Raw genomic sequence first — 144,179 nt, 5'->3', positions numbered from 1 at the left:
CAAATCATCCTCAAAACAATTACATATAAAATGGTTACATTACTATGATCACCTATAAAATAAACTAGAAGATCCTTGTTATAACAATTATTACCATTAGTAAAACAGAAATCAGTATCAAATATCCTAGCTTATACAGCATATAAATCTTTCGGGACACTGTATTATTGCATATTTTTCATTAAAAACAAATGAAAATAAAATATTTTTAGTATCAAATTATAAAACTACAGGTAGAAGGAAGTGAGAAAAATTGACTCTCCAGGAATACTCCTGTCATTTACTTTTCAGGCTGCTTATCAGCTCTGCCCTAGTTGTTCTGCTTAACTTGACCTACTTTCAGTTCTTAGAAGGCACCTGCTGAGTCCTACCCACATGCATTTTATCCATGATTCTCACACTGCATGGGATATCCTTTACAAATCACCACTAGCCCTAACACCAAATACTCAGCTCTTCATCTTAGAAACTGATACCCATTTAGCACACCTGGCCTGATGCTGTTCTTGCTCTACAGAAAACTGCAAGATGCCTTCATTGTGTCTTACACATTTCGTGAAAGAGTCCGTCAGACCACCTATAACAAATTGTCCCACGTCTTTATAACTATGAATCTCTCCAATAATGTAAGATTCTTAAAGATAAAAACTTTAAGAATACATTAGATTCCATTAGATTGTCCATTAGATTGTGTGCCCATTAGAATGGTGAATTGATTATTCATAGCAAGTCCTATATTTATTTAGTCCATGAATTAGTCAATGTGTGAAAAAATAGCTGAATGTATAAAATTATCACAATCCCCAATCTTGAATCCAGATATCACAGGGGTATGTCAGTAAATTTCTTGTATAGATAAATACAAGTATTCATTCCAGTGTTGTGATAGGGAGATCACTTTTCATTTCATTATAAATGCAATATCAAGCTTTGATCCTCCACCACCTAAAATTTGTTTTCTCTTGGGTTCAAAATTACTTATGGGTATGAGACTTTGTCTATATATAATCATGCATATTTTCTTATTTTTCATAAAGACAATGAATAAAATATTTCAACCTTTGAAATAGTCCTAATGTTTCACATGCCTTTTAATTAGACTTATATGCCATCGTTTACAGTTAAATCAACAGTCACCCCCATACCTCCAACTTTCCCTAATAGGTGATGCCAAAATCAGGAGAATATAAGCAAAAGTAGAATTGAGGATTTCAGAAAAGAAAATGCTTCTGGTACTGATTTCTTATCTTTTGCAGAATGCATCCTTAAATATTAGGTTTTGGAAAAAGGAATGATTGCAAAGGAAATTTTTCATTCATTCCTCTTGTTGCTTTTCTGTTATTTTTATCTTTAATATTTCCCCAGTAAAACTCATGAGACGTACCTGGCCACTGACTATTGAACTTTTTTGTATTCTTTGTGTGTGCGGTTTCAGCCATTATTTTTGATTACCTGTTCTGGCATGATCACAATTTCCTGTAATATTTCTTTTTTCTCCCAAGGGAAATTAATGTCTATTCCTCACATTTGTCCCTTATTTTCTTTGTGAAAAGTGAGACAAGTAAGCAAGAAATTAATTTAATATTTTAGCAATATCTATTTCATTGGTCGATAATTTATTCTCATAATTTTTGCTTTGCAGCCTCCTTCTGGGTGACCTCTGGTCCTTTATATGCCCAAAACACATTTTGTATAATCTTTTGACTGCCTGTAATATTTTTCATTCATTCCTCACTTTGACTTTCCTTTGATTCTGCACTCATGAATGTGCCCTTTATCCCTTTCCTGCAATTCCACATAACCGACATTTTATTCTTCATCTCTGAGCTGCTTATATACTTGATTACTTTTTACAAATCATTTTTCATCTATATTGGATTTTTTTAAAAAAATTGAGATATTTACTTTTAGGTTACACATAAACACAATCCTATGGGAACACTGAACCTTGGAATGTACCACAGTTTTTCTTCTCTTTTTTTGTTTTATTCACTACAATAAAGAAACACTCATTAATTTTTCATTGAACATGCAATACAACAGAATACCAGTTACTTATTTTCTCATTTGTGGAATAATTTACTGATTCATTAGTCTCAGATGTCTCTTAGCATTGCTTTATTTCTTATTATTTTATCCTTCTGTGGAGGCATCTTAGGGCATGACTATGTTATGCCATGCAAATGATAATGAAAGTTAACACAGTAAATGTGTGCTTATATTGGTACAAAGCTTTAGCTATGACTACTTTTTCGTGTTCACATCATAAGCAGAATATGTGTGTGTATGAATTGTGGGGTCCTAATTATTATCCATGTATTTGATATTTTATATTTCATTGCCATCTACATTGTTCCAGAAATGAATTTCTTAGGCCAGTTACTTTGAGCCTCTTTATACAAATACACCCTGCCCTTTTCACCCTTTATTCTCTATGCTCTCTCTCTTTCCTTTCCTCAATTTTTAGTTTCAGAGAATTGTAAATTCACATGTAGATTCACAACCAGCTCTAAGAGACAGTCAATGTATCCTGTTTCTCTCCACAACGGTAACATCCTTAAAAACACTATGTGACATTGATGCCAATATTTTTATTTTGACATTGACACAGTAAAGACCAAGAACATTGGCCTTGGATGGTGTTGTGGCCACATGGATGTCTCAAGTTGTCATTTTATAACTGCATCCAGGGCCGGCGCCGCGGCTCACTAGGCTAATCCTCCGCCTAGCGGCGCCGGCACACCGGGTTCTAGTCCCGGTCGGGGCGCCGGATTCTGTCCCGGTTGCCCCTCTTCCAGACCAGCCCTCTGCTGTGGCCAGGGAGTGCAGTGGAGGATGGCCCAGGTGCTTGGGCCCTGCACCCCATGGGAGACCAGGAAAAGCACCTGGCTCCTGGCTCCTGCCATAGGATCAGCGTGGTGCGCCGGCCGCAGCGCGCCGGCCGTGGCGGCCATTGGAGGGTGAACCAATGGCAAAAGGAAGACCTTTCTGTCTCTCTCTCTCACTGTCCACTCTGCCTGTCAAAAAATAAAAAAAAATAAAATAAAATAAAAAAATAAAAAAAAAAATAACTGCATCCAATTGCCATTTCAAGAATTGTATATAAATGAGATTATAGAGTATATGTACTTTTTTGATTGACTTTATTTTACTAGCATAGTGATCTTGAAATTCATCCAAATAGTTATAGGCCTTCATAGTTTTATTGTCCTTTTTTATTTACTGAATAATATCACATGGTATCAAATACCATGCATTTAAACATTCACAAATTGTAGGTCATCTAGGTTGTTTTCAATTTGGAGTCTTGTGGATAAAGCTGCTGTAAGTATTTATGTGTAGGTTTTTAAATGAACTTAATTTTTCATGTTTCTAGGATAAATGTTAAAATTAAATTTAAGTCCATTTGGTAGTTGCTTGCATATTTAGTTTTTGAAAAATATTGGTGATGTTTTTTCTAGAGGGATTGTTGCATTTGCATAAATGCCAGCAATGTTTGATGGTACAGTATCTCTTCATCACTGCCAGCACGTAGTATAGCAACTTTTAATTTAGTCATTGTTATAGGTGCTACACTGGTAGCTCATTTTGATTTAATCTGCCTTTTCCTAATTGCTAATAATGTTGATTTTTTTAATGTGGCAATTTTACATCTGTATGATAACTTCAATATGTGTCTTAATTATTATCTGATTGAATTCTTTTGTACTATTTAATATGAGAATTCTCTATGCATTTGAGATAATACTCTGCTGTCGCTTATGTAGTTTCCAATTTATTCACTCCTGTCTATAGCTTGTCTTTTTAAATTCTTAAAAGGATCCTCCACAGGGCAAAAAAACTTAGACCTCTACTAGCAAATTTTGAGTGACATTTGTGACTGACTTGGCCAATGAAATGTGGTGAAAATGAAATTTTAGGACTTAAATTCGATCATAAAATCCTTAAATCTTTATGTTTTTCTTGTAGATGGTAATTACTCAGATTTGTCTTTGTTTTGCTAACTTCATCCTTTCTTGGAATACTGGTCAGATAAATTTGTAGAATATCTCTTAGTTGGGATTCATCTCAATTTTTCTCATAATTATGTCATTATTATGGTGTTGTGAGGAAATATCACTGAGGTGAAGTGCCATTTTTTTATCACATCCTATCAAGTATACATTATTGGCTTATGTTTGATAATATTTTGTGGAGAATTTTTTAAGCCCATGTTCACAAGTACCAATAGATTATAGATTTTATTTATTTAAATATTTTTATCTGGTTTTGCTATTAGGTTAATGCTGGCCTTATAGAATGACAGTGTTTCCCACTCTTAAATTTTCTTGAAAGGTTAGGTATTAATTATTCAGTATTTTAAGACATTTAAGCAAATTCAATTATCTATTTCTGGTTTTGGTAGATTTTGTCTTCCTAGAAGTTGATTCATTTTATTTAAGTTATCCAGTTTATGGTTTTGGAGCTTTCTGGAGCTGAGCTGAGCTCAAGAGACCTGAGCTGTTAGGAGTCAGAGTAGCCAGTTCAGATAATAAGTAAGAAGCAAAGTAAAAGTAGAGTCTTTACATGATACTGTAAGCAAAAGGCTAAACCCGAAAAAGCACTCACATTCTGTCCATTTTTCTTGATGGAATGGTGCTGATTGAAAATTAGATGGATCAGCACATATGTGAGAATTGTCCTCATGCTAAGGGAATTCTAAATAAAAGACTTCTGTAATTTTATGGAGCTCAGGGACTGAGAGAAAGCAGGGAGAGACTTAGGAGTGGAAAAACACTCAGTACTAACTCAGAGTATGGAGACTACTTCAAATTGGGCTTCCCAATGGGAAGTTCAATAATGGTGCTTGAGGTGGGGTTAACTGAAGGCGCATAAGACTGCTATCTGATTTAAGGTGTTAGGAAGTAGCTATGGCTAAGAGCTCTCTTGATCAAGACAACCCAGGTCCTTGACTGAGACCTCCATTGAGTCACAGTGCATTGGCCCAAGATTGATTCTGTGTATAGGACAACTTTTCCAATAGGGTACTGCCAGGCAAAGCCTTTGTCATTGCCTTTGCTTAGGTCTGAAAGACCCTTCATAAATTTTTGGCCCAAACCAGACTCTTCAATGACCCTCTCTCCTGATTCTAATATTTACAATTTTCTTTTTAAAAATTACGTATTTATTATTTATTTGAAAGTCATAGTTACAGAGAAAGAGGGAGTCCATTCACTGCTTCACCCCTTAAATGGCCTCAACAGCCAGGGCTGGACTAGGCCAAAAGCAGGAGTCTGGAACCGGTTCCAGGTCTACCATCTGGGTAGCAGTGTCCCAATCACTTGGGTCATCTTTCACTGCTTTCCTAATCCTCAAATTTTTCATATATTTCTTCCTTCTTGATTATCCTGTTTAGAGGTTTATCAATTTATTAATGTTGTCAAAGACCCAGCTTTTAATGTGATTGATTTTGTTAATTGCTTTCCTGTTTTCTATTCTATTGGTTTCTGTTCTAATAAACATACTTCATTTCATTTGGCTTAATTTGGGATTAATTGCTCTTCTGCATAAAGATTTATTTATTTATTTATTTGAAAGGCAGAGCAACAGAGAGAGACAGGAAGGAACACAGAAATGTTCCATCCACTAGTTCATTCCCCAAAGCCAGGTCTGGACCAGGCTGAACACATACTAGTTTCTCACTTGTAAGTTAGGATCCCAAGTACTTGGCTATCTTCTGTCACCATTCTAGGTGAATTAGCACAGAAGCATAGCAGCTGAGACATGAAGAGTTCTTCATTATGGGATGCAGGCATCACAAGTGGCTGGTTAACCCATGGCATCACAATGCTGGCCCCTGATTTGTTCATTTTATTAGAAACTAGCTTTACTGATTTTAGATTTTTTTCTATTACATATTTTGAATGATAATTTCCTTCTAAGCACAACTTTCACTAAGTCTAACATTTTATTAAGTGATATATTTATTTTCATCTAGTGCAAATCAATAATTTGCATTTTTCTTAAAAGTTCCATGCTAACCAATGTGATACATAGAAGTCTATTTTTTAAATTTCTACCTATTTTTTAATTTCCAGCTGTTTCTGTTATTGATTTCTTTTTAAATTATGTTGTAGCCACATCATATACCTATTTTATATATTTTAAAGAAAGTGAGACAATTGAAGAGAGACAGGAACAGGGAGAGGACACGGAGAGGGGAAGATTTCCCATCTACTGGATCATTTCCCAAATGCCTACAGGAGCTGGGGGTTGGGCCAAGTCAGAGTTAGATACTCAGTCCAGATCTTCCCCATAGGAGGCAGGGATCCAACTACTTGAGCCATCACCTGAATTAGCAGGAAATGAATTGAGAGTGTAGGCAAGACTTTAACCCAGAAACTCCATGAAGGCACTCAGGTGATCCAAGCAGCACATTAACAGCTACACCTATATCACCCACCCCTGAAACGTGATCCTGAAAAGCAATTATATCCGTTGGTATATTCTGCTGCCATTGGATGTGTATTCTGTGTCAATCAGATCAGGCTGACTGATACTATCATTCAGGAAAACTACAATTTTACTGATTTTCTACCTGTCTGATCTATCAATTATTGAATTGATAAAATCTATTTCTTTAGATTAAAGCTTTACATTTAAAGCGGTTTGTTGTAGACAACACATACTCAAGCTTTTTTTTGTTTCTACTTCACAAAATATCTGTTTTATATGGTATATTCAGACCTTTGAGATTGCATGATTATTCATCTCTCTGAATTAATATCTATAATGCTTGCAAATGTCTCCCATTTGTCACATTTTTCACTTATTCCACCACTATTCTGCCTTCTCTACTTTTGCTGGAGCATTGTAGATGATTCTATTATATCTCCTTTCTTAGCATATCAGTTATTCTTTTATTAAAAATGTGAGAGGTTTTCAGAGACTTTTGAAACATATAGTTTTTTTTTTTTTTTTGACAGGTAGAGTTATAGACAGTGAGAGAGAGAGACAGAGAGAAAGGTCTTCCTTCCATTGGTTCACACCCCAATGGCTGCTATGGTCAGCACTGCGCTGATCCAAAGCCAGGAGCCAGGTGCTTCTTCCTGGTCTCCCATGCGGGTGCACGGGCCCAATCACTTGGGTCATCCTCCACTGCCCTCCTTGGCCACAGCAGAGAGCTGGACTGGAAGAGGAGCAAGCGGGTCTAGAACCCAGCACCCATATGGGATGTCGGCGCCGCAGGCAGAGGATTAACCAAGTGAGCCATGGCGCCGGCCCCGCAACATATAGTTTAAACTAATCTGAGCCGGCGCCGTGGCTCAATAGGCTAATCCTCCACCTTGCGGCGCCGGCACACCGGGTTCTAGTCCCGGTTGGGGCGCCGGATTCTGTCCCGGTTGCCCCTCTTCCAGGCCAGCTCTCTGCTATGGCCAGGGAGTGCAGTGGAGGATGGCCCAGGTGCTTGGGCCCTGCACCCCATGGGAGACCAGGAAAAGCACCTGGCTCCTGGCTCCTGCCAGGATCAGCGCGGTGCGCCGGCTGCAGCGGCGGCCATTGGAGGGTGAACCAGCGGCAAAGGAAGACCTTTCTCTCTCTGTCTCTCTCTCTCACTGTCCACTCTGCCTGTCAAAAAAAAAAAAAAAAAAAAAAACTAATCTAAGTGCATATTCAAATATTGCTTCAGTTACAAGGCAGTTATTTATGACAGAGTATTCCCAATTCTTTCCTTCCATTCCTTATGGCATCCATGACATTCATTTCACTTACATTTATGCTGTGAACACTCACCATGATGTTACAATTCTCACTTTTACATTTTACTTTTATATTTTAAGTCCATTAAATTTTAAAAATAATTTTTTTTACCTATACATATTTTTCTCTAACGACTTTTCTGTCTTTGTATAGATTCAAGTTTCTGAACTATATCATCTTTCTTCTAACTCACTAAAACCTTCAGTATTTTTCACAGGTCTAATCTGCCATTGATTCATTTCCTCAGTTTTTCTTCTTCATTCTAAAGGATAATATCCTTTAATATAGATGTGTCTGAACCAGAAAACTTCTATGAAGCTCTCTCCTTGCTTTCATAGTATCTAACAAGAATGCTTCAATAATCCTCATGCATGTTTTTCTATAAGTATGGTTATCTCCCCACTCCCATTTGGATTGTTTTAATATTTTCATTTATTTAATTTTGTTGTGTATTTATTTATATTTATTATTAATTTTAAATTTACAAAACAAAAATGAGTGATTGTATTTCCTATTTGTTCTCATAGCAACTAAAAGCAACTAAAAGACTACTTTTCTTGGTTTTGATTTTGATAATTTCTAAATTTACAGTTTACAACTTTGTATTCTATTGACTGCACTTTTAAAAACTACTATTAGCCAATACCTCTCTCCTTTAAATCAGTATATACATATGTGTTCACAGATATCACCAACAAAATGAAAAAAGGAAAGGAAATAATTCTTTTAGAAAGTTTTTATAGGCTGGCCTACTTTAACTTTTATATTTACACTTATTGGTATATTTAATTCTCAAGACAATATAAAAGATATTCATTATTACCGTACTGCAGATGAGAAATTAAAAATTAAGAAAGAAAAATCACTTTCCCAAATGCAGGTATCAAAATGTTCTTAGATTGAAAGTTTATACCCAGTTTAGGTATCCCAAGCCTAGCAAGATTATGAAACAAATCATCTACCATTTTTGCTTTATAATGATATCAAGCAATTGACAATTAGAGCAGACAGCTAGAGAGTAATTTGTTCCGCCTTTCTTTCCTCTTTTGTACCATATTTGGTTTGCCATATTGCAGAATCTATGCATGCAATATTCTAATCATCTCATACAATGATTCCTACCCCAGTATTAATGTATTAATTTATTTTCATCTTTAAAGTGCATTAAGACAGAGTATCAGAACTCGAGCTAAAACTATAAATCCAGCTTTCTAGGAGCTCAACAAGTCAGCAGCAAATATTCATGCAGTTCTCCACAGGTATACTCATCCACAAAAATACTGCGGTTTGCACTTTGTGTAGTCAGATGCATTATATTTCTTCTTGTGTTAGTTGCTAATCTCGTAGACTAGCAAACCATAATCCTACGCTCTTTTAATACTATTTTAAAAAGAAACTTTGTCAAGAAATAAAAGGATAAAAATTAGTATAGTTTAAGGTGAACCAGTAAGCCTAAATTATGTCTACTCAAAATCAGTGCCAGATGTAGCATGAGATCAGACCTTTAATGCAAAACATTTGTACATTTTACCATGACAAATTCAATATCCTGAGAAAAATATATCGTTCTTTTTTTCTTTAAATGGTGATTCTTCTTAAAATTATAGTACAGAATTAACATAGCTGAATACCAATTAAACTGAGATTAACAAAATGATATCTGTAGTAAAATTTTACAAAAATGCTATAGAATTGGTTACCTTATTTTTCTATGGATTTCGCTAAGAAACAACCTTATCATTTCAGTTGGAAGTAAACTCTTCTTAGCTCAAAATGAGAAATGTTACCTTTAAGACTAGGGAGTGTTTATGCTTTCTCTTTTCTTATGTATTTTTTGTGTTAATGTTTATTTATTCTTTGTTTTGCATTACTTGAAAGGCAGAGCTAGAAAATGGGGGTGAAATATGAAAACAGGGAGCAGTTTCCAGGAGGCCCCATCCAAGGGGCCAAAGGATTGGGTCCCCCTGCCCACTGGCTTTTACCCAGGGTTGAAGCCTTGGCTTAAATATGAAGCTCAAGTGACTCTTCATGGACTACCCTTAGCTGGTGATGAGAAAGGACGCCCTCTAACAGACTCTAGTTTCTGCCATGTTTGAAGTTTATTTAGTCAGTCATCAACAAATGTGAATTGTCCTTGAAAAACAAAATCATTTAAAATGCAGTCAAACTAAATTTTATTCACACATGAATATTTCTCTGGGAAGTTAATTTATTGAGATGCCATGTTACTGATCAGTGGGGAAAAATTCCACGTAGCTATCTATTTTTAGTATTTGAGACATAAAACAAATCAAGTAATATGGTTAAATATTTGTTTATTTGGTTATTTGTATGCTTTAGTTTCTACTTGTCTAGAAATTATAATAAAATTTTGAATGTATATTCGTTTTACTAATTTGTTCCTTTCAATGCATTTGTTTTTTAATAAATAGCAAAGTGTTTTTGTATATTTGTGAATGAATTTGGTCAAGGTAAAGGGACTAAAAGTATGAAGAGTCTTTCTACTTTTTATTAATCCAGAATCTAAATAATGTGTTTAATAGTAAAAAATACTATTTCAGGGTCGGCACTGTGGTGTAGTGGGTTAAATCGATGCCTGCAGTACCAGCATCCCATATGAGCGGTGGTTCAAGTCCTGGCTGCTCCACTTCCCATCCAGCTCTCTGCTGTGGCCTGAGAAAGCAGTAGAAGATGGCCCAAGTCATAGAGCCCCTGAACCTGCGTGGGAGACCCGGAAGAAGCTCCTGGATTCAGATCAGCTCAGCTCTGGCGTTGCGGTCATTTGGGGGAATGAACCAGCTGAATGGAAAACTCTCTCTCTTTCTTTCTCTCTCTCTCTGGCTCTACCTCTCTCTGTAACTCCATCTTTCAAATAAATAAAATAAATCTTTAAAAAAAATTATTGCTTAATAGGAAAAGTTTTTCATGAGAGTGTATTTTATTATATTACAGAAGAAGGAATGTATCTTTCTGTTAACTACTATATGCATATACTTTAGAGCTCCATATAAGTACATATTAATGGTGAACAGCATGATACCAAAGAATATAATTATTAAAACAATTAATGTTTCAGAGTATATTTAATGATACAAGTTAGCCATATGTGGTAAATACAAAATAATTAAAACTTTAATTTGTAAATTATAATATATTACTTGGCTGTAGTAATGTTTTAGAACACTGGGGAATCCAGAAAAATAGCACATAATGTCTGACTTCTTGAGGAATAATTATTCTTCTGGGAATATTTATATATATACACACACATATAACTAGTTAACTATATATAATTAGTTATATATGTATGCATATGGGGTTAGGAATTACTGTATGATCAGATTACTAAAATGACACCATATAATCATCACAATAATCATAAATACAGGAAGCAATCATTATCCCATTTTATGTTCATTATTCAGGAGTATATTCTGTTATTAATCAATTCCCATGCTTGCAATATAAATTATCTTACAGTTGAGTTGATACAGAATTTAACTGAAAATTTGGTGGAGAGAACTGTTGCTGTGACTTTGAGGCAAAATAACAATAATTAGATATATTGTTATTCATATGTATCATTTTTTGAAGAAATGAAGATGAAAAGAAGCAAATAAATTAGAGGTTTATTTTGAACCACATCTGTATTCTACCAACAGCAGCAGCACTATCCATAACTTATGTCTAAATAGCCAAACATATACAGATAATTAGACTGCAATATGATCTTCAAGTAAATGTTTCATTTTAAATTGAATACTAGATCCATTGATCTTTTGGTATATATGTTTGATTCAATGTTTTTCATAAAATAGTACTCATGAAAATTATGGAATCCCTAATCCTTATAACTTTAGAAATGTTTTTAAAAATGATTTTAAACTATTTCCATTAAGAAACAATATACCTATCAGTAGCATTATCACACCTAAGAAAGAACATTAAAATTCCAAAGTGGATTTCTGATTTATAAGTATTCAAGTAAAATGTCGCCAGCGCCACGGCTCACTAGGCCAATCCTCTGCCTTGTGGCGCGGGCACACCGGGTTCTAGTCCCGGTCGGGGTGCCGGATTCTGTCCCGGTTGCCCCTCTTCCAGGCCAGCTCTCTGCTGTGGCCCGGGAGTGCAGTGGAGGGTGGCCCAAGTGCTTGGGCCCTGCACCCACATGGGAGACCAGGATAAGCACCTGGCTCCTGCCATCGGATCAGTGTGGTGCACCGGCCGCAGTGCGCCGGCCGCGGCGGCCATTGGAGGGTGAATCAACGGCAAAAGGAAGACCTTTCTCTCTGTCTCTCTCTGTCCACTCTGTCAAAAAATAAATAAATAAAATAAAAAAATAAAAAAAATGTTCATATGTTAATATATACTTTCTGTAAAAAGGTATGACAGAGTCTCTACCTATACTTCTTAAGTCAAATCAAGGATTTTGTGCCGGAGACCAGCTCCAGGCAGTTCAGGGGCCCCAAAGGTGTGAGAGGTGCCGGTGCTTGAAGAAATGAGAGACACTCACAGCAAGGCTGATGGCATGGCTCTGGCTTTTGAGCACCAGACTTTATTTTTATATTATAAGCCACATAATGATTTTTTCTTCTTACAATGAAAAGCCTGTTGTCCATTTTTTTCTAATTATAATTTTTTTGATTTTCAAGGGTATACTCAGAGCATGGGTTACAATCACAGACAGGTGTAAGATAACAGGCTACCCACACAAGCCAAGGCCTCCAGTGCTGCTGAACTATGCAGAAATTGGCTACATAGGCTAGAACAGTAACTTCCTAATCTAATCTTTACTAGAAGCCCCAAGTTCAAAGCAGACCCTTTTTAAAATGTATCCCTTCTTTGCATTTTTTTCTATAATTCTTTAATTTCTTTATTGCACTTATTTAAAGGTTTACTTAGCTCTATTCTACAGTTTTGACATCCTAACCATTGTAGTATTTGTAGCATATAGTGAATTAAAGCTCTTTTAACATCTATCTTTATTCTAGTGGGAAGTATATACCAGAGAGCCTGTTGCCTTTTAATTCTTTTCTACAAACAGCTCAACCTTGCATAAGACATTAACCCTTTCTTCTACACAAACACTCTGCTTGATTAAAATTCTACAAGACAATGGACATTTTGGAGGTTAGGAGACTAAGTGCTCTTCCGTAAAATTAGGAATACAGCAATCATTAGCAGGACCACCAGGAAGCTCCAGCTTGTAGTTCCCATCAAACCTAAAACCACCAAGAGGACCACAGCTGTCCTTCTCATGCCTTGCTGAGACAGACCTTCTGCTGTGACCTTGTCAGCCAGCTGAAGTTGCCTTGGCCTCGTCAATTTTGATTTCAGCGGGAGGAAGATTTTGGTGTTGTTTTGAAATTGAGAGAGAATTCTCATGCACTAGAAATATAATCATATCAAAATTCAAGAGAATCTTAGACTCCAGGTCAATAAATGGCCTATTTTTCCTTTTCTTCTTCCTTACATCCCTCTGTTCTTCCTCATGGTTCTCCATAAACTGTTTTTTACCATGAAAAATGAAGATGACTTTCACAACCATTATTTAAGGATGGTTTTATCAGGTGATCCAAGACACCGTTACCATGTGACTTAACTATAGACAGACAAATGTTCTGAATTAGATAGAACATTAGTTTTTTCAGTCCAGTTGAAATGAGCCAAGGTTGTAAAATCAATCACATATGTTTCAAATCCTGGCCATCATAACTCTTTAGCACTTTTTGTTTTTATCACTCATTTGGAACTAAACATCTGCTACCTTCTATTTTAAATGGTTTCCTAATTCTTTTTCTCTGCATGCCATTATAAACTTCAATACCAACATAACTCTTGCTCCGCTACAGACCTTGTATGTTCCTTGCATATTTGTTGATTCACCATCAGTCCAACTCCTCTGTAGATATGGAGTGACTTACTCTGGGTGACTCAAATAAACACAAATCATGCGTTTTATATCAGAAAATCACAGGACTGGGGCTGGTGCTGTGGCATTGTAGGTTAGGTCTCCTCCTGATGCGCAGGCATCCCATATGGATGCCGGTTCAAGACCAGGTTGCTCCACTTCTGATCCAGCCTCCTGGCTGTGTCCTATGAAAGTAGTGGAAGAGGACCCAAGTACTTTTACCCCTACACCCATGTGGGAGACCTGGAAGAAACCCCTGGCTCTGGCTTCAGGTCTTCACAACTCCAGCATTGCAGCTATTTTGGAAGTGAACCAGTAATTGGAAGACCTCTCTGTGTGCCTCTATCTATCTCTGCCTCTGCCTCTCTGTAACTCTGCTTTTCAAATAAATAAATCTTAAGAAAAAAAAAAAGAAAATTATAGGACCAGCGTGCAAGGAATGTATAGATTTATTGGAAGGAAAATTTGTACTAATAACTGCAGTGCAAAGTTAGCTACAGGAAGTACTTAATCTATTTTGGTTAAAGTATTGCACATTGTGACTTTTCTCAGAGGAAATACTTCCCAGCTGATGGACATTGAAAGTAGCACAGAGTAGAAAGATCTATATATATTGAGCAGTGGGATGTTTGTGACAGATGGGTAAATAAGGTTCAAGGGAGGACCAATGCAAAGTATCTAGATCAATCAGAATACAATGAACATGAAGGTGAAAAGTAAGTAACTTGCCTAAAATTTTAGCTAGTATGTGAGCAAGAACTGTGTGTTAGGTGGTAAAATGGCTCCCAGAGACGCTCATAATTTCTCAGTTTGCAAGCCTGGAAGGAAAGATTTTGACGATTTAGATGAAAGTATGAACCCTAAGCTGTGCGATTAACATGAATTTTCTGTATGAGCACAATCAAATGCCATGAGATTTTAATAGCAGAAAATTTTGTGTTTGATGAAAGATTTGAATATGGAAGAAGGGTCAGAGCAAGGTAGTATTCCTGACTTTGAATCTGAAAGAGAAGACCCATGAGGTCAGGAATACAGGCTGCCAATAGAAGTTGAAAAATGCAAGGAAAGAGATCCCCCTTTGCTCCCAAAAAGGTACATAGAGCTTTGTTGGCCCCCTGAATTTAGTATAGTATGATCCCTATGGGACTTCCAACACAAAAAACAGTTTTACACATTTAAATGTTTTAAAGGCGTTAATTATATGCTAATTTGTTAAACCAGCAACAGAAACTAGTAATCTTTGGTGTCATTCTATATGGATAAAATTAATTGATTAGAATATAGAAAGATAATACATGTTTTAGAACAGTGCTGTGAATTTGAAAAATCTGTACACATTAGTAAGATGACATCATTTTGATTTTTAATACTATAACAGAGAAAATTAGGTGCAGAAAAATCAAGCCTCCAGAAAAAATGGAACATAATTATTAGATACAGAAAATGGTGTTGTTGACTTAAAATAGAAATTGGAAAATCCAGTATAATCATTGTAAGACAAGACAACAAGACAACATATGTAATAGAATCTGTAGCTGCTTAAAACAAAATTTTAAACAAAGCAGCTGCATCATTTTTCTTCTAATATTTCATCATATTTTCAAGCATATTGTGGAGTTGACAAAAGTTGAATAAACAAGTGATTACAAACTAGATGCTTTATTGGTGCCATTATATATTTTTATTATAAATCTGTTCATCCATATATCTTTCTATTTATCCATAGATTTATTTTTATTTAATACATTTTTTAAAGATGTATTTATTTGAAAGACAGATATACAGCCGGCGCCGTGGCTCAATAGGCTAATCCTCCACCTTGCGGCGCCGGCACACCGGGTTCTAGTCCCGGTTGGGGCGCCGGATTCTGTCCCGGTTGCCCCTCTTCCAGGCCAGCTCTCTGCTATGGCCAGGGAGTGCAGTGGAGGATGGCCCAGGTGCTTGGGCCCTGCACCCCATGGGAGACCAGGAAAAGCACCTGGATCCTGGCTCCTGCCATCGGATCAGCGCGGTGCGCCGGCTGCAGCGGCGGCCATTGGAGGGTGAACCAACGGCAAAGGAAGACCTTTCTCTCTCTGTCTCTCTCTCTCACTGTCCACTCTGCCTGTCAAAAATTAAAAAAAAAAAAATTAAAAAAAAAAAAAGAAAGACAGATATACATAGAGAGAAGGAAAGAGAGAGAGAGAGAAACTTCCATCCACTGGTTCATTCCCCAAATGGCCACAATGATCAGAGCTGTACCATCCAAAGCCAGGATCCAGGAGCTACTTCTGGGTCTCCCATGTGGATTTAGAGGCCCAAATACTTGGATCATCTCCCTCTGCTTTCCCAGGCACCTTATTAGAGAGCTGGATCTGAAGTGGAACAGTTGAAACTCACACCAGCACCCATATGGATGCCAGCACTCTCTGTATGTTAAATAGTTCCCCTTTCCTTACCAGCTATTTTTATAGTTTTGGCAAATTTATTGGCATAAAAGTTTTCACAGCATTATTGTATCTTCCTCTTAATGTTTGTGAGATCTATGATCATAACTCTTTCTCATCCCTAACTTTTCACATTCTCTTTAGTTAAATAAAATATGACTATATTAAATATGCATTAATCTCACAAATACATACCTCCATCTATCATTATCACTCTTTTAAGATAGATTTCTATTTTACGTACAATCTATAAGTAAGTAAAAATTATATTATTCTTTCTGCTTTAAGCAAAATTATCTGCTTTAAAGAAACAAAGGGAAAAACACATTTACACACATTGTTGCTTTTCCTTTCCAGTTTGAAGAATTTCTGTCAGAATTTCTGATATTCTGATCTAATGGAAATTAACTCTGTCATTTACTTTCCTGTTTTTTTAAGTTTTTTTTTAATTTATTTGAAAGTCAGAGTTATACAGAGAGAGAAGGAGAGGCAGAGAGAGACAGGTCTTCCATCCGTTAGTTAACTCCTCAATTGGCCACAACAGCTGGAGCTGCCTAGATCCGAAGACAGGAACAAGGAGTTTTCTCCAGGTCTCCCATATGGCTGCAGAGTGCTAAAGACTTGGTCCATTTTCTGTTGCTTTCCCAGGCAATAGCAGAGAGCTGGATAGGAAGTGGAGCAGCCAGGACTTGAACCATTGCCCATATGGGATGTTGGCACTGCAAGTGGCAGTTTTACCCGCTTCACCACAGCACCAGTCCCCAGTCATTTGCTTTCTATGTGGAAGTTAATTTCACTTTCAGTTTCACTGGCTATTTTTGATTAATATGAAACTCTGGTTTGAGTTTAACCTCCCATTACTTTAATGATGTATCCCCCATGTTTTTTGGACTTTATATTTTCTGTTGAAGTCAGAATCCATTCACAGATTATACCACTAAATGAACTACCTTCATTTTATTTTATTTATTTAAAATATTTTTCATTTATTTAAAATATTTAAAATTATTTTTCATTCTATTTGAAAGTCAGAGAGACAGATACAGATAGAAAAAGAAAAAGATCTTCCATCCACTTGTTTACTCCCCAAATGCTTACAATAGTCTGGCTAAACCAGGAGCCTGGAACTAAATTGGAGTCTCCCCCTTGGCAGGCAGGGTCTCAAGTACTTGAGTTATCATCCACTACATTCTCAAGTACAATAAGAAGAAGCTGGGGGACCAGCACTGTGGTGCAGTTGGTTAAAGCCCAGGCCTGAAGCACGAACATCCCATATGGATGCTGATTTGAGTCCTGGCTACTCCACTTCAAATTCAGCTCCCTGTTAATGTGCCTGGGAAATCTTCAGAGGACGACTCAAGTCCTTGGACCCCTGTGCCCACATGGGAAATCTGGAAGAAGCTCCTGGCTTCAGATCAGCTCAGTTCCAGGTGTTGTGGCCATTTGGGGAGTGAACCAGTGGATGGAAGACATTCTCTCTCTCTCTCTCTTTCTCTCTCTCTCTCTCTCTCATTTTCTCTTTCTCTTCTCTCCATCTCTCCCTCCTTCCCTCTCTGTAATTCTGCCTTTCAAAGAAATTAATTAATTTTTTTTTATATTTTTTTTAACTTTTATTTAATGAATATACGTTTCCAAAGTACGAATAATGGATTACTATGGCTTCCCCCCCATACCGTCCCTCCCACCCACAACCCTCCCCTTTCCCACTCCCTCTCCCCTTCCATTCACATCAAGATTCATTTTCGATTATCTTAATATACAGAAGATCAGCTTAGTATACATTAAGTAAGGATTTCAACAGTTTGCTCCCACACAGAAACATAAAGTGAAAAATAATAGATGATTTTTTTTTAATGATGATGAAATCAGATCAGACCTATTGTCATGTTTAATCCCAGTGAGAGTCAAGTTGGGAGTTGATAGTTTCTTTTCTTTTTTCTTTTCTTTTTTTTTTTTTTTTTTTTTTTTTTTTTTTTTTTTTTTTACAGAGGATCAGTTTAGTATGCATTAAGTAAAGATTTCAACAGTTTGCACCCCCATAGAAACACAAAGTGAAATATATTATTTGAGTACTCGTTATAGCATTAAATCTCAATGCACAGCACATTAAGGACAGAGATCCTACATGAGGAGTAAGTGCACAGTGACTCCTGTTGTTGACTTTACCAATTGACACTCCTGTCTATGGCATCAGTAATCTCCCTATGCTCCAGTCATGAGTTTCCAAGGCTATGGAAGCCCTCTGAGTTCTCCGACTCTTATCTTGTTTAGACAAGGTCATAGTCAAAGTGGAGGTTCTCTCCTCCCTTCAGAGAAAGGTACCTCCTTCTTTGAAGACCTGTTCTTTCCACTGAGATCTCACTCACAGAGATCTTTTGCCAGAGTGTCTTGGCTTTCCATGCCTGAAATACTCTCATGGGCTTTTCAGCCAGATCTGAATGCTTTTAGGGCTGATTCTGAGGCCAGAGTGCTATTTAGGGCATCTGCCATTCTATGAGTCTGCTGAGTATCTCACTTCCCATGTTGGATCACTCTCCCCTTTATTTATTCTATCGGTTAGTGTTAGCAGGTACTAGACTTGCTTATGTGCTCCCTTTGACTCTTAGTCCTTTCATTATGATCAATTGCGAACTGAAATTGATCACTTGGACTAGTGAGATGGCATTGGTACATGCCACCTTGATGGGATTAAATTGGAGTCAGTCTGGAGATTCCTCAGAAACCTGAAGATAACCCTACCGTTCGACCCAGCCATCCCACTCCTTGGAATTTACCCAAAGGAATTTAAATTGGCAAACAAAAAAGCGGTCTGCAGCCTAATGTTTATTGCAGCTCAATTCACAATAGCTAAGACCTGGAACCAACCTAAATGCCCATCAACGGTAGACTGGATAAAGAAATTATGGGATATGTACTCTTTAGAATACTATACCGCAGTAAGAAACAACGAAATCCAGTCATCTGCAACAAAATGGAGGAATCTGGAACACATCATGCTGAGTGAAATAAGCCAGTCCCAAAGGGACAAATACCATATGTTCTCCCTGATCGGTGACAACTGACTGAACACCAAAAAGGAAACCTGTTGAAGTGGAATGGACACTATGGGAAACGGTGACTTGATCAGCATAGCCCTGACTGTTAATGAACAACTTAATACATTATCCCTCTTAGTAGTTTTTTTGTCTGTTCTACTTAATATGACTGGTTTAATTCTGTAATTAATACACAGTTATTCTTAAGTGTTGAAATTTAACTGAAATGTGATCCCTGTTAAACATAAGAGTAGGAATAAGAGAGGGAAGAGATATATAATTTGGGACATGCTCAAGCTGACTTGCCCCAAATGGTAGAGTTAGAAATTAATTAATTTTTTTAAAAAATATCAGGAAGCTAGATCAGAAGCAGTAGCCAACATTCTAATATGGGATGCTAGTGTCACAAATGGCTTCCTAACCCGGTGTACACAGCACAGGCCCCTCTATCCTTTTAATCACCATTTTACCCTAATCTTCTCCTGGCGTTTCATCGACAAGGAATAACATATCACAGGTTGCTTTCAGGCTAAAAGACATAGGAATTGATAGCTATCTACCTGTCCTTTTTTTTTTTTTTTTCTTATTGTCAGTTCCTGGATATATCTACTCCACCCCTTCCCCCTCTTTTTTTGTTATTTTTATACTTGTAAATGTTTAGGACAAGGTTCCTAGACCCTGAACCCCCAAATAAAATTGTATGGCAGGGGGCCGGGTCTAGGATGAACCACTCAGCCATACTGGAAACAGGGTTCCAGTCGTAGGAATTTTTAATAAATAGATAAAGCATCAAAATCTGTAACTTTGGTAGTGAATAAAATTCAAACTAACAATAACTCATTTTTTACTACTGCTGGGCTCACTGATCTGGAAATACAACCAATTTCATACTCGATATAAAAGAAATGATGATATGAAGAAACTACCTAGTGATTTCCTCTGAGAGATTTTGCTTTTTGTAAAGGCTGTTTGGGGACCATCCTAGATAATGGTATCATTTTATTTTAATAGAAGAATTTTACTACTCTTTTTCCTGTAAACTTACTTGAGGCTCACTGATTCTCTCATTTTGCGAAGAAAAACCTGAGGCCGAAAGAAGGATTAGACTGCCGCAAAACATCCCTGGCCAACTAGGTCAAGTCTATTCAACAAACATTTACTGAGTGCTTTTATTAAGATCAGTTAACAGAAGGTAAAAATTTTATGATCCTTTCTTTGAGAGTCCTGCATTTTGGTAGATAAAGGGTAGATAGAAGTATTTTTTTGGTAGATAGAAGTATTTTTCATTTACCCAGTGAAAGCTTTGAAAATGATAATCTCACATCACTATGGAAACACATAGATAGGACACCTAACCCAAACTGTTGGGAGAGAAACAGAGACGTTACTCATTAATGTCTTACACTAGCAGATGAAAAAAGAATTGAGTCTGAAAGGATTACTTTAAGATGATCAGCTGAAAAATTGAAGTTCTCTCACTTCAGCCAGGTCATTGCTTCCACATGTCAAACTGGCCTTTTCTGACCACCTTGCACCTCCTTTCCTGATACTTGTTATCTCTCTTGTTTTATATTTTGTCAAAGTGAACAATATCTTCTAATATATCATGTATTTCTACCTTTTACCCCATATTCCTCCAACTGAAAGGTACGTTGTATGATCATAAAACTTTTCTGTTTTATTCATTACACTGGAACACAGCAGGTGCTCAACAAATATTTGACAAGTGAATGCACTTGATAAATAACATAAGTGATAAATAAAAGGTAATAAGAGTTGATTGTTTTGCAGGAACTACATAACAGAGTATCTGCATGTGTACTGAGATGTTTGGAATTTGTTCCGTGTGTGATGTGAAATTATCAGAAAGAAGAAAGCAAGTTACTTGCATGAATCACGATGACAAATGTGAAAAAAATAGATATAACGGGGGCAAAAAGGGAGATATTTCTATTGGTTGACTGAAAAATCATTCAAATCAATAACATAGATAATTATGAAATCTGCCTTCAACAGAGTCCAGAATTTTCTTAAACAGTTAGAAAAATATAGGATTTAATGCTCAAAGATTCACTTTTATGAAGGATGACAGTTCAGAATTGATTAAATTCTGCCATATTAGTCCAAAACTTAATAGTATTCTGAAAATCTAAATTACGTGAGAGGGGCAAGAATTGTGGCTTAGCAGTTAAGATGCTGGTTAAGATGTCGGCGTGCCTAATCAGAATGCCTGGATTTGATTCCTACCTGTGGTTCACCATTCCAGCTTTCTATTAAAGAACACCTATGAAAGCAACAGACATGACTCAAGTAATGGGATTCTTATCCCCATGGTAGATCTAGATTAAGTTCACAAGTCCCGGCTGTAGCCTTGGCTACTGCAGAAATTGGGGAGTGAATCAAAAGATGACAGGTCACTCTGCATGCCTGCCTATCCCTCTGTATCTTCAAAAAAGTTATATAAGTAAATAAATAGCAAATAAATTATGAGAATCTGCTAGAATCTGAGACAGCAAAAATAAAGTCATTGAGAGGCATGTAGGGTTGACAGGCCAGAGGCCATTATACTACAAAAGTCAAAATGTGTAGAAGTACAGAGGTGTGGAAATACAAAAATCAAATATAATTTGTAAAAATGTGGAAAATTGTAAATCATATTAGGTAATTAATCAAATCACACATCTATCTCTTTGTTTACTCAAATAAATATTTACAAAAAATCAATTGGCAAGATGCTCCATTCCAGGAGAATTAATAATGAATAAACAGAATTAATAATGAATAAACAGATGGACATAGACTCTGACTTCAGGAGGCTTATATCCTGGACATTACTCATGTAAATATATATTTTCAAGCCATGTGGTACAGGGACATGAAACCTAACATAAATATTCAGAAAATAGGTCCCTGGGAAAGTGGAATTCCAACTTACATTACAAAGAGAATGCAGATAAAGACCTTAAGTTCAGAATACAAACTTTCTGTGTTTGGAACTGTAGTGAAATATTTAAGTAACTAGCAGGTGGTAAGCAGCCAATGCCTACAAGATGGGAGGAAAGCAGACAGATGCACATGAAGAGGTATGCATAGACCCAACTATGTAAAGGCCTGAATCGATTTAATGATTTAGACTTTATCTTAAACAGAACTGGAATTAACACTTTAGATGTTAAACTAAGGAGTTGAACACCATCTGCAGCATAATGATGATTCACTGAAATATTGCAAGTGGAGGATTACCTAATTTTCAAAGCAAAATACTGATCTCACTTTATTTGATTTATGTATTTACGTTATAATTCATTAAACATTTTTTATTAAGAACCTATTATATGAGACACAATGTCCAAAACAATGGATTAAGCAAGTGGGTTCTTGCCTTCTTGAAATCCACACTTTTTGGATATATGGATTGTAAGGGAAAAATCTCAATGCTGTTTCTTCTTATCCTAAAACCTATAGTAACTTTGTAATGGATTCCATAGGAATACTCAGAAAAGAAATACAGTAGACACAGGATACCCTCAATATAAGTAAAACACAATATAGATTAATTAAATTATTATTGTTCTGGATGTTACAATTTCATGGAGACAGGGTGAGCAGAGAAAATAATATCATATATGACAAAAGTTGCTCAGAAATCATCTTTAGAAGAATTCTGGGCCTAATATATATTTTCAACCTTTAAAAATTTAAATGCAGATGCAAATATTATAGAAATAAATGAAATATTTTGTGGAATAGAGTAAAATTTTAAAAATTAATGAATAGTTTAAATGAAATATTTGTACCACATAACAAGAATACATCAAAGGAAACATACAATAAATTAAAAGAGAAATATACAATACCACAATAATTGTAAGAGACTAGCAAACAACAAAAGATATTAGACTAATACACACAAATATATATACACACACACATTTTTTAGTAGAGTGTTATTTGTACTGGTTCTTTGTGTACCTGTATATATGTGTGTGTTTGTATATATCATTTAGCTAGCTTTCCAAATCAGTATAAACATTTATTTCTATAGGCTTATGAATATAACATAAATATTTAAATTTACTAAATGTATAAGCTAGAATGTTTTCTTTGGTGTATGTTTGAAGTTCATGATTGTGACTAGAACTACAAATTAGGTTACAAGTGAGAATAGCAATCTGCTGATGAGTTTATAAATTCCTCATGAAACTTTTATAAAATTTAATAATTATTACAAAAGAACATATTAATATCCAAAAGTATAAATGTATAGACAAGTGATATTATAAAATATACATTCATAATTAGATAGAAGTTGAGATGAATAAATAACAAGTAAAGAAACAAAAACTTAAAATACAAATAGGTTAATTAATTGTTCATAGAAGAAATCAAATATAAATCTACATAACACCTGGGAAATATTGATAATGTCAATCTAGTTACTTTATGTGATGCAGTATAACCATAACTGACTGTAAAAGTCAAAGATCCACAGCGCGGTGCGCTGGACACAGCGTGCCAGCCACAGCGGCCATTGGAGGGTGAACCAATGGCAAATGGAAGACCTTTCTCTCTGTCTTTCTCTCTCACTGTCCACTCTGCCTGTCAAAAATAAATAAATTAATTAATTAAAAAGTAAAAGATCCAAATATATATCTCTAAAATTAAATAGATAAAGCAAATATACAGAAGTTTCAACTGAATAGAGCTTACATACACCACAACAAATATACAATAAACAAATTTGATAAAATGTGATTATAATTACTGATTTAAAACAAAATCTCGCTAAAAATGAATGAATGAATAATTTCTTAAAATAAAGCACATGTCCTATCATAAAACCCAGCATCATGTCAAATGTGAAAAAATAATAGTCAGGAACTATTGAGATGATTATCCTTAGGCATTATTCAGCATAGTTTGATACAGAAAATAAGTATATATAAATGAAATCATCAGTACAGGTGGATGTAATGAATTCTCTTAACATTTTTGAGCATGCCTCTTTTCCATTTCCTGCCTATACCCTAAGTAAAATTGAAATTGATACCTGGCTTTGTCTCAGGAGATAAATCCTCAAAATATCATTGACTGATTTTGTCACATTTTGAGACATACATGATGTCTTTTTGACAGGGAAAATTGATTCATGGACTATGCTAGGCTTGTAATAACATCACCAATACACAATTATTGACTGTTGGCTTGGATGTATGATAGTTAAAGGCAAGGCCATGGGAAATTAAGTGGCTTTGACTCTAAATCATTCTGATGACAAACATAACCAACCTGACAATGGAGTGTACTAGTTTGTATGCTTGCACCAAACAGCTTATAACACATTCTTTTTTTTTTTTTTTTTTTTTTTTTTTTTTTTGACAGGCAGAGTGGACAGTGAGAGAGAGAGACAGGAAGAAAGGTCTTCCTTTGCCATTGGTTCACCCTCCAATGGCCACCGCGGCCGGCGCACTGCGGCCGGCGCACCGCGCCGATCCGATGGCAGGAGCCAGGATCCAGGTGCTTTTCCTGGTCTTCCATGGGGTGCAGGGCCCAAGCACCTGGGCCATCCTCCACTGCACTCCCTGGCCACAGCAGAGAGCTTGCCTGGAAGAGGGGCAACCGGGACAGAATCCGGCACCCCGACCGGGACTAGAACCTGGTGTGCCGGCGCCGCTAGGCGGAGGATTAGCCTAGGGAGCCTCGGTGCCGGCCTATAACACATTCTTAAAATTATACTGCCTTGGTTCTGGCGCTTGTGGCACAGTGGGTTAATGCCCTGGCCTGAAGCGCTGGCATCCCATATGGGCGCCAGTTCAAGACCCGGCTGCTCCACTTCTGATCCAGCTCTCTGCTTTGGCCTGGGAAAGCAGTAGAAGATGGCCCAAGTCCTTGGTCCTTGCACTGGTGTGTGAGACCTGGAAGAAGCTCTTGGCTCCTGGCTTCGATCAGTACAGCTCTGGCTATTGAGGTCAACTGGGGAGTGAACCATTGGATGGAAGACCTCTGTCTCTCTCTCTGCCTTGCCTCTCTCTGTGTAACTCTGACTTTCAAATAAAAAATCTTTTTTTTAAAATTTTTTAGTTAGTAAATATAAATTTTCAAAGTACAGTTAATGGATTACAATGGCTTCTGCCCCCCATAATTTCCCTCCCACTAACATCCCTCCCATCTCCCGCTCCCTCTCAAATTCCATTCACATCAAGATTCATTTTAAATTCTCTTTATATACAGAAGATCAATTCAGTATATATTAAATAAAGATTTCATCAGTTTGCACCCACACAGAAACACAAAGTGTAAAAAACTGTTTCAATACTAGTTATAGCATTACTTCACATTGGACCACGCACTAAGGACAGATCCCACATGAGAAGTAAGCACACAGTGCCTCCTGTTGTTGACTTAACAATTTAACACTCTTGTTTATGGAGTCAGTAATCTCCCTAGGCTCTAGTCATGAGTTGCCAAGGCTATGGAAGCCTTTTGAGTTCGCTGACTTCGATCTTATTCCGACAGGGTCATAGTCAAAGTGGAAGTTCTCTTCTCTCTTCAGAGAAAGGTACCTCCTTCTTTGATGGCCCCATTCTTTCCACTGGGATCTCACTCGCAGAGATCTTCCATTTAGGTCTTCCTTTTTTTTTTTTTTTCCCCCCCAGGGTGTCTTGGCTTTCCATGCCTAAAATATCTCATGGGCTCTTCAGCCATATCTGAATGCCTTAAGGGCTGACTCTGAGGCCAGAGTGCTATTTAGGACATCTGCCATTCTATGAGTCTGCTGTGTATCCCACTTCCAATGATGGATTGTTCTCTCCCTTTTTGATTCTATCAGCTAGTATTAGCAGACACTAGACTTGTTTGTGTGATCCCTTTGACTCTTGGACCTATCAGTGTGATCAATTGTGAACTGAAATTGATCTTTAAAAAAGAAATTATACTGCTTTGAATTCACAATTCAAGCCACAGGTAGATAATTAAAACATATCTGGGTAAGTATCAAAGGCAATTTTTATAACATGTTTCTAAAAGCAGACCTGACTGAAAGTCAGTCCATGCCATGATTGTAGACTGTCAGGTAAGTAAATATATTTTAATGTAAGCATGTAATAAATGTGTGCCTCTCTGGTCCATTCATCAGATGGCCTATATGACTTTTAGAATAAAATACAATTCTGTATTCAGTCCATGTTCTAATGCAAGGTCACTTGTCACTTAGAGCTTGTTATCTGTCAATTCAAGTTTGCTTTAAGTGTCTAATAAGGGAATTCAATCAGTTATTAAAATGTCCCAAAAATAAGTCCCAGGACCTGATGGCTTCACCAAGTATTTAGAGTAGAACTAATACCAGTCCATCTCCATCTCTTCCAAATACATTTATGAGATCAACATTGTTCTGATAACAAAACTACACAAAAATACTACAATAAAAGAATAGCCAAGATGATCCAAATCATGAAAAAATATATGAAATTATTTTAATATACTTCATTAACATAATAAAAGATAAAATCAGGATCATCTCAATAGATGCAAAAAAAGCATATAACACAATTTAACAATTGTCAAGACAAAACTCATAATCACTAAGAGTAAAAGAAAATTACCTCAAAATGACAAAGGCCGTATATAGAAAGCCCATAACATCTCTACAGATGTACTATATATTACTATGCATATAGTTAATAGTACTGCATTGCACACTTAATAATTTGTTAAGAAGTTTGATCTCATATTAATTAATTCTTCTACAGTAAAATAAATTAATTTGGCAACAACAGTTTGATTGCAATGTTGACTAGAAAAGAATTTTGGGGCACTTTACATCTGCCGAAGACTCTAATGGGACTAACAATGTTACTGAAATTCTCCAACTCTCCTTTTTTTTTTTTTTTTTGGACAGGCAGAGTGGACAGTGAGAGAGAGAGACAGAGAGAAAGGTCTTCCTTTTGCCGTTGGTTCACCCTCCAATGGCCTCCGCGGCCAGCGCGCTGCAGCCGGGGCATCGCGCCGATCCGAAGCCAGGAGCCAGGTGCTTCTCCTAGTCTCCTATGCGGGTGCAGGGCCCAAGGACTTGGGCCATCCTCCACTGCACTCCCAGACCATAGCAGAGAGCTGGCCTGGAAGAGGGGCAACCGGGACAGAATCCAGCGCCCCGACTGGGACTAGAACCCGGTGTGCCAGCGCCACAAGGCGGAGGATTAGCCTATTGAGCCACGGCACCAGCCCAACTCTCCTTTCTTGATTTTTGGGAAATGTTTTTAAATCTCAGTCTCCCAAGAGCAGGAATTTATTTCCTCTTCTCTTCAATCTTGGCTAGACCAATAGACTGCAGAAGAAGTGATACTGTGACAGTGAGAGCCTAGACTTCAATAGATTTTGCACTTATTTTGAAATCTGACTAAACAGAAAAATTCTGTGCCAGCCTTCAGGAGATTGATCGATAACATGGACTAGCACCAAGTGAGGAGGTTATTTATCCCAGTTGAGCTTCAGAAAATATGAGAGAAATCAAACAAGATAAAAGTTTCATTTTCCTGCCCATTTTGCACCACAAAAAAATCTAGCTGATAGCAAAAGATACCAGCAGGTGCTCAGAGCCTACAGCTCATATGAACAGTATTAAAGCTACTAATTGTGTTTGTAGCTTGTTACACATGATATTAATTACTGCAGACATACACACATAGAAAATGGAGCAAAGCTCTTCTCTCACAAGCTACCATCAACTTTGGGAAAAATTACACAAAATCTTTTCAGGCAACAACATCTAGATTGTTAGCAACTTTTAGTTTGATGTTAATGTTTGTACTTATTTTCCATTTTGGCATAATGTTAGACTTTCCCCTTTTAAAAAAGAAAATTGAGGGATGGCACCATGGCATAGCAGGTAAAGTCACCACCTGCATCCCATATGGGTACCAGTTCAAGTCCTGGCTGTTTCACTTCTATCCAGCTCTCTGCTATGGACTGAGAAAGCAGTGGAGGATAGGCCAAGTCCTTGGGCCCCTGCGCCCACGTGGGAAAACTGTAGGAAGCTCCTAGGTCCTGGCTTCCGATCTGTGAAGTTCTGGCTGTTGCAGTCATCTCGGGAGTAAACCAGAGGATGGAAGACCTCTCTCTGTCTCTGCCTCTGCCTCTCTGTAACTCTGTCTTTCAAATAAATGAATAAATAAATATTTAAAAAAAAAGAAAATTGAAGTTTTGGTGGGCACTTGTATTTAAATTTATCAGTATTCCAAGTTAATTTTAATTTTTATCATATATTCATATAATGGGTGAATGAAACTTATCCAGAAGGAATGGAGAATCAAAGATAAAAATTATTTAACTACAGGGACTATTTAAAGGAGAAATAAGAGATATGTATTACTATTCAGAGCGAGATTTTCATGCTCAGTCTGAACTTGAACAATGAATACGAGAAGACATGTTTCAAGAAGGCATTCTATGAAGAGAAAATCTCTTATACAGAGGTTTGCTTTATGATTTGAAAAACCCTGCAGCATCTCTCCAATGTAAAGAAAAAATTTACAAAGTTAAAGCTAAACAAGAAACAGCAGCTAATCATGCCAAACATCTTAAATACAAATGCATTTAGATTTTTGTTCAAGGATATGGAACATTTTTACAGTAGAAGAGTAGCATAATCTGGTTTGAATGCTAATTCTCAATTTATATTTGAATTTGATTTATTTCGTCGCTCAACTGGGAACTTCAGAAGGTATTCAAAAGACAACAAATAAGTAGAGAGAATTAATTAAGCTTTATTTAGAGTTAAGAAGTTGAACAGCGATTAACAGTGAATGCAGAGTTGGGAATTGGGAGAGCATATGGGTACAATGCTACAATTAAAAAGGAGTAATAAGGCCAGCATTGTGGTACAGCTGATTTTGCTGCTGCTTGTGATGCTGGCATCCCATATTGGAGTACCAATTCGAGTCCTGGCTGCTCCAATTCCAAATATAACTTTATGCTAATACCCCAGAAAGGGAGCTGAGGATGGTTCAACTATTAGATTCCTTGCCACCAATGTGGGAGACAAGGCTAGAGTTCCTGGCTCCTGACCCAGTCCTGGCTGTCAGGGCCATCTGAGGAGTGAACCAGGAAAAAGAAAAATCTCTCTCTCCCTCTCTTTCTCTGTGTGTGTGTGTGTATGTGTGTTTGTCCCTCTCACTGTTGCTCTGCCTTTCCAACAAACACATAAAAGGAACTTTAAATTATATTAAAGAAGTAATAAACTCTGGTGTTCTAAGACCAAGTGGTGTAATGAGTTTAATTAACAATAATGGAGTGTATATCTCATAATAGAGAAATTTCAATAACTTCATCATAAATACATGATAAAAGTTTAAGGTGATGGAAATGTTAATTACCCTGAGTTGATCATTATCTAATGTACACAAGAATCAAAATATAATATTATACCATATATAATGCATATATAAAATACATCAATAAAAATTTCACTTAAACAAGAAGTATGTAGAAATCAGCATTATGGTACAACAGGTTAAGCCACTGTCTGTTAGCTGGCATCACATGTTAGAATCCTTGTTCTAATCCTGACTTCTCCACTTCCAACCCAGCTCCCCGATAATGCACCTGGTAAAACAGCACATGATGATGCAAGTACTTGACCCTATCATGTATGTGGGAGACCTATATAGAGTTCCTGGCTCCTGGCTTCAAGCTGGTCCAGCTCTTACTATTTTCATCTATTTGGACACTGAACCAGTGGGTGGAAGATCTCTCTCTCTCTCTCTCTCTCTCTCTCACTCTCCTCTCTCTGGTCTGCCTTTCTTCCTACCCTTCTCTATCACTTTGCCTTTCAAATAAATAAGTCTTTAAAATAAGAAATGTGCAGATTATATCAATAAACCTTTAAACTTTGAATAATAGTTACATGGCTTTTGTAAAGTTTAGTTTCTTACTTATAAAAATGGGAATGCTAAAGAAGTAAATAAAAAATGTCTATAAAGAGATTTTAGTGAAGAGCCCAGTATAGTCCAGATTCTTAAATGTGCTGCCAGTCAGAAAAGTTTAAATTTATCAAAAGAAAAACTGAAATTGCTTGATTTTTCTTGCTGTGTTTTCTAAAGATAACTCCCAGCTTTCCCATGCAGCCAGTTCTTTTATAAATTCCTTTATTTTTATCCTCAAGATATATTTGTATTTTCTATTCTAAACCCTTTTATAAGAATTCCTAGTGACTCATGTTCCAAGTTTTACATAGGAGCACCTGGTCTCTGAGTGCCTGAGTGCGCCAGAGCAAAGTAGATTTTGGAGCCAATTGTCAAACATAAATGGACAGATAAAATCTAAGAGTGAAAGCATTTACACAGTCTTTTAAATGAAAAAAAAAAAAGAAATCATTTTGTTAGAAGTACCTGAAGCAGAGCAAAACAATGGCACAGTTGTATATATTTTTTCTTCATCCTTTTTCAATGGCTTTATATTTCATTTCATTGATGGTTTCTCCAGTTTCTGGGATAGCCTTTCCCTAACTGAAATTCTTTGGTAATTCTTCTATAATTGGCATGCATTATCTCTTCCCTTTTCTTCATGTCTTCTCAACTTTCACTTATCCTTCCTTCCTCTTTCAAACGATGTTTCTTAAAATTTACCTCTAGGTTAACCATTGACCTAGGTACTATAAGAAAATATGTAAGTAAATTTTGGTTTTTCTATATATAATAATCTAATGGATTTTTTTAACTTTCATTTAATGAATATAGATTTCAAAGTACAGCTTATGGATTACAATGGCTCCCCCCCATAATTTCCCTCCCACCCGCAACCCTCCATTCTCCCGCCCCCTCTCCCCTTCCATTCACATCAAGATTCATTTTCAATTCTCTTTATATACAGAAGATCAATTTAGTATATATTAAGTGAAGATTTCAGCTGTTCGCACCCACACGGAAACACAAAGTGAAAAATACTGTTTGAGTACTAGTTATAGCATTAAATCACAATGTACAGCACATTAAGGACAGAGATCCTACATGAGCAAAAGAAACAGTCAGGAAAGTGAAGAGGCAACCGACAGAATGGGAAAATATATTTGCAAACTATGCAACAGATAAAGGGTTAATAACCAGAATCTACAAAGAGATCAAGAAATTCTACAATAACAAAACGAAAAACCCACTTAAGAGATGGGCCAAGGACCTCAATAGACATTTTTCAAAAGAGGAAATCCATATGGCCAACAGACACATGAAAAAATGTTCAAGATCACTAGCAATCAGGGAAATGCAAATCAAAACCACAATGAGGTTTCACCTCACCCCAGTGAGAATGGCTCACATACAGAAATCTACCAACAACAGATGCTGGAGAGGATGTGGGGAAAAAGGGACACTAACCCACTGTTGGTGGGAATGCAAATTGGTTAAGCCACTATGGAAGTCAGTCTGGAGATTCCTCAGAAACCTGATGATAATCCTACCATTCAACCCAGCCATCCCACTCCTTGGAATTTACTCAAAGGAAATTAAATTGGCAAACAAAAAAGCGGTCTGCACCTTAATGTTTATTGCTGCTCAATTCACAATAGCTAAGACCTGGAATCAATTTAATGGATTATTTTCATCCAAATAATCATCCAAAACAACACGGAAATAAATAAGTTCTTTGTATATAGGCATAACAGAATGTCTCAAGGCTGATAGTAAAGGAAAATGATGCTTCCAATAAAGATTCCAGGAAATATTTATTGAGTTCCTTCTATAGGCTAAGCTAAGTGCCACTTATAGTAATTCACTTAATACTTATAGTAAATTTATGGGATAATATCTTTCATACATGCAATTGAGGAAAATAATGTTCCAGAAAAGCAATAACATCAAAAAGTGTAGAGGAAATACAACGTGCTGCTCTAGGACAGATATCTATAGCATTACCATCTTTGGAATTTCCTTTGAATAATGAAATGTATGGGGCATGGTAGCCATCACACAAAATGTATGTTTTTCTGAATGAAAACAGCATCTTTGGGATTTTGGCACTTTGTATTTAATTTATCTTGAAAAAAATAATGCTTTTTTCTGTTTTCCTTTTGGTAACAAAGTATAGTTCCTATATATATCCTATGTGAAATCATAGTTTGTTAAGACTTTTCAAGTGATTAATCATGTTTATATTATGTGCTTTCTCTCTTTTTTCTTGTTAGACTTTATAGCATAATTCTTATAAAAATGTTTATAATGAATGCTGATGAACATAAACAGACTCACATTTAACAGCTTAATTTACTTTGTAAAATACCTTTATCCTATTCTTTGTTCTGTTGTTTTTATTTAAATGTTCTCTTAAAATTCAAGACTTGAAACATTTTTAAAGCAAAAACATAACGATATCAGGGAAAGCTGAGTTCTTGAGTTCTGGAACCTGTCATAAAACCAATTTCTTTCTTCATCTTGAGATTGGAGCACTACTTCACTGACTCTTAAAATGGCTCTGTAAAAATATATTACTCTATCACCCTTATCGTCTCAATCAAGTGATCATAAACTGCCCATTTTCGACACTTTGAACTCAACCAAGGAAAGAAACTTGCTAAAAAGTCCTTCATCTCCATTGTCACTTTCTCTTACATTTCTTGTCATATTGATCCTGCCAATTTTGTCATCTCACATTTGCTCCTTGGTTTTTAGTATTTCTTCTAATATATCATCAATATCTACAGAATATCTTCTAATTACTTATTGAAAACTTCTGGCTTTTATTTCATTATTCAAGAATGTTGTATTATAACCACCCTCATCTGTACATCTCTTTTGTACAGATAATATTTTTGTTTTTATGAATTCCTTCATTCTGTAAATGCTTCTCATTCTATTAAGAATATATTATATTTATCATTTATTGGCTGTACAGCTTTCCAAATATCAACAGTAGCTATTCTCAATGCATAAACAAAAAATGATTTACACATCATATTCCATACTTTTTTGCACTTAATGCATTGTACCCTATTCTCATATTTGTGCAGTTCAGATTTGCAATATGAAATATATTCTGCCCATCCAATTTATATATCTCTTGCTTAATTGACATATTAATTCTTTTGAATTTCTAGAAGCATAGATAGTAATCTCTAATAACTGATCTCATTCTTTATAAATGTTTCTGTCTCTCTCTCTCACTGTCTACTTTACCTGTCAAAAAACAAATAAATGAAATAAATGTTTTTGAAGTAACACTTGCTCTTTAGAACAGCATTTTTAAGGAATATTCCATGGGACAATGGTTTTTTAAATGCTGGGTAGGGGATACACAAAAGAGTTCTGTAGTCAAATGAAAACAGTAACTGCTACAATACATGACCTTTTGTTGGATGTACATTAGCCAGCTTAATCATTATTCTGTGTTAATCTAGAGTAAATAATCATCTTTATTATACTCAGCTCTTCTCAATCTTATTTCATCAGGTGCTTCAGCAGAGAGCTGGACAGGAAGTGGAGCAGCCATATCTCGAACTGGTGCCCATATGGCATGCCGGTGCATCAGGCCAGGGCATTAACCTGCTGCGCCACAGCACCAGTCCCGGAGCTTCATTTTTGATTTAACTACTCTGAACTCTCCTTGAAAAATCCTTTTGGAAATATGAGGTATTGTGCTCCTTTTTATGTTTTTATCACTTAACCTATTTCCCATGATTTGTCAATTTTATTATTAGCTTTAATATGTCAATATTCTCATATTTTGAAGATTTACATTATAAATTGTACACAGCATTGTAGTGTCACATAACTATGGGCCAGCGCCACAGATCACTAGGCTAATCCTCCACCTGCAATGCCGGCACCCCGGGTTCTAGTCCTGGTTGGGGTGCCAGATTCTGTTCTGGTTGCTCCTCTTTCAGTCCAGCTCTCTGCTGTGGCCTGGGAAGGCAGTGGAGGATGGCCCAAGTGCTTGGGCCCTGCACCCTCATGGGAGACCAGGAGGAAGCACCTGGCTCCTAGATTCGGATCGGTGCAGTGTGCCAGCCGCAGCGCACTGGCCGTAGCGGCCATTTTGGGGGTGAACCAATGGAAAAGGTAGACCTTTCTCTCTGTCTCGTCTCTGTCTAACTCTGTCTGTCAAAAAAAAAACAAAAACAAAAACAAAAACAAAAACAAAAACAAAAACAAAAAAAAAAAAACAGATAACTATGAAAAGAATAGAAAAAATAATACTCCAGTACTCTTAAGCATTGTAGAGCATTCTAATGTCATGTACACATCTCCTTTGGTTCCAAAGAAGCCCACCATCACATGGATACATGGATGCCAAAATCAAATGGAAATCTGCATTTACCAGCAAGTTCTCATTCTTGTTTTTTTTTTTTTTTTTTTTCTAGCCATCTTGTCGGTAGTAATTCATTTCCTTCTTTAAAAAATCTCATGGTCTTACATAATGGGAAAATGGCATTAATTCACAAACATTAGAATTTTCCTCGCTAGCACACTTTTTTCTCAGAGGGTGAATAGTCCTTTCTGGTTGTAGAGGTCAGTACTTCTGCTCTTATTTTTAATTAAGAGAGGAAGATAAATACTTAAGTTGGTTGGGCCAAAGCAGTTCTTTGAATCACTGAGATATCAGCTGGAGCTTAAAACAGTGAATTGTGCCACCTTCCAGCACGCAACTGGCCATTATTTCAATGTAGATCAGGAATGAGAAATGTAAATCAAAAAGAATAATGTATCAGTGAAACATTTCACAGTTTCATCTGACCTATAATCTAATGAGTGCAAAATGTTGATAAAGATCATAGAAAAACAGTTGCTGGCTTTATTTTGATATTTTTTCTTCCCACAAGAATGAAAATAGATATTTGAAATAAAATAAAACATACATTAAAAAAGAAATGTATCAATGGGATGAAAACTGTACCATTTGCCACCTGAATTTTCCATTTACTTAGGAAGCAAAAGAACTGTTTTATACCACTAAGTAGCTAAGATTAAAAAAAAAAAAAAAAACATGGCTTGAGGGCTTCTAAGATCTTGATGGTACTTCCTATATTTTTGCCTTAAAATTACATATTTTGATTAAATTTTGTGTCTGTATGAGTTATAGCTTTGGTTTGGGTCTTTAATGTTAGAATACACTAATAGTTCCCTAATACAGGGAGCTGGATGGGAAGTGAAACAGCTAGAACCTCCACACGGGATGCTGGTGCTGCAGACTAAAATGCTATGCCACAGTGCCAGCCCCATTTAGGAAAATCTTAGCTAAAAATTAGAAATAGCTTATGTAGGAAATCACATAAGTAGCAATACTGACATATCTATATATGAGCTTTTATTCTATTCTTCTATAGTTCACCTCTGAACTAATAATTTTAGTTTCTCACCTCTCTTGACTAAAAATTGAAAGGAAAAATATAACCTTTTCAGACATTATTTGGGGTTTAAATGCAAAATGATAGAAATTGAATGACTAAATAAACACAAGAGATGCACAAAATATGTGATAAAATACAGGGTTGAATATTTAAAAATTTGAACAATATATATTGAAATATAATACTATATGCTCATTTTTCAGCTTTAGTTTTAACTGTAGCAAAAATTATACATATTTAACTACTATCACGATTTTCATGCCCAATCAAGATAACCATATTTATCTAATGAAACATTCAATTTTTTTTCAGGAAACATTCAGAATCCCTACTTCTACTTTTATATAAAAGCATTAATTACACTATATATAGATATAGATAAGGAGTGAGAGACTGTAAGTAGTAACTACAGTATCAAGTGAATATCAGAGCTTGTTACATACACACACACACACACACACACACGGCTTCAGTATGTATTCAACATTTCCTTACCCTTCCCTCACCCCACCAACCCCAGAGTCTGTTACCACCCTTATATTCTTAGCTTCCACGAGATCATCTTTTTCAAACTTTACATGTGAGTGTGATTATGCAGTGTTTGCTTTTCTGTGGTTGGCTTATTATACTTAATAAATTATTTCCAATTCAATAAACGGTGCTGCAAATAGCAAAGTTTCATTCCTTTCACGATTGAATAGTACTCCATTGTGTCTAGATACCACATTTTCTTTTTTAGATGGAGACTTATGTTGTTTCTATTTATTGGCTGTGGTTTATAGTGATGCAAAAAACAAAGTAGTTCAGATGTCTTATCATAGACTGCTTCCATTTCACTTCTATATATACTCAGTAGTGGAATAGTTGAATCATGTGGAGGTTCTGCTTGGAGATTTTCAAGGAACCTTCATACTGTTTTCCACAGTGACTATATTAATTAATATTCCCACTGGCTTAGTGAAAGTATTGTTTTTTCTCCACAACCCACCAGAATTTGTTTTTTGATCACTGTAACCACAACATACTTATTTTCCAATTCATGTTCTTAGCACTTTTGTTGAAGGGAGGTTGCATTTCCTCAAATGCATTTTCTGCATCTACTGAGATGATAATATAATTTTATCCTTCAATGGTTTCTGTTATCTCTATTCATCAAGGATATTGGCACAGAGCTTTATAATTTTGTGTCCATTTCTGATTTGTATATGAAGATAATAATTCTGGTTTCCTAAAATTAGCAAGGAAGAATTTATTTTTCTTCTATTTCTTGAAATAATTTAGGAAGAATTGGTGTTAATTCTTCTTTAAAATTTTGGTAGAATTCACCAGTGAAGCCATTTTAGGATTTTCTTTAATGGAAGACTGAATGATTCAAACTTGCTATTTATTTTTTTCTGTTAAGGTATTTTACTGCTTCATGCTTTTATCTTGGTAAAGAGGCTGCATGCAGGACTTTTTCCATTTCTACTACGTTGCCAAATTTGTTGCTGTAGTTCAATTTCTTTCCTTGGTCTAGCCAACTTTGTTCATCTTTTAAAAAAAAAAAAAAAAAAAAAACTTCATTTCATTGTGAGGTGTGTGTGTGTGTGTGTATGTGGGTATCTGTATGTATTTAGTCTCCATGTCATTTGTTTCTGCTCAAGTTTCATTATTTCTTGCTATCTACTAGTTTGGGGCTACATATGTTCCTGTTTTTCTAATTTGATGTACAATGATAAGTTGTTTATTTGAGATACTTCTGGTTTTTGATGTAATAATGGTTGCTATGAACTTCTCTCTTAGTATTCTATTTGCTGTATCCTATGGGTTTGGTATGCTATGCTTCCATTTCATTCATTATAAGAAATTTTAACATTTCATTCTGAATTTATTCTTTGATTAATTAGTTATTCAAAAGGAAGATTTTAAAATGTTCTTTTATGTAATTTTCCAATTTTTATTGCTTTTTCATTTTTTAATTGTGATAGGAAATACACTTAATATGATTTTAATTTCTTCAAATTTTTGGAGGCTAACTTTATGACTCACCATGTGATCCAGCTCAGAAAATGTAGATGTGCTGTTAACAGAAATGTATGTTCTTCAACTTTTGGATTGAATCTTCTGTAGATGTTCATTAGGTCCAACTGATGTAGCTGAAACTTAAGTCCCCTGTATTTTTGTCATTTTTCCTGTGTGGATGATTGTCCATTTGTGAAAATGGGTTTTATTGTTCGTCAGTATTACTGTATTGAAATCTGTCTCTCCTTTTACATATGTTATACTTGCATTATGTATTTGCTCTGACATTGGAGATTTTATATATATGATATTGTATATGGAGAATATGTATTTATGATCATTTCTTATTGCTATAGTGAAACTTTTATAATTATATACTAATCATCCTTACCCAGTTATCAACTTTGTTTCAAATATATTTTCTTTGATAGAAGTATGAGTACTACGACTTTATTTTTGGCTCTCTTTGCAGGGAATATCTTATTTCATACCTTTACTTTTGTTCTGTGCATTTTCTTCAAGGTGAAGTGTGTTTCTTGTAACCAGCATAGAACTGGGACTTTTTTGTTTTTTTAATTAATTCAGTCACTCCATGACTTTCAGTTGGAGAATTTAATCCATTTATGTTTAAGATAATTATTGGTAGGCAAGGTCTTACAACTGCCATTTTGCTACATGTTTCTCATCTTATTATGGTCTCTTCTCTCTTCTACAACTTTTATTTGTAGTGAGGTTATTTTCTTTTAGTGTGCTTTGGTTCCGTTCTTATAATCTTTTCGTAAGTCTATTGCACATTTTTGCTTTATGGTTAGTTAGCTTTAGGTAAAAAATATTACAAGTTATTTTAAAATAATTGCAAATTTTAATCATGAAGATACGAAAAGATATGAAATAGTTTTAAGAAATACAAATAAAGAGTTCCTCACTTATACCTCTCTACATTTTTAATTATTCACATTTATATATTTTTATTTCATCTGCCTCCTAATATATTTATGTAGTTATTCACTATTTAGAATTGCTTTGACTTTAGATTTCATATTACATAAGTGAATGGTTTACATGCCATATTCTCTTTTTGTCACCATTTTGATTTTGTCTATATAGCTACTCTTATCAATGTATTTTCTATGTTAAGATATATTTTCTTCTTATCTGTCAGTTTCTCTTTCTAATTTAAGCTTGACGAATTACCCTTAGCATTTCTTGTAGTATTTTCTACTGGTAATATATTCTAGCAGCTTTTGTATGTCTGAAGATGTCTTTATTTCTCTTTCACGTTTTCCTTGATTTGTGGTAATGAATTGTGGAAGCTAATGTGCAAAAAAGTCAATGTATATGAGCAAAATTGACATTTTGAGATTTGATTGTTGTTTATTTTTTTTGTTTGTTTTTTTTTTTTTTTTTTTTTTTTTTTTTTTTTTTTTTTTTTTTTTGACAGGCAGAGTGGACAGTGAGAGAGAGAGACAGAGAGAAAGGTCTTCCTTTGCCGTTGGTTCACCCTCCAATGCCCGCCGCGGCCGGCGCGCTGCGGCCGGCGCACCGCGCTGATCCGATGGCAGGAGCCAGGAGCCAGGTGCTTTTCCTGGTCTCCCATGGGGTGCAGGGCCCAAGCACCTGGGCCATCCTCCACTGCACTCCCTGGCCACAGCAGAGAGCTGGCCTGGAAGAGGGGCAACCAGGACAGAATCCGGCGCCCCGACCGGGACTAGAACCCGGTGTGCCGGCGCCGCTAGGCGGAGGATTAGCCTAGTGAGCCGCGGCACCGGCTGATTGTTGTTTATAGCTCTTTCTATACTCTTGAGAACCAGTGGCTTTTCTGTTTACTACTTATTGAATTCTTTATTTAGTGGAGGGTTACGCTTGTGATTGTTAAAATAAACTGAACGTGTGTCATCATAAAAATTAAAACAAAAAATAAGAAAGGAAGGAGGGAGGATGGGAGGATGGAAGCCCAGAAGGGGGTGAGGGTAAAGTGGGAAGCATCATTATTTTCTTAAATCTGTGTATATGGAATACATGAAATTTGTTCACTTAATTTAAATAAAAAATTAAAAACATACAAAAATAAAAGTTAGCTTTGCAGGATACAGCATTTCTGGAAGGGAGGTATTTTTTTTTATTTTTATTTTTTGCTTTCAGCACAATAAAATTACTTGTTTTTTTTTTTCTCTTAACTTTAAGAAACCATTGACAAAAATATTACAAAACAAACTCAACAGTACATTGGAACGATTGTTCATCCTGATTCACTGGACTCATGCCAGAAGGCAAGGGTGGATCAGTATACACCAATCAGTATTGTAAGCTTTGGGTTACACTAGGTTGTGTTATATCTCACAGGGGGCATTTGTATTTTTTCTCTATATTTGAACAATTTTCTGTTACTACTTTGAATTACTTCTTTGAAAATGCTTTCTAAACTTTTGACAGCCTCAAGTCTCTCTTAAAACCCAAATAACTCAAATGCTTTCTCTGTACATGTTGGGTCAAAATACCTGTATGATGTGTTCATTACTCTCCATGTTTTTTTTCTTTATTACCCTTCAAATATGTATTTTCGTATATCTTATCTTTAAGATCCCTGATTATTTGTTCTCCTTAATCTGGTCTATTATTGACACCTTTGATCATGTTTTCAATTTTGCTTGGTGTATTTTTCAGTTCAAAGATGTGTTTTGTTTTTTAAAATTATTGTAGACTCTTGTCAAGTCTTGCTGTTGGAATATTAAATAATTTCTTTATTTCCTTTTGAGGTTCATTAAGTTTTCTTTAAAAACTATTTCAAATTCTTCATCCAAGCATTTGAAAATGTTAGACTCTAGGTGGCTGGTTTCTGTTACTTTATTTTATTTTTGCTGCCATGCTTCACAAGAGTTCTTGATGCTTGTTGGCACGTATAATCATCTGCACATGGAAAGATTTCATATTGCTTTCATCTTTGTAATCTGGCCTAATTTTTGCCTGCTTTTCCAGAAAATCTAACCTATTTTATGCTTTAACCCAGTGGATACTTCCACTATGTCAGCACTAGATGGCACCCTAAGTCGAAGCTTGCTTCAAATCTGCTGTCATCGTATCATCACTGCCTCAGTTTCAGAGAACGCCCAAAATTCAGATTTGTCCCCAATCTGCAGTTGTTGTGGCAGTCAGAATTCACTGGGGAAACATTCAAAATAGAGTAGATCATCCTTATAAACTTCTCCCAGGGTAGGATAGGCAAACATACCCAATTCTGTGATCACTAAAATCACAATGTTAGTCACATCCAGAGCCCACAGTCCATTTACACTAGTGCAACAGGAGAGAAAACGAGCCCACACTATTATAGTCCATCAGCTACAAAGACAGACTCAGGGACAGAATTAAGGTGGGGGAAGTTGCAGCCTGCAACATCAGTTTCCCATTTGGGCACTGGTTAGAGTCCAAAGGGCTCCACTTCCTATCCAGCTTCCTGCTAACAGTCTGGGAAAAGCTGTGGAAGATGGCCCAAGTGTTTGGGCCCCTCACCCCATGGGAAATCTAGATGAAGCTCCTGGCTCCTGGTTTTGAGTTGGCCCAGTTCTGGCCATTGCGGAATGACCAGTGTATGGAAGATCTCTTTGTTTCTCCCTCTTTCTATAATCCTGACTTTCAAAATTAACAAAGCCTAACCCATCCCCAGCTGTTGTAGGCGTTTGGCTACGAACAAGCAAGTGAGACATTTGTGTCTGACTTTTTCAGTCTGGTTGTCTATCTCTCTGTATGTCAAATAAATATATACATAAATAAATACATAAATATTTTTAAAACAGGCTTAGATTATTGGTATTCAATAAGAATTCCCTGCATTGCCGTAAATACTTGGCAAATATTGATTGATTGATTGATATTGATTTGGTAGACAAGGTCACTGATAGACTAAATTCTAGTTGCACTAGATTAAAATAAGAAATGTGACAATTTAATGATTTCCAATAAATGACATGCATAAATTCTATGTGCTGAGAAATATTGTTACCTTAAGCTATTTGGAAAACATGTTTAATTAATAAAACATTACTTCTAGTGTGTGGAGTGAGGGTTTTTTTTTTCTTTTTCTAAAATGCCAAGTCACATTTAGAAATTCTTCTTCTAACTATTTCTTCAGACATTATTTTAAGATGCAAGAAAGTTTTGCTCTTTCTTCAATATTTCCATGACACCTATGAATTTTTAAAAATCTATTCATGCATTTTTTATTTGCAAGTAAGAGCATTAGAGAGACAATGAAATCTTCCACCCACTGGTATTTCCCAAATGCCTGCAACACCTGGGGCTCGGTTGCATTACAGGTGCTCAATACTTAAGCCATCACCTGCTGCCTCCCAGACACACTAGCAGGGAGCTGGACCAGATCCCTGACACCCTGAAGTGGGATGTGGTGGCCTAACCCACTGCAACACAATGTCTGCTCTGGATACCTATTAATTTAGTTAGGTGCTTTACTTTTGCATTAATGCAATTGGATATTTTAATATGTTCATAATTAAATTATGATCCTTTACATTGTTGTCATAGTTATTTTGATGCTTTTAACAGCTCATTATTTTTCATTATTTATTCAAAAAGAAACGTTTTTAAATAAAAATTTACACAGAATTGCCTTTTAGATTCATAGAAAATATGCGGTATGTATGTGGTTTCTTCCAGTAGTTTTGACCAGTAATATCTCCAACTCTAGCTGCCTAGTCTTCAACCTCAAGCTTGTCCTCTCAGATATTTTTTGAAGATTTGTATTTATATATTTGAAAGACAAAGCTACAGAAATGCAGAGGCAGAGAGAGAGGGAGATAGAGAGAGTCTTCTATCTGCTGGTTCACTCCCCAAAGGCCTCAACGGCAAGGGCTGGGCCAATCCAAAGCCAGGGGCCAGGGGTCTCCCCCAGAACTTCAACATTTGTATAGAGGCCCAAAGACCTGGGTTATCCCCTACTGCCCTCCAGGGCCATTGCAGAGAGCTGGACCAGAAATGGAGCAGCTGGGACTTGAACCAGCATCATCCATAGCCAGTGACCTCGCCAGCCATGCCAGAATGTGGCCTCCTCTCAGATATTTTTAAGTCTTTGCTAAAAATCCACCAATTCAGAGTGTATTCAGCCATTATCTGCTTAACACTAAAACATATTATTACATGCTGAATCAGTGTTTTTATCAGTAGACCTCTTTCCCACTTTCTAATGTTGTAGATTTCTGACAAAAGTAGATAAATAAAATGTAAACAGAGTGTTACTTGAAATAGCAAATATGTACAATTAAATAGAATTTTATGAAGTCAAAATTGATTGTGGTACTATTATTGAACTTCTACAATTTTTAGATCAACAAATTAATACCTGAGAAAATAGAAAACTTAAAAAAAAAAACCTAGTAAATAGACTCTTAAAGGGAAAAAAAAAAAAAAAAAAAAAAAACCTGCACTGATTTTAAGCTAAGCTAACAGCTCCTGAATTTTAAACTCCAGCTTCAAACCCTTCCCAAATTTTACTTACTTGGGTGGGGCTCGGAGCTCCCTGAAAGAGTCAGGCTTGCCAACACCTTGATTTAATCCAAATGAAACTGATATAGGATTCTGATCTCTAAAACAATACTGTAGTAAGTTTTGCTGTGTAAACCCCTTATTTGTATCAAAAGCAGTAGGTAACTAATATATCACCCTCTGACACTGCAAACTAGATGATGCACATGAGAAGAAGCCCTACAATTCTGTTTTATTTTGAACTACACTATCATCAATGTCACATTTGTACCTGCTAATTTCAAGCATTCTGTGTAGCTCACGTGCTATTATGACACAATTTGTCATGACAGGAACTTGTAGTTCCTTCAATTGTTGTTGCCTAACTACTAGATGTATTTGTGGGACACACAGGTTGTCATGTTCATTATTCTTTTCTCAGTTGCTGCAAGAAGTTTCAAGTAGCTATTTGGCAGGAACATGAACTTCACAAAATTATGAAAATTCAGTTTCTTCAGAAGAAATAATAATCCTGGATATTAGTGTAGTTACCTATTTACTAATATCCAAGGGGAAAGATCTCAAGATGGAAGCTGGCAAAATGCCTGAATACTTTCGCATAATCCTTAGAAATGGCTGGTCAGATGTGCAGCCATATATAAGGCCAAGAGCCATCCATTCTGAGGAAATCGTGAAGTTGGCCAAGTTTGTTCCAAAGGGATCTCTTCACAAACTTTTGAGGACTATTCTTACCTGCACCACCATATATCCATTTAATTTATGGAATCTATAGCCAACCAGGCCTTCAAATGCAGAACACATAGAACCAGGACTATATTTTCAGCAAGGTTTCTCTATTATTACCAACATTTCTTTGGTGCTATGTGGGTAATAAAAAATATTCTTCACCAGAAGCCCCATAAAATTAGTTAAATTCTACCTTAAATAAAAGTAACTCTTTAATATTAGAAATACTATTGTGTCAGGATGTTATAATCACTATCCTGTAAAGTCCATACACAAAAGTTAGTTCCTTTGAAAGTTCCATTTCATGATTTTTAAAAATATAATTTGGATTTGTGCACTTCTTATTTTTCATGGAAAATGTATATTGTTAAATGAAGACAAACCCAAATTGTGTTTTAATACAATATAAATGTAAGAAATAATGAAGAAATACTCAATCCAGTAGCTGAAATAAGATTTCCACCAAGATAACTGTTATGTCAGGTAAAAGCCAAGGCAGAAATATTAGAAGGGCCATTATATTATAACAGAAGGAGAAAATATAGGAATTACCTTGTTTTGGAGAGGCATTCTGAGATCCCCAAGATACCATTAGTTTATGATCAGAAAATTGGGTTTCAGCACAGATATTTTGGCACATAATGGCTAGACGACTCTGAGTGCATAAATACAATTCTCTGAAGCTCAGTATACTCATTGATCAAAAGAAACCAATAATCGCTGTTTCATCTGGTAGCTTTCAAGGAACTGGAAGGGATGAAGTTCAGGGGAAAGTATAAGAAACATACAAAAGATATGAAAAATACAAGTTGGATGAGAAGATGCTGCTAAAGTGCATTATTATTATGGCTATTATCTTTATTATTATTGAAAGAGCTCTTCCCTGAAGATTAGGTGAGTCCATTAACTTGGCTATTTAGGAACGAATGGTGAACATTTTGAATTATTTTTTCTTTCTTATTTTTTTTGCCAGTCAAAGTTAGACAGTGAGAGAGAGAGACCGAGAGAGAGTTATAGAGAGTGAGAGACAGAGAGAAAGGTCTTCATTCCGTTGGTTCATTCCCCTAATGGCTACCATGGCCGGCGCTGTGCTGATCCAAAGCCAGGAGCTGTGTACTTCCTCCCGGTCTCCCATGTGGGTGCAGGGACCCAAGCACCTGGGCCATCCTCCGCTGCCCTCCTGGGCCACAGCAGAGAGCTGGACTGGAAGAGGAGCAACTGGGACTAGTACCCGGCACCCCAGTCGCGGCTAGAAACCAGGGTGCTGGCACCACAGGCAGAGGATTAGCCTGGTGAGCCATGGCGCCAGCCTAAATTATTTTTTCTTAAGGTATGTTTAGTAACTGAATTTTAAAACAAAGATCTTACATGATTTACTTAATAAAATCGATATGTGATCATTGAAATAATATTCTTTATTATTCAATATCGATTATGTACCAGCAACAAACAGTGCTGGGTGCTTCCTCAAGATTACTACCTTTTCCACTAGATATGGTTTATCTCTTGTGGAGATGAGAAAATATAATATCAGACAAGGGAGCAATGAAGTGAAGATTGTGGAGCTCCTTAGAAGCAACCACAAAATAATTCTAATTCAGGGACTAGCACTGTGGCATAGCTCGTTAAGCTGCTGCTAGAGATGCCGGCATCTCATATGGATGCTGCCCTATGTCCACACTGCTGCACCTTCAATCTAGTTCTCTGGTAAAACGCCTGGGAAAGCAGTGGAAAATGGCTCAAGTGCATGGGCCCCTGCACCCATGTTGGAAACCAGGATGACGCTCCTGGATGCTGGCTCCCAGTAAACTGGACGTCTCATTTTATGTCTCTCCTTCTCTCTGTGTACCTTTATCTTTCAAATAAATAAATAAATCTTAAAATGAAGAATTCAGATCCAGATGTGCCTAATTCTCCAATTTCTACCCTAATTATCAGAATTTCAGAAAATTCAGGAAAAAATCATGAACATTGATAAGGCCAGTCATTCAGAAATTATTTTGGTTAACACTTGTTAGGATAAACACACCCCACACTCAAGAACATACGCATACATTGTTAAAAGGGAAAAATTCAAATAGCTATGAAATTATATAAAAGAAAAAGTAAAAGCTTCTATTATGAATATACCTTTTTTAAAATATTTATTTATTTGAAAGTCAGAGTTACACAGTGAGGAGAGGCAGAGAGAGAGAGAGAGAGAGAGAGAGAGAGAGAGAGATAGGTGTCTTCCATCCAATGGTTCACTCCCTAGTTGGCCACAACGGCTGAAGCTGAGCCAGTCTGAAGCCAGGAGCCAGGAGCTTCTTCCAGGTCTCTCAGGCAGGTGCAGGGGCCCAAGTACTTGGGCCATCTTCTACTGCTTTCCCAGGCCATAGGAGAGAACAGGATTGGAAGTGGAGTAGTGGATACTTGAACTGGTGCCCATATGGGAACCCGGCACCAGAGGCAGTGGCTTTACCCACTGCACCACAATGCCAGCCCCATGAATATGCCTTTTTAATTTTCTCTCATGTAATAACCACTATGATCGGATTCTTAAGTAGATATTCAAAAATTTGAGTATATGTATGTTTGAAATACATGGTTACAATTGACTTCTAATGATTTATTTACTAAATTTTCTTTATCTTACAATTCATTAGATAAAATATTCTATGGGAACTAAAAACATTAAGCAACATATTAACATCAGTATTTTCAATTAAGATTTTACATAATTAGCAAAAATTCCACATAGGGATAACTACTGTTATAATAGCATAATAATGTATAACAATATTGTAAAATCTTAACTGAATTATTTTAGGCATGGAATTTTTAATATTCTTGATATCTATATGTTTTAATTAGTTTTATTTGCCTTATACATATGAGAATACTGATTTTTCAAAGTTGGTTAATGCCACTCTATTTTATGTACACAACAGTGAGAATGGATTTGATCTGCAGCCCACATGATTAAAAATTTAGTTTTCTATCTGCTGTCATGACTTTACCCTGCTGATTTCAGAGATTTGGAGGCTGTCCATCACAACAGATTTTATAAACATATCCACTTGGGTCAATTGTCAATTTTGCTAAGTAATTGTTAAATTTTACTTTTATTTGAATCATGTGACTAGGTTAAAGTGGTTGCCAAAATTCAGTCAATGGAAGAGTCTAACAATAATATAGGTCTTTTTTTAAAAAAAAATATAAACAGAGCAAGGCAAAACTATCATTTATAAAGGAATGCAGAAATTTTGGTTTTATTCTACATTATTCCAATCCATTGATTAAGGAATGAGTATCAGCTCAATATATCTTTGTAATCTCTTTGTTATTTCAATCATATCCTTGAAGTAGAACATTTATTTATTTAGATATTTTCTTTAAAATGATATAAGTAAGTCAAAGGAGAGAAGCAAATACTTGCATTTTCTTCTTTTCCTTTTGGAATGTAGGGATAGTTAGAAGGAATATTTGTATTAGTATTGATACTTCTCTGGCTTAAATGCAGCAGTGAAAATGAATCATAAATGTGTAATAAATAATGCAATATTCATACGAATTGTCTCAAAACCATAATCCTGATATTTGTCATGATATGCATCTAATTAGAACATCTTTTCCCTGTTTTCTTCTTTCTTCCTTTCTTATTCCCTCCTTCCCTCTCTCCTTTCCTCTTCCCCCTCCCTCCCTCATTCCTTCCTTCCTCCCTCCCTCCCCGTCCTATCTCCCTCCCTTCCCCCTCCCTCCTTCCTTCCTTCCTTCCTCCTTCCTTCCTCCCTCCCTTCCTTCCTTCCTTCCTCCTTCCTTCCTCCCTCCCTTCCTTCCTTCCTTCCTCCTTACCTTCCTCCCTTCCCCCTCCCTCCTTCCTTCCTTCCTTCCTCCTTCCTTCCTCCCTCCCTTCCTTCCTTCCTTCCTCCTTACCTTCCTCCCTTCCTCCCTCTCTCCTTCCTTCCTCTTTCCTCCCTCCCTCCTTTCCGTCTTTCTCCCTCCCTTCCTTCCTCCCTCCCTCCCTTCTTCACTTCCTCCTTCCCTTCCTTCCTCCCTCCCTTCCTTCCTCCCTCCCTCCTTCGTTCCTTCCTTCCTCCCTACCTTCCTCCCTTCCTCCCTCCCTACTTCCTTCCTTCCTTCCTCCCTCCCTTCCTTCCTTCCTTCCTTCCTCCCTCCCCATTACTATCTCCCTCCCTTCCCCCTCCCTCCTTCCTACCTTCCTTCCTCCTCCCTCCCTCCCTCCCTTCCTTCCATCCTCCCTCCCTCCCTTTCTCCCTCCCCATTACTATCTCCCTCCCTTCCCCCTCCCTCCTTCCTACCTTCCTTCCTCCTCCCTCCCTCCCTCCTTCCTTCCATCCTCCCTCCATTCCTTCCTCCTCCCTCCCTCCCTTCCTTCCTTCCTTCCTCCCTCCCTCCCTCCCTCCTTCCTCCCTCCCTTCCTCCTCCCTCCCTCCCTCCCTTCCTTCCTTCCTCCCTCCTTCCTTCCTTCCTCCCTCCCTTCCTCTCTCCCTCCTTCCTTCCTTCCACCTCCCTCCCTCCCTCCTTCCTTCCTCAATCCCTCCTTCCTTCCTTCCTCCCTCCCTTCCTTCCTTCCTCTTTCCTTCCTCCCTCCCTCCCTTCATTCCTCCTTGCTCCCTCCCTTCCTTCCTCCTTCCTTCCTCCCTCCCTCCCTTCCTTCCTTCCTCCTTCCTTCCTCCATTCCTTCCTTCCTCCTTCCTTCTTCCTTCCTTCCTTCCTCCCTCCCTCCCCCTTCCTTTCTCCCTCCCTTACCCCTCCCTCCTTCCTTCCTTCCTCCTTCCTTCCTCCCTGCCTTCCTTCCTTCCTCTCTCCCTCCCTCCCTCCCTACTCCTTCCTTCCTCCCTCCCTCCTTCCTTCCTTCCTTCCTTCTTCCTTCCTCCCTCCCTTCCTTCCTTCCTCCCTCCCTCCCCCATCCTATCTCCCTCCCTTCCCCCTCCCTCCTTCCTTCCGTCCTCCCTCTATTCCTTCCTCTTTCCTCCCTCCATTCCTTCCTCTTTCCTCCCTCCCTTCCTTCCTTCCTCCCTCCCTTCTTCAATTCCTCCCTCCCTTCCTTCCTTCCTTCCTCCCTCCCTCCCTCCCCCCTTCCTTTCTTCCTTCCTCCCTCCCTCCCTCCTTCCTTCCTTCCTCCCTCCCTCTCTTCCTTCCTCCTTCCTCCCTTCTCCCTCCCTCCTTTCCTTCCTTCCTCCGTTCCTCCCTCCCTTCCTCCCTCCCTCCCTCCCTCCCTCCCTCCTTCCTTCCTTCCTTCCTTCCTTCCTTCCTTCCTTCCTTCCTTCCTTCCCTTTCCTCTTTCCATTCTTTTCTGTAATTGCAAAATACCAGGAAGGTATGAAACAATGATAGGATGAAACTCAATCTTTCTTTTAGTGTACAGAGTCTAATTGCTACTATTACTTAAAGGATACATCTGAATTATTTCAGTTATCCATCTGAGTGAGGCACAAACCTGCACACATATGAACATTAAGCAGCTCCAATGGCAAACACAAAGGAGTATCACTAAGTGATAGCTGACGATCACAGCTATCTGTTTTTTCTTTCTGTTAAGAAAAAACATGAGGCTGAAAATCAGTTGCAGATCAATGGAAGATCAGGAACTGGGGATACAGAGTAGTGGCCTAAAAAGTCAGATGTTAGGAACAGGAAAGAAATTTCAGCGTTTTGGTAGTGACAAGGTTGAGGTCTGGGGATATTCTTCCTGGATATGCCAGATCCATGGTATATTGGTAGGTTTATTTATATTTTATAATTTATATTGCAAAATTGAGTAAGAATGCAGGCACTGACCACAAGTTTTTCCCTGTTTTAAAGTCACTTACTTTCTCTTCTCCTCTGACCAGCTTTTTAGCATCATCCTAATGATGTAAGCTCATGTGTGTCTCACCTCCTCTTCCAGAGGGTGATCTGCTTCCAAATGTTCAGGTAGATACTGTTTGTTCAAGGGTCTATGGATTCTACTATAGTTATTTATAATAAAACTTTCTCTCACTAGAAACATAAATTCTAGAGAAGTTTGATTTTTTTCAAGGTACATTACCACTTATATTTTTTTCAAGGTACATTATAACTATGTATATGTATGGGTTCCAATAGTTTCTAATTGCCTATGGGGGGTAGACTGTATAAATAGTCCAAATATCAAAAACATTTATAGAACAGGAAAAGAAATGATCATTTTCATTTCTTTTATTTGTAGGAAATACCTGTGGGGTATGAGACAGCAAAATCTCTAAACTAAAGTATTGAGTGGTGACGTTCCTGGGTCATCAGTTCTCAACAAAAATTAAATGAGTGATCTTGATTATGGTTTTAAAGTTTTACACTGTGTTCCTATGGAGGATTGATTAATATGATTTTCAGAGGAAATATGTTTTCAGAGGAGACATATTTAGCTTCTCCTGTATTCAAAGAAGCCTCTGTTATTTTATCTTATTATAATCCCAAACTTATTTGAAGAATGAAAGAAGTGTGAAAACCAGAAAACAGAATTATTAATAGCTCTCTCATATTTTCATTGGCTGCATATCTCAAGTCCTATTCTATCAGAGTATTAATAATTGAAAATAACTCCTCTTAATATAAAAAGGTGGAAAATTGGATGGATTTCAAGTACTGAAATGTACCCTAAAATGTCCATATGCTGAATGGCACTGAGTAAATTGCAACTGTGATTTTGTTTCAATAGATATAAAGTGTTGAATGACAGTAATGTCCCTCCAAAGGATTGCCATGAAGATTAAATGACATAATTCATATGAAAATACTTTGTAAACTATGAAATCCCTTTCAAGTACAAAATGTCATAATTTTCTACTTCCAAAATGACACCCAAACTTTTGAAACTAAATTTAAATGAAATGAATAAGCTATAATTATCTGTTTAGATATTACTCAGTGTATTGAAAATGATATAAAAACCAGTTTTACACCTTTTGAGGACAATTTCTAAATACAATCTCTATGTTCTAACAGAACCTTTGCTCTTAGATTATTAGCTCATAGTATGAATTTCTTGTGATTTTTGCCATATTTTAGAACCTCTAAGTACCAGATCTTGAAAAGGTTAAATTAGCATGCAAATTAAGCACTAGAACTCAATTGGATCTCAAAAATCATGGTGACCTGAAAAACAATCAGTATTTTTAAAGATTTAATTATTTATTTGAAAGGCAGACTGATAGACATAGAGGGAAATACAGAGAGACAGATCTTCAGTTTGCTGGTTCAATCCCCAGATGGCTGCAACAGCAGGTCTGGGCCAAGTCAAAGCCACATGGGTGCCAGTGCTCTAAACACTTTAGCCACCCTCCTCTGTCTTCCCAGGTGGAGTAAAGCTGGATTGGGAAGTGGAGCAGAGAGGGCAGAAAACAGCATTGTAAGCAGTGGCTTTACTTGCTGCACCACAACATAGGCCCCATAATGCTTTTTTTTCTTTTTTTAAGATGTATTTATTTACTTGAAAGGCAGAGTTGAGAAAGAGAGAGAGAGAGAGCGCTTCCATCTGCTTGGTTCACTCCTAAAGGCCACAATGGCTGGAGCTGAGCTGATCTGAAGCCAGGAACCAGAAGCTTCTTCAAGGTCTACCATATGGTTGCAGGGGCCCAAGCGCTTGGGCTTTTTGCTGCTTTCCCAGGTGCATTAGCAGGGAGCCAAATCAGAAGTCGAGCAATCTGAATTCAAATCAGCAGCTATATGGGATGTTGACACTACAGGCAGGGGCTTTACCCACTATTCCACAGCACAGATACCTCCTCCCCTCCACAAAGAGTGCTTTTAAGTGTGCAGAAAACTGAAGCTATAAGTGCGGAACCTTTTCAGAAGTTAGAGCTCTAGTTCCTCAGTTAGTGAACCTGATAAATTTTTAGAGCAGAATTATATGACTGAGTATTTTACTCATTTATATTTAAAAATTAGAAGAAAACGCCGCAGCTCAATAGGCCAATCCTCTGCCTGTGGTGCCGGCACCCAGGGTTCTAGTCCTGGTCGGGGCACCGGATTCTGTCCCAGTTGCTCCTCTTCCAGTCCAGCTCTCTGCTGTGGCCCGGGAAGTCAGTGGAGGATGGCCCAAGTCCTTGGGCCCTGCACCTGCATGGGAGACCAAGAGAAGCACCTGGCTCCTGGCTTTGGATCAGCGCGGTGCACCAACTGCAGTGGCCATTGGCGGGTGAACCTACGGCAAAAGGAAGACCTTTCTCTCTGTCTCTCTCTCTCACTGTCCACTGTGCCTGTAAAAAAAATTAGAAGAAAAAACATTTGATAGAGTGAAAAGAAGAATGGGCTTCTGCAGAGAACTTGAATTTGAGTTCTAGAACAACCACACTTTTGTAAGGAAGCCACATCTAAGCATATTACTTTAACTGTGTGAGTTTCCATCTATTTATAGTATTAGATTGTTTCTATAAATCAAATGAAATATTTGTTCAATGATTCTTGTATGCATATTCATGGACAATTTAGCTTCTATGGATAGAGATAGGATAATATATTCTTATCAACAAAGAAGAGAGCACAGAGAAGCTATGAAATATAGGTGTATATAAATAAGCATATTGTATCCAAAGAATTACAAGCAAATCCATATTTGTAGAATGTTAGAGGATAGGCAACAAATGGTTGGAGAAGAAACAAAATTGGAAGACAAAAACCTGATGATGGAGGGTTTTTCACAGCGCAAAGGGGATTACACTTTGTTCTTCACCTAATTAGAAGGATTTGAAAGATTTTACATAGAAAATTGCAATGCCAATATTTGCATTTTAGTTAGATCTGATCTCTTCCATAATTTTTGAGTAAAACACACTAATGTTACTTCTTTACTTTAAAACACAACCCTAACATACAATGAAAGACTAATCAAAGGGACCCATAGGTAACTTGATTGCCAAGAAAGCTATCTACCACCATTTAAAGACAGACAACAACATCCATCACTCAATAACGTAAATTTATAATGTACAATATCCAATAAAAATCACTAGCATATGAAAAAAAATGGCAGCCAGAGATTAATTGAATTAACAGAAAACAGACTCAAGAACTAATATAATAAAAGTCTTAAAGACCGAAGCTACTATTTTAGGATTCACAGAAAAACAAACAAGAAATGAATGTTAACACAAATTGTGGTTTACCTATACTGCAATATCACTCAGTAAAATAAATCAGTGAATGGTGGTACATTTAATAGCCTAGATTAATCTCAAAAACATTATGGTGTGAGAAAGAAATAGGTACAAAGAAATATTATTCCATTTGTATTAACTACTAGTACAAGAAAACTGATTTGTAGCAATGGGTTTCAATAGAATGCAGTGAGAAATCAAGCTTTCATCCTCAAGCACTTTTTATGATCTGATTATCTACTCATGATGTTAGAAACCTCATGACATAAATTACCTATCATTAGGTATTTTCCCAACACTGTGGTATTGGGGATCAAGTTTCAAAAGCATGCTTTTCAGGTGACATTGAAACTATAATAGATGGTGTTAGCCAATTTGCCATTTTCCATGTACAATGATTTCATGTTTTAAGTGAGATTTGCCTTTGTCTCCTGCACTTCGATGGTTCAAGCTTAATTTATTGATGTGCTGTCCTGTTAATATTGTTTCTTTTAGTTTTTTTTATTTTCAACTTTTCTAAATTACTTTTCAATGTTCTTGTGTTTTATTGATTGATCTATTTGAAAGGCAGAGTTACAAAGAGAGAGGGGGAGAGAAAGAAAGTGAGAATGAGAGAGGGAGAGAGAAAGAGAGAGAGAGAATCTTCTATCAGCTGATTTAATCCCAAAATGGACACAAGGGCTGCGGAAAGGCCAAGCTGGACCCAGGAACCTGAAAGTTCTAGGTCTCCCACATGCGTGCAAGGGCCCAGGCACTTGGACAATCTTCAGTTGCTTTTCTACGTGCATTAGAACGAGCTGCATCAGAAGTGGAACAGGCAGAACTCAAGCTGGTGTTCATATGGGATGCCCAAATGGCAGGCAGCATCTGCTTAAACCACTGTACCACAATGCTGGCACTTTCAAATATAGTTGTAACATTCAGGAGTACTATAAATTTTGCTACCATATTAGGAATTCTTTCTGTTGGTGTGATTATTCTTTAAATATTACTCACCTACAATACTTAATAAATAAAATTCCAAGTGATATATTTTCTGCCACAGGAGACTGTACATTGAATACAGATGTATCATGTTCTGTGTCAATTCTCAAAGGGGAATATGTCATGACTCTCTACTGTTTCCAGTTTAGTAAATTATCCCCATTGTGTTGGAATGATTATTCCTGCTGAAAATATCTTTATAGTAAATAAATTACAATTGCATTATAAAGCAGTTCTATTTCCATTAAGAAATACTGAAGCTATTAACAGTAATCTTAATCCTCAAAAACATATGATGAGATATACAATGTATGTGGATGAATGCCCTGGAGTACAATTATTTGCAAGTAAATGATAAAAGTTGCCCCAACAGCAGATTGAATACAGCCATTTTCTCTAAACTTGATTTCATGCTCCTGCTTTTAGGTCATTGTAAACTGCAGCTAGGTAGAAATATTGTAAGGACTTTTAATGACTTTCTAGACATTCAGAAGAAAAATAAGGAAGTTGAACCAAATTTCCTGATGAAAATATAGTTGGAAATTGTGTAAGTTGTTATTGTTTAGTGTGAAAGAAAATAAGAGTGGCTTTTTTGTCTTCAAGAATGGTAGAGGAAATTACTAGAAAAATTTCTACCAGCTGATCTCTATTTCAAAATTAAATATGAGCTAAGCATTAAATGGAATTCAAATTCACCTTTTGGAAGTCAGGGAGGCAAATAAAAAGACCTGTTGATATGAATTCTAGCTCTAAGATGATAAAAGGGAGCATCTTGCTTAAGAATTTCAGAAAGAGCCATGCATAGAACAATTTCAACTTATTTTCAATGATTTCCTTCATACATATAAATGAAGTTATTAACCTTCTGTCAAGAAAACACCTACATTGGGCAGTTTGTCCACTAACGTTGCTTTATTTATATTCTTATTCAATATAGGCTGTTTGCAACCACAGAGGCAAGAAACTTAACTGCATTATAAGGGTTTCATCTCATAACCCTTGACTCATTAGCACTAAGTGAAATGAACTAGCCAACTGAACCAAGATACATAACGATATTTTAAACGTGGGAATTAACAAGATAGGTTTCAATGCATATTTGGATTGGGGGCACAAAATATACATAGTAAATTAGTGAGCCTTCTTTTTTTCTTGGGATTCTGTGAGTAGGTTTTTTTATTTTATTTTATTTTTTTTTGAAAAAGGCATGGATGTATCCTTCTAGTCTTTATAATTGATGACTATTTTAGCAAAAAGCACAGGTTTTTGTCAAGACCCAAACTAAAATTGCCAAAGCTTACATAAAGGAAATGTTATTTTCTTTCTGACCCAATTTTCTGGTCTCACATACGACCTACTGATTCCTTTTCATTAAGCCACTAGCCACCACAGTAACCATTTTATATAATTGCTCAGTATGGTCAGCAGTTGAACTTGTCTTCAAGAGATGAAAGTTTTAGAATAGTATTAATAAAAAGAATTTTCCAATAAAAGAGAAGCAATTTATAGAATAAAAGACTTGCCTTTAAGCTTTCCTGCTTAGTGTAAAAAGCATAAAGATAAATCAGATACATTTCCAATGTATAGCAAGTAGAATATGGTAGTGTATTTTCTTAGGCATACAAATGAGAACTAAATAACTCATATATCATCTGTCCACAAAGTATGGAAAACAGATATATTTACTTTTTGCAGGGCTAAATTAAAAAAATCAGAGAAGAAAATCCAGAGAAAAGAATACTTTGGATCATAATAATAAGGAGCAATATCAGGACCCCATTCTTGGCCAAATGATGTGAATACTATAGTACAGAGAGTTGAGATAGAAAACTGAAACTGACAATGGTACTCAATAATTGAATGAGTAGATAATATGATAATTTATTTCTAGCTGCATTTGCTAGCACTCTCTTAAACACGATGGGGGGAAGGCATCCTTGTAATTTTATAAATGCTTCCCAGAAGAAAGGGCATGATACAGCATAGTTGTCTTTTATAAATGTCAAGTAGATACATTACTGGATCATAGAATATATAGGAGTTGGGCAAGATTGTTAATGGAATATGAATATTGAATGTCCTTTTGAGAATAACTATTTTCTTTTTAAGTGGAAGATTTTTCCTCCTCTTCAGAGCTCTAACAAAGTTCACTCAGGCCCCAAGAACCCTGATTATGAGTTCAGATGAATCATATGAAGGGCAGGAGGAGTGGGAAGAGACAGAGAAGAAAGGCTGGCCAACTTGCTCACTGCCTTTGATCTCAATAGGGGCCAGTAAACCTGTTAGAATATCTCTCTTTTTCTCTGAGCCCTGGTGAGTATAACCTGAATGGCAGGCTGTGAAACTCTCACCTGTGAAAGGCTCCTGACTTGATACTTCTCAGTTCCTTAATATTGAGGACCGTCAATCAACTTTCTTAAGCTGGAAGAGAGACAAAAAATTCTGGATATTAGTTTTTTAACACAAAAGAAAATTTCAAAATTACTTTATTGTTTTAAACGTTTCTGCAATGTGCAAGCACAATCATGTTACTTCATTTAATTCATTCTGGGTATTTCTCAATTTCAGTGCTATAGGACAATGTCTTTTCCAGGTAGATAGGTGCCACAGGAAAAAGAAAAACACTTTCACACACCCAGTTTTTTGAGGCCAGTTTCTGCTAATGACTTGCACAGGCCTGGTAATAATACATAATAATAAATGTAATAAACATACATTTATGAGTAAGAGCCTGTTGTGTATTCCCAGGATTGCACAAGGGCTGCTGACTGGAAGATTCAGTGGTGTCCTACACAGGTCCTTTATGAGTAACTGAGAAGCTGCCTCTTTCTCCTCACCTGCAACCTTGGACAGACAGCAATGAATGGCAGGAATATTTTGAAGCTCAGTTCCAAGCTGGCAAAATTCAGTACTGAGTCAATCCTAATGGTCATTGTCTCTAAGACCTGTGGACAGAATCTCTAGACTTGCTTCAGAGCACTGAGGTCATGGTTCACTAATATTATACCTCTAGCAGCATCACCACTGGCTTATACATGCAGCATTGTGCAGTGAACACACCTTCACAGGAAATAGACCATAGGCCTTCACAACAGAAGAACAGATGCTTCGACTTTCTAGGGCTGCTAAAAATGAAGCCATAATACTGAAACTAATTCTTCAATGCACAGATAATTTTGTACTCCAGCAAGCATGAGCAACTTGCAGGGAACAATCATCTCACTTAAAGAGTAAAATAAGGTGCCAGAAACCAAGCATCTAGGAATTCAGCAAAGTTGCAGGATACAAAATCAATGTACAAATAGTGCATCATCTGAAAAAAAATCAAAGAGATAACCTCATGGGCAAATTTACTTGGTTCCTTACCACCCAGGTGGAAGACCCAGACAGAGTTGTTGGCTACCGGCTTTGGCCTGGCTCAGCCTTGGCTGTTGCATTCATTTGGGGGAGTGAATTAGCAGATGGAAGATCTTTCTCTTTCTTTCAATCTCTCTCTCTGTCTCTCACTGCCTTTTAAATAAATAAATAAATCTTTGTGTAAATGTATGTGTGTATGTTTGTGTGTGTGTTTATATACATATATATGTATATATGTGTGTATATATATGTATTCTTTTTACAAGAGAATGAGGAGGAAATTGAGAATGGATGAACTGGGAAAGGCTGATTGATAGGGACTAGGTTATAGCTATGTAGGAGTAAGAAGTTCTGGGGTTCTAAGTGCACAGTAGGGTGGAGAGAGGTAATTCTATTTTACCGTATATTGCTCTATGTTAAACAGACTAGAAGATAGATTTTTGGGATGTTTTCACTATAAAGAAATGTTAAATGCTTGTAAGGATACATATATTAACCCTGACTGATTTACACATCATATACATATAGCAAAACATTACATTGTACTCCATTAGTATCTACAGCTGTTATACATGTGTTCAAAATTTTTGATTAAAGAAGAAAAAGAAAGAGGGCAGGTAATTTATCTTTACTCATTATCTGTTGTTTCAGTGTACTACAGACTTTATGTATGGTCAGCCTCAAAAAGACCATGGAAATGAATGTTTTGTAAAACATGTATGAGTTTCAAAAATTTTTGAGCCAATATAAAGTGTTTGTCAGTTTAATTTTCCATGAACTTTCTGATGTCCTTCTTTCTTTATCTTCACATTGTAAGTGTATGACTTTGATCCATTTAAAGCCAAGAAACAGAACTGAGTTTTGAATTCAACTATGTTCCCTCTTATTCATTACATGTGCAGGAGTTGGGAATAAAAAGAAAACGGAGGGCTTGCACCTAGGATGACTTTCCACCAGTTGTACTACACCAAGTCTCAGGAATATGAATTTTAAATGTTCCTTTTCACAATAATTATAAGTAACATAATGGTTGGAATGGCAGGAAGGGAGTCAACCGAGCTTTTTCTTAGTAATCAATTAGCTTCCATAAAATCAGTTTTTCTTTATAATAAAAAAGAATAAACATTGCATTAACTAGGGAACAGTGTGGACTTTAAAGTCTTTTTGTGAAACTAGTATGTGACATGATTTTTTCCTGACATCTGGACTTTATATCATAATCTAATCAGAGTTTGAGTCTGAGAAATTATTTGTATGCAAAACCTATAATCTTTAATTCACAGGTGTTGCTTTTTACAATTTTTTTATTTATTTATTCTAGTGAAGGGAATAGTGTACACTTGTGTGCAGGTGTCTACTTGTGGGATGTGAAGTAAAAAGGAGAATGGAGAGGCATGTTATCTTCATTGTCTATTAAGATTTTTATTTTGCTCCAGACCATGCCCTTGTATTATTTTTGAAGATCAATGTTAGTAATTTTAATCTGTAACATTACTATTGAAACACACTTGTTATCCATTAATCTGTGAAATGCTACTACAACCACCATTTACAAATTTTCAGCTGCCCCAGTAATTCATTCACTTTGTCCTTTAATAGGGAAAACAAAGCAGCTCCCAAAGAAGAGAATGCTAAACTCTGAGCTCTTGTGGCAATGGTCAAGCATTGTCACATTAACAATCAAGTAAAATAAATTTAGAAATAGTCAATCCTGATTTTAAAGTACATACAACACTATTTTAAATTAACTTAATGTTTTGAGTGCTAAAATAATGTGCTTCATTGTTAATTACCTAATAGTACTTTTAAAATTTATATAATGTGTATCTTACATAGAATGTAATATATGATATCAAACATAATGAATATATGCTTAGTCTACTCAGTATTCAGTTCTTCTGAATATACCTCTTCTTGGAACACAAGTTACTCTAAAATTCTTTATGTTGACCATGAATTAGCCTATAAAAATATCCAAGTCTTGTCTTTTTTTGTTTGCTTTGTTTTGTAGTTTGTTTCTTCTTTATCTATTGACTTCACACATAAATTTACTGCTCTTCCCAGCTTCACTTTCAAGATGACTTACCACGTGTGCTGCTCTGCCTGTGAATCAGCTCAAGTTGTTTCACTCACCAGATACAGGTGCAGTGATAACTATGTTAGTGATGTTAGTCCCCCAATTCTGAAAAGGTGAGGGCTTGGGCCTGTGACAGTCATTTCCCACTCACTTTCTTCAAGTACCTGCAGGATTACACATCCCCATTCCCTACAAACTTAGGTATGACTGTATCATATGCTTTGCCGAACAAAGTGTGAGAAGAGGGTATGTGTTTCATATGTTGCCAGAAGTTTAAAGAGTGTGCAAAATCTTCAACATTCCCACCTTTCTATTAGTCAAGTTACAGCTCCCATCACCTCTTGTCTCTGAATGCCTGTGAAATCAGAACCTGCCTGCAAGTTATCACTGAACATAATAGTTATATGAAAATGAATTTCTTGCTATGAAACTATCGAAATTTTGTGTTATTTACTACAAGATAACAGTAATATATAGCCTATTCTGATAGACACAATGATGAAATGGGATAAATGATTTAGTGTGTTTTGTTTATGATAACAAAACACAAAGTAACATTCTCCAGTATTTGGTTATATATACAGACATATGTTCTAAAATGAGAATTTAGAGTCTATCACTTTCTATTTATCCCCTTATTACAAATTTTCACATTATTGAAAAAGGAAAAAATGTTTCAAAGCGAAACTCTGTCCCTGAATAGAATAAATCTTCTAAAAAGGTAATTTTAAACATGTTCAGATAAATATCTTAAATTTATTCCAAGGAACTATACACACAACTACAGTGCCAGAATGATTGTATCTCTAAGAAATATTTTGGCATTTAAACTGCCAACATAAGCTTGGTAATGGAATTTGAGGATTGTTCTTAGAGCATAAGATTAAAGGAAAAGGCTTTAAAGGTTTTCAGGTGGTGCATATCTGCTTGCCTCTTAGAACATAATTGAAAAAGGCTGAGAGCTCACAACTTTGGTATTTTATATAGTGGGGTGATGTATCCCAAGATCACTGATTTGTATCTGTCTTAAGTAAATTTGCTGTTATTTTTATGGGTTTTATGAAAAATTTGGCATTCTGAGCTAGACATATCAAATAGGCGAGTGTAAAGGTCATAGAGGCAAAGGTTTAAAAGATTGAGACTGTTATGGCTAAATAAAAGAAGTCAAGGCTAAAGGAAAGTGACCATACAAATTATGCCACTGGGCACTTAATGAACAGTGGGAAGAAAATGATCAAAAGCTGTTTGGGAACTCTTCTCTATCACTTTCATCATGTATGTCTACAAATGTTGAAAATTAGAATCTACGCTCAAGAACATATAAGTCGGTGTGTCCCAACCATATTTTGTTATGCTATGAAATGTGTCTGTATCCTTAATTTTGTATGTTCAGGAAAGTGTAGAGACTGCTATATGTTCAAACTTTCTGTCCCCATCTATGGCTCCTTATTACCTAATGGTTTTCTAGTGGGCACCAGGAACCTAATTGTAAGTCCATTATGCATTGAAAGATTTCTGTGTAACCTAATTAAGAATAGGATTCTTTTTTTTTTTTTTTTTTTTTTTTTTTGACAGGCAGAGTGGACAGTGTGAGAGAGACAGAGAGAAAGGTCTTCCTTTGCCATTGGTTCACCCTCCAATGGCAGGAGCCAGGTACTTATCCTGGTCTCCCATGAGGTGCAGGGCCCAAGGACTTGGGCCATCCTCCACTGCACTCCCGGGCCACAGCAGAGAGCTGGCTTGGAAGAGGGGCAACCGGGACAGAATCCGGCACCCTGACCGGGACTAGAACCCGGTGTGGCAGCGCCGCAAGGCGGAGGATTAGCCTATTGAGCCATGGCACCGGCCAAGAATAGGATTCTAACTAATGGAGTGTCTTGCTCATTTTGGATGTTCAGTTTATGTTTTTGAGAAAGTATGCAGGTATGTACATCTGCTTTTGAACGCAGATCTATCTTGATATATTCAATTTTGTATTATATCCAGCCAATTAAATGAAAAAAATATTTGAAGATTATTAAGTATAAACAGGTATAAAAGCCTTTTTTAATGAAAACTCTGCATGTATTGGTATATTTGATTTTTTTGGTCTCATTTTTGCATTTTTAAATTCTGACTTAAAAATACCTACCAAAGGTGTTTTGCATTCAAAGTATAGGAAAAAATAAATATTTAGTCTGCATATTTAATTGTCCTACCTCCTTCTGAATTATAAGTGCCTAAACCTGATGATGTAACATCTTGCAAAAGATCTACTTCCTTGTTATATTGTTTGAAATTACATCCACTTTCTCTGAATGTTAAATTTATGTTATTTCATTGAATGAACAATATATCAAGGATATTGTATAATCAGGTCACCATAGATCAAAATTATTTAAATGTAACAATTTCAACATCATATAAACACTAATAGTAGTATTTATATGGTATTAGTTCAAACTGCATATACATATAATTTAATGAAATACAATACTGAGAGGTTTCTAAATGGAGAAAAATGTTGCAAATGAAATAGTGTCTAAAAACAACTAACTCTGAAGTTCAGTTAACCTAAGGTATGAGCTTACAAATGATATCTGTATTATGAGCATACCTACTAAGATAGACCAGCTCATCACAATATGAATCGAGGATGACAAACTGCTTAAAGTAAAATATGCATGTACTACTTTTGAAGAATATGTAACTTTCCAAATAGAATGATGAAAAAAATGGGGTGCTATGTTAAGCCCATGAATACATGGTTATCACTTTTTTGTTCATTTCTTTATTGATCATTATGACATTTTCTCACTATGAATTTTAGACCTGTTGAGGGTAGACGTTACCAGAAACACAAGCAAATGTGAATGTGATGTGTCAGTGTCACAATGAAAACACATATCTCAAGGTAAACTCTGTGGAGGTAGGTAGAACAATGTGTTATATTCATTACTACATCACCGGAGATTTTTAGTGAATTCTGAGCCTTTGAAAATAAAGCATAATGTGGTCCAGAAAGAAAAAAATAAACTGATCTGCTTATCAGTAAAACCTTTTTTTTATTTTGCTATAGGAATGCTGATGTATGTTAATCACCAACATTATCAACAACAATTTCATTCACATTAAAATTGCCAAGTGTATTCAAAAAGTTTCAATATGCTTACTATTTAAAGAAAATGAGTTCTAGAAGCTAAATTTGGAAACACTGAAATATAATTTAAATGTGATACAAATGATTCATTTTTAGATGTACAATCTTGTGAATTTTAACAAATACATACAGTTATGTAACCATCCATAAAAGCTTCCTCTCACTCTTTGGTAGTCAATCTTTTCAACTTCCAGCATCCAGCATTCATTGCTAGGACTTTTGTCCCTCTTGTTTTACATCTTCTAGAATGTTAAATTAATGAGATAGTGAGAGACCTTCTAAAGTTCATTGAAAATGACAATTATGAAAGTCTGCACAAAAATTTAAACATTTTGTACTAAAATAAACTTAAATTTTAATTACATCTTCCATACACTTTTTGAAGTATTCTTGCATAGCCTATTATACACAGTGTCTTTCATTTAGCATAATTCTTGATGTTCACTTGTTTCCTATATCAAGAGTTTACTCGTTTTTATAGGTAAGTAGTTTTTCTTTGCATGGTTATATCATTATTTGGTTATTGATCTATAGCTTGGTTATTTCCAGGTGTGGGCAATTATGAATAAATTTGGTATAAAGGTTTCCATATAGATTAGTATATAACTAAAACCTTTGAAATTATTAGTTTATCTAATGTCACTGCTACCTTCGACAAGTATATGGCCTTCAAGTTTTATGCAAAGGAATATTTAATAATTACTTCAATAATAATTTTAATTTAACATATATGAACTAGCAATATACTAATAAGAATGCTGAATTCTTCTATGTTACCCCATAAATAGAGCATAATATAGTAATATCTGTTTCAGCACAACAATTATCAAAAGTAGACACATGGGGCCAGTGCCGTGGCTCACTTGGTTAATCCTCCGCCTGCGGCACCAGCATCCCAGATAGGCGCCGGGTTCTAGTCCCGGTTGCTCCTCTTCCAGTCCAGCTCTCTGCTGTGGCCCCAGGAAGGCAGTGGAGGATGGCCCAAGTGCTTGGGCCCTGCACCCGCATGGGAGACCAGGAAGAAGCACCTGGCTCCTGGCTTCAGATCGGCGCAACGCCGGCCATAGCTGCCATTTGGGGAGTGAACCAAAGGAAGGAAACCTTTATTTCTCTCTCTCACTGTCAAATAAATAAATAAATAAATAAAAAGTAGAGACATGAGGAGAAAACAACAAAATACTCGTACTTATTTTACTACCATTATTAACATTATTAGCATTATTTACATTTCAATAATTGTGTTCTAATTTCTACTCTCTCCTGTTGTTGAATCAGCTTGTGCACACTCAGCATGGTTTTAGGTTTATGGAGAAACTTCTGTCAATTCATTCCACAGTGCCTGGGAACGGTCGCTCTAAGGCAACAGTAACTGCAATACCTATATTGAGCTAAAGTCTTTTAAAGTTACAAAGTGCCTTGCCAAAATTATTCAAAGTCTAGCATTTATTTGATATTGATATATATTACAATTTTGGGCTGGCACCGCGTCTCACTAGGCTAATCCTCTGCCTGCGGCGCCGGCACACCAGGTTCTAGTCCCAGTCGGGGCGCCGGATTCTGTCCCAGTTGCTCCTCTTCCAGTCCAGCTCTCTGCTGTGGCCCAGGAGTGCAGTGGAGGATGGCCCAGGTCTTTGGGCCCTGCACCCCATGGGAGACCAGGAGAAGCACCTGGCTCCTGCTTTCCGATCAGCATGGTGCGCCGACCGCAGCACACCAGCCACAGCGGCCATTGCTGTGAACCAATGGAAAAGGAAGACCTTTCTCTCTGTCTCTCTCTCTCACTGTCCACTCTGCCTGTAAAAAATATATATATATATACACATATATATTCCAATTTTGAATTCATTTTACATATGAGAAAATAGCAACCTCTAGATGATACCTAAGTCTGTCATATAGTTCTTGAGAATATTCATTGTAGAAAATTGTATTTTTTAAAGATTTATTTAATTATTTGAAAGTCAGAGTGGCACACAGAGAGGGAGAGACTAAGAAAGAGATTCTTCCATCTGTTTGTTCACTCCCCAAATGCTTGCAGGCCTCCCACATGGTGGCAAGGGCTTAAATACTTGGATATCCTCGGCTGATTTCCCAGGCACCTGAGTAGGGAGCTGGATCAGAAGTGAAGCAGCTGGCTCTGGAACAAGCACTCTGCCAATACAGAATTCTGGCATTGGCAGTGGCAGTGGAAGCTTAAGTCATTATGCCAAAATACCACTCCTGACCATTTTTTAAAAAAAATGGTTTCTTTATTAATTTGAAAAGCAGATAGAAAAAGAGGGAAATAGGAATGAATACGCACACACACACACACATAGTGAGAGAGAGAGGGGAAATCATTATTTGATCATTTATTTGGCTTTATTTTTGTTGGCAAGAACATGAGCTATTTCTATGTCACTAGGAAGAGGTCTCTTTTTTTTGAGACCCAAGCCTGATGTCTAAACTTCCAGTGCTTCTTAGAATATTCACATTAACTAAGGAAGATTGTGCTTCACATTATTCTGGTCTGACCTTAGATCTGCTGGTTTTCAAATTACTTTCCACCTTAATATCAATCCTTGGTAGGTATTGTACTACTTCAAGGATAGGAAAGATCAAAACTTTTATTCTCAGCCTGCTACTGTATCCACCTGCCTCTTTTCAAACAAATTCAAGTTATTATAGAAACCATTCTTCCTAGCAAGCATACTCATGGAAAGCTACAGTACTGTTTTCAAATAACTGCTAAATCTTGGTAGTTGGTAAAGTATTCAAGGTATCTCTAGACTCACTAGTATCAGAGAGCTTACCAATCTTGATCAAGAAGATACTTTGAATACTCCAGAAAGAAAAGATAGGGAATGAAAGTATTACAACCTATTTCCTTCTACCATCTCTCCTTTCCTTGTGCAGATTCCTTCTAACACTCTCCCTCCTTGAGTGGGAGGGTTTCATGTTTTATCTACATAAATCCTAAGAGCCTAAGGTCCGTTTGAAGTTAACTTGGTAGACTTAAAAATTATAACAATGAGAGATCATCTGTGAAATAACAACTCCAATAATGGTTACGAGAAATCAATGCAAAAATAACAATGATCCTTGCAAAAATGTTCATTGAAGTCTGTAAACAAAGCATTATGTACAAGCTTTCTTGGATTTGGCAATTTGAGAATGAGCACACTTTTGCCTGGAAGTATCATAGAATAAAACAAATTTTCTCTGACTTCTCCAGAGACTTTGGTTTCCAGATATAATTTATCAATGTTTTAGCAACTGTGATAAGTACTCTTGTTAAAAGAGTGATTAGTTTCCTTCTTACCAGCAAAGGCTTTGAAATTAATACTTTTTCATGTGGTACAAAACTAGAGTTTTCCTGCTGTGGCTGGTAATCAAAGGTTGTGCAAATGTTTGATTTTAAAAGAAAATATGTAAAAGAAAAAGAAGCTGTGAGTGGTTACTAATAAGAACATTGATTTTTATGAAACTAAAACATTTATCACAACTTATATAATTACTTGCTTCATATTTTGGCTAAAATAGTATTCTTGCTTCTATTCTAGTTATTTGCTACAAGAACTGGCACATTTTATATTTTATATTTTACATAAATGAACAAGTTAGGTAAAATCTCAGTTCCACTTATAAGTATACTCAGTTTTCTTGATTCCTGGTATAAAAATAAAAATTGAGCCCAAACCTTTTTATGAAATTTTCTTTCCCTTGCATGACTGTCTATGAGACTAAATTTACTGCTTACTTGCTAGACTGTCAAAACCAGAAACTGATTTATCATACCTAGCTTCCATTTTTCCCACTTCCAAATTATAATCATCATCAGTCTTATTTACTTAATTTCATTGTATATTTTTCCACTTACCCCAATACTCTCAACTCTCATTACATAAGGTTTTCCTTATAATTTAAACTTAGTTGTCCTCCTCACTTGTGTCCTTATCATAATGATTTTCCCCCTATAAACCATGCAAGCCTCACTTGCAATATAGTGGAAACATTATTTTTAGTTTGAATTGCGTTTTCAAGTTTCATTTCATTGTTGATATCCCTAAGAAACCGCCTTGACTTTTTTTTTTTTTTTTTTTTTTGACAGGCAGAGTGGACAGTGAGAGAGAGAGACAGGAAGAAAGGTCTTCCTTTGCCGTTGGTTCACCCTCCAATGGCCGCTGCGGCCTGCGTGCTGCGGCCAGTGCACCGCGCCTATCCGAAGGCAGGAGCCAGGTGTTTCTCCTGGTCTCCCATGGGGTGCAGGGACCAAGCACTTGGGCCATCCTCCACTACACTCCTGGGCCACAGCAGAGAGATGGCCTGGAAGAGGGGCAACCGGGATAGAATCCGGCGCCCCGACCGGGACTAGAACCTGGTGTGCCGGCGCCGCTAGGGGGAGGATTAGCCTATTGAGCCATGGCACTGGCCCTCCTTGACTTCTGAACAATCCCTTAATCCATAAAAACAACATGGTCAATGGCAAACATCGCTAATCGTTAGCAGACTTGATGCCTAACCCTTGCTCAGCAGCAAATGTATGTATTCTTTCCCTGCAATACCAGACCTGCCTTATGTGCAGACCTATTTCGTACATTTCACACTCAGCTCTTCTCTCTTACATTAGAATATAATTACTTACAAGCAAGAATAGTAACATATTTCTTATCTGAACATCTTAATTTTAAAATAAATGTTTCATATAATATGTACTATCATAAAATATTTCTAATTATTGTTACTTCCTACTTGATTTGCTGCCCTAGTTCCTTATAACCTCTTACAAGAAAATTGGTGAAAGGTTTTTTTGTGTGTGTGTTCTTGGTGTTTTTGTTTGTACTCATTGCCTCTAATCCTGTTCCTCTCATTCTTTCTTGATGAAAATTATTACTGTTAGATTTTACTAAATATCTTTGTATCTTCATGAATCTATTTCTCCTGTAACAAATCTATATTTTCAGCTATATAACTAAAAATATTAATGTTATCCTTGAACTTTGCACCTTGTCTCATGTCTCAGTGAACCTAACAGTGAGAACTTCCGCCTATATATTTTTTTTAAATTTTTGACAGGCAGAGTGGACAGTGAGAGAGAGAGAGAGAAAGGTCTTCCTTTTGCCATTGGTTCACCCTCCAATGGCCACCGCGGCCAGCGCGCTGCAGCTGGCGCACCGCGCTGATCCGATGGCAGGAGCCAGGAGCCAGGTGCTTCTCCTGGTCTCCCATGCGGGTGCAGGGCCCAAGGACTTGGGCCATCCTCCACTGCACTCCCTGGCCACAGCAGAGAGCTGGCCTGGAAGAGGGGCAACCGGGACAGAATCCGGTGCCCCGACCGGGACTGGAACCCGATGTGCAGGCGCCGCAAGCGGAGGATTAGCCTAGTGAACCGCAGCGCCGGCCCCGCCTGTATTTTTAAACACAATCCAATTCTAACCAGTTCATATCATTTCTACCGCTGTCATTTTGGCCCACAATGCCATGATTCATCAATTATATTGGTGCAATAATGTATCAACTGTTCTTCTAACTTCTGTTTTTGTAAGCCTGTACAATCTACCTCAACCACAAACCATACTGACAGAGTAATTATTTTAAATCATAACTAAGTTGGCATTACTTTTTTGTTCAAACTTTGCAATGTCTCCCATTTTTTTTGTAAAATTAAAGTTAAAATCTTTACATAAGCCTAAAAAGTCATTTGCAATATATTCACCCCATCACCTCAATAATCTCGTAATAGTCAACTGTGACTCTAATTTGCTATATGTTCTACAAGTGTGTACCTGTACCTGTACCTGTTTTGGCCATTTGCAATTCTGTTTCCTTTGCCAGGTATATGCTTATCTCAGATTTCACTTACTTCTTTCAATTTTTTAATTAAATAGTTTTTTTCCAAAGTCATCCATGTCTACTATACCTAAAATTGCAAAGTTACTCCAGCAGAGAAACTCTTTTCCCCACCCCCTCACTCCTTTTACTGGAGTATTTATTACAATATTTAATATATTGTAAATACTATCCATTTATTATGTTTTTATCTGCGTCCTCCCACTCAAATCCTTGTATGTAAATTCCAAGATGGATTATAGTTCTGTATGGTCATTCATTGCTAGATTCTCCCACATAGTTTTTGTGAAAAGAGGATTCAGGAATCATTATTGCAAACTAAAACAACCAGCCCAGGTCTGTCATTCCAAAAACAAATTGGTTTTAAGCTTTATAGAATCATAAGGCTATTTGAAAAATATTTATTTACTTATTTACTTACATGACAGAGTGATAGGGAAGCAAAGATAGAAATCTTGTATCTACCAGTTAATTTCCAAATGCCTAAAACAGCCTGAGCTGAGCCAGTGAGAATACAACTCCGTTTCCCAGGTGAGGGGCATGAACTGAAGTTCTTGGACCATCATCTGCTGCCTTCCAGAAACATTTGGCAGGAAGCTAGAATAGAAACAGAGGAGTTGGAATTCAAACCAGTGCTCCATTATAGGAGATGGGCAGCTTAACCTACTGCGCCACAATACCTGCACCTATAAGGCTATCTTAATTATTGTATTATCATCCCTCTTTAATCTAAGACCCTTTTCAGTCATGGGTTGTTTGGCAGTAATTGGCAGAAAATGTAATTAAAAACATAAATAATAAACACAAATGCTTCTACCAATAAGCCTCGGAAGTTTGGTTGGTATAGGTTTGAGGCAGAATATCACAAAGCAATTTTTCTTATTACATTTGTTTACAACAATGTTTTTACTTTTGTCCCACAATCTCTATAAAATGTCTCTGTGTGTGTGTGTGTGTGTGTGTGTGTGATAGTTCTATGGGAACACTATAATTTGTGAATAGAACAGTACTTTTTTCTCTCCTCACCCCCTCACTCTTGATCATACACAGTCGCATGTACTCCAGGCTCTCATACTCAACTTTATTAGATGAATGTGGGATTGGCATAGGATATGCTATAAATATAACCTTTACTAATTCAAGAAATATGTATTCAGATGCTGTAGAAGTTAAAATGAGGCTATAGCTATATCTGTCCTGGGAAATACCTTGAAGAAAGTATGACTGTAGATATCAAGGGTTGCAACTGCCCAGAACAACAGAAAAAGGCTGAATAAGAAACTCTTATTAGAATAATTGTTTATGAAGTAATTGAGGAATTGAAGGACATGATGAAAGAACTATTTATCTTAATAAATGTTTTTGGATAAAAGCAATATAATCCTTACAGTGAATAAGCAGCATTGGTTTTCCCTACCTTACCAAATCATAAAGGAAAATATACAATATTTTATTAAATATTTATTTATTTATTTGAGAGATAGAGTTACAGACAAAAAGAGAGAGAGACGAAGAGAGAGGTCTTCTATCCACTGGTTCGCTCCCCAAATGGCCTCAGTGGCCTAAGTTGGGTGGATCCAAAGCCAGGAGCCAGGAGCTTCCTCCAGGTCTCCCACGTGGGTGGCACAGGCCCATGCTTGCTTTCCCAGACCATTAGCAGAAAGCTTGACTGGGAGTGGAGCAGCCAGGACTCCAGCCTGCACCCATATTGGAGGCTGGCACTGCACGTGGAGACCTTACCTAGTATGCCACAATTCTGACCCCTACACAGCCCCTTCAATTATCTAACTAAAATATCTACAAGTTGATGAGAAACACAAGATAGGTTTAAATTTTTCAAATGTATGTGGAAGAAATTGTCTCAAAAACTGTGACCACAGGACTGGTGTTGGGGCAGCATCCCATTTGAATGCTGGTTTGAGTTCCTGCTGCTCCATTTCTGATCCAGTTCCCCACTAATGTGTAAGGAAAAGCAGTGGAAGATGGCCTAGGTACTCGATCCTTGCTACCCACATGGGAGATCCAAATGGAGTACCAGGTTCCTGGCTTCAGCCTGGCCCAGCAGAGGCCGTTGTAGCCATTTGGGTAGTGAATCAGTGGATCAGAGAACTCTTTCTTCCTCTAACTCTGCTTTCAAAAAAAAAAAATAAATCATTTTTTAAAGATTTATTTATTTATTTGAAATTCAGAGTTTCACAGAAAGAGGAGAAGCAAAAAGAGAGAGAGAGAGAGAGAGAGGTCTTCCATTCATTGGTTCACTCCCCAATTGGCCGCAATGGCCAAAGCTGAAGCCAGGAGCCAGGAGCCTCTTCTGGTTCTCTCACGTGGTAACAGGGGTCCAAGTACTTGGACCATCTTCTACTGCTTTCACAGGCTGTGGCAGAGAGCTGGATCAGAAGTGGAGCAGCCGGGTCTTGAACTGGTGCCCATATGGGATGCCGGCGCTTCAGGCCAGGGCATTAACCCGCTGCACCACAGTGCCTGCCCCCATAAATAAATAAATCTTAAAAAAAAAAAAAAGAAAAGTGAGAACGAGACTCTATAATCAATATCCTAAAACTGACTATGCATTACTGCAAACGTCTACAATAGTTGTATAACCTGTGTAATCCAAGTGAGGGACAACAGAAAACAAGTCAGAGTGTTCTCTTCTAAGATCCTTGGAGAATGAAATTGCCAACAGTTTTAATACATAACTAAAATCTATCAGTAGACAAGGAGTCCTATGTAAGACCAGGCAATAAGGCATCTTCACAAGTACTTCTCAGGTCTAAATTGTCACTGGACTATTAATGCTGCATGTAAAGAAAACCATAGCCCTGGGTAAAACATCAAACAAATAATCAAATAAAACATAACAAAATGATTTTAAAAAGCCCTATTTTCTAAGGCAGAACGACCCCAGTTGGATTTTCTGGCACAGGCAAATATAGTTCCTTTAAGCACATAATTCTATTCATTATAATGATTTTTTCCTATTATCTACATTTAAATTCTTAATATGCTTTCAAATAGTTTCCTATTTTGAAAATAATAATTAAAAGCTGAAACAAAGGAATAAATAATGGAAAAAAAGAAATGTTACACTTTTAATAAAAATCAGTTACAGTCATGGTTAGTAGAAATAATGCAAAAATTTCTCATAAATTAGTAACAAATATGTCATGCAGTTAATTAATTAAATATGTTAATTGGCTATAATAGTTAATAAATTGAAATAATATGTGAGTTATAATTAATAGAACCAGTGCAAATACATTTGCATTCTTGTTTTAAGAGCTCTAGTGTGAGTTGTCACCAAAATATTTGCTAACTGAAGGTACCTGTATGCATCATTTAGGTCTTCTGGCAATAGTTGTTGAATCAAGATAAAAAAAATCTCAGGGAATGGACTTCCTTCTTCAAAATCTGGTCATCTGGTGCTCTTCCTGAGCAAACAGTTGATGGGCAGCTTGTGGTATTTCTTCATAGGACTAGTCATTGAGCATGGTGTCATGGTTGACTTTTTCATCTAGCAATACAGAGCTAAGGGTGAACTTTCTAAAACAATTGACTTCCTTGGAAGAAGAAACATGCAAATTCAAAGACACAGTGGGCAAATTTGACTTGTGTGAACCTCAATACCTGCCAGAGATGAAAAGCCATCAGAGAAAGAAATCATTCCAGCAGGTAGAACTGGATTTGTGCAAAAGCTACTCAGAATCCTGGTAGGAAAAGGAATAAAGTAAATCCAGCTGATGTCTGTTTCTGATGAAAGTTCACCCTTAGCTCTGTATTGCTAGATGAAAAAGTCAACCATGACACCATGCTCAATGACTAGACCTATGAAGAAATACCACAAGCTGCCCATCAACTGTTAGCTCAGAAAGAGCATCAGATGACCAGATTTTGAAGAAGGAAGTCTATTCCCTATTCTGTTACCTTGCTCTGATTAGCCAAAAAGTAGTCACTTTCCTTTACCCCAGAGACACATTCTAGGTGGTTGTGGTGAGGGGTTCTCTTCGGAAAAGCAGAGTTCTAGTGACAAAGGATTTAGGCTTTGACTCAATTTAATAAATCACCTAAATATCTACAATATAATTATCAAGTTGATCACTCACTGAAAAAAAAAATGGAACCGTCCTGAGACATGGCTGTAAGAACCAATTTGCAAATTACTTAGAGGTAGTGACTTTTTTTATTTGAGCGAATATATTGGAAGATATGAAACAGAACTCAATAGTTTTATTCATTTTATCCCAGTCAAAAAGTAAGTATATATATTTTTTTCCTAGAAAAAGGCTTTAGTTATTCATCATTTCAGTTTCACTCTTCTATATGATTCTTTAAAACTTCAAAAAACACTACAGTACAATAGACAAAATTTAATTACCAAACTTCACCAAAATAGTTGCTCCAATACCTTGCAGGAGAAAAATAAATAATTACATATATAGTTTACATTTTACAAACTGGAAAAAGATTATGCTTAATGTACTTGAAAATTCTTTGATTATGTTATTAATATATTCACTACAACAAAATCTGATTTTACACAGAACTGTGAGAATCATAGCCAAATACCATTATGGAATATTAGCACAGAATATTTATTTATGTTAGATTCAATCATTGTAAAGAGTTTCCTAATATGGGTTTTAAAACAAAAGATGAAACAATGAAAAAATAGTATCAAAATTGTAATTCGATGTTTAACATCTTTAAAATAAACATGTTTTGGCTCAGGCTACATGATATTAAGCATGGACAGAGAGAGTGAGAAAAAGAATGTTTTTGTTGAAATTATGCCAATGCATCCAATGAACAAAGAAAAGTACCAAAACTTTATGCTTGAAAAGTTTGTTATCATGTTGGACAAGCAATTAACTTTTTGTCTGTGTTTTTCTTTAAAGAGAATGAACATAGACATTAGTGGCTGTATTTAGTACTGATGATTAGTTTCTATCAAACCCCTCCCATATGGGTGCTGCTTTATGTCCTGGCTGCTCCTCTTCTGACCCACTATCCAGTTCTCTACTTATGGCCTGGGAAAACAGAAGATGGCCCAAGTGCTTGGGACCCTGTTTCCACAGGGTTCTGGAAGTCCTGGAAGAAGCTCCTGGCTTCAGATCGACCCAGCTCCATCCATTGTGACCTTGGAGAGTGGACCAACAGATGGAAGACCTCTCTCTCTGCCTCTTGCTCTGTCTGTCTGTAGCTCTACCTCACAAATAAATAAATGAAAATCTCAAAAAAAAAAAAAAAAAAAAAAAAGAAACTACACTTCCATCCACTGATTCATTTCCCAAAGCCTTCCATAGCTGGGCCAGGTCAATGCTCGGAGGAGAAATCAATCTGGGTCTTCAAGTTGTTTGGCAGAATGCAACTAGTTAAGCTATAACATTTTTTTTTTGACAGGCAGAGTGGACAGTGAGAGAGAGAGACAGAGAGAAAGGTCTTCCTTTTTGCCATTGGTTCACATTCCAATGGCTGCCACGGCCGGACGCTGCGGCCGGCGCACTGCGCCTATCCGAAGGCAGGAGCCAGGAGCCAGGTGCTTCTCCTGGTCTCCCATGGGGTGCAGGGCCCAAGGACTTGGGCCATCCTCCACTGCACTCCCTGGCCACAGCAGAGAGCTGGCCTGGAAGAGGGGCAACCGGGACAGAATCCGGCGCCCGGATGGGACTAGAACCCGGTGTGCAGGCACCACAAGGTGGAGGATTAGCCTAGTGAGCCATGGCGCCGGCCAGCTATCACTTTTGCCTTCCTAGGGTGTACATCAGCCAGAAGCTGGACTCAGTGATAAAGCTGAGACTTGAACCCAGGTACTCCAATAAGGGGTTTAGGCATCCTGGGTCTTAATTGCTATATCTGCCTTTTAATGACTTTATAGTATTTTATTTCATTGTCAAAAAAAATTAAAGTACACAAATTTTGTGTATTTTATATATATTGATTTAGGAACATAGTAATACTCCCTACCCTACCCTTCCACCTGATCATGTTCCCAATCTTCCTTCTTCTACATCTCTTATTCTCTCTCTTAATTTTTACAATGTTCTATTTTCACTTAACTTTATCCACATAAGATTAAACCTACACTAAGTAAAGAGTTCATAAAACAGTAAGAAGAATAAAACACTGTTCCTCAACAATGGGGACAAAGACTGTAAAAAATCATCAGATCTCCAATTGTCATTTTCACTCCTATACATTATGGTTTTTTTTTTTTTTTTTTGGTGGTCTATTAGTTAACACAGATCAGGGAAAATATATGGCATATATCTTTTAGGGACTGGTTTATTTCACTCTATAATTGCTTCCAGTTGTATCCATTTTGTTGAAAACACAAGTTTTCATTCTTTTTATGGCTGAATAGTAATTGCTTTATCCAATCATCAATTAATGTGCATCTGGGTTGAATCCATATCTTAGCTATAGTTAATTGAGCTGCAATAAACATGGGAGTACAGATAATTTTTTCATATGTTCATTTAATTTTGCTTGGGTAAGTTCCCAGGACTGGGATTGATGGGTTATATTGTAGATCTATTTTCAATTTTCTGAAGTATCTCCATACTGTCTTCCACAATGGCTGTACTAGTTTACATGTCCATCAATAGTGGATTAGGGTAACTTTTTCCCCCACATCATTGCCAACATTTATTGTTTGTTGATGTCTGTATGAGAAACATTCCAACTGGGGAGAGATAAAACCCTCATTGTGGTTTCAATTTGCATTTTCCTGCTGGCTGAGGATTTTTTTCATGTGTTTATTGGCCATTTGAATTTCCTCTTTAAAAAAAAAAAAAGCCTGTTCCAGTTTTTTTGCCCATTTCAAAGCTGAGTTGTTTGTTTTGTTGTTGGTGAGATTCTTGTACTCCTTATATATTCTGGAAATTGATCTTTTAACATTTGCATAGATTGCAAATGTTTTCTCCCATTCTGTCAGCTCTTCACTTTGCTGAGTGTTTTATTTGTCATGCTTCTCAGCTTGGTGTAATCTCATTTGTCTATTTTGGCTTTGATTGCCTGTGCTTCTTGGATCTTCTCAAGAAATTGTTGCCTATGTTAATGTCTGACAGAGTTTCCCCAAACTTATCCTCTGGTAATTTGATGGTATCAGGTCATGATCCATTGTGAGTTGATTTGTATATATTTTATGGAGTAGGGGTCTTGTTTCATACTTCTACACATGGAGACCCAATTTTCCCAGCACCCTTTGTTGAAAACTGTCCTTTCTCCAGGGATTAATCTTAGTTCATTTGTCAAAGGTTAGTTGGTTATAGATGTATGAATTGATTTCTGGGGTTTCTACTCTGTTCCATTGGTCTACATGTCTATTTTTTTTTGCCCAAATCAGGCTATTTGATTATTACTGCCCTGTAGGATGTCTTGAAATTTGGTATTGTAGTGCCCATTTTTTTTGTTGTAGTTCAAGATTGGTTTAGATATTTGAAGTCTCTTGTGTTTCCACATGAGTTTTATTATAGTTTCTTTTAGTTTTGAGAAGAATGTTGTTGGTATTTTGATTGAGATCACACTGAATATTTCAATTGCTTTGGGTAGTAGGGACATTTTGATGATATTGATTTTTCCAATCATGAACATTGCAGACTGCCATTTTTTGGTATCTTCTTTTGTTTCTTTCTATAATGTCTTATAATTTTCATTGTAGATATCTTCACTTCCATAGTTGAATTTAATCTGAGTTATTTAAACTTTTAGCTACTGTGAATGGGTCTGATCTTTCAACAAATTTAGGGGCCGACATTGTAGCACAATGGATTAAGAAACTGCCTGAAATATCAGCATCCCATATGAGCTCTAATTTGAGTCCCAGATGCTCTATGTACAATTCAGCTCTCTGCTAATGCACCTGGGGAAGCAACAAAGGTGACCCAAGTCCGTGGGCCCCTACCACTCACATGGAAGACCCAGATGGCATTCTTGGCTCGTGTCTTCAACCTGACCCAGCCCCAGATATTACAGCCATCTGGGGAGGGAATCAGAGTAGTGACAAATTCTTTCAATTTCTGTTTGTTATGGAAGGTCTTTATTTCACCTTTAAGACTTGGACTATTTCTCTCCATTTTATCTTAGCATGTGGTTTCTGATGAGAAATCAGCTGTAAGTATTATTGGAGATCCCCTGAAAGTAATCTGGCATTGCTCTTGTTCACATTTTAGAATGTTTTCTTTGGGCTTTATAGTTGAAAGTTTAACTACAATGTGTCCTGGTGAAGATCATTTCTGGTCATGTCTATTAGGAGTCTATGTGTCTCATGTTCTTGAATGTCCTTTTCTTTCTCAAAATTAGGGAATATTTTTGAAATTATTCCTCTGAATAGACCTTCTAATTCATTCTGCCTTTCCACACCTACAGGAGCTCCTAAGACCTGTATATTGGTCATTTGATAGTATCCAGTAAAATGTCAAACATCATTTTTTTCTAATTTCTTATTTTTTTTTGGTATGAGTGAGAAATTTCTAAAGATTTGTCTTCTAGCTTGGATATTCTTTCTTTTGCCTCACCAGATCCATTGTTAAGGTTTTCCACTGTATTTTTCGTTTAACATAATGAGTTCTTTATTTCTAATATTTCAGTTTGATTTCTCTTCAAAGTCTAAATTGCATTGGAAAAGTTTTCATCCATGTCATGTTTGGATTATTTTAATTCATGAATTTGCTTCTCATTGCTTCTGGGTAATCCTATGGTCATTCTTTTGAATTCATTTTCAGGTATTTCATCAATCTCTTCATCTTCACATTCTAATGCTGAAGTGTTGTGCTCCTTCGGGGGAATCATATTGTGTCTTCCTTATCTTGTTTCTTGAATTATTGAATTTTGCACTATTTTTAGGCAAAGGACTTATCTTTGAACTATGTCTCTGTGGTTTAGTGGAGTGTCTGCTCTTTCAGTGAATACCCAGAGGTGTGGCCGGAATGCTCTGGTCAGTATTCAAAGTGATGTAGTATCTAGGGTGAAACTCAAGTTAAGTGTGGTAGATCTCTATTGTCAGCAGCAGGGAGGGAATGATCACGTCTGTTGGCATAATCACACCCTCATCTCCTCTCTTCCAAGGTGAGCAATACACAGGGTTAGCCTACAGTGGGTGCAACACTCACATGTGCTGCTGCATGAACAGCACAAAGGATCTGTACAGTCCTCAGTGTGAGCACAGAACCCACTGCAATGACCCACACCAGGCATTTGGGGAGCCCTGAGCCTTGACACAGGATGCAATGACTGCCCAGATACCCAGCTACATGCTGTGCACTGTTGTGCATTCACAGCATTTCCACAGTCACAGCACACAAGGCTTCCATAGTCACATGGTGAGGAGTATCTACTCTGCCCCACTAGCCTGTCACACCCATGGCGGTGGGGGCACGTTCCCATAACTGGCTTCTGTGGCTGTTCCACCTTGGCAATTTGAGCATCAGGGCCTGTGATATGTTGAGAGAACGGGGACACCTCACAGTCCTATGTGGATGCCCAGCCCCCTGTCAATGCATGCAGCCAGACTGAAAGTCAGTGGAGAACACAAATTTCTCCCTCTGGTAAAATATCCTGATCACACATGTGGACAAGATCCTCCACAGCCACTACTGGCAAAAAAATGGCACCTTCTCTCACCAGTTGCCAGTATCATTATCGGTGCTTTAAATTTACTGGGTTAAACAGGTACCATGCCCCCCCCCCCCCAATTAGGGCTCCAGGACAGACTGAAAGACAGAGTGGTCTGCATGGTTCTACATCCAGCAATATCAGCAGTGGCAAAGGCTGCCACATTCTGTTCTCACCCCACTCTCCAAAGCTGCTGTGTCCTCTTTCCTGGCTGCAGCGATCTTTGCTGTGCATCCATACCTTCCACACTGACTCATGGCATCCCTTTTACTTATGTAGAATTTCCACTGCAAATTTTTCTCCAACTCTCCCTTGGGAATGCACTTCCTCTACTTTCTTTCTGCTATTTTCCCAGCGTCTAAAGCAATATGTCTTTTCCCTATTCTGTCATCTTGGAATCCCCTGGCTTTATTTTATTTAAAAAGATGAAAGTATTTCTTAGGGGAAGATTATTCATAATTTTTAAATGCAAAATCCCTCAGAAAGTGAAAATTGAAATTTACTTGTGTGAAGCAAATTTTTTTCTATTTCCAAAAACTTTACACAGCATTTCTTCTATTAAAGAAATTTACATAAATACACACACACACATATACTCTCTCTCTCTCTCTCTCATATGGATAGTACTCATAAAAGAGTTAAATAATATTCTCTATATTGACTGGATGCCACGCAAACTAATTCATAGAAATGTCAAACAATATGTTTCAAACTGCTAAAGTACATGGAGAAACGTGTAATAACATAAAGAGCTTTTGTGTGCAGGAAAACATATTTCACGCCTCAATTTGTCATCATCTAACATCAATGCTTCTAAACTAATCATTTAAAATTTCAAAACTCCATTTTTCTCATTTAATAAAGAAAATGTTATCTGCATAAAAGATTTTTTGCAATGAGTAATACATTTGTTTATAACTTTGATGATAATAAATTTGATAAAGCATTTGCTGTTATTAATCTCTTTGGAGAAACAGGGAATGAACTCCTATCCCTTTACTCAAACACCCTTTTCTTATAACCCATCCTTTTCTCATAGGTATTTTATTAAAACTTTTATAGTAACAGTTTTTCAGTTTTGGTTGCAATGATTATTACAAACCACTTGAGATGTACTCATACAAAAAAACCATTTTATTGTGAAATTTTATTCAGTGTAAAATAATAAATTTTCTTTATTATTAGGGATTCTGAAAGATAATCTGAGATAATGCCTTGGTTGGAGGTAACTTGATAACTAAAGGAATGGGATTATCTGCGTTTCTCTCCTTATATATCTGGTGGTTGTTGTCTGCCTGCTGAAAGCTCAGGCAAGGTATTCACCTGGACCCCATGATCTCTTCCTGTGACTTATTTTTTTTTTTTTTGTAATATGGCTTCTGCATTCATTGAGGGAGCTTTGGAAAGAGTGCCTCTGGAAGATTTGCATTTTAATATGGTCTAGTGAAAGCTACATGGTCTTTTCTAACCTTGGATGTCATATGACATCATTTTATTGTTTAAAGCAGTCACAAATCACTTGGAATTCAAAGGACATGTGCCATAGACTCAACTCTTAAAGAGGACTGTAAAAAAAGCCTTCAGGGGAAGGAAATGATTATTTTCACAAGAGTAGTACTAGTGAGATTTATAGATTTATTTTATTTCATTCCCTTCCTTCTCTGCTCTAGGAAGAAAATATTCAAACACACATAAGTAAGGAATTTGTGCGCCATATTATTCCATGTGATCCAAGTTAATGGAAAACAATCCCTTCATTTTGGTAATTCCCATTCTTTTAGTGGATTAACAAGGCATTTAATCTAACCTCTTGTAAAGTATGAAAAAACAGGTCATTTCCTCATTTTTTATTATTATTTTCCCTATACTTCATTTTTTATTTGTTAAACATACATTTATTTAAAAGGCAGAGCAACAGATATAAGAGGGAGGAGGAGGAGGAGAGAAAGAGAGAGAGAGAAGGAGAGTGAGAGACAGGGAGAGAGAGAGAGACAGAGACAGAGACAGAGACAGAGACAGAGAAAGAAAGAATCCTCGAATTCCAGGTTCACTCCCCAAATGACCAAAACAGCCAGGGCTGGAACAGGCCAAAGCCAGGAGCCAGGTACTCCTTCATGGGTTGTAAGAACTTAAACACTTGGTACATCTTCCACTGCCTTTCTCTGTGCATTAGCAGGAAGTGGGATCAAAAGTGAAGCAGCTGGGACTCAAACATGTGCTGGGATGTTGACAACACAAGTGGTGGTTTACACTACAACACCAAACTGTATATTTCACATTTAAAGCTATATACCAACCAAGTGAAGTTCAGATTTAGCCATTGTTAGTATTAATTCTAGGGCAAAAATTTTCTTTAGTATGAAATACCGACATAATTAGGAATTAGTTAATCAATAATGTACTTCTAAATGATGATCCATTGGCTTTGACCTACTGCTTGAATTGATTTTATCCATGTAATACATTCATGAAATTACTTTTACAAATGCATATAGGAAATGCAGATAATTTTCTTTGAATTTTATAATTTGTAGCTAAAGAGCAGCCATAAGTGAATGTTACTCTAAAATGTTATTTAAATTAATTTTAAATGAAAAATTACTTTTGTTAAGAAGCTGGTTATTTAAATAAGTTCTAATCCCTAATAATTCTTTGGTTAATTTCATTATTTAAATATATATTTTCCAAACTTTAATTTCAATGTTTGTAGTTTAGATCAGTGTTTGTTTAATATCAATGCCACAAATATATAATACATATGAGGATATATCCAAAAGTTAGTAGGGAGTAAAAAGATCAGTTTATGTTGTGAGAAAATTCCAAGCATGCAGACGGTGTGTATTATGCTTGTTTGTGACCCAAGGATTTTACCAGAGGAAAAAATATGAGTTCCTCACAGACTTTGAGTCTGGCTGGCAGGATCAGACTCAATCCGCCTAGGACAAAACACATACAACCAGCGGCTTTCTCTCACACACAAGCTCAGCTTTTCTGTGGACAGGACAGTCTCAGGGGGAAGGGTGAACTCTCTTGCATTCCTTGACTGCGGGTGCACTGGGTGCTGACACTGTGAAAAAACTGTGGCTGCATAGGAGGATGCAGGGTATAGCTGGGGTTCTGGACAAGGTTAGTGTGCAGAGCCAAACTCTCAGAACCCTTGGTTATTGGGACAGCTCATTGCAGAAAGAACCACACAAACAGGGAGCTCTGTGGAGACCATTCATGTGGATGAGTGTTGAACACAGCAGGGACTAACACCTAGGCATTGCTCAGCTAGAAGAAGAGTAAGTGAGGGAGTATACCCCAGCAGACATGATCATTCCCTCAATTTCCTGTTAATAAGAGGAAAGCTACCACTGCCAACTTAGGTGACACCCTGAACACTCAACTCCATCCTGGAGCACTGAAAATAGCTCCCTGACCACACCCAGCACACACCTCTGGGTATTCACTGAAAGAGAAGACATTCCACTAAGCCACAGAGGAATAGTCCAAAGATAAAAGCCATGACAGGATAAAAAAAATAACTCCAAAAATGTCAAAAAATAAACACAGTAATTCAAGAAACAAGAACAGGAAAGACAACATGATGCATCTAAAGGAAAACAACACTTCAATACTAGAATGTAAAGAGATTGATGAAATTCCAGAAATGGAATTCAAAAGATTTATTTTAAGATTATTGATTATTCAGAAGCAATGAAAAGCAAATACATGAACTAAAGAAAATCTTTTGTGATAAGAATGAAATTTTTTCTTATTAAATGGAGATTTGAAAGAGAAATTAAAATAAAATATTAGAAATGAAGACCTCAATAGATCAAATGAAAAATATGATGGAAACCTCAACAGCAGACCCAGTGAAACAGAAGAAAGAATATCTGAACTAGAAGATAAATCTTTGGAAATCCTACAGTCATCTAAAAAAAAAAAAGAAGAAGAAGGAAATAGAATACTTAAAATAAGTGTTGGAGATTTATGGGATACCATGAAACTATCAAACACATGGGTCTTAAAAGTTCCTGAAGATGTGGGAAAAATAGAATGGACTAGAAGGCCTATTTAGTGAAAAAATTATGGAAACCTTCCCCAATTTAGAGAAATAAAAGGACAGTCAAGTAGAGGAAGTAAATAGAACTGCTAACAGACATGACCAGAAAAGATCTTCACCATGACATATTGTAGTCAAACTCTCCATAGTAAAACATAAAGAGAGAATTCTAAAATATGCATGAGAGAAATGCCAGATTACCTTTAGGAGATTTCCAATTAGATTCAGCTGATATTTCAACAGAAACTGTATAGGCTAGAAGTAAATGGTGAGATATAGTCCAAGACGTAGAAGAAAAATAATGCCAATCCAGAGTACTGTACTCTGCAAAGCTCTCATTTAAGAATGAATGTGAAATAAAACCTTCCATAACAAACAGAAATTGAAAAATGTGTTGCCACTCTCCCAGTCTTACAAAAGATGCATAAAGATGTGCTACACATAGAAATACAGAAAGATAGAATGAGAAGGCAGAAGATCCCCTAGTAGAAGTACAAAAGAAATCCAAAGTAAACAATAGGAATATTTATGGAAAAATTGAATGGCCAAGTCATTACTTATCAATAATCTTCAACATAAAATGCTTAACACAGATGCAAAAATCCTCAACAAAATGTTACTACTCAAATCCAACTTCACATCAGAAAGATCATTGACCTGGACCAAGGCAGATTTAAACCTGGTATGCGAGGATGGTTCAACATTCACAAATCAATCAATATAATACATCACGTTAACAAAGTGAAGAACAAAAATCATATGGTTTTCTCAAGAGATGCCAAAAAATCATTTTATAAAATACAGCACCCTTTCATGATGAAAATCTTAAGCAAACAGTATATAGAAGGAACAATCCTCAACACAATCAAGGAAATCTATGACAAACCTATGGCCAGTATCCCATTGAATGGGGAAATTTGGAAGCATCCCCCACTAGATCCAGAACCAGAAAAGAATGCCCACTCTCACTATTGCTATTTAATATAGTACTAGAAGGTTTAGCCAGAGTCATTAGGCAAGAAAAAGAAATCAAAGAATACAAATTTTATAGGAGTAAATCCAATTATCCCTATTTATAGATGACATGAACTTTTACATAGGGGATCCAAAAAACCCCTAAGAGACATTTGGAACTCATAGAAGTGTTTGGTGAAGATTACTGGAACTTATAAAAGATTTTGGTACATTGGCAGGATATAAAATCAAATGAATAAATATATAGCCTTTGAATACACAGACAATTTCATTGCTGAGAAGGAAGTTTAAGATCAGTCCCATTCACAATAGCTCCAAAAAGGATCATATACCTTGAAATAAATTTAACCAAGAATGTCAAAGATCTCTACAATATAAATTATAAGACACTAAAGAAGTAAATAGAACAAAGCTTTAAAAAATCTTCTATGTTCATGGATGGGAAGAATCAACATCATCAAAATGTCCATATTACCAAAAACAACTTATAGATGCAAGTGATCGCAATTAAAATAGCAATGACATTCTTTCCAGATGAAGAAAAAAATGATGATAGAATTCATAAGGTAAAACAGAAGACCCGAAGATCTAAAGCAATCTTATGTTTTACAAAAACAAAGCATCACAATAAATGATTTTGAGGCATACTACAGGGAAGTTATAATCAAAATTGCCTGGTACTGGCACAAATATAGACTTGGAGACCAAAAAAGAATAGAAACTCCAGAATCTATTAATGCATCTACAACCAACTTATCTTTGACAAATTTTCTAAAGACAATCCCTGAAAAAAGACAGTCTCTTTAACAAAAGGTACAGGGAAAACTGGATCTCCACATGCAGAAATATGAAACTAAATGCCTATCTACACCTTACAAAAAAACCCACTAAAATGGATTAAAGACCTAAAGCTACATCCTGATACAATCAAATCATTTGAGAACTTTGGGGGAACTCTGCTAGACATTGGCATAGGCAGATTTCTTTGGAAATACCCCCAGAAACACAGGCAACAAAGTCAAAATTTACAAATGGGATCACATCGAATTAAGAAGCGTCTGCACTGTGAAAAGTACTCAACAAAGTGAAGAGGCAACTGGCAGAATGGCAGAAATATTTGCCTACTATGCAACTGATAAAGGGTTAACATTGCAATTTATATCGGAGTCTTTTATCCAATTAAAAATACAAAATCTAAACAGGCTAGTGGTTTTAAATATTTGGAGAAGTATATGAGGATAATTACACCTCTTGGGAAACATGTCAAGTATTTAAAGAGGGAGAAGATCATGTATGAGAGAGAGAAATTGGGAAATAAACTGAGAGATTTTTTAAAAAAACGCAGATGTCTCTTGACAGCTTAGGATCTACCAAATGGTGGAGGGACTGGGAGTCAAAGGGAGCACATAGACAAGTCTAGTACCTGCTAACGCTAACTGATGGAGTAAATAAAGGGGAGAGTGATCCAACATGGGAAGTGAGATACTCAGCAGACTCATAGAATGGCAGATGTCCTAAATAGCACTCTGGCCTCAGAATCAGCCCTAAAGGCATTCGGAGCTGGCTGAAAAGCTCATGAGAGTATTTCAGGCATGGAAAGCCAAGACACTCTGGCAAAAGATCTCTGCGAGTGAGATCCCAGTGGAAAGAACAGGTCATCAAAGAAGGAGGTACCTTTCTCTGAAGGGAGGAGAGAACCTCCACTTGGACTATGACCTTGTCTAAACAAGATAAGAGTTGGAGAACTCAGAGGGCTTCCATAGCCTTGGAAACTCATGACTGGAGCATAGGGAGATTACTGATGCCATAGACAGGAGTGTCAATTGGTAAAGTCAACAACAGGAGTCACTGTGCACTTACTCCTCATGTAGGATCTCTATCCTTAATGTGCTGTACATTGAGATTTAATGCTATAACGAGTACTCAAACAATATATTTCACCTTGTGTTTCTATGGGGGTGCAAACTGTTGAAATCCTTACTTAATGCATACTAAACTGATCCTCTGTAAAAAAAAAAAAAAAAAAAAAAAAAAAAAAAAAAAAAAGAAATTATCAATTCCCAACTTGACTCTCACTGGGATTAAACATGACAATAGGTCTGATCTGATTTCATCATCATTTAAAAAATCATCTATTATTTTTCACTTTATGTTTCTGTGTGGGAGCAAACTGTTGAAATCCATACTTAATGTATACTAAGCTGATCTTCTGTATAATAAGATAGTCGAAAATGAATCTTGATGTGAATGGAAGGGGAGAGGGAGTGGGAAAGGAGAGGGTTGTGGGTGGGAGGGACGGTATGGGGGGGAAGCCATTGTAATCCATAAGTCGTACTTTGGAAAATTATATTCATTAAATAAAAGTTTAAAAAAAAAAAAAACTGACACACATGAAAAGGCTAAATTTTTGGGATTTGTAGTGGGTATTCCTTTATGCATTTACCCATTTTACTCATTCATACAAAAAATTGACAACAGACTAATATATGCACTATGATATTTTTTTTAAAAAGGGATATATTTATTTATTTGGAAGTTTGAGTTACACAAAGAGAGAAGGAGAGACAGAGAAAGAGAGGCTTTCCATCCGCTGGTTCACTCCCCAACTGGCCACAGTGACTAGAGCTGCAGCAATCCAAAGCCAGAAGCCAAGAGTTTCTTCCCAGTCTAACATGCAGGTGCAGGGCCCAAGCACTTGAGCTATCTTCCACTGCTTTCCCAGGCCATAGAAGAGAGTTGGTTCAGAAGTGGAGCAAGCGGTTCTCAACCGGGCAGCCTTATGCAGGTGGTGGCTTTACCTGCTATGCCACAGCACCTGCCCCTGCACTATGGTCGTAAAACGGTCAAATGCACAAAGTAAGAAAATAAGTAAAATCCTGTGTTTTTCTAAGTGTACATAAATATGCTGTATCTTCCTTAGTTAGATTACTGGCTGCCACTTAGTTGGTCATGTATGCATGGAAAGATTAAATAAGAATAAAGCAAATAAAACACTGACAAATTCAAATCAGAAAGTTATCACACAAGTAACAAGAGTTGAGAATGTAAAGTAACAACAAAATGATTAATACGGTGATGGAAAAATCAGCTTTGGATACAGCGAGCAGTGAAAGTGTTCTTAAGGTGAGATAGAACTTATCAAAATTCTCCTCATGTTAACTTGGCTTTTAAAAAAAAGTCATTTTTTGGTAACTTTAGTGTGACCAGCATAATGATATAGGTAAAGGATTGCTCTTCTTTCTCAAATTTCCTACCTAATCAAAATGGAAGCAAATACTGGGTAATATTACTTTACACATAATTGAATATAGCCAACACTGATGAGTGATTAATTTATTTTCAACTTAGTAAGGGATGAAGTACTAGAGACTTATAACACTACTTCAACAGAGCTTTTAAAGACATCAGATAGGAAAGGTTAAGTTTGGATTTTAGTAAGAATTTGAAATTTGATATAAGGTCGTTCTTTCAAAGTGAGTACTTCATTAGGATTGATCATTGTGTGTTGGTTGAGGATTGAAGTAGCACAAAGATTTTGACTGACTCAAAGTGTTGTGTGATATAAACACTCTGCTGATATATTCTACTGAAATAGTGGATTATTTGAGAAGTTATGGAATGAATAATGAAGTTACTTTCTTAGAAGACAGTTTTTATAAAAGGTCATTTATTTGTCACTAAATGTAATGGGATAGTAAGTCCACTTTAGTGTCCACATTACAATACATGAAGGTTCTCACTATAATTATTTATGAGGCAAATACATTGCATATAGCAAAAAAAAAAAACTTTCAGTGGCTGTACATGATTCACAGTACCTCATTCCTCTTTCTTCATACATACACTAGTAACATCTTGAAAGAAAATGATTTTGAAGCAGACACAATATTCTTTGTTGAGTTAACATAAAGTCATCATAAGATATAGAATTTTCTGAAATTGTGGCTGAACAATGCCATTATCAAATCAACTGTTCAGCAACTTTCTAATTAGTGAATTATGAAATCATTTTGTATTCACCTACTTTTTATTTAAAAGGCAAATACAGATATCTCTGAAATATTTTAAATAAATGAGGTTTTGAACATCATTAGCATAACCAATGAAACCTATTTCTAATTTCCATTATTTTGTTAGCACCATAAACATACAATGATGAGAAGAAGAAAACATGACCCAAATAAAGTAGCAGTAAATTTGATGAAATATGATGTGACCACCTGAATGTTACTAGAGTGGAAACAAAAGTTGTTTCCCCCAAAGCATGTGTTAAAGTATGTAGCTTACAGAAAAGAGTACAGGATTGTTCTTATAGTCAAGAGGGTGCAGCAGACAGAAGCAGCCTGAGAGAAGGTAGGATGTAGTGTGTCTGTGGAGCAGAAGTGCTTATTCACTCAGTGGGGGAAGATGAAGTTGTTTGGGAGGGAAGAACAGGAACCAGATTACATAATGCTTAATACCCATAGTAGAAAGGTTGCTTTTTAAAATTTTAATGTAATAGTCAAAAACAAAAAGGAGTAGGGGATTAGAGAGAAAAGAGAGAGGTAGGGCATGACAGAATATATAAAGTAGATGGATCTAAAAGATAGGGTTATGACCTCCAGAGGATAAGAGAAGTCACACAATTCGAAAGGAGCAAATACACTTTCCTATTAGATTAGAATGTAAGACTTACAAAATGGTTTCCAGATACAGATAGGGTCTGTACATTTATGAATAGATATTTAATAGAATTCTGTTCTCTTTGCTTCCTTATTATTACAATATATAGCTATTTTATTTTTTAGTAAATGACATATAATATGTGGGGATATGGCAATTTTTAGGAGAAAGTTTAATATAAAATAAAAGTATAAATTAATATTTATTTAATTTCTATCTACAGAAGAGGCTTTGCCTTCACAAGACAATGATGTGGTGGAGGAATATTCACGTTAGCTCTCAGCACATCCTCAGTCATCCATAATACCTCAGCACATGCTGTAATATGTGTGCTCCATCATGTTAAGACAAATCCCACAACCAATCCAATATAGAAGCAGTTCAATAGAGCTAATAGCCCCCTGGGACGAGTTATTCCTAACTCCCAGTGACTTATCAAATCATTCATTTTAACTACCTTTCACAGGGATTCTGTCTGAATATAGTAGTAAATGCAGTGCTTTTGTTTTTTTTTTTTTTTATTATTATTTTTTTTTTTATTTTTTGACAGGCAGAGTGGACAGTGAGAGAGAGAGACAGAGAGAAAGGTCTTCCTTTGCCGTTGGTTCACCCTCCAATGGCCGCCGCGGCCGGCGCGCTGCGGCCGGCGCACCGCGCTGATCTGATGGCAGGAGCCAGGAGCCAGGTGCTTTTCCTGGTCTCCCATGGGGTGCAGGGCCCAAGCACCTGGGCCATCCTCCACTGCACTCCCTGACCACAGCAGAGAGCTGGCCTGGAAGAGGGGCAACAGGGACAGAATCCGGTGCCCCAACCGGGACTAGAACCCGGTGTGCCGGCGCCGCTAGGCGGAGGATTAGCCTAGTGAGCCGCGGCGCCGGCCTGCAGTGCTTTTGATCTTACATTCTTGGAGTTGTTTTAACACTCAAGAAACTTCCTGATCTCAATATAGATTGAAGTTCTAGGTAATTCCCTGTACCTTTATTTAGGTTTGTTTCTTTTACTGCAGTCATATTTTATAGCCTCTAAATTAAATGTTCTTCAAAAGTGAGGAATAACTCTTTTTCATACTTATAATTGAAAAATGAAATTCAATATACATTCAAAAAAGGCTTTCTGAATGCACACAATAATTCAGGATAAAACTAATTGAGTCAAAAATCAAAAAATGGAATGACTTATATATAGATGAAATGCCTAAGTCAAAGAAAAAAAAAAAATCATGTTGTAAGAATCGCACAGTGCAATAACTTATTGGTTGCTTGAGATTTTCATTTTGTTCAGCAGAAAGTTCTGTTTCTCTGTGGCATTTAGCTTAAGTGTGGTTCAACATCATAGTTTATGGGAACTTTACTCATGGTAGAAGTAGAGTCTAATTTCAGCAAGGATCTAATTGGCACTGCTGTAAATGGACTTTGAACTTCTGTGAGCGACAGGCAAAGTATAGGTGCTGACAGCCAAGGCATTAGCCTGGGGAAGAGGAAAGATATTATTGCTAAGAGACAGAGCAGGAAGATGGGGGTGAGTTATGACACAAGAGATTATTCACTCATGTCCTAGCTGAGAACATTGTACCACATAACCCTAAGGAAATATGGATAATTCAATATCTCTCTTAGGCCAGGGAAACCAATTTAGCACCCTTTAAATTCTTCCCAGCCTCCTCAGCAGGGCTTGTATATCTCTAGGAACAATTTCTTAGCAAATGGGAAGGGCATAAGTTTTAACTGAAAAGACAAATGAAGCTGGAACAGAATAGCTGAGTTTTTTTTTTTTTTTGTCCATAATTGAGATTTTATTGGTGTTGAGAATCACAGAGATCTTTCATTTAGTTTTTTTTTTTTTTTTGCTGTTTTTTTGTTTGTTTGTTTGTTTGTTTGTTTCCTGAGTGTCTTGGCTTTCCATGCCTAAAATACTCTCATGGGCTCTTCAGCCAGATCCGAATGCCTTAAGGGCTGATTCTGAGGCCAGAGTGCTGTTCAGGACATCTGCCATTCTATGAGTCTGCTGTGTATCACACTTCCCGTGTTGGATCGTTCTCTCCCTTTTTGATTCTCTCAGTTAGTATCAGCAGACACTAGTCTTGTTTGTGTGATCCCTTTGACTCTTAGACCTATCAGTGTGATCAACTGTGAACTGAAATTGATCACTTGGACTAGTGAGATGGTATTGGTATATACATTCTTGATGGGATTGTATTGGAATCCCCTGGCACATTTCTAATTTTGGAATTTTTATCATTCTCAAGTACAAAATCTGTACTCGTTAGTGATAACTCCCCAGTGCTGTTAATTCCTCCATATCTAATTAGTCCCTAATGTACTATAGGTTTTCCCATACTGAGCACTCCATATAAGCAGAATCATATAATGTTTGATATTCTTTAATCTTGGCTTCTTCAACATAGCATGATATTTTCACATATCTTTTATGTTTTGGTACGTATCAGAGCTTCATTCTTATTTATGACAAAATAATGTTTTATGGATATGTCAGAATTTTTTATTATTTTCTTCCTAATTTCATATAAATTTCTATTATTTATATAATTTAGTCATTATGAACATATCTATTATGAATATTTGTGTATAAGTTTTTGTATGGATACATGATTTCATATCTTTTTAATAACACCTAGAAGTAGAATTTCTAAATCAAATGATGATTCTGTAGTTTACTTCTTGAGGATATTTCAGAATGTTTTCCAAGATGGGTTCATCACTTTATGTTTCCATCAGTAGTACACAAAGGTTCTAATTTCTCTACGTCTTCTTCTGTTATGATTTTACATTTAATAATAATTATCCTTCTGAATGCAAAGTGGTTTATCATTGAGTTTTGATTTTTGTTTTTCTAAATAATGTTTTTTTATTTGCTTATTGTCAATTTCTATATATATTCTTTGGATAAATTTCTCTTTAGATCAATTTTCAATTGGGAAATTTGTATTTTTTATTGAGCTATTATGCATTCTTTATATAATCTAGATAAACTTTATCAGATATAAGGTTAGCAACATTTTTCTTCCATTCTGTGATTTCTCTTTTCTCTTTATTGTGAATTTTGAAGCACAGAACTTTTTAATTTCAATTGAAGTTCAATTTAGTTGTTTTTTCTTTATTTCTTATGTTTTTAATGTAATCTAAGAAATCTTGTCAATTCCAGGATCATGAGTTGTATCCATTATAATGGAGTTTTATTTTAAGCACTTGCATTTAAGTCTTAGGTTTATTCTTGTAAATTTATGAGAAATGGGTCCAACTCTTGGTTCTCAATTTATAAAAAAAAACATATATCCTGATATATCCTTTCTAATTGTCAATCCAACAAATTACAGGATTCATAGCTGATATTAAGCAAGGTTAAAATTTGAAAATATTTAAATGTATAAAACTTAGTTTTATTTAATTTGTAAGGCATTGTGTTATTTAAGTGGATACATACAGTTGAAACCTAATTGATGCAAGCTTGAATTATATTCATACCTTCCTTATCTGCTTGGTGACTTTGTAAAAATTAGGCTATTTGGGCAAAGTTTTTTCTTCATAGGAGAAATTACAATATTGTGCTACTGTACTAAGGATTAAATGAGATAATTTATGTAAGAGTTACAGCAAGTCCTGTAAGTAAATGTAAACACTTTTAGTTCTTGGTTTTTAGCCTCCTTTTTTTCTTTCCATGTTTCCTTTACCTCTAGCCTTAGATACTGATATAACTTCCTTCTTCAACATGTTCCCTTTATATCTTTAATTCATTTATTCACTCCCACAAGCCCTAACACTTAATTTTTTCACTCTTGATTGTGGGTTTAAAATACATGTGTAACTAACAACAGAAAACCCTAATCAAATATTAGGATGTGAAAATAGCAAAATAAATTATTTTGAGAATGAAAGCAGAAGCTCAAAGATTTACCTTGGAAAATGAATATAAGACAAAATAAAAAACTAACAAAAAACAGATATTACAATGGAAATTTCCAATATAAATGGTATATAAGTGGAAATAGCATTTTTTAACTCATCATCACATATCATTATGTGTTATTTTAAAGAATTCTGAAAGGAGCCAGCACTGTGGCACAAAGGTTTAACACCCTGGCCTGAAGCACCGGTATCCCATATGGGTGTCGGTTCTAGTCTTGGCTGCTCCTCTTCTGATCCAGCTATCTGCTGTGGCCTGGGACAGCAATAGAAGATGGCCCAAGTCCTTGGGCCCTTGCACCCATGTGCGAGACCCAGAGAAATCTCCTGATTCCTGGCATTAGATTGGTGCAACTCCGGCCATTGGAGCCAATTGGAGAGTGAACCATCAGATGGCAGACCTCTCCCTCTTTCTCTCTGCCTTTCTCTCCTCTCTCAGTATAACACTTACTTTCAAATAAATAAATAAATCCTAAAAAAAGAATTCTGAAAATGTTTTCCCTAGCCAATTTTCGCAAAATAATTTCTCTAATGACCTCATATCTTAAAGATAATCATTGAATAACAAAGGCATAAATAAGGCATTCAGATAATTTGTTCACTGGGCAGTGATTTTAAATCTATGATAAAATAGGGACCAGCACTGTGGCAGATCATGTAAAGCCATCACCTGCAGTGCTGGCATCCCATATTGGCACTGTTTGGAGTCCTAGCTGCTTCACTTCCAACCCAGCTCTCTGCTATGGCCTGGGAAAGCAAAAGATGGCCTATGTCCTTGGGCCCCTGCACCCACGTGGTAGACCTGCAAGAAGCTCTTGGCTCTTGGCTTTGGATCGGCACAGCTCTGGCCATTGTGTCCAATTGGGGAGTGAACCAGCAGATGAAAGAGTCTCTCTCTCTCGCTCTCTCTCTCTCTCTCTTTGCCTCTCCTTCCCTCTCTGTGTAACTCTGACTTTCAAATAAAAGAAATAAATCTTTAAAAAAAAATCTATGATATGCAGGCAGGCGCTGTGGTGCAGTAGGCAAATCCTCTGCTTCTGGCGCCAGCATCCCATATGGGTGCTTGTTTGTGACCCGGCTGCTCCACTTTCAATTGAGCTCTCTGCTGTGACCTGGGAAAGCAGTAGAAGATGGCTCAAGTGCTTGGGCCCCTGCACCTGCATGGAAGACTCGGAAGAATCTCCTGGCTCCTGGCTTCAGATTGGCGTGGGTCGGGCGCGATTGAACCATCAGATGGATGACCTCTCTCTCTCTTTCTCTCTCTCTCTCTCTCTCTCTCTGCCTCTTCTCTCTCTGTGTAACTCTGACTTACAAATGAATAAATAAATCTTCAAAAAAACACATTACATAGTTTATAAATAACTGGATAAAGCAATCATGTAAAATGATAAGGAGATCTAAAGGTTGAGTATGAGACTTGGAGGAAGCTCCTGGATCCTGGCTTTGTGGATCAGTGCAGCTCTGGCCATTGTGGCCACTTGGAGAGTGAATCACTGGAAGGCAGACCTTTCTATCTGTCTCTCCCTCTCACTATCTGTAACTCTAGCTCTCAAACAAATATATAAAATCTTTAAAAAAAATCTATGATAAAATCATGGTAATCTCATATTTCTAGTATTTTCTTGTTATTAAATGCATGAGGTTTGTATTCCTTAAATAAAATTTAAAAAATAAAAAAATCAAGAAAAATAAAGTCTCCAGTTTTCTTCCCATCATCTCCTCATCCCCTCACACATACATTCAAACACACTCAGATACATAAGCTATTAGAAAAATAATGAAAGAATAGTAAATTTTGCAGTTAGGTTAACACAGAACTATGAAAAAATATTAATAAGGAATGTGATGCAGAAGTTATATTAAGAGCTTTGTAGGTTCAGAATTCAGAAAATGTTAGACTTGGTGTTTGAAAAATATTTTGAAAGAAATCGAGATTTCTCACATCTTACCAGCAAAGATGCTGCAGACTGAAAGTGAAAGAATGGAACAAGATAATCCATGCTAACAGAAAACAAAAAAGAGCTGGTATAGCCATTCTAAAATTAGACAAAATAGACTTTAACACAAAAACCACTAAAAGAGACAAAGAAGGATACTATATAATGATTAAAGGATCAATTCAACAGGAAGATGTGACTACTATACATGTATATGCACCTAATAATTACTTGGCACTTGGCTATCTAAAAGAAATGTTAGTGGATTTAAAGGGAGAGATAGACTCGGATACAATAGTAACGGGGGACTTCAATATCCCACTTTCAGCAATGGAAAAATCAACAAGACAAAAAATCAACAAACAAACAACAGAGGTAATCAATGCTATAGAACAAATAGACCTAGCATGTATCTACAGAACCTTCCATCATACAGGCACAGAATGCAGATTTCTCTAACCAGTGCATGGAACTTTCTCTAGGATTGACCACATGCTAGGCCATAAAGCAAGTCTTAGCAAATTCAAAAAAATCAAAATCATATCATGCATCTTGGACCACAATGCAATGAAGCTGGAAATCAGCAACTCAGGTATTTCTAGAACATATGCAAGCATATGGAGATTGTGTTGAAATCTTTACTTAGTATATACTAAGTTGATCTTCTCTATATAAAGATAATTAAAAATGAATCTTAATGAAGAATTGGATGGGAGAGCGAGTAGAAGATGGGATGGTTTGTGGGTTGGAGGGATGTTATGAGGGATAAAACCACTGTAATCCAAAAGTTGTACTTTCAAAATTTATATTTAGTAAATAAAAGTTTTAAAAAGATTAAAAAAATCAAAAGAGAAATAAAAATATTTCTGGAAATAAATGAAGATGAGAACACAACATATCAAAACCTCAGAAATCTGAATATGAGTCCTACCATATGACCCACCCACCCATCCCTTTCCTGGAATTTACCCAGTGGTAGTGAAATCAGTAAATAAAAGAGTTATCTGCACCCCCATCTTTATTGTACCTCAATTTGCAATAGTTAAGACATGAAATCAATCTAAGTGCCAGTCAACTGAAGACTGGATAAAGAAATTATGGGATATGTACTCTATGGACTATTACATAGCAGTAAAAAAAAAAAATGAAATCCAGTCATTTGCAGAAACTTGGATGAATCTGGAAAGCAACATACCTGGTGAAATGAGCCAGTTCCAAAGGGACAAATATAATATGCTCTCCCTGAAATGTGATAAACTAACAGAAGTGTAATTTACACTTCTGTAGAAGTGAAATTTACAATTTGAAAAGCAATGACTTGAACAGCCCTTGTCTTGACTGTCAAGGAACAGTTTTATTTTCCGTCTTCTTAATACCATTGGTTTAACCCTTTACTTAACATAGAATTAATTATATGTATATAAAGTCAATTGAAAATAGACCCCAGTAAAAAATAAGAGTGGGAATAAGAGAAGGAGGAGGAGGTTTATAACTGTCAAGCTGCATAGTTTTGCATACATTCCTACAAACTTCTAAGGGTACAGCTAAAAACTCACCATGGGACTCCAAATCCCATTAAGCCGGGTAGTAATAATGCCATCTTATGTGTTAAAGTGATCATACAAAGAAGATTAAGTGTTAAAGGTTCTGTGTGATAGCAACAGATAGAATTAAAAAGGAGAGAATGTTCCAACATGGGAAGCAGTTCACACAGCAGACTCATAGAATGACAATCTCTCTAAATTGCATTCTTACCTCAGAAACAGCCCTTATGGCATTCTGGTCTGGCTGAAAAGCCCAGGAGAGCATTTTAGGCATGGAGACTCCAGGAGAAAGAAGTGCCCATCAAAGAAGAATGTACTTTTCTCTGAAGGGAGGAGAGAACTTCCACTTTGCTTATAGACTTGTCTAAATACTGTTGGAGATTGTGGACTCAAAGGCTTCCATGGCCCTTGCAGCTCATTTCAAGAGCCTCAGGTGATCACTGATGTCATACATAAGAATGCTACTTGTGAAATTAACAACAGGAGTCACTCTGCATTTACTCCCCATGCAGTATGTCTCTCTTCTCAGTTGTACTATGAGAATTAACTGTAAAACTTGTTTTTAAACAGTTTTTTTATATTATGTTTGTGTGTGAGTGTGTGTGTGTGCAAATTGTTGAAATCTTTACTTAGTATAGAATTGGTCTTCCATGTATAAAAAAAAGCTCATCTCTGGGAGAATCTATTTTTAAGCTTACTCATATGACTGTTAGCAGGCCTGATGGCCTCGGTGACTATTGGCTGGAGACATGAGTTTCTAATCACGGGGACTTCTCTAGGGCAGAAAACAAGAGATTGCTGAAATCTCTCAGAACAATCAAGAAAAATACTCTAAAACAGAAGCCACTATCTTTTTATAACTCAATACCAACAAGTGAGTCCCTATCACCCTGCTGAAATCTATTGGCTAGAAGCAAGTAACCAGCAAGTAGGATTACATAAAGGCGTGAATATTTGAAGGCAGAGGTAAATGGAAACTATCTTAAAAGCAAACTGTTACATGGTATGAATACCTTTCTGTCTAGTTTCTTTCATTCAGTGCATTCTACATTCATTCAACATGGTTGAATGTAAATCGTGACCCTTTCTTGTTGAGTAGCATTGTATTGCATGAATTTATGAAAATATACTTAGTCATTCTTTCTGTGTTCTCAGCTTTTAGCTACTATGAATAAAACTACTGTCAACATTAAAAAAAAAAAAAGAAATCAATTTTCTAAAGAGTATAAACTGGAGAGCTGGAGCTCCTTTTCAAAAACTTCTGTGGTAGTAGAGGAAGTCTCTGAGTTCCCTTTCAGGAGTCTCATACAGCTTCATTTTCATCATCGGCTTCCCTGGTCAAGATGTTTCTGTATCATCAGTTACACTCTTTGGTTGACCAAATATGAACAGTTATGTCTGTAACTGAAACCACGTACTCCTTACCCTGTAGAAGCAGCACAGGCCTAAGAGGAGAGAAAGGACTTCACCATAGGCAAGAAATAACATTTCAATAGTAGCTTTTTAAATCTGATCCAAAGTGAATTATTTTCCAACGGAATTTTTATAACCCCTGATAAGTAACTCTATTTGTTGGAAATTTCCTGCTATCATTGCCCTTAAATATATCTACTATTTTCTATTTTCCTACTCATTAAATGGAAGCTCATTTGCTTTATTTCTATAGTAAAAAAATCATCCATGCATTGCCGGGGAATGTAAAAGCCAAAAAAATGTGCCCTGACATCATGTCCTTCTTTCACTGCTCCACCTAACACATCTGTGCTTTCTCTGTGTGACTAAAGTCATCTGTAAGTTAACAAAATTCAAGGAAAGAAGCAACATGAGGTGGGGATGGGGAATCTTTCTAGAAAGAAACTTGATGCCCTCATAAGACAGTATTAATCATTATCCTTGTCCCTCTGCTGAGGCAGAGGCCAATAAACAGTTCCACAAGGCTTGACTTAGAAACTGGAAAACAAGAAGCCTGGGGTAAGGCAAAGAGCACTTTGGATTAGAAGAAGAGTTCAAGCTCATGTTCCACCCTTTTCCAATCAGAGAGCTCTGAAAACCAGTTTCTCCCTTATTACCTGATCTTTAAAATGGACACAACAGTACTTCTTCAATAAGATAGATCTGTAGATTACTATTGAAGATACACATTGAAGTATAGCATGACATTCTACACTGAGAAGTATTCTTTTGTTTCTGTATGTGCACAAAATCACACACTTAACACAGTGAATTACATTATTATTTTTAAATTATTTATTTATTTGACAGAGTTAGACAGTGAGAGAGAGAGACAGAGAGAAAGGTCTTCCTTCCATTGGTTCGCTCCCCAAATGGCCGCCATGGCCTGCTCTGCGCCGATCCGAAGCCAGGAGCCAGGTGCCTCCTCCTGGTCTCCCATGCGGGTGCAGGGGCCCAACCACTAGGGTCATCCTCAACTGCCCTCCCGGGACACAGCAGAGAGATGGACTGGAAGAGGAGCAACCGAAACAAAAACCCGGCGCCCATATGAGATGCTGGAGCTGCAGGTGGAGGATTAACCAAGTGAGCCAAAAGCACTAGCACAGATCAACTTATCTAATTGCTTTTATTCTATGCAGACCACACAGCCAGATTCAACGAGTACCTCTGGTTTCTTTTTCTCATCCATCAGCATTCATTATTTATGGTAAATGAGGTCAATTAAATTTTGGTCCTGACTGATCTGCTACATGCACTTAGAGTAGGTAGTGCATGGCAATCAAAAGTAAGAGTCGGAGAACTCAGAGGGCTTCCATAGCCTTGGAAACTCATGACTGGAGCATAGGGAGATTACTGATGCCATAGACAGGAGTGTCAATTGGTAAAGTCAACAACAGGAGTCACTGTGCACTTACTCCTCATGTAGGATCTCTGTCCTTAATGTGCTGTGCGTTGAGATTTAATGCTATAACGAGTACTCAAACAATATATTTCACTTTGTGTTTCTATGGGGGTGCAAACTGTTGAAATTTTTACTTAATGCATGCTAAACTGATCTTCAGTAAAAAAAAAAAAAAAAAAAAAAAGAAAGAAATTATCAATTCCCAACTTGACTCTCACTGGGATTAAACATGACAATAGGTCTGATCTGATTTCATCATCATTTTAAAAAAATCATCTGTTATTTTTCATTTTATGTTTCTGTGTGGGAGCAAACCGTTGAAATCCTTACTTAATGTATACTAAGCTGATCTTCTGTATATTAAGATAATCGAAAATGAATCTTGATGTGAATGGAAGGGGAGAGGGAGTGGGAAAGGGGAGGGTAGTGGGTGGGAGGGACGGTATGTGGGGGAAGCCATTGTAATCCATAAATCGTACTTTGGAAATTTATATTCATTAAATAAAAGTTAAAAAATAATAATAATAAAAAAAGTACATAGCCAAAATCAGAGGCAAGTCTTGTCTAAATACTGATGGAGATATCAAATTATTTGCTTGCACCAGCCACGGTTTGGTATGTATGAGTTGTGTGCACACACACATGTGTGTGTATGTGTGTGTGTTTGAAAGTAAATGTACAAATATATACATTTATATCAATATAATGCAAACAATATATTCCAATATTATATCTATTAATGTCTGCTTGTTTTGTAGTGTTGTTAAATTGAGGCATTTACCTGTCCATATTTGCCTTCTTTAACTTAACTACAGAAGTTCTGCCAAACCAACAACAACTATTTGTAATCAGGGAGGCATATCTTTCCTTTTAAATAGTAAAGTCATTTTCTGTGTATGTATGATTAGAAAAATGTTTCACATAACTAAGCAAGATATACACTGTAGAGAACAGAACTAAAGTTATCAATTAAAAGAAAAACTCTCAAAACATTAAAGGGTAAGTCTTTGGAGAATAGTGATGCATATTTGCCCTGAAAAATACTTAAGAATCAACTTTAATTGATGTAAGCCTACGAAAGAGATCATTTAGCTTTATAAAATCAACCTTCCAAATAGATGTTATGGTCATAAATGAATTTGCTACTGTAATCAAAGTATCTAACTTTGGCACACAGACTTAAGAATTCTAAACTGTATAAACTTCTAAATTTTACATAAAACTTGCTTCATTCTTGTTTATAGAAATATAAAAATTGACTCATCGTGAAAATGAACATTTCAGCCACAACATAAAAAAGGATTTAATTACCACATATCTCCCATCAAAAACATGCCACAGATGTTCATCTAAAAATGTACATTGTTAAATTACAATTTTCTACAAATAAAAGTGATTCATCTTCTCCCGGTCTGAGGCGATCGTGTCACTTCTTACATGATAATCAGCTACCATGTTAATTAGAAGTTGTCGTTCAACCCAACACACAAATCTCTGGAAGAGATCAAGCAGCATTTTGCACAGCTGCTCCCAGGCTTTGCCTGTCATCTTTGGCCTGACTTTGGATTCTTTGCCCCCACCTTTACCTCTCCTTTAGGTAACCCCCTCCTCCTTTCCTCACTCCCACTGAGCTGTCAGGAGTCGAAATACTGTGATATGAAATCATTGTCTCTATGACTCTAAAAAAAGAAGAGCTCGCACTAGATTTTGATCAAAGAGAATCATTTATAAGATAGATGCAGCAAAAAACCTCAGGGAGTGTTATTTTCCTCCAAAGAATCGGGATTATGTGAAAAAACAAAGATGAAGGAACAGATTTTTAATTTTTTTTTTTGCTTTTAACTGTATGACTAAGATTTATGCTATGCAATGTTTATTATTTTTTGTCTTGTTATATTCACCACCACTGAAAAATATCACCTATGAACATATAACTGCAGTAAAAATGGTAAGGATGAGGGATATTAGAATTATAGGTCACTTTTGTTAGCCACAATGAATGGAGAATGAAAAGAAAGTTTTAACTATTTTTTTAGAAACCAGGACAACTCTGAAAGAGAACAAGTAATGTTGCCATCATAAAGTAATAATGAAAATTATGAAGACTCTTGGCTGCTTGCAATTCTCCTTGCTGTCATTCTTGCACGGATGTGTTTATGTTGTGCCACATTTCATTACAGTCTTTGCCTCCGCAGTGAGGTTGTAGCAGCTCATGTCTAGGTGAGAGACACAGGTCACTGTGTTCGGTCTTTTAGGAGAGGCAGTTTGGTTACTGGATACCACTTAGCCTTTGTGGCAATCACTGAAATGAGAGCTTGAACATGAAGGTCTCATCCCAATCAAAAGGTTACCCCAACTTTTTCTATATTGGCTATCAAACACCACAATTCAGATGACTCTGTCACTTGTCAGTGTTATACAACCAGAGAAAACAGCATCAACATTTCATTTCCCATAAGTGATGATAATCAGAGTAAGTACTAGAAAAACTGGCTGTTTCTATCTTTGCTTTTTCCTGGAGCATTCTAGTTGTCTTCCTTGGATATGGAAGGTGACATTTTTAAGGTGGGAAATAAAGTCAAGAAAGTAGTTTGCATAATAGTATTCTACACCTAGATTTTAAAATGCTTATTTACTTACATTCTGGTTTTCAAAATGTAGACTTTTTGTCAGTCTCTTGGTATATATAGAGTAAACAATACATTCATTTTTAATTTATTCACTTAATTTTTTAGCTTCATAAAAGTGTACTTACTACAATGGTCTCTGGCTGAATATAAGCATTAAATATGCATTAAGAAAGACAAACAATAAAAGAAAATTACAGAAAAACTGTGCCTTTGAGATCTTGAAGGTCAAGGTGCCAAGATATTTTAATGTTGGTAATATAAATGCAGTAATACAAATTCCTACATGTAATATTTAATTACATGTAAATATTTGTGTATTTATACAATATTTATATGGATAGATAAGGGAAGAGAATCTTGTATGGCAGTAAATAAGAGAAATAGGTGAAAAGAAAAAGGATGATTAATAGGATGGGGAGAGGAATGTCAGAAGTTATTGCAATCTTTGGCCTTGAAAATTGTCTCAGCTCTCTGAATTGGCCCTGTGACTTTGTTCATGTGAGTTTGCATTAATAATGCATAAAGGAGATCAAGAAATTGACTGAATGTGTGTTTGGAAGAATCAGATCTGACTTGGGTGATGCTGACAATGGAGAAGAGGGAGAACTGGAACTTGGGTTTCTTCCGGGCATCACTAAAATCAGGGTGAATAACCAAGGTGGATTTGTATGAAAAATTTAGTGCCCAAACATTGGAGAATGCAAGAAAAATGAAAATTCCAATGACAACATAAAGGAAATGTACTTGGATTACAAAAACAAACAAGAACAAAATGAAATACAGTAGAGGACTATATCTATTTTTCTCACAAATATTTCCCCAGAACCTAGCCTTTTGATCAATAATTATGGTTATATGAAAATGAATGATCTGTGCAGATTTGTGTTTTTCTTATATTTACTTAAAAGTTCTTGATTTATGAAATATTCAGGTAGAATTGAAGTGCTAGGAGAAAAGAATGAAAAGGCAAGTGTTTGGAAAAAAGCCATAGCAGTGGCAATAATTGATTATATTAAGATGTATGATATTTTAAGTGTGAGAGTGGAAGAAGTAAAAGCACAAAAGAGTCTCTCAAATGCAAAGCAGTAAATATGACATATATAGAGAGAAAATACTCATAAACTGTTTATATATTTATGTGTGTGTTTCCTTAAAGTAATATGCATTTCTTTAAATTGTTGCCCTTGACTATTTTCATGTTTATGATATGTTTCATTTCTCTTTACATATTTTATTGTCCCCAAGAGTGTTATTCTTTAAAGGTGGAGATTAGAGGAACATGGCAGAGGAAAAAAGCATTACAAGAAATTATTTTAAAGCTAAAAAGTTACTATGCTTAGGCTCATAAAAGTTGTTAGCAATTATTGGTAATTATTCTCAATGAGACTCAACTATGATATTGAAAATTATAAAGATAGTATAGGACAAAAGTCAAAGTGTTACTAATATCACCCATTCTTTTCCTTTGTACTACTCCAGTGAGTTTTGAATCTTTTCCTCTTCCATGGTCTAAAGAAATCAAAAGTATGAATTAAAAGAAAGACAGGGAAGTATTTTATCAGGATTTTTTTTTCAGAATTTCAAGAGTCTATGTAGAACTTAACTAAAAAAAATGTTCTGTTTTCTAAAAGGTGAAAAAGGAAGAATTCAAACAGAAAATATGGAATATGGAGTATATATAAAATTTAAATGTAAATTTCCTACCTTGATAATTACTGTATACTATAATGATTTATCAAAAGAAATTGCAGAATTAATTTCCTTGAAAGACTTTACAAATGATTTTCTTTTCTTTATTTTAATGTCCATTAACCTAACTCATCAAAAAGTATTTGTGTGCATAAAGATAAAATTCAATAGAATAAATCAGCTTTGAAACAAGCTGAAAAAACAAAAATCTTCCTTATTTACTTTAAAAAAATCAGCATGACATTGTATTTAATGATATATTTTATGAATAATTTTAGAACATATAATATTACCTAGGGATCTCATTGCAGCTCTTGTCAAAGAACTAACCCTGATGTTTCCTAATGTGTTGTCTACTTTATTTAGGTTTGTGGCTTTTACAAGTCTTGGCTTGGATTAATATACTGCATAAGTAATAAGACACATGGTTTTGTTCAGTGCCATATTTCTACTGATGCTTACAAAATTGGATTTATTCATATTACTGACAGATTGATGATGTAAACTTGTCCAGAATTATGCTATTTTATTTTAATGTATGCCTTTTAAATTGAAATGGTGATCTGAACTATTTTTATTTTCATTAATATTAGAATATTGCCTTATACAATTGTGAGTATTGCTGGGAGAGGAGCATCTTCGATCAGAAAACATTGCTTTGATGCTGACTTTGGAGATTAATATTGACAATCATTTTGCAGTCCCTATTTGAGACTATAATGCTTTTCTCCAAAAGAACTTATCTAGCTCACTGCTGCTATGAGCTTCTACTAACTGATTGATATATTTCCATAGCTATTCAATTAAATATGCTAATGTGCATATATATACATGAAATTATCATAATTATTAATGTTAGAAAAGCATATCAACTGATGATGTTTCAATTTCTGAATATATGAACAGAAGGAAACTTCCTTAAATTCATAAAAATTTGTAGCTGGTTAAAAAATGAAATACTGAATTTTAATTTTAATATATTAATTTTAATTTTAATACATTAAAAAATGAAATACTGAATGCTTTTTGGAAGCTGGGAATTCCAAGATCAGGACACCAGCAAACCTGGTCTTCCTCCTGGTTTGCCCATAGACATTCTCTGGTTGTATCCTCACATGGCAGAAAACAGTGAGAGAGAGATCTCCTGTCTTTTATCAATCTCATGACATAACATGACCTTCCAAAGGCTCCACCTCCAAATACCAATACATTGGTGAGCAGGCATCAACATATACATTTTGAGGAAGAAAACATTCAGCCCAAATCTCCCACTTGCACTAGTTTCATTTATTAGTGAATATAGAATCTGAGCAAGGACAGAAAGTTTAGAAAAATAATAAAAAAGGCCAACAAGCAAAAAGAAATATTTTAATTTGAATATGTTTAACAATTATAATAAATTCTAATTTTTCATGGCTATTTAAGAAAAGTCTCAAATAACTTATATAAAATTACTACAGTAAACATGAGTATTTATCAAGGTCACAGGATTCAAGATCAATATTAAAATAAAATGCATTTCTATGTGCTTGCAGGAAACAATGGAAAATTGAATTTATGAAATTATTGATAAAAATAATAAAATAGATGTACATGCTGAAAAGCTGTTATTCTGAATCAACCTATAGATTCAAGTCAGTTCCACCTATATCTTAGCAGGTTTTTTGGTAGAAAAATAGGCTAATATCAAAATTTAGAAGAAAATGTAAAAGACTTAGAAGATACAAAAAATTTAGACAATAAAGAAACAAAATTGGAATATGTACTATCTGATTTGAAGGCTTAATATAATGCTTATTAATAATGACTTAATATAATGATTGATAAATAATTATTAAGACGTTTTGGTGTTAGCGAAAGAATTGACAGATAGATCAGTGAACTAGAACAGCACATCCTCAAATATATCAGTATAAACGTTTTTTTGAAAAAAAAAAAATTCAGGGGCCAGCAGCGTGGCTCACTTGGTTAATCCTCCACCTGCGGCTCCGGCATCCCATATTACAAACCCATAACCGGGTTCTAGTCCGGTTGCTCCTCTTCCAGTACAGCTCTCTGCTGTGGCCCAGGGAGGCAGTGGAGGATGGCCCAAGTGCTTGGGCTCCTGCACCTGCATGGGATACGAGGAGGAAGTACCTGGCTCCTGGCTTCGGATCGGCACAGTGCCAGCCATAACAGCCATTTAGGGAGTGAACCAAAGGAAGGAAGACCTTTATCTCTGTCTCTCTCTCACACTGTCTATGACTCTACCTGTAAAAAAAAATAGTCAAAGCATTTTAGTGGGAAAATTGCCATATTTTCAGCAAATGTTAGAACAGTTGAGCATCCATATATTAAAAAAAAAGTGAATCATACACCCACATATAAAAATCATTACTACATTCCTTCTCTCTCAAAGTAGCTCTTTATGATTTTTCTTTCCGTTAATTTAGTAATGTGGAATTTATTTTGGCAATAGATATTCTGATATGAAATTCTTACATTGCCAGAATAACCGCTTTTCTTTTGATTCTCTGCTGTGTACTCTTTTCTATTGTTTTACTTAAAATTTATACATGCTTTTCTCCCATGGATTTTTCTTTTGTATCAGTGTTCTTCCTTTACTATACTATTTATGCTTTGGCATTCAGATTCTGCTTTTTTTAATACTTCTTTTTAATTTGAAAGTCAGAGTGAGTTACAGAGAGAAAGAGAAGAAGGAAAGACAGAGATTTTCCATTCGCTGGTTCACTCCCAAAGTAGCCGTGATGGTTGGGGCCGGGCCAGGCCGAAGCCAGGAGCCAGGAGATTCATCCAGGTCTCCCATATGGGTTCAGGAGCCCATCTTCCACTACTCTCAGAGGCACATTAGCAGGAAGCTGGATGGGTAGCAGAGCAGCCAGGACAATAACAGGCGCTTGTATGGGTTGCTGGCATCATAGACAGCAACTTAACCCACTAGGCTACAATGTCCTGCTTATTTTTAATCTGAAATTTTTAACAGTTTCTGATAGCCTGGAATAAGTTACATAAGCATTGTTTCTTAGCGTTTACATAGATTTCCTTTGTATACCATCTTGTCCCATTGCCTTTTTAATGATAAAAGAAAAAATCGTACCCTTCCAAATCTCCTCTAAAATCATGCATTCTAGTTTCCTTTTCCTTTTCAGATCAATTTTCAAAATTCGTATTTTACTAGGAAATCATGCATTACATTACAGCTCTTGTAAGAATCTCTAAATATTTTGAATCTCATAAGTATTTTAAATTTTTGACTAAGCAATATAGAAATCCTTGTCATAAAGGTCCCTTAATCTTATTTGTAATTGATAATATCATTAGCCATGAATATCTCTTAGTCACATAGAATGAATTTGTTATAAAAGCAGGCAATCATTCTAATGTTGGAAATGTATAATTTGTGAAAACTCAAGTGCCGTATATAAAAATTTGATATTAATTGGTCTTAAAGTCTCAAAAATAATAATCTTATTGAACAGAAAACAACTTCAAATATATGATGGAAAACACAAAGCTTTCTGTAGAATAAAAATAACTTCACCATTTTTATTTGGTAGATAAAGGTAAAAACTGACAGGACATGATAAATGGAAAGAAGAAAGAGGAAGACTGACAAAAGGACAAATAAATGGATAAAGAAAGAATTTAATCCATTGATTTACTTCAATATTAGCAGAGAGCTGGATTGGAAGTGAAGCAGCTGCCATCAGCTCTCTGGTAATATGCCTGGGAAAGCAGCAGCAGATGGCCCAAGGGCTTGGGCCCCTGCAACCTTGTGGAAGAAAAGGATGAAGCTCCTGGCTCCTGGCTTCAGCCTGGTCTAGCCCTGGCCATTGCAGCCATTTGGGGAGTGAACCCAGTGATGGAAAACTTCTCTCTCTGTTTTTCCTTCTCTCCCTGTAACTCAGACTTTCAAAAAAGTACATAATTCTTTTTTTAAAAGAAGAAAAATAAACAGTACAAGAGTTGCTATTGCTGTTTTGTCTGTATGTAAAGTAATATTTTGAAACATTTATATATTATGCATGAAAGCTTTAGTAATGGTTCATAAGAACTATTTTTTTTTTTTTAATTCTAAGAGCACTGTCAGTACTGAACCAACTCAACTGGGGTTGCTGGTGGCAGCAGAGCACCTTTGTACTTGTCAGGGATGTGACTAGCAGTCAACCTTTCAGCAGGGGGCTCTGACTACAGAGCTGTGTAAAGAGCAAGGATTGAAAAACAAAACAGGGGCCAGTGCTGTGGCATAGTAGGTAAAGCCGCTGCCAGCATCCCTTATGGGCGCTGGTTTGAGTCTGGGCTGCTCCACTTCCAATCCAGCTCTCTGCTATGACCTGGGAAAGCAGTGGAAGATGGCCCAAGTCCCTGGGCCCCTGCAACCCTGTGGGAGACCCAGAAGAAGCTCCTGACTCCCGGCTTCGAATCGGTTCAGCTCCAGAATTTGCAGATAACTGGGAGTGAACCAACAAATGGAAGACCTCTCTCTCTCTCTCTCTCTCTCTCTCTCTCTGCCTCTCCTCTCTCTGTTTAACTCTGACCTTCAAAAAAAAAATAAATCTTCCCCCTCCCCCCCAAAAATAAAGGAGGTTTCCTGCCTTCTCAGGCAATTTTCTTTAAAGAAAAAAAGGGGAAGGAAAGAAAAATAAAGAGAGAGCGAGGAAGGAAGGAAGGAAGGAAGGAAGAAGGAAGGAAGGAAGGAAGGAAGGAAGGAAGGAAGGAAGGAAGGAAGGAAGAAGGAAGAAGGAAGGAAGGAAGAAAAGCAAGCAGATAAAGCCACCACCTGCAGTGCCAGCATCCCATATGGACGCAGGTTTGAGTCCCAGCTGCTCCACTTCCGATTCAGCTCTCTGCTGTGGCCTGGGAAAGCAGTAGAAGATGGCCCAAGTTATCAAGCCCCTGCACCCACTTGGGAGACCGGAAGAATCTTTGGCTCCTGAGTTCAGATTGGTCCAGCTCCAGCCATTGCAATCATCTTGGGAGTGAACTAGTAGATGGAAGACCTTCCTCACTCTCTCGCTATCTCTGTCTCTCTCTCTCTGCATATCTGTAACTCTGCCTTTCAAATAAATAAATAAATCTTTTTAAAAAAGGAAAAGAAATGTCTGTATATATCAATATTGCTGGAAATAAAGTTTTGTAAAACTTTTATAGCTTTGTCAAGCCAACTGTTAAAAGTATTGTATTACTATAGTTTTAATGATCTGTGATTACTTTAAAATTTACTGTATATGGTGAAATAGTCATTTTCCATTCAATTATTGTTTATATCCATTGTCTATATTCCCGCTAAACTTGGGTATTTTTTCTTTTTTCTTGTTAAATTTCTTATTTGGTGAAGTATTAAGCATTTTTACTGTAAAACTGAAAAAAAGAGAAGGAAGGACGGTAGTAGGTGAGGGTGGAGGGAGGGAGAGAGAGAAAGGGAATATCATTATATCCTTAGAATTGCATCTATAAAACAAATTGAATCTGCTAAAAACTAATTCCAAATTAAAATGTAAAAAAGAAGAAGCTGTAGACTAAATTGCAGCTGAGAAGACAAGGAAATCAGCTATTGATATAAACATATTATCATCATATGTGCTCAAAAGTTCATGAGATATACATGTGTGACTTGCACAACTGGAAAAATCACTTTGCTGGCTAATTTAAATAAAAAGAACATAGGGGTCAGTGCTGTGGTGCAGCGGCTTAAAGCCCTGGCCTGAAGCACCAGCATCCTATATGGGTACCGGTTCTAGTCCCAGCTGCTCCTCTTGCAATCCAGCTCTCTGCTGTGGCCTGGGAAAGCAGTAGAAGATGGCCCAAGTCCTTGGGCTCCTGCACCCACATGGGAAACCCAGAAGAAGCTCCTGGCTCCTGGCTTTGGACTGGCACTGTTCCGGCCACTGCAGCCATCTGGGGATTGAACCAGCAGAAGGAAGACCTCTCTCTCTGTCTCTACCTTTCTGTAACTCTGTCTTTCAAATAAATAAAATAAATCTTAAATAAATAAATAAATACAAAGAACATAATTTTAGGAGAAAAAAGAGCACGGATGGAAATGAATGCTCTTCATTTAAAAAACTATTTCCTCTACAGCAAAGTGCTAGTCTTGTATGTTAAACTTTGTGTAGTAATAATTGATTTGACCCTTGCCCTCTCTGAATTCTGAAACATTTGAGAAATAGGATACAAAATTAGAGTTAGAGATCCAAATATTGCTTAGTAATGCTGATCTGGATAGAATAGTTTCACCTATAATTACAATTTAAATCTCTAATATTTCTCATGGAAATAAACTAATCCATTCAAATTTAAACATCACTTCCTTAGAGAAACAGTATTTATGGTAAAGGTAAGAATGGGAGACAGGAACCCTGTCACCTGTGAAGATGGACTGCCTTCATCAATCAGATAAATCACTTCTCCTGGGTGAGGAGAAAGTAAGGGTACAGATACCAGACTCTTCCTCACTTTACTTCCTGGGGATCAGAAGCTGTTTCTATCTACAAATATGTAAGAAGCCGGGGTAAGCATTCTTACAGAAGACTACATCACTTGTTAATAGCAACATTATATGGTGGCCGGCGCCGCGGCTCAATAGGCTAATCCTCCGCCTGTGGCGCCGGCACACCAGGTTCTAGTCCCGGTTGTGGCGCTGGATTCTGTCCCAGTCGTTTCTCTTCCAGTCCAGCTCTCTGCTGTGGCCTGGGAAGGCAGTGGAGGATGGCCCACGTGCTTGGGGCCTGCACCCGCATGGGAGACCAGGAGAAGCACCTGGCTCCTAGCTTCGGATCAGCACAGTGCACCGGCTGCAGCGCTTCTGGCTGCAGCAACCACTGAGGGGTGAACCAACGGAAAATGAAGACCTTTCTCTCTCTCTCTCTCACTGTCCACTCTGCCTGTCAGAAAAAAAAAAATTATATGGTAAGAAACCATTGTGTGTCATAGACTTCTCGCAGTATGGTACAATATATGTAAAATTTTAATTGTCTCAAAGACTAGGCAGAACATGTTTTTTGATATTCAGAGAATGATAGTTCACTTTTTCAAGAGGAAGAGAATCTCATTAATTATATATCAGGAAGTGTTTTTATGGCCATAACCAAAATTTGTACAAAAGCTATTCAGAACCCCTGTTTCTGCCCCATCCTAGCATATGCACAAACATTCAATTAATAATTTTTCACACTTTATTTTAAGATTTGATTATCTATTGGAAAGGCAGTCACAGACAGAGAGGGAGAAAAAAGAGAGAGAGGGAGAGAGATCTTCCATTTGCTGGTTCGCTGCTTGAATGCCTACATTGGCAGGGGCAGGGCCAGGCCAATGCTAGGAACCAGTTGCCTCATCCATGTCTTCCAAGTGGATGCAGAGTCCCAAGGACCTGGGCCATCATTTGCTTCTTTCCCATGTCCATTAGCCAGGAGCTGTCTTGGAAGTGGAGCAGCCAGGACTGGGACTTTGCCCTTAGGGGATGCTGAATGCTGCATTCAGGGATTTAGTCCTCTGCACCACAGCACCAGCCCAGTGTCACATTGTTTAAAATAGATTTGTTTTATTTATTTGAAAGGCAATGGCAGAGAGAAAGGGAGAGAAAGATAGAAAAAAGAATATTTCAATCTTCTAGTTCACTCCCCAAATGACTACAACAGCTGAGCTGGACCAGGACAAATCAAAGAGCCAGAAACTTCATTACTGTCTCCTTATATGAGTGGCAGGGCCCAGTTATATCAGCCATTAGCAGGTAGCTGGATCAGAGCAGAGCAGCCAAGACTCCAACTGGCATTCTTATTAGGATGTAAGTGTCACAAGCCATGGTTAACTTGCCACACCATGATACTATCCCCCAATGCCTCACACTTCTGTTTCACTCATGCTGCTCAGAATGAAAAGTTCTACTACAGTTTTTTCCTATGGAATCTGTCTTGGTATTACCTGAGAATCTTCCCAGAACCCACAAAGTATATTTTTTTAAAAATAACTTTTTAGGCCAGCACCACGGCTCAATAGGCTAATCCTCCACCTGCGGCGCCAGCACACCAGATTCTAGTCCCAGTCGGGACACTGAATTCTGTCCCGGTTGCCCCTCTTCCAGGCCAGCTCTCTGCTATGGCCCGGGAGTGCAGTGGAGGATGGCCCAAGTGCTTGGGCCCTGCACACCCGCATGGGAGACCAGAAGAACCACCTGGCTCCTGGCTTCGGATCAGCGCAATGTGCCAGCCGCAGCGTGCCGGCCGCGGCGGCCATTGGAGGGTGAACCAACGGCAAAAGGAAGACCTTTCTTTCTGTCTCTCTCTCTCTCACTGTCCACTCTCCCTGTAAAAAAAGAAAAAAAGAAAAATAATAATTTTTTAGGGCTAGCGCTGTGATGTAGCGCATTAAGCCACCACCTGCAGTGCCAGCACCTCATGTGGACGCCGGTTAAAGTCCCAACTGCTCCACTTCCAATCCAGCGCTGTGCTATGGCCTTGGAAAGCAGTGGAAGGTGGCCCAAGTCCTCGGGCTCCTGAACCCTTTGGGAGACCCAGAAGAAGCTCTTGATTCTTGGCTCCTGGCTTCAGATTGGAGCAGCTCTGGCCATAGAGACCAACTAGGGGGAGAACCAGCGGATGGAAGACCTTTTTATTTCTGCTTCTCCTTCTTTCTCTCTGTAACACTTTCAAATAAATAAATAAATCTTTAAAAAATAATTTCTTTTGAACTATCAGCATGCTCTTCCTGCTACTATTTGAACATATTATTAGCCATGTTGTACTTATAAACATTCACAAGCTTTGAATAATATGTAGCAAATATAGAAAATGTAAAGGACATATTTTTAAGGATTAATAATTGTATTACAGATACTAAAGAAAATCTATGAATATGAATAGAAATGTCAATAGCTTTCATCTACTGAAAATTTATCATTTCTACATTATACTGGAAATAGTAATTAATGTTAATTAAACTGTAATTAAAAGATTATGTACAATATCTTGATTTAAATTAATTGTGAACACAATTTTTTCTCAGATCAAGGACTTAAATGATTATGCATATTTTTGTTTTTACTTTCTTAAGAATTTTTAATTTGAAAGGCAAAGTGACAGAGAGAGAGAGAGAGAGAAAATTTTTCAGTCACTGCTTCACTTCCCAAATGGCTACAATAGCCTGGTCCAAGCCAGGAAGAACTCAGAAGCCAGGAACTCCATCATGACCTCTCATGAGGATGGCAGGGCCCAACTACTTGGCCCTCTTCTGCTATCTTTCCTGGCACATAAGCAGAAAATTGGGTTGGAAGCAAAGCAATTTGGGTTTGAACCAGCACTCCCTTGTGGGATGCCAGTATTTCAAACAGCAGCTTAAGCCACTGTGCCAAGCACTGCTCTCTCTCACTCTCTCTCTCTCTCTTTCTACACACACACACATGTTTATCAACTCTGTTGAGTTTAATGCGCACTGCTTTTCTTATTTTCATTCACTTTTTGTATTTTAAGTTTACTGTCATGAAGTTCTAAACTCCAATGACTAAATGAAAACATCAAAACATCAAAAGAGCTTTGGTCATTAATGGCATCCTTGAGTTAGCTACTGTGATCTGGATTATTATTCTGTGACAAGTAAAGTTTAATTAATTACATAGTTATATTAGGCTTAGATACTAGCAGTCAAATGCATCTTTTAAAACATTTTTATTAATACTAAAATAATAGATTTTATGCATTCTGTAACTACAGTTCCAAGAAAACAACCACACTTCCCTCACTCCGCTGCTCCTTCCCAATTCCCTTTCTTTCTCTTTATTTCTATTAGTTTTTGCAAAGCCATAATTAACACCACTCTATGTTCACAGTCTTAATTCACCACTATTCATAATATTCAATAAGTAAAAGCAGGAAGACCACAGTTCTGCAGGAGTATAAACAAGGGCTAAAAACAATGATCATATACCAAAATGATCATTTCATTCCTTTTTTGGTATTCTATATTAACTGTCACATATCAGAGAAAAAGTATGATATTTGTCTTTTTGAAACTGGTTTATTACACTAAGCATAATGGTTTCCAGTTACATCCATTTTGGAGCAAAAGACAAGACTTCATTCCTTTTATGGTTGAGTAGTATTCCATAGTATATGTGTATATGTGTATATGTGTGTGTGTGTGTGTGTGTATCAAACACCTTACTAGTTTTTACAACCGAGACTCTCATAAAGTTTCTTTCTTTTATTTATGTAAAAGAGCAGAGATAGATGAGGGACAGACAAGAAGTGAGGGAGGGAGGAAACAGAGAAAGAGAGAGAGAGAAGGTGTGGTGAGGTGAGAGAGAGAGAGAGAGATGGGATCTCCCAACTGATGGTTTACTCATCATGCCCACAACAGATGAGGTTGGACCAGGCTGAAACCAGGGACCAGGAACTCCATCTGGATTTCCCATGTGGGTAGTAGAAGCCCACGCATTGAAGTCATCTTCTACAGCCCTCCAGGGTACCCGTTAGCAGGAAGCTTGATAGGAAGCATAGGTGGGCCCATTTCCAAGCACTCGAACACAGAATGCTAGCATGGAAGATGGCAACTTAATCTGCAATGCCAAAATTTCTGTCCCACAATTCAGAGACTTAAGTCAAAATAAGCAATCTCCATTTAGTATTAATACTATAAATTTTCAAGGATAGCTTTCAGGATGTCATTTAAATCAAGAATATATAAGTTACAGATTAGAGTAAATATATTCTATAAACAAAAGCTACAAGAGCCATCATGTTTTTTTTTTTTTTTTGTGAGTTAATTTTGGTGACTAAACACATGCTTGAGCCAAGTAGCATTTCCTACATGAATATTGGGCATCCTGAGAACTCAGAGGCAGGGATGAGCTTACTCTCTGGAAGAAACTGGACTTAAGAAACTGAAAGCCAGTAGACACTTCTTGTTGTTCACCTATTTATACCATGAATCTCTTCAACAACTTCTCCCTGCAACTAATGAAAACTGCTCCTTCAAAGTCTCAAAGTGTAACACAGCCAAAGCTCAGCTCTTGGAGTACAGAATTTATCATCTGGTCATTCACGGAGAACAACTCACCCCCTTATGTTATATGGGTCTAAATTCCTCAGAGAGCACTATATGGGTCAGCCGTTCCCTTCAATTCAAACAGCTATTGTTGGAGCAGCTTTGGACTTGGGAAAATCAAAACATAAATTAGAGAAAACAGCAGAAAACAAATTATTCATTAATTAATTTGTAAATATAATCAAGTTTTTTCTTCTAATTTCATAAATTTTGGCAATCACTCTGCCCTTATTCTCAGGTTTCTACAATGAGATTTGAAACATATGTGAAATACTACAACCAATCTTCCTTTGCACATCTCCCTTTTGCTTTATATTTTAAAAAAATGGAATATTTTATTGCAAACAATAAAGAGAAGGAATGGAGCAAATGCAGCTATCTTTTACATCATTCTGAGCACAAGCTATCTGTGGTCCTCTCTGCTTCTAATTCCAAGTGGTAGGCATACTTGGGCCACAACTGAGTTTCACTTCTAATAACAACTCAATGGCTTCATCTATCACTGATGCTTCCTGAGGTTTTAATGAATAAAATTCAATGAAACAGCAAGTTTCAAGTTAATTTTGAAATATCTGTTCTACTGTGTCTATGTCAGACTGTGTTCAGTTTTGAGTGTGAAATGTAAAATACCAATGACTTTAAAATAAAGTTTATTTCACTATAAAAGCTATGATTTAAGCAATCTGGATCTTGTATGCTAATCTGGCATCATTAAGTACTCATTGACTTGATCTCTTTACAGCTTATTTCTTGTAAACCCAAGATGTGGCTTTTATTCCCATGGGTCAAAATTGGATTTAAACTTCCCACAATCATATCTGTGTTCCATGGGTATCAGCAGAGAAGGATCAAGCAAAGACAAATATTAATACCATTTCCTGAATCTGGTAGAAAACATCTTTTATGTTAAGTCATTGGTTAGCACTGTTACCTGCTTAGAAAGGAAACTATAAAATATTATTTTACAAGTATTTTTCCCTTGATGATCATGTACCCAGCTAAAACCTGCCGCTATTTTTTGGACAAGCCCCTTTCACATAATCTACGCATTGCAAACGTTATCCCCAAGGCCACATGTTGATGATATTTGTATGTGGCACCTTGTAGGTGTGATTAGGACTACATACGGCCTTGAGGGTGGGACCCTATTTGCACTAGTGGCTTTGTGAGATGAAGAAGAGCAAGCAACCAACCCTTTTCCACCACATGATGCTCTGTGCCACCTTGACACTCTGCAGAGGATCTGCACCAGCCTGAAGATCTTTATCAAGATGCCCCTCAAATTTGGACTACCAGAATTATGAGCATGTAAGTTATCCAATATTCAGTCACAGCAACAGAAAATGGATCTAGATATTCAGATATTTCATTAATAAAGGAAAAGGAAATAGTAACACTGAGGGACAGTTCCCTACTTTGGTAGGGAAAGGGAAAGAAGGTAAATACGCTAAATACATATAGGATGATAGTTGAGCCACCATCTTCTCCAATCCATAACTCCAGATATTTCTAATTATTTCTAAATTTGATTACAAATAAAGTAGAAAAGAGTATAACTCGTTATTCCCACTAAGCCACGGAATTCATTTAAATGCAGAAATAGAAATAGAACATTAAGAGTAAGAGCACATATAATATTTAATATTATTATTAATCATGTATTATATCCAAGACAGGGCACAAATAAAAGCCAATTTTTCAGGAATCTGTTATTTAATAACCCATGATAATTAAAATCTTTATCCTTTCAAGCTCATTTAATAAGCATCTTCCCTGTGGCAGATATCATGATTAACTTTAAGAATACAAAGTTGAAATATTTACCATTATACCCTTGAGAATCTTATATTCAAATTCTAATTATTGTACTATGGAATGTGCCCCAGATCAGCCAGCAAAGATTATTTAATTACTTCTAATTAATCAAGTTAAGTGTTAGATTTATTCATTCTATTTAAATATTTGTTGTTTTATTTTCTCTTTTGGTTTGCATTCCGTTGACAGAATTTTTTTAAAGAAAAGTCCTTATATCTTCTGTTTAGAAAAACAGGATTGCTAATTCCTCTACATGATATACATCATGAATGTATTCAAGTATACTACCAAGAGGCCTTTGGGCATTAAATTCATTATATTGATGAATTTATTAAGCTTTTACATCTAGACCTTTGCATTGCTGGCTCAGCACACTGATTTTATTAGCATACCAGGAGGTCATTAATATCTCACAAGCACACATTAAGGAAGTTCTTAAAGATATTTATAAATTCTGAATGGTAAGTGATTAATTCATCATGAGAACTATAACTTCTACCCTGCACGATCAGCCCATTTTCTTTCTCTAGGAAGACCTACTTGGGCTATTGAGTAATATCTTGAATGCCAGTTTATCTTTGTGTAAAACATAATAATCACAGATAACATATAGATTTCAGGAATATGTGACCAGAAATTGCATTCGATCTGACATGTATAAGAGGACAATGAGTGCTGCCAATGACAAGCCACAATTGATCAATAAACGCACACAAGACCTGGACAGATTTCTTTTTTCTTTCATGAATAAAATAACAAATAAAACCAATTAATAGCACCTGTAATATATTTAATGCCTATATATATATATATGCATGTACATATAATCTGATTCAAAAATGGGCAATGTTTATTATATTCAGTGGATAGTGCCATCATTTTCTTTCCCTACCTGAGAGACTTCCCGAACTTTCCTTTTTTCTTTCATCCTTCTTTCATTTTTAAAATTATTTATTGTAGAGATGCCTATTATTGCTACTCAAAACACTTCTAATTTTTCTCCATGAAAAATTCACAGATTCTCTACTAATGCCAGCTCTGTCAACCCATAATCACGACAGTTACATTTTTATTGCACAGTTTCATTTTGATTTCTCATTTTCTTTTTAATATTTAATTATGATACATAGTTTATATAATATAAATTTTAAGGACACAGAAGAAAAGCAGGTGCATATAGAGAAACGTTAGATGTTACACTAATTCCATTGTAATCTGGAAATGATGATATTGTTCTGGGATTCAGAAGACCTTCTTCTCATAGAGCTTATACAACAAATAAAGTGTCTGCAGATATCTCCATGAGTTAGTTTTTCACACAACAAATGAGGGTAATGTTTTCCCAAGTTACATCAGAAAGTTGATGTGAGCATGTATTAAGGGTTGGAAAGAAAGCTCTTTGAAAAGAATAAAGCATTTTGCTACGGGTTTAGGGAATTGTTAATTATTGATGTTATTAAGCCTAATTAGGAGCAAACCTTAAATAATTTATCTAATTCTATATATTATATTGCTTGAAATGCTCTATGATTCTCTCAACAGCTAGTATAATTTATTTTATGACTGAAATGAGGATGTTTTTCAGGGTATAATTTAAAACTCTAAGTATGAAGAACATTTTCTTTGAATACAAATTGGTCTTTGAAGCATGAATCAATTGTATGAGGCAAGTATTGTTTTAAAAATTAATTTTAAAATAATTTATAACATTTCAAAACTAAAAATATTCAGTCCTATATTTTTTACTGCATAACCAACAATTTTAAGTGAAAATTTTATTTTGCACATCTATTAGTGCAGGACTATAAAGACATATAGAGTGTACTGTTTATATGTATGCTTTTACAAATATTTAAATTTGCATGAAGTTTATGAATGTCTAAGAGACTTCTGAAATGACGCTAGATGAGGAGGGCATTGTAACATAGCAGGTTAAGATGTCATTTGGGATTCCCACATCTCATGTTGGAATGTCTCAGTCCCAGAACCTCTGCTTCTGATCTAATTTCCCGCTAATACATTCTGGGAGGCCGCATATGATGGCTGGGGTGCTTGAGCCCCTGCTGCCTGTGTGAGAGAACTGGATGGAGTTCCAGACTCCTGGCTTTGACCTGGTCCAGCCTTGACTCTTGTGGGCTGTTGAAGAATAAAGCAGTACCTGGGAGAGCTTTCTACCTTTCAAGTAGATGAAAATAAATAAGTAAACATTAAAAAATTATGCAAGATGGATAGAACATCTAAGTACCTGTTGTAGTCATTGCAATTTAAGATCTACCAAAAATGGATGAGTGTTCTGGGGAGTGAAACTGTGAATGGGAGCACTGTGTTTCTCTCTCTCTCTTTCTCTCAAAGAAGTAAATCAATTTTAAATTTAAAACAATCAGCAAAGAAGCCAGACATTTATAAAGATTTATTTCTTTATTTGAAAGTCAGAATTGCAGAGAAGGAGTTACACACACACACACAGAGATAGAGAAAGAGAGAGAGAGAAAGATCTTTCATCCACTGGTTCACTCCCCAAATGACCACAATGGTCAGAGCTGGGTTGATGGAAGCCAGGAGCCAGGAGCTTCTCCCTTATATCTCACACAGGTGCAGGGGCCCACCGGTGCCCATATGGGATGCCAGTACCACAGATGGCGGCTTTACCTGATATGCCACGGTACTGGCCCCACTATGACATTTTTGAGAATCAACTTCAGAATAAGTAAAATTTTATATTAAATAAACTGGGATGCAAATTCTTTTTTCATTCCTTTATTCAGATAAATGCATCTACTATTATGTATTTTTCCTTATGAGTGGAAGATGGAAGCTAAGTTTCCGTGTTTGTATATAAGAAGGAGTGGATGCCTCTTTCTAAAAATGTGAATCAATTTGTCTATCTGTATTTTTAAGACTTTCTGCAACTTTTGACAGCATTGAAATGCTAATTTATACTTCAGAAATACTATACTGTTAGGCAATCATTTTAGTGGTTAGCAGCTGCAAAATCTGTAAGTTTGTAAAATTTCTGACCATAAATAAAATCTTTTCTGAAAATAAGTGATAAAAAAGTCTATTTCTATATCCAGAACTATATTTCTTATACTTTCTGTCAAGCAAGTAATCTTCCAGGTCCTGAGTCAGCAGGAAATTTATTTTAGTAAATTATATGTAGTACATTAATTTTCACTAAGTCTTTCAACCTAATTCTGATATTTATATATGCTATATATATAATATCCAGTTACACGACAGTATAAATTTCCCTTAATGATATTATTTCTCCAAACTTGCTTTGATGGATCAGTGTAAAAAGTCTTTTGTTGTATTTTTTATCATCATGCCTAAAGGGAAGTTTATTGTTCCCAAGAGCTGCAGGATTTTGCAATGTACAAACCATCACTTTCTTGTTCCCTCAAAGTAAACAAAATGACATTTCTACAGACATATGTGTGTCCAAAGGTCCCAGTGTCATCCATGTAAGTTGAGAGAGCACCATGGGTAATGCTCAGAAAAACCTGTTATCATCAGGGAAAGCATACATTATCAAGATGCAAACATTTTTTGCCTCATGGGCATTGGTTTACAAAAGCCACTTGAACCTCTGGGATTTTAAGATCTGATTAGATTTGTTTGCTTGCTTCTCTTAAGAAAAATTGTTTTCTTACTTACAATATAGTGAGTACCATAGGAATTATAAAAGAGGGCAAAATACTTTGGGAATCTTAAATTGTTTTCCAGAGCAACATTTTGGAGCTTTGAATGTAGACTTTTATCAAAACCCAGATATCTATGAAAATTCCTAATTGTAATAAACACCAAATATTAAAAATGATGGATAACAGAGCATTTCTCTAGTACATGCTTCTTACCATCCTCATGCATCTTGACATACAAAAATGAGAGTAGACAAACATTTTATTTTAAATGTATTCATGTTTACAAAGAACAACCAAATTAGGTTAAAGGAGTAAAAATGCAATATTTGGGAAAACTTTTTCATTAATCCCAAATCAATGAAGTTGTGTGGCCCACTGATGATTTTGAATAAATATTCATTAAGTAACGGATTGTGAATGAATGCATAGGAATGGAACTACACAGATTCCTATTTAATAGTGTTAGTGAAGTGACAGACCTTGACAATCAAAATGGTCTTGGACTAAAAGGAAATATATATATCTGCATGACTGAGATAATATAGAACTCAATATTTCAGGATTGGACATTTTATATTAAGCAAACTCAAGTTGAAGTTTCAGTAGCACCCATTAACCTCCATGAACTTGAGCAAAATCTCACTTTCTCAGTTTAAATGAGAATTTATGATGTACAGCATTTGTACTAATATTCAGTTAGATGAGATAATACAGGAAATAGTCTAATGAAGTTTATTTATTTTGTTAGTTTTTGCTCAGACTTTTTTTCTGAGTCATCCTTATTTTAAAAAATAGCATAAGTTATAAGACCCAGAAACAACATGCACCTCTTATATCCTTGTACCAAAATATATTATATAACCATCTTCAGACTGTAGAAATTCCTGAATCTGTAGCTTGAGATTTTTTAGCCTTTTGAAAAGACCCGCAAATGTCTCTTCAAATATTGTTTATACTTTGTTCCCTTCTATTCTCCATCCCCACTGCTCCTCCTCTCTCTTCCTGCTCCTCTTCAACTTCTCCTTCTCTTCCTCTTCCTTATTTTTCCTCTCTCTCCCTCTACTTTTCTCTATCCCTCCCCTCCCTCTCTTCTCTCTTTCATATTTGAGGTCAATTCTAGAATTCTAATTTCGTATATGACAGCATTTTGAAACACTATATATATATATACATATGTTATATATATATACATACACTACATATATAAATACACATATGTTATCTCTACATTATTGGTGTTTTGTTTGAGTGATTGGCATTTACTTTTTTTAAGTATAGAAGAAAAAAGAACTGGAGGCTAAGTATAATGTTATTTTCATTCAGAGAAAATTTATATTTGCTTCCGGCAGATGGTTAGAAACACTAGCCATTTGGATCACATCATTATAATTTGGGGAAATAAATGTGATGTTATATTTCAGTCTCTGAGGGCAGTTCTACTTGTTTCTCTTCTTTAGTCCTATAATACATGCTTTTGCATACCCTTCTCCAGACACCTTATCCCTGATAAACTATCAACTCCAGTGCTTGTCCTGTTAGAGCTACAAAACAGTCAACATTCCTGTGCTCCTTCTTGGGATCATACACAGTGTTCTGAGTGAAGATTTCTTTTATAAATTAAAGGTTAATTTATACTTATTTGAAAGGCAGAGTGACAATGAGAGAGAGAGAGAGAGAGAGAGAATTTTGCAATACACCGAATCACCCTCCAAATGTTCACAACAAAACCAGGAGCCAGTAACTTCATCTGGGTCTCCCACAAGGGTGTCAGAAGCCCAAGAACTTGGGCTATCATTTTCTGCTTTCCCAGGTGCATTTGCAGGGAGGTGGATTGCAATAACACTCCAAAAATGAGATGCCCACATCCTAAGCAACGGCTTAACCCACTGTGCCACATTGACTTCTTGATGCAGATATATTAGAGGCAGTGTGGTCCCAAAAGCTGACAAACATTTCTAGGTCTTTCTCAGCCCTAAGATTTTTCACTGCCTTCTTAGTTTCTCAGTGCTTTTACTAGATATATGCTCCCCCAGCTTTTACAGCTATTCTCAGTATATGATTTGCCATTACTCCAATCCTAATCACTCTGAATTTTCCATTACAACTCACTCTTTTATATACGAAGCTACTCAGAACAGTAGCTAATTAAAATAGGAGCCATTTCTTGAAACATAAATTACTTATATTATATATTTTGAGTGACCTATTATAACTTTTGGAACTGTATTTTATATATTCCAGATATAAAATGATGAGAGGATAGCCACTAATAACATTGAACAATTTCTGAAATAATTATAATTTTCTTGTAATTTAACCTACAACCAATCTTGAAAGAACAAAATGGAAATTCTTGAAAATACAATAATTGGCTATTGTGTTAGAGAGTAAGAGCAAGAAGAATCAATTTTCAAGACTTTTAGGGATAAGCAAAATGGTACATGAAGTCATTCCTAAAGTTCCCATAATCATAAGTTACTCAAATCAGACAAATTTGTGGTATTCATGCAATTACTTCTTTTTTTTTCTAGCAGATCTTAGAGGACGAAGTAAGAGAGAAAGAAATGTGAAAAGAGTAAGAGCAAAGTGAGAGACAACTATAAGCTCTGAGACCGCTGATGGAGGTCTTGGAGAAGAGGTAGAAAATATTAAAGCAGGCAAAACTAGATCTCTAGACTGCCTGGAGATAGTAGCTCTGCTGATACATGAGCCACCATATGCAAAAAAGATAACAGGCACTGTTTCTATGAAATTTGCCTGGGGAAGCAAGCATTTGGAGCTGCAGTTAAGTTGTTCCTTGGGACACTCACATCCCATATTGGAGTGCCTGTATTTGAGTCTCAGCTTGGCTTCTGACTCCACTTCTTGCCAATATCCCCATGGGAAACAGCAGGGGATATTTAAATAGTGTGTCTTGCAATCCACATGGGAGACCCAAGTGGTGTTTCCAGCTTCTGACTTCAGCCCTGGCCTGTCTCTAGATGTCACAAGCCATCACTTAGTGAACCAGCTGATGAAATCTCCACCCCTTCCCCTGTCCAAAAATAACATGAATATTCTCTTAAAAATAAATGAATATTCTCTTAAAAATTACCTGTGGGTACAAACTGAAATGGTATAATGGATAATTCTCCATCCCATTTGTCTAAAATTCAACTGTCTCCCAGGGTACATCCATCTTGTTTCAGAAACATCATTCCATTTAATCAGATTTAAATGTAATTTAATAGTCATCAATCATAGTATGTTATTCAGACCACCGACCATGACTTTCTGCCCTAATTATAAACAAAACCAATAATACATTTTGACTTTGTTGCTATGTTATTTAACAAACAAAAGACAGATGTTTTCTCATTATTGATGCCAATGTTTGTATACCAATTTTGGACTCACCAGGTGCATATTAGATAAGAATGATTTCTTTATCATTGAACTTTGGGTGAAAATACATTTAAAATGCAATCACATGTTAAGATGTATTCTTTGACTAGTATCGTCTTTCATGGAGTTTGGTGTTCTTAAAATAAATATGTCTTTTGGACTGTAATAACTCATAAATGTAAAAGGTGATTCCAACCCCTTCAACTGTTTGACATCTTATTTAGGTATGTTGCTTTTTAAAAATTGTTAACAATGCCTTTTCATTTCATAAAGTATGAAACAAAATGAATTTTCTTGAACAGCCTTTCAAAATATCATACAACATTTTAATCAAGAAAGATATATGCATACCATATATATATGCATGTGTGTATGTGTTTTGTGTGTGTGTGTGTGTATATATATATATTGTTCAACCTTATCTCATGTTCAGCAGCCACAATACCTGATGATAATGGCACCTCTGATTAATCTATGCAGTGTAAGTGGACATCTGTTACCCTACTGAAGACAAGTAGCTGATCTGATTTCTACATGGGCCAGTATTTCAAAGGAGCACCTACTTCTCTGAATGCTTTGTGTGTCCCTTTTCTTTTTCTCTTCTTCATATTTCTTCTTTTTAATCAAGTACCAGTTTCTCTGTTTTCTTCTCTCCTTACCTCCCTTGTTTTCTTTCTCCTACATAGATTTCTTAAGTTTCATATAATTTACAAGACAAAATGAAGCCCAAAATATTCAGATACATAGCACAAAAAGAATAGAGGTTTAGAAACTTTATGTTTTCTTCTTATTTACTGCTTTTACTGCATTCCACCATCATCATTATGAATTTTACATATACATTCTTTAATGCATTTTACACGTCTAATTTTATAGTTAATACAAATTATAATTATACAATTGTCTGTTATAAAGGTAGATTACAAGAAACATACAAATATAGAATAATTTATTTTAAGTTATTTAGAATAGATTGACCATTAGTAACAAACACAATTTTATAGATTTGTGTTATTCTGTTTGTGTGTGTGTAATTGTGTGTGTATGATAATATAACATACGCACTAGCAAATACAAGCAAATTAACTCTGTCACCAAGAATTCAGTAAGAGTAACCTGAACATCCCTGAAATTTTAATAAATGTCACTACTATATCAGATAAATATGTGAGATGTTTGCTCAAATTAAAAGTTCATGGTTGGGGAATGGCATTGTGGTGTGGTGTGTTGTGTTAAGCCTCCATCTGAAATGCCAGCGTCCAATATGAACACCACTTCAAGTCCTGGCCACTGCTCTTCAGATTGAGCTTCCTGCTAATGCACTTGGGAAAGCAGCAGAAGATGGCCCAAGTGTTTGAGTTCTGCCACTCATGCGGGAGACCTGGGTGGCCTGGGCCAGCACTGACCATTGCAGCCATCTGGAGAGTGAACTAATAAATGGAAGATTCACTCTCTCTCTCTCCCTCTCTCCCTCTTTCCTTCTCTCTCTCTCTCTCTCTCTCTCTCAACCTTTCAAAGAAATAAATCTTTAAATTTTTTTTAAGGATTATATGAGTAATCCCTGAGTATGACTGCTCAGGGATTCTTCCTGTATCCTTTTTTAAGTTTCTTACACATGAATTGTTGCCAAAAATGAGAAACTCACAATGTACCTCTTTCGGTTATATTTTCTATTGGGCAAAGGCAGCACATCTCAAAAATAGAAATGTTTGGCACTTACTGTATTGTGAGTATATTGTTGGATCATGAAATAGAGAAATTTCATGAACTGATTTATTTCTGGTCTTAGTAAAATGGAGATGTTTTTACAAATAGGTTAATATTGCACACTTCTTTCAGTTTATCCTTCTTGAATGCATGAACTTTGTCTTAAGTATCTAGAATACCCCTGTCTGGACTTTGAATTAAAATTTATTACAGAAGCAATAAAAAGAGAGTGAAATAGCATTCAACTTTTAACATTCGGAAATAAAATTTGCAGGGAGGGTGTTAGGCCTAGTAGCTGAAGTGCCCACATACCATATTAGAGTACCTAGTTTTCATGCTGGTCTCTGGCTCCTGATTCCAGCTTCTTGGTAATGGTGCCAGCAGTGATGGCTCAAATAATTGGGTTCATGAAAGACCCAGGATGATTACTGCCTCCCTAGGTCCCTGTTTCAGCCTGGGCCCAGTCCAGGCTGTCACAGGCATTTGGGGAGTGCACTAATAATATTTACTAAACAGAGAAGAGTCTCTAGAAGAGTCTGAGTCAGAACATTGGCAGGATTCCAAGGTTTCACTGGGAGAGATTATTATGAGTATTCAGTGGCTGAAAATTTTCTGGGAATACAGTTTCAGAAGCAAACATTTCTATTCTGAATTCAAAATACATAGAAATAAGTGTAACATATCATAACATATTGAATTCCATGCAGTTTTCATTCATGACAATAACATAAAAATATTTCAATTGGACTTTTCTAATTTCTATGTAGTCAACCAAAGGCAATGTAAAAACAGGATGCTTGTATTACAACATATCACTAGGGATGGAACTATCTAAAGGTGGCCAACACACTCCCAGTGCATGTAGAACTCACATCCAAAAGAGGCTTACTTTATAATCCATAAAGAGAGATCATGAAAAAATTAATCCTGAACTCTATTTCCTCATCTGCATTAGACCCTCCCATCCCCATCAGACAGCTGTGTACACAAGAACAGCCTTGGCATCAGTCAGCTGAGACACAGAATGTCTAGCAATCTAGCACTGCAAAGATGTCACCGGGCTGTCAGCTCCTGTGTACCTTCAGTAAATGAACAACCCCAGTATCACACACATGCAACTGTAATTACACAAGACCTGGACCCTTAGGGCCAGCACTGTGGCGTAGCTGGTAAAGCCGCTGCCTGCAGTGCTGGCATTCCATATGGACGTTGTTTCAAGTCCCTGCTGCTCTACTTCCAAGCTTGCTCTCTGCTATGGGCTGGAAAAGCAGTAGAAGATGGCCCAAATCCTTGGGCCTCTGCACCTGCGTAGGAAACCTGGAAGAAGATCCTGGCTCCTGGCTCCTGGCTCCTGGCTTCGGATCAGCGCAGCTCCAGCCATTGCGACCAATTGGGGAGTGAATCACCAGATGGAAGATCTCTCTCTCTCTTTCTCCCTCCTTCCCTCCCTCCCTCTCTATCATTCTGCCTTTCAAATAAATAAATGAATCTTTAAAAAAAATAAGACCTGGACCCTTAGCTAATCCTCTCAAGCTTCTTGAGTGTTCAGTCCCTGAAGACTCTGGCTTCCTGGGCTGGGCTTTAGCAATTGAACATATTAACACCATATGGTCTTTATCTCCTTTTCCAAATTCCAAATACATACAACATAATTTATAAAATCTGCATTACTGAACACTTTAAAGGAATATACATAACATGACAGAATTAATGGGACAAATTATTATATCAATCGGCTGTTTTACATGACAATTTTTCAGACTTCAAAATATGGACTTAATTTATTTTTGAAAGTTTGCAATACTCTGAAACCAGTACATTTTATGGGGTATGTTGCAGTTTTTTGAAACAGCATAAACCAGTCATACTAGGCAATGGGCCCCTCTATTCTCATTATCGCAGACTATAGTTTCCCTGTTGTCCATTCTAAGACCTATTACCTTCTTTCTTTTTTTAAGATTTAATTTTTCTTATTTATTTGAAAGGCGGAGTTAGAGAGAAAGAGAGAGAGACAGAGAGACAGAGAGAGGGAGACTTCCATCTGCTGGTTCCCCAAATAGCTGCAATAGTCAGGGCTGAAGCAGGCTAAAGCCAGGAGCCAAGAGCTTCTTTTCGGTCTCCCACATGGAGGCAGGGGCCTAAGCACTTGGACAATCCTCTGCTTTTTCTAAGGCACATTAGCATGGAGCTGGATTGGAAGTAGAGCTTTTTTTTTTTTTTTTGCACAGGCAGAGTTAGACAGTGAGAGAGAAAGACAGAGAGAAAGGTCTTCCTTTCCGTTGGTTCACCTCCGAAGTGGCCGCTATGGCTGGCACGTTGTGGCTGGCGTGCTGCGCCGATCTGAATCCAGGAGACAGGTGCTTCCTCCTGGTCTCCCATGCAGGAGACCCAGGGCCCAAGGACCTGGGCCATGCTCCACTGCACTCCCGGGCCACAGCAGAGAGCTGGACTGGAAGAGGGGCAACCGGACAGAATCCGGCGCCCCAACCAGGTCTAGAACCCAGGGTGCAGGCTCTGCAGGTGGAGGATTAGCCTAGTGAGCCTCGGTGCTGACCCAGCAGTTGGTTCTTAAACCAGCACCCATATGGGATGCCAGCATTGCCGGCTGCAGTTTAATCTTCTATGCTACAATGTTAGCTGTCCCCATTACCTTCTTAGTTGCCATTTTTAATGGTTCTTCTTTTCATGTACTGTTAACTTATTTCGATTTTAGTAGTGTCTCCCTGTCACCCTTCCTTTTAGTTCTTTATCATTTTTTACACTAGATACTATAATACTATGTAGAATTTACCAGTACCATTTAAGTCTACAGCTAGTGTGTGTCAGAGGGAGTTGTGTGTGCATGTATGTGTGAGTTTGTCTGTGTGTGTGGTGGCTGTATAGGTATGTATGTATGAAAAAAGTGTGGTTAACTTTATTTTCATTGTTTGATGTGACAAGATACTCAATTTTTTCTTCTGGGATTAATTTTTGATGAGTTATATTTTCTAAGAATTTATACATATATATTGTTCCAATTTATTGATATAAGTTTGTTAATAACATTTGTTATTATGATATTATTTGAGGTATATCTTTTATAAAGTGTATGAATGTTATCTTTCTTTCCTAACTTAGATGTTTCAAGATATATAACATAATGACCTCTTACTTTTTTTATAGCCACTTATCACCACCCCAATCAAAATAAAAAGTTAATTGTCCCATTAGATTTTGTCAAGCCACATATGAGTTGACACCCAGCAATGATAACCACAGTTCTGATTTCTATCTTCATAATTCAGATTGACTAATTTTGAATTTAATGTAAGTGAAATCATGATATATATTATGTTTTTCCTGGTTTCTTAATGTTATCTGTGGGTTAATTAACCATGGTCTATCTAGTCATAATTGCTTTCTGTAATTCTGTTGTGTGAAATACCACAAAGTACATTTCAATTTTACTTTGGGTAGAAATTTGAGCTGTGTTTAGTATTGGCATTTGAATAATAATACCACTTTGAATATTACTGTGCACATATGTAACTTCCTAATAGCACATTAGTTCTATCTTTCTTTGCTAACTTAGATATTTTAAGATATACATTTAATTCTAAACAGCAGTGTGGCTGCATTCTAATGGTTCTTAAATGTATTATTACCCTTGTTACTGTTCTGTTCAAACCACTTTATAAGTTTAAATTTCATTGCATATTTGAACCTTGAATTATTTACAAATGTTTTATAAATTCTCTTTTCTGCATTCTATATTATTTGAGAAGGAGAGAGAGACAGACAGAGAGAAACTCTTATCCAGTAGCTAATTCTCAAAATATCTGCAATTGCTGAGACTGGGCTAGCTGAATCCAAGAGCTGAGAACTGGAAGCTCAATTCAAGACACACATGGAGCCATAAACACAATTGATTGAACTCTCACCACTGAATCCCAGAGTGAACTAGAAGCCATCACTCAGTAGCCAGAACTAGCTGTTGAACTCAGGTACTCTGAAAAAGCACATAGGCATCTTAACCAATGTTTTAACCACTAAACGTAATGCTCACTCTGCAAATTTTAAGGATCTCAAATCTCTCTCTCTCTCCTTTTCCTCTTCCTCCTCCTCTATGTCTTTCCCTGTAGTTCTACCTTTAAAATACATAAAGTAAATCTTTAAAAAAGTTCTTAAAGAATACCAGGCCTTTAAAATTTTACAATTATTACAAACTTCTTATTTAATAGCACTATGGTAAATGAATATACTGTGATCATTGTAAGCATTTCAAATTTGCTGAAATTTGTTTCACCCAATATACAGAAACGTTTTGAGGCTTGCTATCCACATTTTAACCAAATGTATAATTTAAATATTGTGGGCTGATATCTTATAAAAGTCTATCAGTTAGGCCAGCGCCTCAGCTCACTAGGCTAATCCTCCGCCTGTGGCGCTGGCACCCTGGGTTCTAGTCCCGGTTGGGGTGCCGGGTACTATTCCCAGTTGCTCCTCTTCTGGTCCAGCTCTCTGCTGTGGCCCAGGAGGGCAATGGAGGATGGCCCAAGTGTTTGGGTCCCTGCACCCGCATGGGAGACCGGGAGGAAGTACCCGGTTCCTGGCTTCGGATCGGTACAAGCGCCGGCTGTAGCGGCCATTAGGGGAGTGAACCAACGGAAGGAAGACCTTTCTCTCTGTCTCTCTCTCACTGTCTATAACTCTCTCTGTCTCTCTCTCTCACTGTCTAACTCTGCCTGGCAAAAAATAAATAAATAAATAAGTCTATCAATTATTTATTTATTTATTTATTTGAAAGCCAGTGTTACAAAGAAGGGGAGACAAAGAAAGCAAGAGATATATAGCTATTATCTGTTTTCTAGTTCATATTCATTTTAATGAGAATGGTTTGAATGTTGGATGATCCAAAAGATTATGAGATGAGGGATGGGAGGTTTGATAGCAATTTTTCAGTTTTTTCAAACAGTAACATAGTATCTGTCTCATCAGATTGTCTTGAGATTTAAATGAGACTATATATATGTTAAGTATATTATATACATATACATATATAATACCTATTTTTTAAGATTTATTTATTTATTTAAAATCAGAGTTAAGGAGAGAGAGAGAGAGACAGAGAGAGAGAGAGAGATCTTCCATCTATTAGTTCACTTCCCAAGTTGCCATAATGGCCAGGGCAGAATCAGACCAAAGCCAGAAGCCAGAAGTTTCTTCCAGGTCTCCCACATGGGTGCAGAGGCCCAAGCACTTGGGCCATCTGCTTCTTTTCCCAGGCTGTTAGCAGGGAGCTGGATCGGTAGTGGAGCAGCTGAGACAGAAATCAACACCCATATGAAATGTGGGCATTTCAGGCAAAGGCTTTACTTGCTACACCATAACATGCTATTGACATGTTTATTTCAGATAAACATGCTATTGATATCATAAATTTACTTAAAGAATTTTGACTATTTTTTTGTTGTTTCTTTTTTTTTAAGATTTATGTATTTATTTGAAAGTCAGAGTTACAGAGAGAGAGGAGAGGCAGAGAGAGAGAAGTTTTCCATCCGATGGTTCACTCCCCAATTGGCCACAACGGCCGGAACTGCGCACAACCGAAGGCAGGAGCCAGGAGCTTCTTCCGGGTCTCCTACGTGGGTGCAGGGACCCAAGGACTTGGGTCATCTTCTACTGCCAACCCAGACCATATCAGAGAGCTGGATGGGAAGAGAAGCAGCCAGGACTAGAACCGGTGCCCATATGGGATGCCGGTGCTTCTGGCCAGGGTGTTAACCTGCTGCGCCACAGCGCCGGCCCCTCTGTCATTTCTGAGACAAGTTTTTTTTTTTTTGTATTAAAAGATATTTTTGATTAACATGTAATATAGTGCATATTTATAGAGTATGATATTTCAGTACATGCATACATGCATACAGTACTGATCAAGTCAAGGAAAATAATTTTTCTAATTCCTTATCATTTCTTTATGTTGGAGAACTGAAGTTCTTCTCTTCTAGTATTTCAAAAAATATATAACATGCCATTGTGAACTACAGTCACACCACACCACTGGTGTGCTTTGAAGCTGGCCCCTCCTCTACACTTTTCTGAAATATGACTTCATATTTTAGAGACAGAGTTTATAGCTCTGTCAGGCATGTAAGTACAAGGAAAATTATTGAAACAGTTTGGTTAATACAATAAAGGCAGTTTGTTAAGGATTAATAGATGTGATTATTAATTGCTTAATTGACATATTGCCATAAAATTATTTGGCTAATTGTAATATTGACTCTGTTCCTCTCACTGTCAAAGATAAATACTTTCCAAATGCACTGTATTTGCTTTCCAAATTCATTGTATACTATAAATTATATTTTTCAAAATTTAAGGAAGATGTTTCCATGGAATGACAAACTGTAAATAAGGAATATACTAAATGAAGCTAAACAAACCACATTTAACATTTAAATGTAGATGGGGATTAATGTGAGAGAAAAAACATCACTGAGACTTCTAGTTAGAAAACATGACAATAGTTGTATACTCAGTTCTAAGAAATAAAGGTAAGAGCAAAGGAATAATTTTGAATACACTTATGAAAATAATCCTTATCTTCTTATAGTTTCCTACAACTCTGAATATAGCCTTAGTCATTTTCCAGGAGTCACATGTTCACATTTCATAACTTAAACCAGTCTTTTAGCCTTTGAGATGCTAGTTAGGGTACTAAGCATACGGTCATTCCCCATTCTATGTTCTCTCAAAATAAAAGAACCAAGGATACTCAGGAATACCGGAAACTATAAATTCTGAATGTCTAAAAAGGCAGCCCATGTGGTTGATATGTAAGGTAAATGAGAAAGAGAGTGTAGGAAGATTTTTAAGAGGCATTGATGGCATTTATGATTATCAATAACATCTGTGACTGTGTTAGCAGAGACTGACTAAACTAAATGCAAATTGATTATTCACAAGACAATAGAAGAGTATTTTGCCAGTGAAAAACACTGTGTAATTTTGATAGTTCAACACATTTTACTTCCAGCAATTTCAATTCTCTTCCGTTGATGACAGACTCATGAGGCCAGGCTGGCTATTAAGAACATAATTCAGTACAGCAACCACTTGGCATGGGACCCAGCCAGTGAGTCTATATAATGTAGCCAATGAGTGCACACCAGGAAGAATTTTCCAGACTTTCCTCCAACCCTCCTGAAGGACTCTCACAATTAGTGTCCCTAGAGGCAGGCTGAATTACAATCCACACTTTTATGTTCTTTTTGGCCCTTTGGTAGAAGTTCAAAACTTCATTTGCATAAGAGTTATGTTAATACAAAGCTGTGTTGCTGTGGCATTTCAGTGTTTTATCCATAAACCTAATGAAAAAAAACAAACAAGGTTATATAAGTACATTCCTGTATGCGCCAGAAGAGTTAAGCTTTAAAATCTCAGTTCCTAATGACTCACAGAAGTTGTAAAAGTCCACAACTTTTCCCATCTTTGTATCTTCATGATTTCACTTTTATTTCTCAGCAAATACAGAATGCAGACCCTGAGCAATGAGGAGTGCAAAATCACTAAAGTTTGGGATATGCTTTTGTTTTAATGTATTTTCCATTCAGGTGTTATGAACTGTTGTGCTTTTTGTACTTCTGAATTTTATTATTTCACTGAGCCACACTAGGGATGTTATCTAAGACACCTGAAGGTCCAGCAATTAAACCCAAGCATGAGGGTTTAACCAAGTGAATTTTCTATTTAGATATTATATTTGAAATTTAAATAAGTATGATTTTGCTTTATATATGCTTTACTTTGTAATTTTTCTCTGGCTGTAAATGTCCATTACACAAAAAATATGTTATTCACCTATTTCTATTATTTTCCTCTATACTGATATATCCATCATTAATTGACTTTAAAACTTGGCTCAAAAATGACATTTGTTGTATAGGTATATGATTAATTTTGTCAGAATTCCCTAGGAATTTATATTCAGTACTATGAATACACTAACTATAAAGGTTATATTTACAAATTAAGTGAGATTGGATGAGAATGCCAAAAGATGAAAAAAGAACTTGATTAATTTCCTAGTGATTGGTATAGAAACTCAATCTGAGGAACCCAAAGAGGAATTTTGTTTTAGCCTTAACTACAGAGGGTCCTCAACCTACGATGCTTCAGCTTATCTTTTTTTTTTTTTCTTTACAATGGTTCAAAAGTAGTAAGAATTCTAGAAACCATATTTGGATATTGAGCTTTTCCCTGGCTAGCACCATGTGGTTCCATCTCTTTCACAGTACTGGACAGCAGTATAAACCACAGCCACAGGATCACAAAGGTAAATAACTAACACACCACAGAATAGTGTGTTGCTAAACAGTGCTGGTTACAGGCTTGCAAGTGGTGTCCATCACTCCTATTCATACAATTGTTCATTATATTGTCAGAGCTAATTTTGTGGTCCAACATCAATCACCTAAAACTGACATTGTTTGTATGAGAAAGTTGAAGTAAAATACAGAAAAGCAAAACAAATTATTCAGAAGACAAACACAAATTATTTGTCTGGAAGCAAAATGAGAAGAGGAGATAAGGCTATGTTAAAGCACTTGGATGTGAAACTTAAAGGCATATATACAACTGCTAGGTGAGGTGAAGGTAAATGACATACAAATGAAAGTTAACATCAGTAGTGATACGGTCGAATACAGCATTTTGTGTTATGAGACTTCTGTACTTGACAATAATCACTGACTCCTGAAAAATCTGAAACTGAAATTCAAAAGATAATAATTTTGGCTATAAGCATATTTTGTTCACAGTTATGTGAAAACTAAAGTGGTGCTGGATTTAAATGGCATACTTATTTTAAGCTTTTTTGGAATAAAACTCCCCTGTGAAAAATCTAATAAAAACTATGGAGCCTCTTCTTGGAAAACTGAAAATAGACATCAGCAACTCCACCCAACTGCTGTGAATTCTTAAGTGTTCCAAATCTGAGAATAAGATCTCCTGCTTCAGAATATGAAGAAAGAAAACCCTAGAACTCTAAAAACTTTGCTTGAGACTCATTTTTTTCATGTTAGAGAGAAAACACAGAACTCTCTAGATAATTGTAGATCTTTAACTTGCATCAAAGCATTTTGAAACTGAACTTAGATTAAAAAACTCTCATGGCAAAACTACCATTTTTTTAGGCAACCTAACAACCATAGAAACAATGCTTCTTGTTGAGCAGAACATTTTTCAAATTAGTTTTAATTCTATGCTGATTTGAAAAATTGTTTTTAAAAATCAGGAGCTATATTTCTCAGCATAGCCTTAAAGATTTCTACACAGTGTAAACCTAGTAATTTTCCAGAAGACTTCCCATTCCACAATCTCCCCCCAAACAAACAAAGGAAAAAATGGAACATGCTACTACTTTAAAATGCTTATTCCCTAAAAATGTGTCTTGATATGAGAATACATGGTTGCAAAGTGAATTAGGGGCAACACGGAGATAAATAGTCATTGTGTCCCTGGCCATGTGTCATCAAAGGTCATTCTAGTTCTGTATCAGGTTGAGTGATAGCAGCTAAGAGACAATTTTCCAGTGCTCTGTACCCAATGATTTCATTTCAAACAGAATTGCCTTGAAGGATTGTTGAGGAATAAAATAATACAGCAAAACCTTCTGGAATTGTGCTTGTCTTGTACTATTAAAAAAAAGTGAGTTACTCTTTTAATATTATTAGCTATCAACATGTAATATAAAAAAAGGTAAGAGGCATTATTTTAATTAATGAATATGCATAGTTATATTGGTTATTTCTATCATTACTGTAACAAGCTACTAAAAACTTAGTGGCTTAACACTTCAAGTATTAATTTTGTCACCATCTTGGAGCCCGGAAATCTGAAATCAAAGTATCTGTATGGCCACTGTCTCTCTGGAGGCACTACCTAGAAATCTAGTCCATGCCTCTGATAGCTTCTGGTGGCCACCAGCTTCCCTTGATCGGTGGCTCCATCACTTCAGTCTGCCTCCAGCTTCACACCTATTTGTATTCTGTTCCTATGTAAAATGTCACTATGCTTATCTCTGATAAGAACTCTTACAATGTCAGCAAGAGCCCACATATATAATCCAAGATCGTCTCCCCATCACAAGATAACTAATACACACCTGTGAATTACTCTTTTCCAAAGAAGGAAATAGGTAATATTTACAGGATAGGCATTTGGAACTGACATGTTTTCAGGACCAAGTATAAGTCTTCCTGGCAAAATATTAAAATGTAGAATAAAAATAAGGGAGTAGATGCCAGCAACCAAAATCTTGAATGAGGTTCTGAATCTGCCATTTACTTTCATGGCACTGAACAATGTTCTACAAAGGTTGTCTCTTTTATACTCAAAATAATCATGTGACACTTGATATAGCCGACTTGACTATGTTGCTAAAAAATGTGAATTACAATCACTTGCAATTAATTAATTAGTAGCTACATAAAAGCAATATTGGCAGAATTCAAACCCCATTTTTGCACTCCAAGTCCATGTTTATTGCATTTGCACTGTGTTGGCATAGCCGCTCCAGCACCAAAATATTCCAATTATTTATTTTGGCCATTTATAAAATTTACCATTTGTTAATACTTATCTAAGACAAGTTGACGATTGTAAAGCTAACTATTAAAATATATATGTAAACTTTGTTAATTATGACACTCTATAACAAAAGTGAAGTATTTTTTTTTTTTATTTTTTTGACAGGGCAGAGTTAGACAGTGAGAGAGGGAGAGGGAGAGACAAAGAGAAAGGTCTTCCTTTTTCCTTTGGTTCATCCCCCAAATGGCCGCTACAGCCAGCACGTTGCAACCGGCGCGCTGCGCTGATCCGAAGCCAGGAGCCAGGTGCTTCCTCCTGGTCTCCCATGCGCATGAGGGCCCAAACACATGGGCCATCCTCGACTGCACTCCTGGGCCTCAGCAGAGAGCTGGACTGGAAGAGAAGCAACCGGAACAGAATCCAGCGCCTCAACAGGGTCTAGAACCAGGGGTGACAGCTCCACAGGCGGAGGATTAGCCTAGTGAGCTGCGGCATCGACCAGGCATGAAGTATTAATTATGTTTATAAAAGAACAGATTCTAGTTTTTGTCAACACAATTAATACAACATAAACAATTTGAAATGGACTCTTCATTCTATAAAAAAAAAATCTATCTCCATCGATTCATGTATGGGGAGGTTTAGTCTTGAGTTCTGTGACTTTCATTCTAGTTTGACTATGGTTACAAATTTTTTTTAACTTTTATTTAATGAATATAAATTTCCAAAGTACAGCTTATGGATTACAATGGCTTCCCCCCACCCATAACGTCCCTCCCACCCGCAACCCTCCCCTTTCCCACTCCCTCTCCCCTTCCATTCACATCAAGATTCATTTTCAATTCTCTTTATATACAGAAGATCAGTTTAGCATACATTAAGTAAAGATTTCAACAGTTTGCTCCCACACAGAAACATAAAGTGAAAAATACTGTTTGAGTACTAGTTATAGCATTAAATCTCAATGTACAGCACACTAAGGACAAAGATCCTACATGAGGAGTAAGTGCACAGTGACTCCTGACTTAACAAATTGACACTGTTGTTTATGGACTCAGTAATCAGCCTAGGTTCATGTTATGCGTTGCCAAGGCTATGGAAGCCTTTTGAGTTCACCGACTTCGATCTCTTTTAGACAAAGTGATAGTCAAAGTGGAAGTTCTCTCCTCCCTTCAGAGAAAGGTACCTCCTTCTTTGATGACCTGTTCTTTCCACTGGGATCTCACGTGAGGAGATCTTTCATTTAGGTCATTTTATTTTTTCCAGTGTCTTGGCTTTCCATGCCTGAAATACTCTCATGGGCTTTTCAGCTGGATCCGCATGCCTTAGGGCTGATTCTGACGTCAGAGTGCTGTTTAGGACATCTGCCATTCTATGAGTCTGCTGTGTATCTCGCTTCCCATGTTGGATTGTTCTCTCCCTTTTTTATTCTATCGGTTAGTATTTTCAGACACTAGTCTTGTTTATGTGATCCCTTTGGCTCTTAGTCCTATCATTATGATCAATTGTGAACAGAAATTGATCTCTTGGACTAATGAGACGGCATTGGTACATGCCACCTTGATGGGATTGAATTGGAATCCCCTGGTATGTTTCTAACTCTACCGTTTGGGGCAAGTCAGCTTGAGCATGTCCCAAACTGTAGACAGATATCTGGCTTTAAACAACACAAATAATTTGTTCAGAAACAATTTCTTCTTTGATCATGCTAATACTACTTTTATAAAGTCAAATAATTAAAATACCACATATATTCTTCTCCACAGAAAGACTGTGTAAATGAATGAGAGGCAACACCCAGATAATGAGAACTTGTTCAGTTTTGATTGGTGAGATCTTTCATCTAGTTGACTTTGGTGTTTAATCTGAGCAGAGTTAATGATTGAAACATTATCCTTTAATATGAGGAGTGTATTCAAACAAGGAGACTGAAAAAGAGCTAAGAAGATCACTTGAGCTATAATGCCTTTTGTTTGAGGGAATTATTTCCCCCTTTACTGTTCAGATTATCAGCCTGATTTCCAACCAAGTTGCTAATACTATATTTAATAAATAGCAACTCCAGGGATGACATTTATGCCTAACACTCATGAGTTGTACCAAGATATCAATTAATTTCTATATGAGATCTAACCATAAGTTAGCCACTGTTGTGGGTTATTTATAAAGGTTAATATATTTCACTTAAATTCTCTTACCACAATATTATGATCCCAAATACATATTTGTATTTAACAAGAAAGGTTCTGTCTTGGAACAGAAATCTTTAAAACAGATTTTCAGTGATTAATTTTCCATCATAACAGTGACTGATACCTAGTCTAATTATACCTTAGTCTTTCCTAAGCTAATCACGGTGCTTGTATTCTAAAAACTTTTTTTTTATTAAGTCACTTTTGTACTATATCATCAATATTTCTTACTAGTGAGGACAGATTGAACTTCTTTGGTATGTGCATTCCAGTGATACTTCTGTGCCTTGCCCTTAGAAGGCTGTGAGTAAGAGGTCTTGTTTTGCAAAACCCTTGCCTAAAACTCTTCAATAACAGAAATTGCTCCAAGGATAAAACTCTAACTCTTTTAACTGTTAAGAGAAGATCCTCACAATCCAGCTCAATTTTGCCACTCTACTCATTCCTGCCACTCCCCACTACCCTCTATCATGTGAAATGCCTCATGGTCCCCTTTACAAATTGCAGTGCACAGATTTTGTTCTGTATTCAACAAAATTGTATCCTTTTATGAGATATAAAGTCAAATAACTGGCCAAGGTAATGAAAATAAAAGTTAAATCTAGTTCTTGCCTTTGAATAATGTAATTTTTGAGTCACTTTAATTTTTCAGGACATTGAATATGATCCAATAGAGTTTTAGAACTTACAGTCTGAAGACTGAGACTTTGGAAACAAAAAGAAAAAAGAAGATAAAGTGTCATCTGCTAAATTTAACAGCAAATATGCTGCATATCTCACACATCTGCTCACCTTTGCCTTCCTACATTGTGGTGGGATCGTGGTATATGCAAGTGTATGTGGTTATACCTACACTTTTGTACATATTATATAGATCAATGTTATCATATTGGACAAATTTTATCTACCTTTTGTATTTAATAATTATTATCATAAATGTCTTTGTCATTAATATTTCTGAATCCTATCAGCTTAATGATTTTATGCTATTCCTTGGTAACATATAACAGAATTCATATAATTTTATTTTTGGGATGTTATTTGGCATTTATTTTCAATCACTGCATTTTTAAAACTAGCAATGTCGGGATCTACTTTTAGTGCAAATACATGTGGACATATTTGGGATATATTCCTAGTAATAAAAATAAATTAGGAGGTAAACAAAATTCTCAAACATTTTGCATGCATTTCCAATTTACCCTAAAACTGTCTTTATTGATGAAAATATCCCAATTCTGGAATACAGTCACCTGTGCTAGACTCTACAACTATACCTGCACCATTCTTTTCTCTCAGTCTATGCTAATTTGCCTAAAATCAAGTGCTATTTTGTTAAATTGCATTTTTATAACTAGTACGATTAAGTATGTTTACTTTGATTGTGAGTAATTGGGATGACTTTTTTGATGTCTTCATGTTTCATTTACATTTTTTTACCTGGTTGCTGGTTTGTAAGAATTCTCTCTATATTAAGGAATGAATTTTCTTTTCCAACAATTTTTCCAAGTTTGTTGTTTGTCTTTTCTGTGTATGTGACCTGAGTTTTGATGTTTGTAATTCTTGTTGCTGTTGTTTTAATTGTAAAAAAAAAAAAAAGGAAAATCAAATTATAAGCTACATATATTCCACTGTTGTTCCTTGGTTTAGAATATCCTTTTCACCAGAAGCTATATAAATTATTGCCTTTATTTTCTTCTAAGACATTTTTACTTCAGTTATTCTAACACATAACCAACTGAGAATTTTGGTGTCAGGGATGAAATAAGAGCAAAATTTTCTATTCTTGTTTTATCACAATACTAAATAAAATGTGCATATTTCTTTTATAATAAAACTTGGTAATATTTAAAAACCCATAAAAACTTGTATATCTTTTATTATAATAATTTATCTCAAGGGAAAATATTCAAAGCAAAGAAAACAGAGCTAAGTAATGACAGTTGCATAAACTAGTAAAAATCCATTTTATGCCAACAACTGTGTTAAAGTTATGATCTCATATAATTAGCATAAATGCTAGCTGAATAGGCAATGTTATATACATTTTTAGAAATTGAGGCTCTTAAGAATAAGCAGATGTTATGGTAACACTTTACAAATTTCATATTATAATTGTAACCATTAAGTCTAGGTATATCAGATCATTGTAGAATTAAAATAAAATGAGCAAGAAAGAGAGAGAAAGAGAAGAAAGAAATGCCAAAGGTGGAGAAAAAGAATACAGAAAGGAAGACAGAAGGAGAGAAAGAGGGAGGGCAACGAAGCAATTAGATACACCAGAAAAACAACCAGTCTCACAAATCGCACAATTCTTGTGAAACATAGGAACAAGAAATGGGAAGCGCTAATAGTGAGTTTTAGAAGTGTTCTGTAAGAGGAAAGAGGCATTATCCACTTCACGGTTGTTTGAAATGTTATTATCTCTTTATAGTAATAATTACAGGACAAAAAAGACCCTCCTTAGCCCCTTGATGTCAAGTTAGCTAACAGAGATGGCTGGTTTTGAAAAAATCCATTCTTTTCAAAATTTCCCTTTAACCTTCCTTTGTTCTTGGCCTCAGCTCTGCTTTGATTCTCCCAGATAGTCGCCAGGACAGCTGGAGCTAGGGTTTTTTCTAGACAGTACAATAACTACAATTGAGTCTGGCACATTGAATGTGGCTTTTTATTTCTTGTAATTTTTTTCTTAACACCTGGATGCCAATTTTGCACACCCTTCCCTGATGTGTATTACATAATAGCTGGGCTAAGGGAAAGAAAAAAAAAAAAAACACTGCTGACATTTGTGTGTTCTACCAATGTGCGGTGTCTCATGGTCCTCTTAATCTGAAGGCACACCAGGTTGCCACAGAGGTGGGAGGCCAGGGGCACTGGAAGTCCAAATCTCAACAGTTGTAACTCATAGTTTGTTTTGGAAAGTAAGGATATGATGCTTTAAAATTAGGGATATGTGTACAACATATAGTATAGAATAAACCAATTACGGAGTAGTTCGGTTTATTACAATTGACATAGGATGTTTGAAAGTCTAAATTAGTTTTATAATTATACCTCCAGTTTCTTATTGCACTAGCTCCTCCATCTTTACTCCAATATAATGGAGTGCTCTCTTTATAATAATCCAAACCCCACTGTATTCAAGTGGTCTGATAACCTCCTGTGTCCCACAGACTTGCCAGTAGCACCTTGAGCAAAATCTCTTCCTTATGGTGTGCATTGAGCTCTCAGAACCTAAAACATTCTGGTGTATAATGCATCCTCAATAAACATATATTCCTTAAATAACTTAAATGTGAATCCTGGAGTGTTTTTCATTTTATTGGTGTTGATAAGGGGTGATAAACTTAGTAAAGTTTATCGACAGAGATATCCAGGTATTCAGCAATCACTATACAAGAATATTTGAAAAAGCACGGAAAATGGAATCAAAAGATAAGTCTATTCAGTTGCAAAATGTTTTGAAATTCACACCTAGTGTTTTTGATGGTATTTATTTACCATAAATCTTTTGAAGAATTGTATATCTTGTATCCACCATATAGACAAGAGATAGCAAAAAATTTTAAAAACTAGATCTAATTAAAGATACTTTCTTCCATTTCCTTGGGTTCTTTAGAGTAATTTGTTACCTATTTTCTACTTAATTTGTTAAGTTGCTTCATGATGTAGTTTTGTTTCCAGCCAAACAATGTCAAACTCCAGACTCTACTACACAGGGAGAAAAAGAAAAAAAAAATTCTGTGGGTTTTCACAGTTATATTCGTCGTTCCTACTAGGGACACACACATTTTGAAATGATAAAAACAAGCTATTTATTTTGCTTTCAAATTTTCATATATAGTTTTCCTTTCTCAAACTGTATTTTAGTAAATAAATAAATCTTAGTGATAAATTCTTTAAAAACACCCCTGATAATATAGTATTGGGGCCAAATCTCCAAAGGCATGCTAACTTTTTTTTTTTCTTTTTTGTTTGGACTGCTTATGTTACAGTCTCATCTTTTGTTTGGATTTATGATGCTAATGTCAGATTTACTTGCCAAATTAAAAGTAGGTAGTATTCTATCAGGGAAGATCTTTCCCCACAATGGTATTTTTTTCCTGAAAGTTTTTACAGAGGTTCATTTAACAAAAACCTAAAACATAATATTATCTTAGAAAAGACTAATCGTTAAGTAATAAAACTAAAGTGATTTCATTTTACTCAGTGATTTCATGTTGCATGGCTCCCCATTATAATATTTACAGGTATCTTTCACTTGATTTTGCATTAAATAAGTAAAAATTTTTGAAAAATACATTAAATACTGAAGATTAAGAGCTAAAATACATACCCCATTCTCTCCAGGAACTGACAGTTTAGTAGGTAACCCAAAATGTGATTCCTTGAAGTGACAGCATTTTTGAAGTGAAAAAGAAAATCCTCAGAGGCAAGATCTCTCTTCTCCCACCCTCTGTGTCCTGCCCTCTCTACTACCCCCAAATAAGGAATAAATCCTAGAAATTCACTCTCTGTAGAGCCTACACCCCCTAAAGGACATCACAAGACATTCCAGTGACAGCTGTCTTACTCTATTGCTGGAGGAAACGAATGATACACAAAGAAGCCAAGATAAATCTGGAGAAGCAGAACTTGCTGGGTTCACCTCAGTGAGTTACTATCAGATCACTTGTTTTCACTAAATAATTCTCCTCAGTGGTCCACTTCTTTCATCAGTTCAGCATGAAATACAGTTACTGGATTTGTGTATTTCTAGTGGCTCTTATGTCACCTACAATCTTGATTAAATACATTTTGGATGACTTTTTTACTGTTACTCTGTCGTTTGCTAGTAGAGTTCCACCCACAAACATTGTAGTAAGTGAGGAAGAGATACTGCATTCTCTTCTCTACAAATGAAAGCAGACTAAGGTAACACACAATGATATGATGTGTTGAAATACATGTCAATCGTTTAATGTGTTGTTGGAGGACACATCTGGAAAGTCTTCCAAGAGTAAGGGGCAAGTGAGTTAAATCTTAAAACTCCTATGGGATTTAATGGGATATAAATGAATGGAGGGATATTCTAAAGAAAAAATGAAAAATGGTAAGTTTAAAAGTCCTGAGAGAGTGGAACAAATTTGAAGGACATCTGTATTCTACAAAGTTAGGAGAAAGGAGATGGAGAAGAGTCTCGCAATAGAGCATGAATTTGACCTGTTGGAAAAGTTTTATTCTAGTATTAAAGAGAGTATCTTCATAAAATTCACTTTTTATGATAATTACAATAGATAAAGCAAGACATAATGAGATACATTGAAACCGAATTTAAGACACTGGAAACATTTAATACTGTGCCTAGTACACAACTGTAGAGTACATAAATTCTATGTAAATGAATAGTTTAGAGAGGGGACATATTAATACAAGCTATAGAGATTAGAAATATAGAATTTTCTTTAGGAAATTCTGGATAAGGGACTAATTTCTAACTTTCTTCTGTATTGATTAAGGTGCATTTCATTAAGGGGCAAATAAGTGGTGAAAAAAGGCAATAGATAGATGATTTTAGAACAATGCATGGTGACTAAATGGGGTCTTTGTTATATGCCAAAAGTTAATTAGATGGACAAAAACTCATGAGGGCGGAGCCAAGATGGCGGAATAGTGAGGGCATGCACCAATAGTCCGGGAAAATTTAGTTTAATAAAAGTGGCGTTATGGTAGCCTTAGAAAAAGGATCAGGAAAAAATTGCAGAGGAAACTCTTCCGGATCTAGTGGCTGTGACTCGGAGGACTTACTGGGAGAGCAAGGTTGCCCACCGCGCGGAAGCCGAGCCGCGGGAGCCACAGGGTCTGCGCGCCAGTGTGGGAAGGGGAGTGGATATGACAGACACCAGTGGGGAGAGCAGGGACGCCCAGGGCTCCAAGTCCACACATTGGCGCTGGAAGGGGAGGTGAGCTCAGTAATCGGAGACACTGGCGGGGAAACGGCGGACAGAATCTAGAGGGAAGTGGGCTTTGAGGCGGGAAAGTTCAACAGACTGACTACAGGAGAGAAGGAAAAAAAAAAAAGGGTGGGGGAGTACTGGTACAGACAAGTTTCTCTCTCCCCCAACCTTGAAAAAGCAAGCAAGAGACAAAGAGCAGGCCCCACTCAGGATATACATAACAAAAGGGGAGAGCTAAGGCTACAATTCAGTAGCCTAGGCAACCCAGTGGGAGTCCACAGGAGAAACTGAGCCTGCACAGACTCTTTGGGTAGAAGTCAGAGATCGGAAGCTAAATCCCATCAATTCTGCTCAGCCGTGCGGTATTACTTACCTCCTGAATAAAAAAATAAATAAATAAATAGAGAGAGATTTACCACGCATAACCTGAGGGTGTCACCTTTGCACACCCGTAACCCGGAATAACCAAGCAGAGCTCTCAGGCCACACCCATTTCAAGCCTCCAAGGCTCCTCCAACAGCAGGCAGTCTACTTAACACAGACATAGTATAAAAAAAAAAAAAAAACACACACACACACAATGAGGGAAGAATTAACAATGCCAACCAACAAACACAAAAAATCGAGGGAACAAGATCAACGATGACACTATGATGCCTCCAAATAAACAAAACACCCCAAGCCAAGATTATGAAGATGATGAGATAGAAGAAATGCAAGATACGGATTTCAAAACATTTATGATAAGAACATTTAGAAGTTTTCAAAAGCAAATCCTTGAACTACAGTAATCCTTATTGGACAGGATTGAAAATCTCTCTCATGAAAATGAAATTTTAAGGAAGAATCAAAATGAAACTCAGAAACTAGTAGAACAGGAAAGTGTGATAGTGAAGAGAAATCAAAATGAAATGAAGAGCTCAATAGATCAAATGACAAACACATTAGAAAGTCTAAAAAACAGAGTCAGTGAAACAGAAGAGAGAATATCGGACTTAGAAGACAGAGAACAGGAAAACATACAGTCAAACCAAAGAAAAGAAGAGGAAATTAGAAATCTAAAAAATATTGTTGGGAATATACAGGATACTATTAAAAAAACTAACATTCGAGTGCTAGGAGTTCCTGAAGGCATGGAGAGAGAGAAAGGATTAGAAGGCCTTTTTAGTGAGATAGTAGCAGAGAACTTTCCGGGTTTGGAGAAGGACAGAGACATCTTAATACAGGAAGCTCATAGAACCCCCAGTAAACATGACCAAAAGAGATCCTCACCACGACACATTGTAATTAAACTCACCACAGTGAAACATAAAGAAAAGATCCAAAAATGTGCAAGAGAGAAACGTCAGATTACTCTCAGAGGATCTCCAATTAGACTCACAGCAGACTTCTCATCAGAAACACTACAGGCTAGGAGTGAATGGCAAGACATAGCACAGGTGCTAAGAGAGAAAAATTGCCAGCCCAGAATATTATATCCTGCAAAGCTCTCATTTGTGAATGAATGTGAAATAAAGACCTTTCATAGCAAACAGAAATTGAAAGACTTTGCCGCCACTCGTCCGGCCCTGCAAAAGATACTTAAAGATGTGCTACACTCAGAAATACAGAAACACGGTCATCAATATGAAAGAAGGTAAAGGAAGAACACCTACCAGTAAAAGAGCATGGGAAGCTCAAAGCATATACTAGAAAATATCTCCGGGAAAATGGCAGGGCAAAGTCACTATGTATCAATAGTTACATTAAACGATAATGGACGTAACTCTTCAGTTAAAAGACACCGATTGGCTGACTGGCTTAAGGAACAAAACCCAACTATTTGTTGCCTACAAGAAACACATCTCTCTA

At 36.5% G+C, this 144,179-nt stretch overlaps 1 long non-coding RNA gene across 3 annotated transcripts; it reads left to right on the top strand.

Moving 5' to 3' along the window:
• Nucleotides 1–37,336: 37,336 nt before the first annotated feature.
• Nucleotides 37,337–100,234, top strand: LOC103349740 (uncharacterized). Of its 3 annotated transcripts, none has more exons than XR_011384745.1 (5): nucleotides 37,337–44,559; nucleotides 49,503–49,584; nucleotides 54,706–59,267; nucleotides 62,012–62,110; nucleotides 98,967–100,234. It is a non-coding gene; the product is annotated as an uncharacterized lncRNA (long non-coding RNA). The 3 variants fall into 3 exon arrangements; XR_011384750.1 differs by having other exon boundaries at nucleotides 54,706–59,315; XR_011384749.1 differs by lacking the exon at nucleotides 49,503–49,584 and having other exon boundaries at nucleotides 37,337–37,515.
• Nucleotides 100,235–144,179: the final 43,945 nt, after the last annotated feature.

Source organism: Oryctolagus cuniculus, chromosome 1 (assembly GCF_964237555.1).
Source record: "Oryctolagus cuniculus chromosome 1, mOryCun1.1, whole genome shotgun sequence".
NCBI classification, from domain to species: domain Eukaryota; kingdom Metazoa; phylum Chordata; class Mammalia; order Lagomorpha; family Leporidae; genus Oryctolagus; species Oryctolagus cuniculus.
This window is presented reverse-complemented; position numbering and strand designations above follow the sequence as displayed.